This window comes from Salmo trutta, chromosome 26 (genome assembly GCF_901001165.1).
Source record: "Salmo trutta chromosome 26, fSalTru1.1, whole genome shotgun sequence".
Classification (NCBI taxonomy): domain Eukaryota; kingdom Metazoa; phylum Chordata; class Actinopteri; order Salmoniformes; family Salmonidae; genus Salmo; species Salmo trutta.
In genome coordinates this window covers 31,473,219-31,593,953 of record NC_042982.1, presented here as the reverse complement: position 1 = coordinate 31,593,953, position 120,735 = coordinate 31,473,219, and the positions used below count along the sequence as shown (strand labels likewise).

The window sequence follows — 120,735 nt, the reverse complement described above, 5'->3', positions numbered from 1 at the left end:
GCTTCATCTGTTGGACGTGCCAGGTCTCGATTGGCTCTCTGGCCAGGACTAATTGGGGCTGATTGGGAGTTGGTGAGTAAATCAAGGGCTAATTGTTCACCAGCTGTGCAAGGCCCATAAAGCTGCCAGAAGGGCAGCACACAGGCAGAGAGTGGGGGAAGAAAGGACTCCCGTATAGTTGGGGGAGGTATGAGGTATGAGGTATGAGGTATGAGGTATGAGGTATGAGGTATGAGGTCAGTTTTTGTGCCCGACAGGATACAGCGAGACCTGGAGACCCAAAAAAAATAGCGGTATGAGGAGGGTGTTCCGTTTTTGTGCCCGACAGGATACAGCGAGACCTGGAGACCAAAAAAAAACCATCAAAATCAAATGTATTTATATAGCCCTTCGTACATCAGCTGATATCTCAAAGTGCTGTACAGAAACCCAGCCTAAAACCCCAAACAGCAAGCAATGCATGTGAAAGAAGCACGGTGGCTAGGAAAAACTCCCTAGGAAAAACTCCCTAGAAAGGCCAAAACCTAGGAAGAAACCTAGAGAGGAACCAGGCTATGAGGGGTGGCCAGTCCTCTTCTGGCTGTGCCGGGTGGATATTATAACAGAACATGGTTAAAATGTTCATAAATGACCAGCATGGTCAAATAATAATAATCATAGTAGTTGTCGAGGGTGCAACAAGCACGTCCGGTGAACAGGTCAGGGTTCCATAGCCGCAGGCAGAACAGTTGAAACTGGAGCAGCAGCACGGCCAGGTGGACTGGGGACAGCAAGGAGTCATCATGCCAGGTAGTCCTGAGGCATGGTCCTAGGGCTCAGGTCCTCCGAGAGAAAGAAAGAGAGAATTAGAGAGAGCATATTTAAATTCACACAGGACACCGGATAAGACAAGAGAAATACTCCAGATGTAACAGACTGACCTTAGCCCCCCGACACATAAACTACTGCAGCATAAATACTGGAGGCTGAGACAGGAGGGATCAGAAGACACTGTGGCCCCATCCGATGATACCCCGGACGGGGCCAAACAGGAAGGATATAACCCCACCCACTTTGCCAAAGTACAGCCCCCACACCACTAGAGGGATGTCTCCAACCACCAACTTACCGTCCTAAGACAAGGCCGAGTATAGCCCACAAAGATCTCCACCATGGCACAACCCAAGGGGGGGGGGAAGGGGTCTCATGGGGGAGACCTATCCTTTTCTTTTTGATTTATTATTTAAATAAACACCCTTGAAACCGAGCTAATCCTACTCTGTCCATGTCTGATCTGTGTAAAGGTCTTGACCAAACCCCCTGATCTGCCACAGTAGGTAGGGGTGAAGTGACTATGTATAGATTAACAGTGAGTAGAAGCAGTGTACAAAACGGAGGGGAGGGGGGTTGTCAATGTAAATAGTCCGGTGACAAATTCTCTAAAACAACGTTGGAGGTGGCTTATGGTAGAGAAATTAACATTTAATTATCTGGCAACAGCACCGATGGACATTCCTGCAGTCAGCATGCCAACTGCACGGTCCCTGAAAACTTGAAACATCTGTGGCATTGTGTCGTGTGACAAAAATTGCACATAGTGGTCTTTTATTGCCCCCAGCACAAGGTGCACCTGTGTAATGATCGTGCTTTTTAATCAGCTTCTTGATATACCACACCTGTCAGATGGATGGATTACCTTGGCAAAGGAGAAATGCTCACTAACAGGGACGTAAACAAATTTGTGAACGTAACATTTCTGGTAACTTTTATTTCAGCTCATGAAACCATCACTTTACATTTTGTGTTTATTTTTGTTCAGTGTAGTTGCACAATCACTCCTATTCTGCATAACTGCAGGCTTCCAAGGTATCATTGATTAATGAACTTGTGATTGATTAGTCCATGACTGGAGCCGCAGGTGTCAACCATGCCCAGGTATAAAGGTCAGTGAAGAGAGCATTAATCCGGTGAACATGTTGTCATGTTTTTAACATGTGTATAGATGTGCAATGTATGATTTATGAACATGCGTATAGGATTTTCCATGACGTGAATTGCTGTCTGAAAAATGAGCTAGTCTAGTCTATTCCATTTCTGGAAGAGGCCTAAATAAGTACCATGGCTCCCTCTGCTGGTCATTCCTGGAAGTCATAACAGCAATATTTTTTAATACATTTTATTTAACCTTTATTTAACTAGGCAAGTCAATTATTTACAATGACGGCATACCCTGGCCGAACCCGGACAATGCTGAGCTAATTGTGCGCCGCCCTATGGGACTCCCAATCACAACTGACTGCTTTCAACCGAAATGTGTCTACTGCATTTAACAAACCTCCTCTGAATCAGGAAGGTGCGGGGGCTGCCTTAATTGACATCCAGGTCATCCTTGCCTGGGGAGCAATTGTTGTTAGGGGTTAACTGGCAAAACGACAGATTTTGACCTTGGCGGCTCAGGGACTCATTTCAGCAACCTTCCAGTTACTGGCCCAACGCTCCTACCCGCCACCCAATAGACAATAATCACATTTATTTATAAAGCCCTTTTTACATCAGATGTCACAAAGGGCTATACAGAAACCCAGACGAAAACCCCAAACAGCAAGCAATGTAGAAGCACGGTGGCTAGAAAAACTCCCTAGAAAGGCAGGAACCTAGGAAGAAACCTGTGCCAGGTGGACATTATCATTTAATTCCTGATTGTTCTTCAAGATGGTGTTCATAGATGACCAGCAGGGTCAAATAATAATCACAGTGTAGATGTCAGTTTGCTTTTCATAGCCGAGCATTCAGAGGTCGAGACAGCAGGTGCGGGACAAGGAAGCACGTCCGGTGAACAGGTCAGGGTTCCCTAGCCGCAGGCAGAACAGTTGAAACTGGAGCAGCAGCAGCACAACCAGGTTGACTAAGGACAGCCTGGAGTCACCAGGCCAGGTCCTCCGGGAGGGAGAGAGAATTAGACTATTGCAGCATAGAGACAGACAGGGGTGGGTCAGGGGATGCTGTTCTTTTCCTGTACCCTTCATTTTATAATACCTCAACTTGCACAAGTATCAACAACAAATTGAATGTAGGGCTATTTTTGAACACTAGATCAGAGCTCCGACAGATATTCCAAATGAATGCCAGTAACACAGGTCAAATAAAAGTTACCAGAAATGTTACGTTCACAAATTTGTTTACGTCCCTGTTAGTGAGCATTTCTCCTTTGCCAAGGTAATCCATCCATCTGACAGGTGTGGTATATCAAGAAGCTGATTAAAAAGCACGATCATTACACAGGTGCACCTTGTGCTGGGGGCAATAAAAGACCACTATGTGCAATTTTTTGTCACACGACACAATGCCACAGATGTTTCAAGTTTTCAGGGACCGTGCAGTTGGCATGCTGACTGCAGGAATGTCCATCGGTGCTGTTGCCAGATAATTGTCACATGCTTTATAAACAACAGGACTAACAGTTTTTTATTGATTTATTTAACTAGGCAAGTCAGTTAAGAAGAAAGTCTTATTTACAATGATGTTCTACCGGGGAACAGTGGCTTAACTGCCTTGTTCAGGGGCAGAATAACAGATTTTTACCTTGTCAGCTCTGGGATTCGATCTAGCAACCTTTCGGTTACTGGCCCAACGCTCTAACCACTAGGCTACCTGCTTCCCCATAAACAGTGAAATGCTTACTTATGTGTCCTTTCCAACAATGCAGAGTTAAAGATAAAACATTCAATAAAAAATGTAAGTAGTGACACGAGGAATAAATACACAGCGAATAATAATAAAGTGTTAAAAAAATAACCAGTACCTACAGTTGAAGTCGGAAGTTTACATACACTTAGGTTGGAGTCATTAAAACTTAAACTATAGTTTTTGCAAGTCGGTTAGGACATCTACTTTGTGCATAACACAAGTAAGGACTAGACCAACAGGAGAGGACCTTGTGAAGATGCTGGAGGAATCAGGTACAAAAGTATCTATATCCACACTAAAACGAGTCCTAAATCGACATAACCTGAAAGGCCGCTCAGCAAGGAAGAAGCCACTGTTCCAAAACCGCCATAAAAAAGCCAGACTACGGTTTGCAACTGCACATGGGGACAAAGATCATACTTTTTGGAGAAATGTCCTCTGGTCTGATGAAACAAATATAGAACTGTTTGGCCATCATCACCATCTTTATGTTTGGAGGAAACATAAAGATTGCAAGCCGAAGAACACCATCCCAACCGTGAAGCACGGGGGTGGCAGCATCATGTTGTGGGGGTGCCTTGCTGCAGGAGGGACTGGTGCACTTCACAAAATAGATGGCATCATGAGGGAGGAAAATTACATGGATATATTGAAGAAACATCTCAAGACATCCGTCAGGAAGTTAAAGCTTGGTCGCAAATGGGTCTTCCAAATGGACAATGACCCCAAGCATACTACCAAAGTTGTGGCAAAATGGCTTAACGACAACAAAGTCAAGGTATTGGAGTGACCATCACAAAGCCCTGACCTCAATCCTGTAGAACATTTGTGGGCAGAACTGAAAAAGTGTGTGCGAGCAAGGAGGCCTACAAACCTGACTCAGTTACACCAGCTCTGTCAGTAGGAATGAGCCAAAATTCACCCAACTTATTGTGAGAAGCTTGTGGAAGGCTACCCGAAACATTTGACCCAAGTTAAACAATTTAAAGGCAATGCTACCAAATACTAATTGAGTGTATTTAAACTTCTGACCCACTGGGAATGTGATGAAAGACTTAAAAGCTGAAATAAATCATTCTCTCTACTATTATTCGAACATTACACATTCTTAAAATAAAGTGGTGATCCTAACTGACCTAAGACAGAGCTTTTACTCGGATTAAAATGTCAGGAATTGTGAAAACTGAATTTAAATGTATTTGGCTAAGGTGTATGTAAACTTCCGACTTCAACTGTATGTACATATAGGTAGGGGTAAAGTTACTATGGAACAGGATAGATAAGACAGTAGCAGCAGCTTATGGTGTGAGTGTGAAAGTGTGAGTGGCATCAGAATGCATGTGCGCGAGTGTTGTGTGTGGGTGGGCATATGTAGTGTGTCTGTGTTGGGTTGTATGTGTGAGGTGTGGGTAGAGTCCAGTGTATGTGCATATTCAGTGCAAGAAAAGGGTCAATGCAGGTAGTCCGGGTAGCCATTTGATTAGCTATTTAGCAGTCGTGTTTAGCTTGGGGTTTGAAGCTGTTCAGGGCCTTGGTCCTCCATTCTTTTTGATGTTCAGGGTCCTGTTGGTCCTAGACTTGGTGCACTGGCACCGCATGCGGTGCGGTAGCAGAGAGAACAGTCTATTGCTTGGGTGGCAAGAGTCTTCGACAATTGTTTGGACCTTCCTCTGACTGCCTGGTATAGAGGTCTTGGATGGCAGGGAGCTCGGCCCCAGTGACGTACTGGGCCATACTCACCACCCTCTGTAGTGCCTGGTATAGAGGTCTTGGATGGAAGGGAGCTCGGCCCCAGTGACGTACTGGGCCATACTCACCACCCTCTGACTGCCTGGTATAGAGGTCTTGGATGGCAGGGAGCTCGGCCCCAGTGACGTACTGGGCCATACTCACCACCCTCTGTAGTGCCTGGTATAGAGGTCTTGGATGGAAGGGAGCTCGGCCCCAGTGACGTACTGGGCCATACTCACCACCCTCTGACTGCCTGGTATAGAGGTCTTGGATGGCAGGGAGCTCGGCCCCAGTGACGTACTGGGCCATACTCACCACCCTCTGTAGTGCCTGGCGGTCGTATGCCTTGCAGTACCAAGCGGTGATGCAGCCTGTGAAGATGCTTTAAATGGTGCAGCTGTAGAACCTTTTGAGGATCTGAGTGCCCATGCCAATTGTTTGCAGCTGCCTGAGGGGGAAGACGCACTGCCGTGTCCTCTTCACAACTGTGTGGGTGTGTGTGGACCATGTTAGTTCTTCAGTGATGTGGACACCAAGGAACTTTAAGCTCTCAAACCGCTCCATTAGAGCCCCATGTGGATGGGGGCGTGCTCGCCCCTTCGTTTCCTGTAGTCCGCGATCAGCTCCTTCGTCTTGATGACAATGAGTGAAGAGGTTGTTGTCCAGGCACCAGACTGCCAGGTCTCTGACCTCCTCCCTATAGGCTATCATAGACCATAACAGACATTGCACACAGATCTACAGAAGGCAGGAAACCCCTCAATATCACACAGGCCTCCTACGTACCCAGGAGACCAAGATCGAGGGCTCTAACCCCATTACCATTCAATGTTGGTGGACATTGAAAAGGAAATTGGTGTCAAGCGTGAGTCACTGGCCAAACGCCACAAATACACATCTCATAGCTTGTGATTATTAGACACTCAGGATCTGCTACTCTGGCTTGTTACATTCACTAATGTTAGGGTTTAAGGCTGTCAATGACCTGGTTTGGTATTCACAGACATCAATACGGTCTACTCGGACTAATTCATTCATTCACCTGATTGTCAACTTTCAACAAGGGAAGCATTCATATGAAAAAGGTAGACAGGCCCTCTGAAGACATCTGTGTGATGTGGAAAATGGTCTTATACAGGACTTAGGGCCGTCAACAACTTGTTTGGCCTTCACTGACGTCAAGAGTGACCTACAGCTGTGTTATGACGGTGAATACAGTACTGAGGAAGACTCAAACAGAGCGAATGTGTTCAACTGGGGTCTTCGTCATCAGTGCCACTGGAAACACAAAGAGCAAGAGAAAAGACTAGTTATTTCAACTGCAGACAGAGAATAGGGGACAAACACAAAATACTTGTTGTGTCGGAAGAAAATTGAATAGGGGAGGGAGGGGCTATCCCCGTTTGAATTCAGAGTTCTTGAAGTAAACAACTATTACCCAAGCTAGATTGCTGGGAAATTATAAAATGGCAAATCATTGCATGAATGCTCCATAATTAGCCATTGCAGTCAAAGACGACAGCACATGTAGTAGTTGAGTCGATGAGTGTTGCTGACTTAGAACAAGCAGGTACTGTATGTAATTATATCACTTCCTTTTCACACTTTGTTTTCAGTTATCACTTTTGACCCAATCAAACAATCTTGTGTTCAACTGGACAGCTCGCAGACAAACAACAACCTATCAATCATGATATTTGCAGGTATTAACAGCTACATAGCACTGTGATCTGCCATTTCCAAATTGAATCCTGTTAGCTGTTTACCCACAACCAAGTTCTATTTAGGATCCATATTCTGGCAATAAGGCTTATTGGCTACTCCACCATGTATGACATCACCACATGACATCAGTAGAGAGGCATGTTGGTCCCCTCCAGCAGAGCAAAGATGGGCCCCGCAGTGGCCCTCCCTCCCTCCCTCCCTCACACAACCACAATGGAAAGAATGGAGGATTTCTGGGCCTGGAATCAATCTGCATTCATCACAGTATCCTGGGCACAGGGACCAAATCTGTGCTCGTCATTGTGCCCTGCGAAGTTGTTCAGGAAATATACCACATCTTATTCACAGCCACGCTGGCACAGCCGTGATTGAACGGGCACACACACGCAAACACACACAAAAATGTATTACAAAAGGAAAATCCAGTTAGATGGAAAATAACTTTAATAAAACTCATATGAAAACAAAAAACAGCAAAACAATAAAAGCCTGTACATTTGACAATATTCAGTGTCTGAGAGACTTAAGAAGGCTAGCGGTGAGAAATACAGCAGCAATACATATTAACCCACAGTGACAACCATTATAGCCTCAGGCATTAGGGCCCAAGGGTTCATTTACATAATATACATGTAGACTCCTATATGGATATTGCACAAAATCAAAACAGAGAGCATCTCATGACAAAACCAGGAAGTAGCTTTGAATCGCAGTGTTACGCCCTCTGCTGGCAAACCCCTTCCATAGGTCTTAAACTCCGCCCAATCTGGCTGTTCTAAAAAACAAATACACTGAAAAAGAAAGCGACACATTTTGCACAAACATTCATTTCTGAACAGATTCTTTAAAACACAGTAAAAACAAACCTAAATCAACTGAAGGTTTTCTTTGTTTTGGTCCTAAAAGGCATTTTAGTAACATGCTTCGTATATTCATTGTGGTTATTGTCATGTGAGCAGTTCGGTGCTTTGAAAGACTAGATCTGACATCCGTAGGCAAGTCTATGTCTAAGACAGAATCTCCATGGGGTCGTGATAAAACCTCGATGGGGTCGTGATAAAACCTCCATGGGGTCGTGATAATACCTCCATGGGGTCGTGATAAAACCTCGATGGGGTCGTGATAAAACCTCGATGGGGTCGTGATAAAACCTCCATGGGGTCGTGATAATACCTCCATGGGGTCGTGATAACACCTCCATGGGGTCGTGCTAATACCTCCATGGGGTCGTGATAATACCTCCATGGGGTCGTGATAACACCTCCATGGGGTCGTGATAACACCTCCATGGGGTCGTGATAACACCTCCATGGGGTCGTGATAATACCTCCATGGGGTCGTGATAAAACCTCCATGGGGTAGTGATAAAACCTCCATGGGGTCGTGATAATACCTCCATGGGGTCGTGATAAAACCTCCATGGGGTCGTGATAATACCTCCATGGGGTCGTGATAAAACCTCCATGGGGTAGTGATAAAACCTCCATGGGGTCGTGATAACACCTCCATGGGGTCGTGATAACACCTCCATGGGGTCGTGATAATACTTCCATGGGGTCGTGATAATACCTCCATGGGGTCGTGATAATACCTCCATGGGGTCGTGATAATACCTCCATGGGGTCGTGATAATACCTCCATGGGGTCGTGTGGTGATGACTCACCCTTTGTGCCTGTTCTGTTTGTCCAACAACAACAACTATGATTTGATAAAATGGAATGCAGGAATGTTACATCCACATTCCAAAGCAGGAACACAAAATTAAGTTCTAGAAACATTTTAAGCTCATCTTCCTCGTATTTCAAATGGTTCCAGTATTTGATGGTCTAATTCACCCCATTTCTCAAAGGCTGAAGCGGCGTGACCGAATTGAACTGCCCCCACTGGACGCCTCTTCCCTAGAGCTAAACCACCAAATCAATGTTAACTCGAATGTTAACTCATCAAATGTTTTCCTACAGTTTTTTTTACTCTAAGTAGGATAACAGCCTTCATGAGAAATACTATAATATTGGTAACCTTCTGGATGTCACATTCAGTGTGGAGAGCATTCACGGCAAATCTGTTTCCCAACACCGGGACACAGTGTCCTTTGCCCCAGCTTGCTGAGCACTGCTTTTCCAAAGTTGTGCTAACGTTAGTGAGGGAAATAGCTAGCTACTAGGAGGGGACAGCGGAGTGTGGAAAGTTGTTGTTTAGCTATCGGGAAGAGGCATCCAGAAAATTTGGCCATGCAGCGTGTCTCTCTCTCTCTGTGTGTGTGTGTGTGTGTGTGTATATATATATATATATATATATATATATATATATAAATAAAGTAGTCTGGCACATATACATCTCCTATAGAATAACATCTTAAAATGGCAATAAAAAAAAAACATTTTAAAAACTGAACAAATACAATCTTCTCGCAGTTTTTAGGCACACTTTCGAGATAAACTGGAGGCCTCGCGAGGAAAAGTCCAATAAGACGCACATCCTCTGGCTATGTGCACGTTTTGGCGTAGTTTTAAGACACGGGTGTGGGGCCTTGAGTGGGTGTGGTCAACCCTGACCTCTCCCTTTAGTCCAACACAAGGCAGATCAGAAGTCTTGCTAATAGGTGGGTGAAACCACCCCCGTCCCCTTCCTTCCTCATTGGTTCAGTCTAGTTCAGTCTCCAAGGGGGCTGTCCATTCACAACTCAGAGGGGGGGCTCTGACTCTCACTGAGCAGTGCAAAACTCGCAACCATATTACCCACATATGTCATATGATCAGGGAGAGGCAATGGGACTGCTGGACTGGCTGGAGGCACACAGCAGCTTCAAAAGCCAGAGGAAAGGCAAAGGGAGGGGGATTTAAGCCTGTAAGAGCATGTGTGTTTAAGATAGTCTTCTAGATTCCCTTCTTTGCAGCCCTAGGCCCAGTCCTGTCTGGTCTTCACCCCTTAGCAACACCTAACCCCCCTGTCACTGTTGTCCCAGCACTGGATAGACCAGACCCTCCTGACCTTTAACCTTTCACCCTCCAGCTCCAGGGTGTCTGTGTGTTCTAGGAGCGGTTGTCTTTGACCACGTTGTGGGCCATCCAGTTGACTTTGGTGGTCCAGCTCTCTCTCAGCGCCTCGTCAAACTTCTGCCGGAACTGTTTCAGTGCTTCGTCGTCGGTCTTCCCCAGGGCCAGAGAGTCCTACATGGGAGAAGGGGAGGGAGGAAGCCTTAACAACTACTCTTATTGCAACATAACATACATGATTTTGGACACTATATTTCTGTAGCACATGTAAACTGTAGCCCATGTGAAGCGGCCAACTATATACTGTCTGTGTGTGTGTGTGTGTGTGCGACTTACCTTTAGGTACTGTATATCCTTGACAGAGGTGAGCTCGGGCAGTCCAGCAGTCAGCATGAGGGCAAACAGGGTGATGAAGAGGTTCCCATTCCGCCTCAGAATCAGGTAGGCTTGTTCACAGTAATTACGGAAACTAGGCACAACACACACGTTCTGTTCACTCTACATTCACTCAACTAACACATAGATAAATGATGATAACTAGGCCTGGATCACCTGAGTAGTGAAAGGGGACAGAAGCTCACCTGCCAAACTTCTCAGTGTTGCCTGTCTTTCCCTGTTGGATGACGTGGATGAAGTCATGGGTCAGGATGAAGGGGACGCGTTCCCTCTTGATGCCAAACTTGGACTTGAAGTTCCCCAGGATATGCCCAAAGTCTATGTGGAAGAGCTGAGAGACACACAGGATGTAAGAACTTGATTCTGAACTTAAAAGACCATAAATGAATCTGGGTGATTTTGCCTGTTGTAGAGGGGAGCACCTCTTCCCACCTGTCCAGTGCTGCGGACCATGATGTTGTCACTGTGGCGGTCACCTATCCCCAGGACGTAGGTGGCCACGCAGTAGCCTGCACATGACAGGGTGAACTCCTCGATCGCCTTCTCCAGAGCATCTCTGCATAGTACACAAACACAAACCAAAGTGTTGGCCAAGTGGGAGACTTCACTGGGTTTGCACCGCCAAAGCATAGCAGCTCACTAACATGTTGCCTGTTATATACATACAGTGCCTTCGGAAAGAATTCAGACCCCTTGACTTTTCAACATTTTGTTAACCTCTCTGGCGCATGTGGGACGAACTCGTCCCACCTACGTAACAGCCACTGAAATCCAGTGGCGCGATTTTTGAATCGTTAGAAATACTATTACTTCAATTTCTCAAACATATGACTATTTTACAGCTATTTAAAGACAAGAATCTCGTTAATCTAACCCCACTGTCCGATTTCAAAAAGGCTTTACAACGAAAGCAAAACATTAGATTATGTCAGCAGAGTGCCCAGCCAGAAATAATCAGACACCCATTTTTCAAGCTAGCATATAATGTCACATAAACCCAAACCACAGCTAAATGCAGCACTAACCTTTTATGATCTTCATCAGATGACACACCTAGGACATTGTGTTATACAATACATGCATGTCTGTTCAATCAAGTTAATATTTATATCAAAAAACAGCTTTTTACATTAGCATGTGACGTTCAGAAAAAGCATAACCCCCGCAAACTTCCGGGGAATTTACTAACAGTTTGCTAAATTACTCACGATAAACGTTCACAAAAAGCATAACAATTATTTTAAGAATTATAGATACATTACTCCTCTATGCACTCGATATGTCCGATTTTAAAATAGCTTTTCGGATGAAGCACATTTTGCAATAATCTAAGTACATAGCCCGGCATCACAGGGCTAGCTATTTAGATACCCACCCAGGTCAGCCTCCACCAAAATCACATTTCCTATAAGAAAAATGTTCTTACCTTGCTTGTTCTTCGTCAGAATACACTGCCAGGACTTCTACTTCAATAACAAATGTTGGTTTGGTCCCAAATAATCCATCGTTATATCCAAACAGCGACGTTTTGTTCGTGAGTTCTAGACACTATCAGAATGCTTCATCACGGTGTCGCGCATGGCGCATTGGCGTGACAAAAATGTCTAAATATTCCATTACCGTACTTCGAAGCATGTCAACCGCTGTTTAAAACCAATTTTTATGCCATTTATCTCGTAGATAAGTGATAATATTCCGACCGGGAATATGCATTGAGCCTAAACAGCCGAATTAAATTTCTCCTCAGGAGCGAATCGTGCACGCGCCTCATTCAAAGGTCCTCTGAGCCGCCACTTGCCAAAGCCGATAATGTGTTTCAGCCTGAGGCTCCCTCGTCAACCTTCAGTTATTTCCCGGGTTCTGAGAGCCTATCGGAGCCCTGGGAATTGTCACGTTACAGCTAAGATCCTTACTTTTCAATAAACAGATGCAAGACGCACGACTCCTTGTCAGACAGGGTACTTCCTGCTTGAAACCTTGTCAGGTTTTTGCCTGCCATAGGAGTTCTGTTATACTCACAGACACCATTCAAACAGTTTTAGAAAATTCAGAGTGTTTTCTATCCAAACCTGAATAATATGCATATTCTAGCTTCTGAGTTGGTGTAGGAGGCAGTTAAAAATGGGCACATATTTTTTCCAAAATTCTCAATACTGCCCCCTATCCCAAACAGGTTTTAAGTTACAGCTTTATTCTAAAATTTATAAAATTGTTTTTTTTACATCAATCTACACACAATACCTCATGACAAAGCAAAAACTGGTTTTTAGAAAGTTTTGCTAAATTATCAAAATAAAAAACATTTATATAAATATTCAGACCCTTTACTCAGTACTTTGTTGAAGCACCTTTGGCAGCGATTACAGCCTCAAGTCTTCTTGGGTATGACGCTACAAGCTTGGCACACATGTACAGTATTTGTAGAGTTTCTCCCATTCTTCTCTGCAGATCCTCTCAAGCTCTCAGGTTGGATGTGGAGCGTCGCTGCACAGCTATTTTCAGGTCTCTCCAGAGATGTGTGATCAGGTTCAAGTCCTGGCTCTGGCTGAGCCACTCACGGACATTCAGAGACTTGTCCCGAAACCACTCCTGTGTTGTCTTGGCTGTGTGCTTAGAGTGTTGTCTTGTTGGAAGGTGAACCTTCACCCCCAGTCTGAGGTCCTGAGTGCTCTGGAGCAGGTTTTCATCAAGGATCTCCGTACTTTGCTTCATTTATCTTTGCCTCAATCCTGACTAGTCTCCAAGTCCCTGCCACTGAAAAACATCCCCTCAGCATGATTCTGCCACCACCATGCTTCACCGTAGGGACGGTGCCAGGTTTCCTCCAGATGTGATGCTTGGCATTCAGGCCAAAGAGTTCAATCTTGGTTTCATCAGACCAAATAATCTTGTTTCTCATGGTCGGAGAGTCCTTTAGGTGCCTTTTGGCAAACTCCAATTGGGCTGTCATGTGCCTTTTACTGAGGAGTGGCTTCCTTCTGGCCACTCTACCATAAAGGCCTGATTGGTGGAGTGCTGCAGAGATGGTTGTCCTTCTAGAAGGTTCTTCCATCTCCACAGAGAAACTCTGGAGCTCTGACCAGAGTGACCATCGGGTTCTTGGTCACCTCCCTGACCAAGGCCCTTCTCCCCCGATCGCTCAGTATCACAACCCCTTCCATTTAAGAATGATGGAGGCCACTGGGACCTTCAATGCTGCAGACATATTTTGGTACCCATCCCCAGATCTGTGTCTCGACACAATCCTCTCTCAGAGCTCTACGGACAATTCCTTCGACCTCATGACTTGGTTTTTGCTCTGACATTCACTGTCAACTGTGGGACCTTATATAGACAGTTGTGTGCCTGCCCAAGTCATGTCCAATCAATTGAATTTACCCCAGGTGGACTCCAATCAAGTTGTAGAAACATCTCAAGGATGATCAATGGAAACAGGATGCACCTGAGCTCAATTTCAAGTCTCATAGCAAAGGGTCTGAATACTTATGTAAATAATTTGCAAAAATATCTAAAAACCTGTTTTTGCTTTGTCATTATGGGGTATTGTGTGTAGATTGATGAGGATATATATATATATATATATATATATATATATATATATATATATTTTATTTTTTTATCCATTTCAGAATAAGGCTGTGACGTAACATGGAAAAAGTCAAGGGGTCTGAATACTTTCAGAAGGCACTGTATCTATGAAATAGGTCAGTAATACACATTTTTTTTTATTAAAAAAGTGTGGTCTTACCCAGAGTTCTTCTCTTTGAGCCAGTTAAGTAGCGCATCCTTGTTGAAGGCTGCGGCGGCTGCCACGTTGCTGCTGGTCAGCTGGATGTTGGCGATGGTATCCGCCGACGACACCACCTCGATCAGCCCTGACCGGTCCCCAGTTGCTAGGCAACCGTAAGGTACAATTCTGCACAGACACGAGGAAACATTTTGTTCCAATTAATTATCATAAACACCATTGAGATGCATCCTATCATTTCCCCCCCGCTCTGTCTCGACACACGACCAGAATGTACGCATGATTACGCTCCAAACACCACATCCCAGTGGTTTCATTATCCTCACCATCATCCTCATCCTCATCCTCTCTGCAGAGCTCCCTCCCTCTCCTCTCTGAACCCTTGTCCCTGTAACCTAAAGGCCTGCCCCCAAGCTCAACTGTCAAAACAATCCCACACACTGCTTGGCTCCAGATGTGTGTGTGTGTGGATTTGATTAGGATGAGAAGCAGGGTAGTGTGTGTGTGATGCTGGGGGTATGGATGTGGGGGGTTAGAGGTCAGGCTAGCAGGGGGTGATTAGGGTCCCCCCCGGCACAGCTTCCTCTTCCCTACAGAGAGCAGGAACAAACAAGCCTGACTGACAGAGTCCGCCTGAGGACACACACACACACACACACACACACACACACACACACACACACACACACACACACACACACATCTCTTATCATATTAATATACACACCTGAGGTCCAGATTGGCCTCCTTCCATAGCAGGTCCATCAACCTCAAGATCTGCAGTGTCAACATGTCTTGTCTCAGGTCTGGAGCGAGGGAGAGAGAGAGAAACACAATTACAGTCCTTCATTCATTCTTCCATCTTCTTTCACCTTCCATAATACACATCCCTCCATCTTGACCTCACCTCCCCCTGAACTTTAGTGATCTTACATTTCCTCTGTTAGATCCACCTCCCTCCCTCCCTCCCTCCCTCCCTCCCTCCCTCCCTCGTACCGTCTCCGTTCTTGAAGATGATTCCCAGGGTGTCTCCCCCCAGCAGCTTGTTGTTGTAGACGATCCACAGAGGCTTCATCTTCGAGTCCATGTACCGACACTTCTCCACACTGGCAAGGGGGAGGAGGGGGGAGAGCAGGGAGGGGCGAGACAAATGAAAAGAGAAGAACAAGAAAAATAAAAAAAATTGTCAAATCAAAGTCATGCAACCACATCCACTCCCAGATCACCCTCTCCACTCCCCTTTAACCTCTCCCCCCTGACCCTTACTTGATTCCAGAGAGCAGGACACTGGGGTTGAGAGGGGAGTGCAGGTCAGAGAGGGTCTCTGTGTAGCCACTCTGTCTCAGACAAGTCATCATGGCCTCTTTGGTGAGCATGGCCTCCTTGGTCTTACTGCGGGCATTCTTGATGGTGCCCAGCTTGATCAGCTCATTCACAGACTTCAGCTTGCTCAGAGCCTCCACCTAGAGGGAGAGAGGGGGTGTAATGTTGTTACAATGTGATGTAATAATGAAATAATGATTCAATTATACCACGGATGTATGTGGTATTTATGCACTATAATGCAATTGCCTTCCAAATATGACAAGGATGCTATGCATGACAGCATGGTCTTCCTGAAACATCCCACAGTGTGGTAGCTAACTCCAAAACAGGAAAGAGAGGGGGGATGGACATTGATGGACAGGAAGTGGGAGGAAGCTGCCAGCAGTGCAGATGTCTGGGCTAATACAGTAGAGGTCAGAGGTTAGAGGTCAGGCTGCTGTCATCTGACTTCTTTATAAATAACCCCATTCTGAACTGACAGAGGAAACTATAGAATTAGTGGTGGTGACAGAAATAGATGTACTGTAGTGATTAACTCATGACTTAAGGTTGGAGTCAGGACGTGTGTGTTGGGGTCCTACCTGTTTCTTCAGGACCTCAATGTGAGGGATGCTGCCGCGACAGTAGGCCTCCAGGATGAGAGAGAACTGGACAGAGACGGCTGGCATGTGCATCTCTGACCTGCAGGGGGCAGCGCAGTCACCCAACAGTTACTCATACCTGGGGTTGGTTAACATACTTCACCTCACTGAAATTATACCATGAAAGAAATACAGCCTATATCTCTGAAAATGCATTTTTGTTCTTTGCACACATGCTCTCTCTTGCTCTTTCATGTTCACAAGTCTCTCTCGCTCACCTGAGATGCCAGAAGAGGAAGTGTCCTATGTTGCGGTTGCACTGAGCTCTGTTCAGCAGGAATCGGGTGAGCGCACAGTCATAGTAGGGTTCATAACGTAACACCTGGACCAGCTGGAGCAGATACTGAGACAACTCCTCATCACTGAGGGGAAGAGGGGGAGAGGAGGGAGAGAGAGGCAGTGAGTAAATCATTACAACAGTAAGTGAACTAGGAATAGGTATGTGCGAGTGTGTGTGGACTACCTCATATCCCTCAGGCAGCCCACAGCGTACTCTCTGACGTACTGGTCTGGGTAGTTAAAGTCAAGCAGCTCCAGAGCGTCCCTGGGACTCAGCTTGGGCCAGATCTGCAGCAAGGCCTGGAGCTGAGAGACAGAGAGATACAGATCATTCACTATGCTTCATAACCAATACAGGAGCACAGCAGATCTTTGAAGGGGACTGATGAGGGGCATAGTGGTATGGGCTAGGGGTCCATTTAGGATCTGACCATTGATGCACACTCAGACAACATTTTCATCAGACTGGAATGAATAGAATAGTTTATTGCAATTGAGAAGGAATTGATTGTGTTAAAAAACGGTCAATACACAGGCCAGGTTCATGTGGCACAGTACGAAAATGTATGCACTCACTACTGTAAGTTGCTCTGGATAAGAGAGTGTCTGCTAAATGACAAAATGTAAATGTATGTACCTGGGCCATGTCCTCATGTTTGCTCCACTTGACGGAGAGCAGCAGTTTGGGCAGTGACTGGGGGAAGTTCTCCATGCAGTCGTAGCGTAGTGTCCAGATGAGGTCCTTTTCGTTCTCACACAGCTGGGACAGAGGGTCCCTCTCCATGATCTCCTTCAGCTCAATGTGGAACTTCTTACCACCTCGGCTCTGTGGGGAAACAGCAGTGGGGGTCAGTCACCACTAGGTGGCAGCAAAGGGTAAGAAATCACACTATGTAAAGAGGAGTAGCAAGGGGTGCATGCTAAAGGTAGATGTTCAAATGTAATCAGAGAACACTGCACATAATCCTATCCCCCATTAGAGGGATAAAAATAGATCTGCACTTGCACGCACGATTGATTGCTTTATGGATCCACAATGAAACATTGTTAGTCAACACAGAAAAAGAGCTTGAAGCTTGAGACAGCAAGAAAACCTCCACCCCCCACCCCCTTGCAAGGGGCATGTTTTGGCAAGCCCCCTGCTTCACATAGTGTTACATAACCATCTGTGTCCTGTCCCACAGGGTCTTTATGAGGGTTGATGTATATGTGTGTGTGTGTGTGTGTGTGTGTGTGTGTGTGTGTGTGTGTGTGTATACACAGTACCAGTCAAAAGTTTGGACACACCTACTCATTCAATGGTTTTTCTTTATTTTGACTATTTTCTACATTGTAGAATAATAGTGAAGACATCAAAACTATGAAATAAAATTTGGAATCATGCAGTAACCAAAAAAGTTTTAAAAAATCCAAATATATTTGAGATTCTTCAAAGTAGCCACCCTTTGCCTTGATGACAGCTTTGCACACTCTTGGCATTCTCTCAACCAGCTTCACCTGGAATGCTTTTCCAACAGTCTTGAAGGAGTTCCCACACATGCTGAGCACTTGTTGGCGGCTTTCCCTTCACCCTGTGGTCCAACTCATCCCAAACCGTCTCAATTGGGTTGAGGTCAGGTGATTGTGGAGGCCAGGTCATCTGATGCAGCACTCCATCAATCTCCTTGATCAAATAGCCCTTACACAGCCTGGAGGTGTGTTTTGGGTCATTGTCCTGTTGAAAAACAAATGATAGTCCAACTAAGTGTGAACCAGATGGGAAGGTGCATCGCTGCAGAATGCTGTGGTAGCCATGCTGGCTAAGTGTGCCTTGAATTCTAAATAAATCCCAGACAGTGTCACCGGCAAAGCACCCCCACACCATCACACCTCCTCCTCCATGAGTCACGGTGGGAACCACACATGCGGAGATCATCCGTTCATCTACTCTGCCTCACAAAGACACGGCGGTTGGAACCAGAAATCTCAAATTTGGACTCATCAGACTGTCGTTTCTCTTTGCTTATTTGAGCTGTTCTTGCCATAATATGGAGTTGGTGTTTTACCAAATATACCACCCATATCTTGTCACAACATAACTGATTGGCTGAAACGCATTAAGAAGGAAAGACATTCCACAAATTAACTTTTAACAAGGCACACTTGTTAATTGAAATGCATTCCAGGTGACTACCTCATGAAGCTGGTTGAGAAAATGCCAAGAGTATGCAAAGCTGTCATCAAGGCAAAGGCTGGCTACTTTGAAGACTCTCAAATATAAATATCTTTTGATTTGTTTAACACTTTTTTGGTTACTACATGATTCCATGTGTTATTTCATAGTTTTGATGTCTTCACTATTATTCTACAATGTAGAAAATAGTAAAAACAAAGAAAAACTCTTGAATAAGGGGATGTGTCCAAACTTCTGACTGGTACTATATGTATATATTTGTGTATGTGTGTGTGTGTGTATGTGTGACAGCAGGGCTGATCTTAGCCTCGGAGAGACACATTGTGGCAGTGCACCATCCTGCCAACACCACCCTGGACCAGAATCAGGACTGACTGGGTTGCCCTGGAAACCAGTCACAGCAATATCCTCCCTCCCCTCTGACACATTTGGTGTCTGTATTTCTGTCCTAGAAATGCCTGCTGTTCTGGAGTAAAAGGAGTGCTTGTGTGTGATGGAAGGAGTGCGTACATGTTTAAGAGTGTTTGTGTGTGCGTGTGTGTTTGAGTGGTTGGAACTCACGACAGTACCATGGTCGAGCAATCGCTTGACCCAGCGATTTCTGCAGCTTTCTCCAGAATCTGCAGGAGTAGATCACACACATCCATATCAGTGGTAGAAATAGTTCATAACTACAACCATGTTTAAATAGGTCACTGTGTGTGTCCTCACCTTGTCGAAGGGGGGGAATAGGATGGGGTGAGGGTTGTAGTCAGGGAGGTGGATGTGGAGTGCTGTAGAATTCTCAGTGTACGGGTTGGTCTGGATGGTTCCTATGGGGTTCAGCATCTCTTCAAGTTCATCTGGAGGACACAGAAACATCACTCATACATGCCACTCACATTTTGTGTATAAGTATGTAGGTGAGTTTCAGAAATGTGTTTGTAGGTGTGAGCGTGTATGTTAATTAAAGTGTTTGTAAAGTGCATGAGGGTGTGTGTGTGTGTGTGTGTGTGTGTGTGTGTGTGTGTGTGTGTGTGTGTGTGTGTGTGTGTGTGTGTGTGTGTGTGTGCGCTCACCAGGAAAGGAAGACCAGCTGTGAAGGATGATATCTCCAGTCTTCAGCTGTCCTTTATAGTCAAACACCATGGTGTTCACCCAGGCTACAGGGTAGTGCTGCAGGGAGACAGAAAGAGAGAGAGAGAGAGAGACAGAGACACAGAGAGAGAGAGAGAGAGAGAGAGAGAGAGAGAGAGAGAAAGCGCATGAGAGGGGACAGAGATACATATTACATGTCTCGGTGTGTGTTTTTGAGTATGCCTGTGCTTTGTGTGTGACATACCACTTTGCCGGCTTTGCGGATGGTCTGGTACTTGTTGATGTGGGCGTTCTTGGTGGACTTCTGCTTCTTGACCTTGTCCATGACGGCGTAGACGGCGAAGCAGAGGCGGGCCATGCGCGGCAGGTCGCTCACAGTGATGTCGAACTCTAGCGTGCGGTTCCACACGTGTTCCGAGCGTCCACTGCTCTCGCTGCTCACCACCGGCTTGCATAACAACTCTGTGCCGTGGAACAAGCCTGCACGCACCTGGACCTGGGGGGGGGGGACGACGACGACAAGGGGTTCACCATAATACGGTGATCGTGAGAGCTAACATTGTTCTACTGACTATGGGTTATAAATAGTCCTAGTGCAAACACCAAAGATGCAACAAAAATTCCAGGTTTGCAAGTTCACATCATCATCAGTGGTTACCTTGGCGGACTCCTCAGCGTTCACCTTGCTGCCTTTGATTAGGACGATCTTAAACTGGGTGGACACCTCCCATACACATGTATTCACTTGCTACAAAGAGAGAAAAGAAGAGGAACAGAGGGAAGAGAAGGAGAGGAACAGAGGAAAGAGGAGAGGAACAGAGGAAAGAGGAAAGAGAAGGACAGGAACAGAGGAAAGAGGAAAGAGGACAGGAACAGAGGAAAGAGGAAAGAGAAGGACAGGAACAGAGGAAAGAGGAAAGAGGAGAGGAACAGAGGAAAGAGAAGGACAGGAACAGAGGCAAGAGGAAAGAGGAGAGGAACAGAGGAAAGAGAAGGACAGGAACAGAGGAAAGAGGAAAGAGAAGGAGAGGAACAGAGGGGGAGGAAAGAGAAGGACAGCAACAGAGGAAAGAAAAGAAGAGGAACAGAGGAAAGAGAAGGACAGGAACAGAGAAAAGAGGAAAGGAACAGAGGGAAGAGGAAAGAGAAGGAGAGGAACAGAGGAAAGAGGAAAGAGAAGGAGAGGAACAGAGGAAAGTAAAGGAGAGGAACAGAGGAAGGTAAAGGAGAGGAACAGAGGAAAGAGAAGGAGAGGAACAGAGGAAAGTAAAGGAGAGGAACAGAGGAAAGAGAAGGAGAGGAACAGAGGGAAGAGGAGAGGAACAGAGGGAAGAGGAGAGGAACAGAGGAAAGAGGAGAGGAACAGAGGGAAGAGGAAAGAGAAGGAGAGGAACAGAGGAAAGTAAAGGAGAGGAACAGAGGAAAGAGAAGGAGAGGAACAGAGGAAAGTAAAGGAGAGGAACAGAGGAAAGAGAAGGAGAGGAACAGAGGGAAGAGGAGAGGAACAGAGGGAAGAGGAGAGGAACAGAGGAAATAGGAGAGGAACAGAGGGAAGAGGAAAGAGAAGGAGAGGAACAGAGGAAAGTAAAGGAGAGGAACAGAGGAAAGAGAAGGAGAGGAACAGAGGAAAGAGAAGGAAAGGAACAGAGGAAAGTAAAGGAGAGGAACAGAGGGAAGAGGAAAGAGAAGGAGAGGAACAGAGGAAAGAGGAGAGGAACAGAGGGAAGAGGAAAGGAACAGAGGGAAGAGGAAAGAGAAGGAGAGGAACAGAGGAAAGTAAAGGAGAGGAACAGAGGAAAGTAAAGGAGAGGAACAGAGGGAAGAGGAGAGGAACAGAGGAAAGTAAAGGAGAGGAACAGAGGGAAGAGGAGAGGAACAGAGGGAAGAGGAGAGGAACAGAGGGAAGAGAAGGAGAGGAACAGAGGGAAGAGGAGAGGAACAGAGGAAAGTAAAGGAGAGGAACAGAGGGAAGAGAAGGAGAGGAACAGAGGAAAGTAAAGGAGAGGAACAGAGGAAAGTAAAGGAGAGGAACAGAGGGAAGAGGAGAGGAACAGAGGGAAGAGGAGAGGAACAGAGGAAAGTAGAGGAGAGGAACAGAGGAAAGTAAAGGAGAGGAACAGAGGGAAGAGGAGAGGAACAGAGGGGGAGGAGGAAAGAGCAAGGAGAGAAATATTTTCATGAGTACGCAAGGAGAACATAATTTACTGTAGGAATAACACACACACTGAAGGTAGGGCGAGTCAAACTGTTATTAAGCAGAGTAGATTTACGAGGGTCAGCACAGCAGGAAAAACACTCCACATGACTGGCCCTCAGCTACAGCCCACAAACATGAATAAGCAGCACACTTCCTGCTGTCCACTAGCTCTGTCTGTGTGTGTGTGTGTGTGTGTGTGTAAAGAACATTTTGTTTTTGTGTGTTTGTACGTGTAAACGAGTGCGTTTTTGAATGCAAACGTATGTACTGTATGTCAGTATTTGTGCATTTAGGTCAGTGTCTATGTGACAGAGGAGTACATGTATATTTTTGTAATGTCTGATTCCAGTACACCACCACCAGAACAGCCTGTCCTTCTCTCAACCTCTCCTCACTACCTAGAACAAAGCTCTACACTCCTGGAGAGCTGCTGGGTAAACAGGCGTGTTGTGCTTGAAGCCCAACTCACTTCTCCTTCTGTCAAGCGTCCAACTACCACAAGACATCACTGTTTGACCGCCATCTTTCTTCTTTTCAGATCAGTGCAGATGCAGTCTTGTTGATGTTGACATTTAGTTGTGATGATTGACATTTGAAGTGCTAATGATTGTCAGGTGTGTCATTTACTGTCAGATGTCACTTGTCACCGTGGAACGTAGTCGTCATGGTAATGAGCAATTCAACTGCACCTGACCTTTAGGACCAGGTGAAACGTCATAAGACTCACTAACACATACCTGCACCTATATGCACACACACACACACACACACACACGACACAGAGAAAGAGTGTAACTGACCGAGGGTCCCCTCCTCTTGGGGGGCAGGGGTAAGGGGGGGTTGGAGCTCTTTCGGTTGACTACAGCTCCGATGGCCGAGATCTCCTTCTCGAACATGGCCTGGACCGAGCTGACCTGGACCAGGGTCAGGTGGGGACACTCCTTAGCCTGGAGACAGGCTTTGATGTACTGGGACAGAGAGGAGAGGAGGTGTTAATACAGAGAGTACAATTCTTTATGCAGTCTTTGGTACACACACATCCAAATGTACATTTTAGGGTTGAGTGCCTTGCTAGATTTTTCACCTAGTCGGCTCGGGGAATTGGAACCAGCAACCTTTCGGTTACTGGCCCAATGCTCTTAACCACTAGGCTACCTGCCACCCCTTACAAATGTGAATGGCGCGCACACACAAACACCACACACCCACACACCTAAACAGAGAGACATCACACAAGTCCATATGTTGTCTGTCCTGCTATCCAGGTCTGTACCCAAACAATTTGAACTTCTACTTTTAAAAATCCACCTCTCCAAAAACAAGTCTCTCACCGTTGCCGCCTGCTATAGACCCCCCTCGGCCCCTAGCTGTGCTCTGGACACCATATGTGAACTGATTGCCCCCCATCTATCTTCAGAGCTCGTGCTACTAGGTGACCTAAACTGGGACATGCTTAACACCCCAGCCATTCTACAATCCAAGCTTGATGCCCTCAATCTCACACAAATTATTAATGAACCCACCAGGTACAACCCCAAAGCAGCAAACTCTGGCACCCTCATAGATATCATCCTAACCAACGTGCCCTCTAAATACACCTCTGCTGTTTTCAACCAAGATCTCAGCGATCACTGCCTCATTGCCTGCACCCGTAATGGGTCAGCGGTCAAACGACCTCCACTCATCACTGTCAAACGCTCCCTGAAACATTTCAACGAGCAAGCCTTTCTAATCGACCTGGCCCTGGTATCCTGGAAGGATATTGACCTCATCCCGTCAGTAGAGGATGCCTGGTTATTTTTTAAAAATGCCTTCCTCTCCATCTTAAATAAGCATGCCCCATTCAAGAAATTTAGAACCAGGAACAGATATAGCCCTTGGTTCTCCCCAGACCTGACTGCCCTTAACCAACACAAAAATATCCTATGGCATTCTGCATTAGCATCGAACTGCCCCCGCGATATGCAACTTTTTAGGGAAGTTAGAAACCAATACACACAGGCAGTTAGAAACGCCAAGGCTAGATTTTTCAAACAGAAATTTGCTTCGTGCAACTCCAACTCTAAAAAGTTCTGGGACATTGTAAAGTCCATGGAGAATAAGAACACCTCCTCCCAACTGCCCACTGCACTGAGGATAGGAAAATCTGTCACCACCGATAAGCCCACTATAATTGAGAATTTCAATAAGCATTTTTCTACGGCTGGCCATGCTTTCCACCTAACTACCCCTACTGCATTCAACAGCACTACACCCCCCACAGCTACTCGCCCAAGCCTCCCCCATTTCTCCTTCTCCCAAATCCATTCAGCTGATGTTCTGAAAGAGCGGCAAAATCTGGACCCCTACAAATCAGCTGGGCTTGACAATCTGGACCCTTTCTTTCTAAAATTATCTGCCGAAATTATTGCAACCCCTATTACTAGCCTGTTCAACCTCTCTTTCGTGTCGTCTGAGATTCCCATAGATTGGAAAGCAGCTGCTGTCATCCCCCTCTTCAAAGGAGGTGACACTCTTGACCCAAATTGCTACCGACCTATATCCATCCTACCCTGCCTTTCTAAGGTCTTCGAAAGCCAAGTCAACAAACAGATTACCGACTATTTCGAATCCCACCGCACCCTCTCCGCTATGCAATCTGGTTTCAGAGCTGGTCATGGGTGCACCTTAGCCAAGCTCAAGGTCCTAAACGACATCGTAACCGCCATCGATAAGAAACAATACTGTGCTGCCGTATTCATTGACCTGGCCAAAGCTTTTGACTCTGTTAATCACCACATCCTCATCGGCAGACTCAGTAGCCTTGGTTTCTCAAACGATTGCGTCGCCTGGTTCACCAACTACTTCTCTGACAGAGTTCAGTGTGTCAAATCGGAGGGCCTACTGTCTGGACCTCTGGCACTCTCTATGGGGGTACCACAGGGTTCAATTCTTGGGCCAACTCTTTTCTCTGCATACATAAATGATGTCGCTCTTGCTGCTGGTGAATCTCTGATCCACCTCTACGCAGACGACACCATTCTGTATACTTCTGGCCCTTCTTTGGACACTGTGTTAACAACCCTCCAGACGAGCTTCAATGCCATTCAACTCTCCTTCCGTGGTCTCCAACTGCTCCTAAACACAAGTAAAACTAAATGCATGCTCTTCAACCGATCGCTGCCTGCACCTGCCCGCCCGTCCAGCATAACTTCTCTGGACGGTTCAAACTTAGAATTTGTGGACAACTACAAATACCTAGGTGTCTGGTTAGACTGTAAACTATCCTTCCAGACTCACATCAATCATCTCCAATCCAAAGTGAAATCTAGAATTGGCTTCCTATTTCGCAACAAAGCATCCTTCACTCATGCTGCCAAACATACCCTCGTAAAACTGACCATCCTACCAATCCTCGACTTCGGCGATGTCATTTACAAAATAGCCTCCAATACCCTACTCAACAAGCTGGATGCAGTCGATCACAGTGCCATCCGTTTTGTCACCAAAGCCCCATATACTACCCACCACTGCGACCTGTACGCTCTCGTTGGCTGGCCTTCGCTTCATAATCGTCGCCAAACACATTGGCTCCAGGTCATCTACAAGACCCTGCTAGGTAAAGTCCCCCCTTATCTCCGCTCACTGGTCACCATAGCAGCACCCACCTGTAGCACGCGCTCCAGCAGGTATATCTCTCTGGTCACCCCTAAAGCCAACTCCTCCTTTGGTCGTCTCTCCTTCCAGTTCTCTGCTGCCAATGACTGGAACGAACTACAAAAATCTCTGAAACTGGAAACACTTATCTACCTCACTAGCTTTAGGCACCAGCTGTCAGAGCAGCTCACAGATCACTGCACCTGTACATAGCCCATCTATAATTTAGCCCAAACTACTACCTCTTCCCCTACTGTATTTATTTATTTTGCTCCTTTGCACCATATTATTTATATTTTAACTTTGAACTTTCTTCAAACTACAAATCTACCATTCCAGTGTTTTTCTTGCTATACTTTATTTACTTTGCCACCATGGCATTTTTTTGCCTTTACCTCCCTTATCTCACATCATTTGCTCACATTGTATATAGTCTTATTTTTTTCTACTGCATCATTGATTGTATGTTGTTTTACTCCATGTGTAACTCTGTGTTGTTGTATGTTGTCGAACTGCTTTGCTTTATCTTGGTCAGGTCGCAATTGTAAATGAGAACTTGTTCTCAACTTGCCTACCTGGTTAAATAAAGGTGAAATAAAAAAAATAAAAAATAAAAAATGTTCTGAGGAGAGGACGGAAGAGCGAGAGTACACACACTGAGGGATGAGGGGTCAAAGAGAGGAAATCAGGCAGATGGAAGGTAACCCATATCTAATGTACAGACATATGTAGATCAGATGGTTCCTGGTTCTAAACACTTTTCCGTGAACGAGAGTAAATGGGTCCGGACCCATTTCGGCAGGGCGTAATGGTCAGAGTCTGCTTCATCACACGCACACACACAGAAACACACACACTCATATGGATTCAGTCATACACACCTACCAGGTTTGAGAGTAACAGTAATGTTTTTCCAGGAAGACAATGTTATTAATGAGGCGTTATTAGGACATCAGTCAATTTACTGTTTCTGGATCACTGACTCTTGTTTACGGCTAAACACAAGGAGTTCTCTTTCCAGTTTTCGTTTCGGTATTTCACTTTACGTCCCCAGCGTATTCGTCCCCAGCATATTCGTCCCCAGCATATTCGTCAGAAGCCTTTATAACACTACGTCAGCCATGATTGAGCAGCGTCTGAGTCATTCAAACACCTCCTCTCACTTTTCATCAGAAAGCTTACCTCGACAACTGCATTTTCCAGAACTAGCTAAACTGTACACAGATGTGAGCTTACAATTCGCTCGCCAGGCGCTATTCTCAGGATTGTGCGGTGGTGACAATTTTTCTTTACCATAGTTAGAGGAAAATTATTATTATATACAATTATTCACTAGCTAGCTTCTGTGGTTTTACTGCAACAAGAAAAGTTTGTACTGGCGACACCAAGCTATCTTTTCTATCCTGTTGTTTCAGAAACAGTATCCGGCCATCACACGAGTGCCACCGTCAGAGATAACCCACTAAATCACTAGCTATCGGACTAGCCTACCACGCTAGTTTTTTTCTGACAGCTAAAAACATAGGATCCAAGCTATGGCGACAAAAACATCTCCCTCCACAAACGAGGAGAAGCTCCCGGCATGAATCTGCTCCTGTGGAAACAAGATGTCAGCCAAAGACACCCACTCTGTGTGCTCCGCTTGCCTTATCCTCCCGTCTCCTGTCCACACTGTGCCCTCTTCACTGTGAAGAGCCTCCGTCGCAGGCTTGCACGCCAAGCTAGCCTGAGTCAACAGGACCCTAACATGGGAGCCGGCGACTCAGAGGAGATGGCTATCCCCACGTGAAAACGTGGCGGCTAGCGCTAGCTGGGGCGACCAGCTCGACGCCATTGCCCCGCTGTTAGAGGACTCCAACAACCACCTTGACGCCTCCCTGCCGGGCTTCCTGATTAAAGACGATAACAACTCCTTTTGGAATCAGATGGAAACGATGACTCCTTCATCCCCTCAGGCCAGGCCACTAAGCCTCCTGCCGGGGAATCTGAAATCGGCACGCAGGCGGGGAGCCATCAACACCAGTTCTCTTTGTGGACCTGCAGGATGTGTGCAAACACGCTGCTAATAAACTGGTGATTCCCTGTCCCAATGCAATAGCAGAGACCACCACATCCTGCTACGAGGGTAAGAGGCTACCCAAACGGGCAGCCAGGCAATTACTACCAGTCTTCCCAGAATGCCTGGAGGAGTTTACCCGTACTGGAGTACACCAAGAACCCTGTCCAAGGTGGGTCGGTGTTGGACTGTGTTGACATGGCAGGGATTGGGCTTGCCCACATGCCCCTCATTGAACCCCTGGTGGCTTCCCATCTACACCCCAGCCAGAAGTCCTCCATGACCTCAACTGGCCCCACCTTACCAACCAAGTATGAGCACTTCCAGTCCTCTGCAACAGAGAAGGTCTACAGGTTGGTCGTCACAGCGGTGAGGGCTCTCGGCATACCAAGCTGAGCTACAAGAGGAACTAGCGGTCACACCAAAGCCGAGTCTGTGGGATGAGATCTGTTTTACCACAGACCTCAACCTGCGTCTGCTCAACGCTGCTGTCCAGGCATCAGGAAGAGCGATGGGGCTTATGATATCCCAGGCTCGATGGCTCAACCTATCCACGGTGTCTGATAGAGAGAGAAGCTGAAGATCCTGGATGCTCCAGTAAACCCTAAAGGCCTTTTCGGTCCCACCGTCGAGATGATGCAGAAACGGTGCGTGGAGGAAAAAGAGGGAGGGTGAAGCCCTTCAGCTGTCTGCCCAGGAAGACACAGCCCAGTGCCTCGCCGCACCTTCACCCAGGCTGCAGCAGGTCGACCCCCCTCAACCTTTAAAATCTCCAGACGCCCAGCCCCACAGGCTGGGAGCTCAGGGCAGCAGAGAACCTTGGACCCCCTGGTCTAAGAAGCCTCCCTTCCCACCCATGGCACCAAGGACCCATATGCCCGATCCTAGATCTACATGCTCTGAACAGGCACATGAGAAACTATACGTTCTGTGCGCCCAGGCGATTGGTTCGTATCCGTTGACCTGAAGGACACTTATTTTCACATCTCAATATACCCTCCTCACAGGAAATTTCTCAGATTTGCTTTTCAAGGTGTAATCTATGAATTTGTGGTACTCCTTCGGCCTCACTGTCACCTTGTGTTTTTACGAAGTGTACCGAGGCAGCCATAGCCCCACTCAGAGAGGGGCATTCGGTTGATAATGTACATAGACGATTGGCTGCTGTGCGCGCAATCGAGACAAGAGGTCTTAGAATACAGTCAGCTACTATTGGAACACCTGCCATTTCTAGGTTTCAGAATAAACACAGTAAAGAGCGTTCTGATTCCCATGCAGACAATCTCTTTCCTAGGTTTAATCCTAGATTCAATATCATTCAAAGTTTGCCTTTCAGTGGAACGTATAAGAACATTCCAAGATTGCGAAACAGTGCTAGGCAGAGGGAACCTGGTGTCTTTCAAAACATACCTGAGGCAGCTAGGTTTTAGTAGTCATCCCATTAGGACGTTAGAATATGAGAGAGTTTCAACGCTGGTTCTCTTCTCTAGTTCTGAGCCCAATACGTCACAAACATCACCATAGATTACATGGTAGCACTGCACTCCTGAAGTTACCGGACTTTTCTTTTAATCCAGAAAAGTAGTCACGATGCATCTCTCTCGGGTTGGGGTGCGACTCATGAGGGCAGAACAGTCAACGGGGTGTGGGGACCCCATCTGCGATCTACTCACAGAAACTGACTGGAACTCCTTACAGTGTCCCTAGCATTAAAGTTGTTCCTCCCATTTCTGGAGGGTCGTCATGTTCTAGTCAGAACAGACAATACCACTGTTGTGGCTTACATAAACAGGCAAGCGGAACTGCAATCCCCTCACTTACACACACTGGCACACAGCCTGATTATGTGGAGCAGTGCATCTCCAGTCACTCCCGGTACATGAGTACTCCCGGTACATGAGAGCTACTCATGTACCTGGAGTACTGAATCTGGGGGCAGATTTACTTGCCAGGGGGAACCCTCTATGTGGAGAGTGGAAGCTCCACCCAGAGGTAGCCAATCAGGTTTGAATGCACCTCAGCATGCCAGCAGTGGATCTTTATGTCCACTGTTCTTTTCCCTGAGGGATCAGGATACATTGAGGGGAGTGGATGCGTTGGTGCACGAGTGGCCACGCATCCTCCTGTATGCATTCCCACCCACTGGCCCTGATTTCTCCTACCCTCTCTCTCATACTAATAGTGCCACATTGGCCAGAGAAACACTGGCTAGTGGAGATCACTCAACTACTATGCGGTCATCCGTGGCCCCTCTCCTTGCGTCGGGACCTACTGTGCCACGCAGGAGGGGAGATTGTCTATCCTCACCCGGAATGGTTGGCACTCTGGGCCTGGCCCGTGAATGGTGCAACTTGAACACTGCCGGGCTTCCCTAAAATGTCATTTAGACTATTCAGAGTGCTAGAGCCTCCTCCACCAGGTCCCGTTATAATTATAAATGGCGCGTGTTTGAGGAATGGTGCTCTAAATCACAACAGTGCCATTCCAGTGCTCTGTCCCGGTAATCCTGTTTCTCCTACAGGAATTATTAGAAAAAGGAAATGCTTTTTCTACTAGTAAGGTATATCTAGCAGCCATTTCGGCTTGTCATGTAGGTTTTGGAAGCATGACAGTGGGGCAACACCCCCTTGTCGCCCATTTTATGAAGTGTGCACGTCGTTTGTGTCCAGTGTCCAAACAGCTTGCCCCATCATGGGATTTATCAATTGTTTTGGATGCTCTCTGCCAACAGCCTTTTGAGCCCCTGGATCAGGTGAGACTGAAGATGCTTTCATTTAAGCCCAGGCTATTACTAGCATTGGCCTCCACCAAGAGTGTGAGTGACATTCACGCACTCTCATTGCACTCGTCATGCGCACGATTTGCACCCGATAACAATAGGGTATCATTGCGGCCTAACCCCGCCTTTATCCGTAAGATTATGAATCCATCTTTGATGCGTCTTCCCCTTGAGCTGGAAGCTTTTTATCCCCCACCGTTTCCCTCTCCGGAACATCAACGGTTGCATATGTTGTCTCCGGTACGCGCTCTGCACATCTACATGGACAAGACTAACACGGAACCCACGCGTGCGCCATCGTGCATAAATGTATTTTGTCCTACACCAAACACGATCACGACACCCAGGTTAAAATATCAAAACAAACACTGAACCAATGACATTAATTTGGGGACAGGTCAAAAAGCCTTCAACATGTATGGCAATTTAGCTAGCTAGCTTGCACTTGCTAGCTAATTTGTCCTATTTAGCTAGCTTGCTGTTGCTAGCTAATTTGTCCTGGGATATAAACATTGAGTTGTTATTTTACCTAAAATGCACAAGCTCCTCTACTCCGACGATTAATCCACACATAAAACGGCCAACCGAATTGTTTCTAGTCATCTCTCCTCCTTCCAGGCTTTTTCATCTTTGAACTTATATGGTGATTGGCATCTAAACTCCCATAGTATTACCACGACTACCGGCAAAACAGTTCGACTTTCAATCACCCACGTGGGTATAACCAATGAGGAGATGGCACGTGGGTACCTGCTTCTATAAACCAATGAGGAGATGGGAGAGGCAGGACTTTCAGCGCGATCTGCGTCAGAAAAAGAAAGGAGTTCTATTTTAGCCCTTGGCATCGCAGACGCTCGTTGGCGCGCGCGAGCAGTGTGGGTCCAATAATTGAATAACATGGATTTCTAAATTGATTTTGCGACACTCGCGCACACGACGTGTCCGGTCTGGTCAGCATGTAAGGGGTTTAGAAAATGTGATCAGCTGTTTGTTTTCTGGGCGAAACATCACACAGGTAAAGCGCTCACTAAACAACGCCTCTCCCACTGGATAGTGGAGGCTATCACTTTGGCATACACAAGTAAGGGTCTTCAGTCTCCTGCTGGCCTATGGGCTCATTTCACTGGAAGAATGGCTACGTCCTGGGTATATCTATCCAAGATATTTGCTCAGCAGCAAGTCGGGCTTTGCCTCATACATTTGCAATGTTTTAAAGGTCACTGCAGCGACCCTGGCGCATACTGCTTTACGTGTAGGATCTTCTGAGGGGCAAAGCCAATGTGTGTGATATACAGCACAGGGCAGTCGCTCATCAGGATAAGCTTGTCTGGCAATACGGGAGTCAGATTATCCCATAAGTGAAACACCGAAATAAATACTTGAAAGAGAACTTTAGGTTACGACTGTAACCCCAGTTCTCTGATAGTATGAGTGAGGTATTTCACCAGACCACCCTCCTTGCATGAGCAAGGAAGAGGTGTTGCTTATTATTAAATGACTCAGAGATGCTACGTAGGACCTTTTATAGGGTAGGAGGGACATCCTTCCCCGAAGCACACGTCTCAACATCCAGCCAATTATGGCTGGCTTAGTGTAATAAATGCTTCTGACGAATACGCTGGGGGAGTATCCCATAAGTAAAATACCTCACTCATACTATCAGAGAACCAGGGTTACGGTCGTAACCTAAAGATATTCCTCAACCCCAACCTGACCACTCCCTACACACGCTCTGACCTTGGAACACTGACACTGGAACATTAACCGTTACGGTCGAAGAGAGTTTACTATTTATGATATGAATCATTAAGGAATGGTTGAGATACACAAGGTCATTTTCAGAGGAGAGTTGAGGTCAGCACAGCACAGAAACTCGATTTTAAGAGATTGAGAAAGGGAGCAATTTGATGGTAAGAAAGCACTCTACAGAGGGTTTAGGTTTAAAGGTGAAGGGGTCATTGGGCAATAGTAGGGTCCCTTTGCACTGTGTGTACTGAGGATTTGCCTAAGAGTAAGGGGTCACCTTGTACTGTATGAGGGGGTGGTCTCCACAGAGGAACTCCAGCTTATCGCTGACCCTTAGAACATACTGCTCGGCCTGGCGTCCCTCCTCCTCGGGGCCGTGGGTCGTCAGCCATTTCCTCAACGCCTGTTCCATCAGCTCACTGGGACTGGTGCTGGGCCACACCTTCAGACTGGCTGTGTCCTGGAGGGAGAGAACATTATCATCAACACAACAAACACACACACAGAGAGAGACAGAGATGGCGTGGTGCACTTAATGTTTTAAACTCAGCAAAAAAAGAAACGTCCTCTCACTGTCAACTGCGTTTGTTTTCAGCAAACTTAACATGTGTAAATATTTGTATGAACATAAGATTCAACAACTGAAACATAAACTGAACAATTTCCACAGACATGTGACTAACAACATTTAAATAATGTGTCCCTGAACAAGGGGGGGGGGTTCAAAATCAAAAGTAACAGTCAGTATCTGGTGCATTAAGTACTGCAGTACATCTCCTCCTCATGGACTGCACCAGATTTGCCAGTTCTTGCTGTGAGATGTTACCCCACTCTTCCACCAAGTCACCTGCAAGTTCCCAGACATTTCTGGGGGAGGTGGAACGGCCCTAGCCCTCACCCTCTGATCCAACAGGTCCCAGACGTGCTCAATGGGATTGAGATCCGGGCTCTTCGCTGGCCATGGCAGAACACTGACATTCCTGTCTTGCAGGAAATCACGCACAGAACGAGCAGTATGGCTGGTGGCATTGTCATGCTGGAGGGTCATGTCAGGATGAGACTGCAGGAAGGGTACCACATGAGGGAGGAGGATGTCTTCACTGTAACACACAGCGTTGAGATTGCCTGCAATGACAACAAGCTCAGTCCGATGATGCTGTGACACACTGCCCCAGACCATGACGGATCCTCCACCTTCAAATCGATCCCGCTCCAGAGTACAGGCCTCGGTGTAACGCTCATTCCTACAACGTAAAACGTGAATCCGACCATCACCCCTGGTGAGACAAAACCGCGACTCGTCAGTGAAGAACACTTTTTGCCAGTCCTGTCTGGTCCAGCGATGGTGGGTTTGTGCCCATAGGTGACGTTGTTGCCGGTGAAGTCTGGTGAGGACCTGCCTTACAACAGGCCTACAAGCCCTCAGTCCAGCCTCTCTCAGCCTATTGCGGACAGTCTGAGCACTGATGGAGGGATTGTGCGTTCCTGGTGTAACTCGGGCAGTTGGTGTTGCCATCCTGTACTTGTCCAGCAGGTGTGATGTTCAGATGTACCGATCCTGTGCAGGTGTTGTTACACGTGGTCTGCCACTGCGAGGTCGATCTGCTGTCCGTCCTGTCTCTCTGTAGTGCCGTCTTAGGCGTCTCACAGTACGGACATTGCAATTTATTGCCCTGGTCACATCTGCAGTCCTCATGCCTCCTTGCAGCATGCCTAAGGCACGTTCATGCAGATGAGCAGGGATCCTGGGCATCTTTCTTTTGGTGTTTTTCAGAGTCAGTAGAAAGGCCTCTTTAGTGTCCTAAGTTTTCATAACTGTGACCTTAATTGCCTACCGTCTGTAAGCTGTTAGTCTTAACGACCGTTCCACAGGTGCATGTTCATTAATTGTTTATGGTTCATTGAACAAGCATGGGAAACAGTGTTTAAACCCTTTACAATGAAGATCTGTGAAGTTATTTGGATTTTTACGAATTATCTTTGAAAAACAGGGTCCTGAAAAAGGGCCGTTTCTTTTTTTGCTGAGTTTATATTGCAAAGTGAAATCTCAAAGTAAGCGAGGAGAGAGGACGGAGGGGGGGTATTAAAATAACAGAAAGACAGGGGGATAAGGGATATAGATTCTCCTGCAGTGTGTGTCTGCTGCCTCGCAGACAAGGCTTAACACACAATCCCAGCCAGACACCGAAGGCTTAAAGAGCATTCAGACAGAGAAACGCACACCCCCCCACCCAACCTGCCTTGCAGCCTGGTGCCCAAAGTGGTCGTGAGGGCACAGCCTTCACCCACTCACAATGGCATGACAACCACCTGCTGCATATCACCATGGAGACACGGGCCAGAGTGGTCAAGTTCCAAATAGAGCAGTAAAATTTCTTCAAATTATTTCACATTTTCATTACAGCCAAGACTATGTGTACTTGTGGGTAATTGCCTCAAATAAAATGGTAACTATAGAACCTTGTACCTTCAAGTGAAAGACTGTGGTTTTACAATGTAATGTCCAAAACAATATCATGTAAACAGGTAGTAAAATAAGGCTTTGTTGTATCAGGGCAACTGAAAACCAGGCCAACCAACTATTGAGTTAACAAGACTCTAGACAATAAAAGGTCCACTTCCTGTGCTTAATGTGGCTTACTGTGTCTGGACTCCTAAAAAACACACTGACTTCCTGCCACCATCCACCTGGACAGAAGAACACAGACAGTAAGGGTTTGGGCCATGTAGTGTGCAGTGAGCTAGTGACCATAGCGCGTGATGCATGTGTGTGTTGATCTGAGCTGATCTGTTGACATACAGTAGTGTGTAGAGAGGTTGATAGTGAGGAGTGTGTGTGTGTGTGTGTGTGTGTGTGTGTGTGTGTGTGTGTGTGTGTGAGTGAGAGAGGGATAGAGAGAGAGGGGGGGAAGAGAGGGAGAGAGAGAGAGTGCAAGAGAGCAAGCAAGCGATATGGTGTCAGCGTCCTCAGATGTCCTCTTTTTCCATGTTTTTAATTAGTGGAGAGGCCCTTTGGGCAGGCGCGTGTGTGTGTGAGTGTGTGACGCGCTTCGGTGTCTCAGTGAGGATGGAACTGTGACTGATGGTGGTGGTGACCCATTTAGTGCCGTCACTCTGCCAGAGATTGGCTCAGTCCCATGACCAGGTCCTATTAGGGGGCCGTCCACTGTCCCATGACCAGGCCCTATTAGGGGGCCGTCCACTGTCCCATGACCAGGTCCTATTAGGGGGCCGTCCAGTGTCCCATGACCAGGCCCTATTAGGGGACTGTCAACTGTCACATGACCAGGCCCTATTAGGGGGCCGTCCACTGTCCCATGACCAGGCCCTATTAGGGGGCCGTCCACTGTCCCATGACCAGGCCCTATTAGGGGGCCGTCCACTGTCCCATGACCAGGCCCTATTAGGGGGCCGTCCACTGTCCCATGACCAGGCCCTATTAGGGGGCCGTCCACTGTCCCATGACCAGGTCCTATTAGGGGGCCATCCACTGTCCCATGACCAGGCCCTATTAGGGGGCCGTCCACTGTCCCATGACCAGGCCCTATTAGGGGGCCGTCCACTGTCCCATGACCAGGTCCTATTAGGGGGCCGTCCACTGTCCCATGACCAGGCCCTATTAGGGGGCCGTCCACTGTCCCATGACCAGGTCCTATTAGGCGGCCGTCCACTGTCCCATGACCAGGCCCTATTAGGGGGCCGTCCACTGTCCCATGACCAGGCCCTATTAGGGGGCCGTCCACTGTCCCATGACCAGGCCCTATTAGGGGGCCGTCCACTGTCCCATGACCAGGTCCTATTAGGCGGCCGTCCACTGTCCCATGACCAGGCCCTATTAGGGGGCCGTCCACTGTCCCATGACCAGGTCCTACTAACAGACTTAATGGTCACATGACCAGGTCCTACCAACAGACTGTTAACTGTAACATGACCAGGTCCTACTAACAGACTTAACTGTAACATGACCAGGTCCTACTAACAGACTTAACTGTAACATGACCAGGTCCTACTAACAGACTTAACTGTCACATGACCAGGTCTTATTAGGGAATAGCCAACAGAGAAGATGAAAGAGAGGGGAGTATATTTTTGTGTGAGAGTTTGTTTACTAGTCTGTAGCCTACTGAGTATAACAAACATTAGGAACACCTTCCTAATATTCCCTCTCAGAACAGCCTCAATTCGTCAGGGCATGGACTCTACAAGGCGTTAAAAGCGTTCCACAGGGATGCTGGCCCATGTTGACTCTAATGCTTCCCACAGTTGTGTGACATCAATAAGGGATCATAGCTTTCACCTGGTCAGTCTATGTTACAGAAAAAGCAGGTGTTCCTAATGTTTTGTGAAATCAGTGTCTGTCTGCATACTGTTGTCTGTATGTGATGGCACCTAATTGATGACAGCTGAGGGTGTGTAGTATTGTAGATGTGACTACTGCTTGATGACAGATGAGGGTGTGTAGTATTGTAAATGTGACTACTGATTGATGACAGATGAGGGTGTATAGTACTGTAGATGTGACTACTGATTGATGACAGATGAGGGTGTGTAGTATTGTAAATGTGACTACTGATTGATGACAGATGAGGGTGTATAGTATTGTAGATGTGACTACTGATTGATGACAGATGAGGGTGTGTAGTATTGTAGATGTGACTACTGATTGATGACAGATGAGGGTGTGTAGTATTGTAGATGTGACTACTGCTTGATGACAGATGAGGGTGTGTAGTATTGTAGATGTGACTACTGATTGATGACAGATGAGGGTGTGTAGTATTGTAGATGTGACTACTGATTGATGACAGATGAGGGTGTGTAGTATTGTAGATGTGACTACTGATTGATGACAGATGAGGGTGTGTAGTATTGTAGATGTGACTACTGCTTGATGACAGCTGATGGTGTGTAGTATTGTAGATGTGACTACTGATTGATGACAGATGAGGGTGTGTAGTATTGTAAATGTGACTACTGATTGATGACAGCTGAGGGTGTGTAGTATTGTAGATGTGACTACTGCTTGATGACAGCTGAGGGTGTGTCGTATTGTAAATGTGACTACTGATTGATGACAGATGAGGGTGTGTAGTATTGTAGATGTGACTACTGCTTGATGACAGATGAGGGTGTATAGTATTGTAGATGTGACTACTGATTGATGACAGATGAGGGTGTGTAGTATTGTAGATGTGACTACTGATTGATGACAGATGAGGGTGTGTAGTATTGTAGATGTGACTACTGATTGATGACAGATGAGGGTGTGTAGTATTGTAGATGTGACTACTGCTTGATGACAGATGAGGGTGTATAGTATTGTAGATGTGACTACTGATTGATGACAGATGAGGGTGTGTAGTATTGTAGATGTGACTACTGATTGATGACAGATGAGGGTGTGTAGTATTGTAGATGTGACTACTGATTGATGACAGATGAAGGTGTGTAGTATTGTAAATACTACACACTACTCAAAGAGAGTGACAATGGCCTCGTTCACCCCATTGCTGGGCATATGTTGCTATGTGTGCGTGTAAGTATTTCTGGTAGGAAATACTGTGCTCACAGTGTGTACAGATACTGTAGTTACCTGGGACTGGTCGAAGTGCATGGTGACTTTGAGGCTGGCCTCGGCCTGTTTGTCGTTGACACCGTCTGTGAGGGGCGTGGCTCCACCCCCTGGCTCCAGCTGCGGAGAGAAGCAGGCCTGCAGCCACTCGCTCCAGGTCATCAACTGTACTCGCTGCATCTTCTCCTCGCTGATACGGAACATCTTACTGCGGAAGTCCTTCACCTCCTGGTCCTGCAGAGCGTCCAGCTCGTGGAGACCTATGAATGGTTCATGAAGCTTCATAAACACTCCATGACAACTGCATAAGCATTGCATAACGACTTCGCAGGTGATAAGGAGTGCATAATAAGGCCCCAAGAGGTTATACAACATTTTGCACTAAAGATGAATTTGCCGATCGTGCTCCATGTGAACACCTGTGAGCAGTCATAAGAAGCCACACGCAAAAGTACTAAAGCACGTGAAAAACAAGAGTATAACCTCTGCATGAGTGGGTCTAACAGCACTGCATTAAAAGGCATTACCATTCATGTTTAATGCACTACATCTGTGACTGACGTCTGATACCTAGCGTGGTAACAAGTAGCAATTCATGTTTATGAGGGATTACAAATGACAATCCAATCTCAACAGTGTTGAACTCTAACCTACTGTTTTCATTGAAATACAACTATCACTGGGTATAAAATCTAGATCCTAAATTCATTATAGTGTATCTATCAGTTGAACAGAGCTCAGTATTCTGGGCCAGTAGAACGCTTTGGATGATCAAAACAACATGTTGACATTTACAACCATTAAACATTCATATGACCCTCAGCTCTCAGATTGTGTGAGTGCGCGTGTCTGCTTCTTTGTGTGTGCATGCTTTTCAGTGTGTGTGTGCTTTCAGTGTGTGTGTGGCTAGCCAGTGCCTGAGGGATGATTTGAGTACCGCTTACTGACAAAAGCCTTTTACAGATCACATCTGACAAAAGTGGAGCCAAGAGGGAGCATATCAATATGGGCTGAGTCTCCTTCCATTAGACTGACTGACTCCCTCTCTGAACAGGCCTGGTTGGCCTGCAGCCTGGAGGACCTCCATACAGCCCCACCATCTCTGTCCTCAGACACCCTCAGACTAACAAGACCCTGTGTGTGTGTGTGTGTGTGTACACGTATAGCTATGTGTATATGTGGGTGAGATAGAAAATGGAAGGGAGACTTAGTGTGTGTATGAAGGCATGTGCGCATATTTCGGTTTGTGTGTCAATAGACTGACCTTTCCACCCTACCATTACAGTGGTGGTCTGGCTTGCCTCCTCCACTCGGCACAGCGCCTTATCACCATCACAGATAATACTGAGTGACAGATGATAATAACAGACATCAGGAGCCTGTCTATTCTAAGCGGATTGTTTCCCATCCTACGGGCCTGACTTCAGCTGATACTGGGATGATGACATGAGACTTCTGAAGACAAGACTCAGATCTGACAGCCAAGGCAAAGAGGATATTAATATATTGGAGAAAGAGATGAAATGGTGCTGGTGTGTCTGAAGAGTATATTTGTGTGTGTGTGTGTTTGAGTGATCACTGTCCAGGAGCATCTCTACTCTGTTCAAACCACAGGTCAAAGATCAGTGGAAGGGTCTACTGTTACTGTCTGCATGTGTGCGTGCGCGTCACCTTTTCCGATGAGCACGCCGATCTTGGAGTCGAGCAAGCGTTCCGCGCGGCCACAGTTGCGTGTGACCAGTTTGAGCATGGGACAGAAGGGCCTAACATCACAGAGGCGCCTGGTCTCATCCTCCAGCTCCTCGTGCACCGCTGCCTGGTTCACACACTCAAACATGTGGCCCTCCATCTCCCCCAGAGAAGGGAACAGGGGGTATGACTGGGCCTGCTTCCATAGGAGCTATGAGGAGAAGAGGGGGATACCACAGTTATTACAGAAACTATGGCAAGACACGTTAACACTATCTACCTGTACGATCAGGGGCCACACAGACACAGGCTCAGCCTCTACAATACATGATCTACAACAACAAGTGGAACCTAAACCATTAGCCATGACTCACATCACAATAATACAGATTCTAAAGCCAACAGTAGTTCTACGACTCATCATGACTGAAATGTTAAGAACCAATGGATGAACAACAACCATATGATGTCATATGATGACAGGGGAACAAACATGATGACACAGGTCCTGAATAGACCAATCAGGACATGAATCATGTCCCATGGCACAGTCACAGGGTGTGTGTGTGTGTGTTTGAGTCTGAAGGGCACTAAGAAGACAAACATGGGGACAGAGTAGAAGACAAGGAGTCATGTCACCTCTCTTCCCTTCAGACAAACAGTCTTGTGTCATAACCACCTTACTGACCATAACATCAGACCAAGTCCCCTCAAAGTATAGACCTTTAGAGGCTAAAACAAAATACTCCCGGAATTACTACATCAGATGCCGTCATTGTAAATAAGAATGTGTTCTTAACTGACTTGCCTAGTTAAATAAAAGGTAAAAAAACAATGATTGGATTACAGTTTACTACTTGGCTGTACTATGTTCACATGACAAATAATTGCTTTTACTTAACAAATGTGTTGTATTATCCGTTGTGTGGCATCTAATTATCTGTCACATTTCCCCACCATGCTATTTGTAGCCATCCAGAGACAATACTACTACTACTGTTATGATCTAGAATGAAAGCAAGCACCTTGAAGTAACAGGATAACAGCCTCACTTAAGAGACATTTTATTGCACTTTACCATTTCCTTCAAGAGTATCTCTTGAATATTTTCTCTTACATTCAGTTAGTTGTTTTATTTCATGCATGTTGGATGGACTTGCAAGGTCACCATAAAAAAAAATTAAAAATTAACCAAAATGTGTTGAGTCCACGTCACAACAGTTCAGGTGCTAGTGGTTAGCCGAGGATGAATAACAGACCACATTTTAATAGGAGTGAAAGACGAGGTATTCTAATGGAGATGGAGGAGTTGTGTGTCATTGCACCCTGATAAATGTCATGCCCACGTTACATCTGAGCTGGGGAGACATCTTTATTCTCCACCCTGCCACTGTGTTGTCTACAAATCAGTATCTCAGGGTTAATGTTGTTAGCTGGCTGGCAAGCCTTCCGTCTGGGGACTACTCTCCTCCGCAAACATTTTTACTTGGGGAAATAAATCAATCTGCTGCTGGTCTACCTGAGCCTCTTTCTCTTCCTCTCTCCCTCTCTTCCTCTCTTCCTCCCTCTCTTCCTCTCTTCCTCCCTCACATTCTCCCTTGCTCCCTCACATTCTCCCTTGCTCCCTCACATTCTCCCTTGCTCCCTCACATTCTCCCTTGCTCCCTCACATTCTCCCATGCTCCCTCACATTCTCCCTTGCTCCCTCACATTCTCCCTTGCTCCCTCACATTCTCCCTCATTCTGCCGTCACACAAAGATACTTTCTCATTTCTCTGAGCTTTCCTCCATATCTCCTCTTCACTGGCTCCAGGGAATAGATTTCCACTGAACAAGCCCTCACTAGCCCTCCCTGAACCTAATCCACCAACAGGTAGCCAGACTGTAGCTTAACGGCTAGCCTACCTACCAGGACATAACTGATAAGTCATTGAGTCTGTTGGTTCTGTTTGTAGACATATGAAAAGCAGAGAGACAAACAAGCACTTCTGTGAATTGGAGTGTTAGGTTACTCCTCATTGGGAACACTGGAGCCAGCGGTGATTCAGAGAAACACACATTACACACTGTTGTTCAACAGCTATTCAACAAAGCCTGTCTGAGGAAAATATGCTGTGTCTCTATGTGGGTGTGTGTGTGTGTGTGTGTGTGTGTGTGTGTGTGTGTGTGTGTGTGTGTGTGTGTGTGTGTGTGTGTGTGTGTGTGTGTGTGTGTGTGTGTCAGAATGGAGGAAAACATTACATGAGGAAAACACCAGCAGGGAGAGGGATCTCACCACAGGGTAAAATCCAAAAACGACCATCCTCCAAGGCATTTACACTTTAACAGGTCAAAACTACAAATCCTTAAAACATTCATAGTGACTGAAGTATGACACCTTCCATGATGGTAAAGACTACAGTGTATTGTTACATTCCTGACCTTTGGCCTGCATCTCACCCCACCTCTACCCACTAGCAAGGTCACGGATGATGTCATAGGATATTTGCATGCAGTTAGAGTGCAGCCCAGAGACAAACAAACAGCCACCAGCTGTGTCATAACACCCATTAGACAGCGTCTGTCTGGACTGCAGAGGAGACGGCAGTCTACAGCAGCCTACAGCTTGTTCTAGTTGTTATGATGGCCTTTTACAATGGCTCAGAACCAGAACTTCAGCCAGGCAGCACCCAGAGTCATTCATCAAAACAATCCTAACCAATCTGTGTAATGTTAAACTAATAAATTGTACACTAATGTGTTCCTTGTGGGTTGATTCTAATTGAAGAGATAAAACAGCCTGAAAAGGTTGAAGGTGTTGTAGTGCTGGACAGGCAATGTGAATAGAAATCCATATCATTATAATCGTACTGAATCCTCATGATAACAATAAGAACAATAAATAAAAACATTGAGATGCACAGTAGGCCTATTACAGGCCTCTAGGCTATACTTTCCAATGCTGTTCTAAGATTGCAACTGCACTGTTTTGACTGCTGTCTGAAATGTTTAACATTAGGCTATAGGCAAGCCTGTTAATGACAGAATACCCAGCAAAATATCATATAATTAAACTTCACACACACACACACACACACACACACACACACACACACACACACACACACACACACACACACACACACACACACACACACACACACACACACACACACACACCCTCTCTCCTACCAGTTTGATGTGTTGTATGGTGGCCTCTCTGGGGACGTCCATCTGGATGTAGATGCCGGTGGGTAACAGGAAGTCCACAGTGACCAGGTCCTCTCCAGACAGCTGGGAGTGGGCCGCCCACAAGTCCAGGTCGTCTGGCATGGCGGGAGGCATCGCAGGGACCAACACCCAGCTCAACCATAAGGACCTGGGATGAGGAAAGAGGACCGTTAGGGAGAGTAACCATGAACTGCTGAAGAACCACAACCACATGGAGAGTATAGAATTGTGACTGTGAATGGCTGAACCACACCTCACAGAGTTCTTCCAATTCCTACTATCCTATTGAAATGCAGACATAGTCTGATACTCTTTACTGATGACAGGCTGAGGAGACTGTAATACTCCATCTTTACCCCCAGGAGGAGCTCTGTATAACACGGACTGGCCATGGTTGGGTGAGCGCCAGCCCTCAGAGGAATGCCCACTAAGCAAACACAGGAACAAAAAGGTCACCAACCCTTCCCCTTACCCCTGACAACCTGCTCTGGTTCCCCCCTCGCTTGGCCGTGAGGCTGTTGCCAAGGCAATTATCAAGTAAACGGAGTTGAGGTAAATTTAGCTGACATTTTTCAAATCATCCAGTGAGTGTGCAATGACCATAGTTAGTGTGGGACTGGAGTTGACAGGTTCAAAATTCCCTTCAAAAAATGTGTTACGGGTTTAGGAGGTGGTTCATGTACACACACACAAACACACACACACACACACACACACACACACACACACACACACACACACACACACACACACACTAGAGTAAGTGCTTGAGCAGCTATGGTAAAGAACCACATGCTGCCCAGTTTCCATTCTGGCTCAGTGTTTCACCACAATAGACCATCCACACTCACAGTTGCCTTTCTGTAATGACCTATTCCTGAAGAGCATGTGTTTAAGTGCTCCAGCAGGCCACAGTTCAATCTCCATTTTGGCTCAATAACACCAGGCCATTAAATCCAGCAGCAGCCCCATTGTCTCTAATGGTGTTAAGTGCTTGGGTCCATTTTGGCTCTGCAGCAAGTACAGTATCATGGCCCATTTGGAGCCACTATCTTGGCCACTTAACATGATCAGCTATGCAGATACAACTGCTCTGACTGCCATTCAACACTCCGAATTAGAACATTCTCTCTTAAAGGGACTATACATTTACATTTAAGTCATTTAGCAGACGCTCTTTATACAATTACTGAGCCACCAAGACGGGGGTAAGTAAACACACTGAACACACACACTCTGACCCATTGGTGAGTGGTGGAACTAAGCACTAGTGCTAGGATGATAAAGCGAAAATTATTGACACTAACCATATTGATCACTTATCTCAGGCATTTTGCGGATGTCGTTCATTACAGTAAGTAGCCTATACTAGAGAAATGTCAATGAAATAAGTTTGCTAATGCGACAATTGATGGCTACAACCATCAAACTAGTAGTAGTTTACAGTGCATCCGGAAAGTATTCAGACAACTTGACTTTTTCCACATTTTGTTAGCCTTATGGATTAAATAAATTAAAAAAATCCTCTTCAATCGACACAATAACAAAGCGAAAACAGGTTTTTAGAAATTTTCGCAAAACCAAGCCATGAGGTTGAAGAATTTGTCAATAGAGCTCTAAGACAGGATTGTGTCGAGGCACAGATCTGGGGAAGGGTACCAAAACATTTCTGAAGCATTGAAGGTCCCCACGAACTCAGTGGCCTCCATCATTCTTAAATGGAAGAAGTTTGGAACCACCAAGACTCTAATTAGAGCTGGCCGCCCGGCCAAACTGAGCAATTGGGGGAGAAGGGCCTTAGTCAGGGAGGTGACCAAGAACCCGATGGTCACTCTGACAGAGCTCCAGAGTTCCTCTGTGGAGATGGGAGAACCTTCCAGAAGGACAACCATCTCTGCAGCACTCCACCAATTTGGCCTTTATGGTAGAGTGGCCAGACGGAAGGCACTCTTCAGTAAAAGGCATATGACAGCACGCTTGGGGTTTGCCAAAAGGCACCTAAAGACTCTCATACCATGAGAAACAAGATTCTCTGGTCTGAATGCCAAGCATCACGTCTGGAGAAAACCTGGCACCATCCCTACGGTCAAGCAAGGTGGTGGCAGCATCATGCTTTGGGGATGCTTTTCAACAGCAGGGACTGGGAGACTAGTCAGGATCAAGGGAAAGATGAACAGAGCAAAGTACAGAGATCCTTGATAAAAAACTTGCTCCAGAGCGCTAAGGACCTCAGATTGGGGCGAAGGTTCACCTTCCAACAGGACTATATATCAGTTTTAATTATTTATAAATGTGCAAACATTTCTAAAAAACAGTTTTTGCTTTGTCATTACATTTACATTACATTTTAGTCATTTAGCAGACGCTCTTATCCAGAGCGACTTACAGTACATTTCATTTCATGCATTTTTAATTTTTTTGTTGTACTGTATAGGGTATTGTGTGTAGATTGATGAAAAACTAATTAATCCATTTTAGAATAAGGCATAACTTAACAACATTTGGAAAAGGTCCAGGGGTCTGAATACTTTCTGAACACACTGTAAACTACTACCACTAGTTTGATGGTTGTAGCCATCAATTGTCCAATTAGCAAACGCAATCTATTGACATTTCTCTAGTATAGGCTACTTATCATAATGAACGACACAGCAAAATGCCTGAGATGATAACTGATCATTATGGTCGGTGTCCATCATTTTCTCTTTATCATCCTTGATAAAAACCTGCTCCAGAGCGCTAAGGACCTCAGCCTGGGGTGAAGGTTCACCTTCCAACAGGACAATGACCCTAAGCACACAGCAAAGACACACAGGAGTGGCTTCGGGACAAGTCTCTGAATGTCCTTGAGTGGCCCAGCCAGAGCCCGGACTTGAACCGAATTGAACATCTCTGGAGAGGCCTGAAAATAGCTGTGCAGTGACGCTCCCCATCCAACTTGACAGAGCTTGAGAGGATCTGAGAAGCTCCCCAAATAAAGGTGTGCCAAGCTTGTAGCGTCATACCAAAAGAAGATGAGGCTGTAATCGCTGCCAAATTACTCAGTAAAGGGTCTGAATACTTTTGTAAATGTCATATTTCAGTCTTAATTATTTATAAATGTGAAAACATTTCTAAAAAACAGTTTTTGCTTTGTCATTATGGGGTATTGTGTGTAGATTGATGAGGGGGAAAAAACACTTTAAATCCTTTTAGAATAAGGCGTAACGTAATAAAATGTGGAAAAGGTCCAGGGGTCTGAATACTTTCCGAATGCACTGTAAAGGATCATTTTAAAAAAATAAACAGTTGTGCACAATGTTAGAAATGTATCATTCTATTGCATCAATTCAAGCAATTTATCACAAGATGGATTTTTGTCCATATCGCCCAGTTCTAAGCACCTTGTCAAATGTGCAGTTGAATGCCTGACAAACAATGCAGGGAGCCAGAGGGTGATGTCACAGAGGAGCCCAGTTACACTCATGAAAGGTGACACCACAGCATGTCTGACTGAAGCAGTCACAACTAACATGAGGAGACACACTGAACCCCCCCCCCCCCCGAGTCACAATGGGATTTGATAAACTATTAGCATCCGTTGCTATATCAACGGTATGATGACCTAATGCGTTGCATTTTGGAGATCATTACAGCAAAAATAACATTCTTTTCATCCCCGCTACGTAAACAAAGCTGATTTCACTGTTTAAACAAGTTTTGTTTAGCTAATAAGATCACACTATTTGGCATGACAAATAGTCAAGGGCAAAACCTTTTAGTGGCCCCCCTCTTCACAGTGGAGAGAAAAAAAAAGTTTCAAAGTCAACTTCGCCATAGGCCGTAGAGAAAATATTGCAGTTTTAAAGCAAGTTTTTTGCAATTCTAAACATTTTGCCATATATAGGGTGGAGATATTTGTTGTTATTGTAAAGAAAAAATGTTGGAAGTTTACATACACCTTAGTCAAATACATTTAAACTCAGTTTTTCACAATTCCTGACATTTAATCCGAGTAAAAATTCAGTTTTAGGCCAGTTAGGTTCACCACTTTATTTTAAGAATGTGAAATGTCAGAATAATAGTAGAGAGAAAGATTAATTTCAGCTTTTATGTCTTTCATCACATTCCCAGTGGGTCAGAAGTTTACATACACTCAATTAGTATTTGGTAGCATTGCCTTTAAATTGTTTAACTTGGGTCAAAAGTTTCAGGTAGCCTTCCACAAGCTTCTCACAATAAGTTGGGTGAATTTTGTCACATTCCTCCTGACAGAGCTGGTGTAACTGAGTCAGCTTTGTAGGCCTCCTTGCTCACACACACTTTTTCAGTTCTGCCCACAATTTTCTACAGGATTGAGGTCAGGGCTTTGTGATGGCCACTCCAATACCTTCACTTTGTTGTCCTTATGCCATTTTGCCACAACTTTGGAAGTATGCTTGGGGTCATTGTTGATTTGGAAGACCCATTTGCGACCAAGCTATAACTTCCTGACTGATGTCTTGAGATGTTGCTTCAATATATCCACATCATTTTCCTTCTCATGATGCCATCTCTTTTGTGAAGTGCACCAGTCCCTCCTGTGGCAAAGCACCCCCACAGCATGATGTTGCCACCCCTGTGCTTCACGGTTGGGATGGTGATCTTCGGCTTGGAAGCCTCCCCATTTTTCCTCCAAACATAACGATGGTCATTATGGCCAAACAGTTCTATATTTGTTTCATCAGACCAGAGGACATTTATCCAAAAAGTACAATCTTTGTCCCCAGATGCAGTATCAAACCGTAGTCTGGCTTTTTTATGGTGGTTTTGGAGCAGTGGCTTCTTCTTTGCTGAGCGGCCTTTCAGGTTATGTCGATATAGGACTCGTTTTACTGTGGATATAGATACTTTTGTACCTGATTCCTCCAGCATCTTCACAAGGTCCTTTTCTGTTGTTCTGGGATTGATTTGCACTTTTCGCACCAAGGTACGTTCATCTCTAGGAGACAGAACACGTCTCCTTCCTGAGCGGTATGGCGGCTGCGTGGTCCCATGGTGTTTATACTTGCACACTATTGTTTGTACAGATGAACGTGGTACCTTCAGGCATTTGGAAATTGCTCCCATGGATGAACCAGACTTGTGGAGGTCTACAAATTTTTTTCCTAAGGTCTTTGCTGATTTCTTTTGATTTCTTCCCATGGTGTCAAGCAAAGAGGCACTGATTCTGAAGGTAGGCCTTGAAATACATCCATAGGTACACCTCCAAATGACTCAAATGATGTCAATTAGCCTATCAGAAGCTTCTAAAGCCATGACATAATTTTCTGGAATTGTCCAAGCTGTTTAAAGGCACAGTCAACTTAGTGTATGTAAACTTCTGACCCGCTGGAATTGTGATACAGTGAATAAGTGAAATAATCTGTCTGTAAACAATTGTTGGAAAAATGACTTGTGTCATGCACAAAGTAGATATCCTAACCAACTTGCCAAAACTATAGTTTGTTAACAAGAAAATTGTGGAGTGGTTGAAAAACGAGTTTTAATGACGCCAAGCTTCGGACATCAACTGTATATTCAATGTAGGATTTGCGCATAAGGTCGAGTCAACCGTATATAGCTGATGAGGAGATTTCCCCTGGGCTAGTGCGTTAATAAGGTGTGATTTCATCATGACAGTGTAAAGGGTATAGGAGAATGTATAGGGTGTCTGTGATAGCAGAGGAGTCACTGTAGAACTATGACAGCCTAGTCAATATTAATGACACGCATATTCCACTGTCACACTTAATGAAATTATTCCACCATGTCAGTTTGGAAAGAAAGAACCGTTGTCATGGTATCACCCCATTGTTCTATTGAAAAGGTCTCCCCTAAAGATTGACAAATATATTAGGATTATTAACAAGTATGTCCTTATGTTCTTTGTAAACTGTTGCGGTCTCTCTCTCGTACTCTAGTCTACAATGGGGCAGTGTGTGTGAGGAGGGGGGAGATATGAGGTCATGGTCAGTGATTAAGGACCCTGTGACACTTCTAAAATTACTACAATGAGTTCACAAAAGAGGAAGACCCCCCACCCCCACTCCACTATAAATACAGTACCGGTGTGAATGAGGTCACATTCTCTCTCTCTCACACACAATCTATACTAGGGCATCCCGAGTCAGCTTTTCCACTAGCTCACTATCTGAGTGGCTGTTGTTCAGGGAGGAATGGGCTTAGGGACTGTACTGACCACATCCAGTCACATTCATCCACATCAGCCCACATGGTGTCATGTCATACCCCTTCCCTCTCTGAACATGTTAACTCCCCTTGTGAGTGGGGGGAAATAGAGTGTGTGTGTGGTCAGTAGGGGTGGTAGAGTGTGTGTGTGTGAGTGAGATTAGACAGTAGGGTGTGAGTTGTGGAAATGTTGTGGTACAGAGTGGTAGCACTTCTAGGTGAACAGAACACATTTTGATGTAGAACTAGTGGTCCACAGTTACCCTGAGGTTCTGTCTCAGTGTGAGGCCTGACATAACAGGCGAGTTAGGAGTGTGTGTGAGGTGTGTGTAAGAGGATTATGAAGGGTGTGTGTGTGAGAAACAGTCACACCCTCACTGCTGCTCAAACATGACAGAAATCCAGAAATCACTAGACACTCCTACTTGTGGATTTTGAGAGTGATTGTGGGCTTGAGACAGGATATGATAGAAAAACTGAAGAGGATAAATACCCTTTACTGTAGTTAGGTCTACTGTAGCAAAATCATAGTTGTGGTTTGGTCTGTACAGTCCAACAACAATAAACTGAACATAGTAGGCCTACTATAGAGGACAGGGTAATGAGGCTATATACTGTATATGGTGGAGACAACATATTGTGTGTGCAAGGTTTTGATTGTATTTATTCAACACACATACTGTGGTTTTCCACCTGTTCCTGTCTCGGTGGTAAACATCAGTGTCATATCTTGTATTTGTCCATTTGGTGGGAAAAGTGGCCCAGGATATTGGATTAGCGCTCAAACTACAACCCCCCCCTCTACCTTCTATCTCTCTGGTCTGTCGCTCTCCTCTCTCTCTCTACCCTGTATCAGTGGGTACTGATGTGGCCAAGAGTTTTTATTTATATTTTTTACTTTTACCCCTTTTTCTCCCTAATTTCATGGTATCCAATTGGTAGTTACAATCTTGTCTCATCGCTGCAACTCCCGTCCGGACTCGGGAGAGGCGAAGGTCGAGAGCCATGTGTCCTCTGAAACACAACCCAGCCAAGCCACACTGCCCGCTTAACCCGGAAGCCAGCCGCACCAATGTGTCGGAAGAAACACCGTACACCTGGCAACCGTATCAGCGTGCATTGCGCCAGCCCGCCACAGGAGTCGCTAGAGCGCGATGGGACAAGGGCATCCCAGCCTGACAGACCCTCTCCTAACCCGGACGATGCTGGGCCAATTGTGCACCGCCCCATTGGTCTCCCGGTAGCGGCAGAGCCTGGACTTGAACCAGGATCTCTAGTGGCACAGCTAGCATTGCGATGTAGTGCCTTAGACTACTGCGCCACTCAGGAGGCCCGGCCAAGAGTTACGGCCAGGCAGACATCACAAATCATTGTAACATAAAACTCAACTTTTGTGAAAACCTAAATCATCCATAGTGACGTCATAAAGGTGTATTGCGACATCACAGAGCATCCATGTCGCTCCATAATGCATCCATTATGATGTCATAAAAGCCCATTCTCATCCCCCCTCCCTCCTCACTTATCACCCTGTGGGTGGAGAGAGGGGGGAGGGAGGAAAGAGGAGGAAATGTCAACAGATTTATTTCATGCTCAGCACAGCCCACTCGGAGTGCACCACTGCTTAATCCTCAAGATAATATAATGGCAGCGATGGCTGCAGGGTGGCTGTGTGTGTATAAATAATACTATTGAGGTTGGGGATGGAGATGCAGGTTTTATTGTATGCATGTACGTTTGGAAGGGGTAAGGGAGTAGAGGGAAGGGGAAAGGATAAATGTTTGGAAGGAGCAGCACAGCCCAAAGTCAGATGCCACATGCTCATACCACTGTGTTAATGAGGGTTAGGCTCAACACATTACTAAGCACTGTACACGCCTGGATACTGAGCATGCCTCAACCACTCATCTCCCAAACTGTTCTGACACTGACTGTTGTGTGATGCAGCGTCACTAGGCAGGGAGTTTAGTGGTGGAGCGTTCCAGTGTGTCATATCCTCTCTGAGACACAAGTCTGTTACACCCCCCCCTTCCCCCCTTGGGATTTGAACACACACACACACACACACACACGGCAAGAAAAAACAGATACAGTAGTGATACACCATATTCAGATACTGTACACTATTTTCTCTCTCACACACGGTTCTTAATCATGTTGTTTTCTATGGAATCCACTCAGTGTGCAGCGTGGCTGCACTTGACTTGAACGTGAGGCCCCTGGGAGAACATTTGGGTGGAGGCAGAGAACTCACTCCTGCCAAACATAATGGAGAGAGAGAGCGAGTGAGTAATGGTAAAGAGATGGGGAAAGAAACAGAGGGAGGGAGAGAATGAGGAGAGGAAACAGCGAGTAAGAAGATTGAGAGATGGCAAGACATGTATGATGTTAATATTTATCTCTCTGTGGCAGCAGTGTTAGATGGGTTCAACTGGATGCCCCACCCTGGATGCCTCACTTCTGTGTCTGTGCCATAATTCTAATCCCTCGGATTAAAAGGGTCTTTTAACATGGCTACTGGCAAACATAGTGTAGAGTATAACACAGAAACACAGTGCGTATTGAACCCTGGCAGGATGACACAGCGGCTGCTGGAAGTCACCTTGGATTATCAACACATGCGTTACAAAAAGGTCATTGGTGTTAAAAAACAAGCTAAACCTATATTACAAATCATAGGAGCTATAATGAGAAAAGCTAATGTTGTGCTAATTAACAAATTCTTACTCAAATGACAGTGTAAACACAAAGAAATATTCATACTGTTGTACATAAGTCTACCACCTTACAAAGAACGTGCCTAATTGTCCTTTAATCCACTGCACTTTGTGTTTATGCATACATGTGTATCGATGATGTAATGCATTATAGATGATGCCTGTACCATGTTTGACTATGATTTCGTTTGGTATCTCAAAACCCAGTAGTCCACAATGTGGACATGTTATGGGACTGAGAGAAGAAAAATTCAGTTTTAAATATAATTTAATTCTACACATTTTGACATGGTTTCTGCTGTGTTCTTATGCTGAGTGACTCAAAAATGACAAAATCAAATGGGAGCCCCATGCCATGACATTTTGGGAATTTTAGATTCCCCCTAACTGTAAATGTTTATTTTGGTAATTGTTAGATTTCAATGATCCTATTTAAAAATATATAGCTCTATCTTTTCTACATACTTTATATCTGTTTTTATCCGTTTAAGTTTACACTGAAAATATTTTACCATGGCTAAAAAGACCCCCCCCCCAAAATCTAAAATAAATCGATATACAATACCAGTCAAGTTTGGACACCTACTCCTTTAAGGGTTTATCTTTATTTGTACATTGTATAATAAAAGTGAAGACATCAAAACTATGAAATGACACATGGAATCATGACGCAACCAAAAAAGTGTTAAACGAATCAAAATATATTTTATATTTGAGAATCTTCAAAGTAGCCAGCCTTGCCTTCATGACAGCTTTGCGCACGCTTGGCATTCATAATGTAGTCACATGGAATGCATTTCAATTAACAGCTGTGCCTTGTTAAAAGATAATTTGTGGAATTTCTTTCAGTTTCTATCAGTTGTGTTGTGACAAGGTGTGTGTGTGTGTGTGTGTGGGGGGGATACAGAAGATAGCCCTATTTGGTAAAAGACCAAGTCCATATTATGGCAAGAACAGCTCAAATAAGCAAAGAGAAACAACAGTCCATCATTACTTTAAGAAATGGTCAGTCAACCCGGAAAATTTCAAGAACTTTGAAAGTTTCTTCAAGTGCAGTCGCAAAAACCATCAAGCTCTATGCTGAAACTAGGTCTCATGAGGACCGCCACAGGAAATGAAGACCCAGAGTTACCTCTGCTGCAGAGGATACATTCATCAGAGTTAACTGCACCTCAGAAATTGCAGCCCATGTGGTTCCCACCGTGAAGCATGGAGGAGGTGTGATGGTGCTTTGCTGGTGACACTGATTTATTTAGAATTCAAGGCACACATAACCAGCATGGCTACCACAACATTCTGCAGCAATACGCCTTCCATTCTGGTTTGCGCTTAGTGGAACCATCATTTGTTTTTCAACAGGGAAAAAAATGACCCAAAACACACCTCCAGGCTGTGTAAGGGCTATTTGAAAGTGATGGAGTGCTGAATCAGATGACCTGGCCTCCACAATCACCCGACCTTCACCCAATTGAGATGTTTATTTTACCTTTATTTAACTAGGCAAGTCAGTTAATAAGAACAAATTCATATTTTCAATGACGGCCTAAGAACAGTGGGTTAACTGCCTTGTTCAGGGGCAGAACGCCAGATTTTTACCTCGTCAGCTCGGGGATTCGATCTTGCAACCTTTCAGTTACAAGTCCAATGCCTTAACCACTAGTTGGATCGCAGAATGAAGGAAAAGCAGCCAACAAGTGCTGAGCATGTGTGGGAACTCCTTCAAGACGGTTGGAAAAACATTCCAGGTGAAGCTGGTTGAGAGAATGCCAAGTGTGCGCAAAGCTGTCATCAAGGCAAAGGGTGGCTACTTTGAAGAATCTCAAATATAAAATATATTTTGATTTGTTTAACACTTGTTTGGTTACTAAATGATTCCATATATGTTATGTCATAGTTTTGATGTCTTCACTATTACTGTACAATGTAGAAAATAGTAAAAATAAAGAAAAAAATGTGGAATGAGTAGGTGTCCAAACTTGACTGGTACTGTATATAAACACATGTTTCTGATTGGCTAGAAAGGAATTCTAGAATGGACATTAAAACCAGATAATAATTACAATTTAACTACTATGGCCTATTTGTTGCCTACCTCCTCACACCATTTGCACAAACTGTATATAGACTTTCTATTGTGTTATTGACTGTACGCTTGTTTATTCCATGTGTAACTCTGTTGTTTGTGTCGCACTGCTTTGCTTTATCTTGGTCAGGTCGCAGTTGTAATGAGAACTTGTTCTCAACTAGCCTACCTGGTTAAATAAGGTGAAATAAAAAATAACTGGACAGTTGGAAAAGATATCGGGACCCCTTGCAACCATGACGCGATATGCACCTTCACATGCAGACCATACTTGCTACAAAGTTACAGAAAGAAAAACCAACAACCACACAAACCGAAATTGTATACCTTGTAAACGCCAGTCTAACAAGAGAGAGGAAGAAAAAAATAAAAGAATAATATAAAAACCATAGCTAGCTACAGTAGATAGCTAGAATTGATTTGTTTTTCCAGATAATGTTTGGGGAGCATCTGATGATAACCTAACGTGGTGAGTGATTAACATTTATTTCTCTGGCCCCTACTGTCCCAACAATTTCAAATGATTCTACTGAGTTACAGTTCATTTAAGGAAATTGAAACATGGATTTCACATGACTGGGCAGGGATGCAGCCATGGGTTAGCCAGGCCAGGCCAAATTAGTTTTCCCCACAAAAAGCTTTTATCACAGAGAGAAATATTCCTCAGTGTCATCAGCTGTCCGGGTGGCTGGTCTCAGACAATCCCGCAGGTGAAGAAGCCTGATGTGGAGGTCCTGGGCTGGTGTGGTTACACGTGGTCTGCAGTTGTGAGGCTGGTTGGACATACTGACAAACTATCTAAAATGACATTGGAGGCAACTTATGGTAGAGAAATGAGCATTTAATTATCTGGCAACAGCTCTGGTGGACATTCCCACAGTCAGCATGCCAACTGCACACTCCCTCAAAATTTGAGACATCTGTGGCATTGTGTTGTGTCAAAACCGCACATTTTAGTGTGACCTTTTATTGTCCCCAGCACAAGGTGCACCTGTGTAATGATCATGCTGTTTAATTAGCTTCTTGATATGCCATATAAACTGGGAAAATGAGAAATGCTCACTAACATGGATGTACACAAATGAGTGCACAAAATTGGAGAGAAATAAGCTGTGTGTGTGTGTGTGGGGGGGGGACACTTCTGGGATCTTTTATTACAGCAAATGAAACATGAGACAAAACACGTGTTTATTATTTTGTTCAGTATACAGTTCAAGTCGGAAGTTTACATATACTTAGGTTGGAGTCATTAAAACTTGTTTTTAATCACTTCACACATTTCTTGTTAACAAACTATAGTTTTGGTAAGTCGGTTAGGACATCTACTTTGTGCATGACAAGTACATTTTTCCAACAATTGTTAACAGACAGATTATTTTACTGTATCACAACTCCAGTGGTTCAGAAGTTTACATACACTAAGTTGACTGTGCCTTTAAACAGCTTGGAAAATTCCAGAAAATTATGTCACGGCTTTTGAAGCTTCTGATAGGGTAATTGACATAATTTGAGTCAATTGGAGGTATACAGTTGAAGTCAGAAGTTTAAATGTATTTGGCTAAGGTGTATGTAAACTCAGTTTTTCACAATTCCTGACGTCTAATCCTCGTAAAGATCCCCTGTTTTAGGTCAGTTAGGATCACCACTTTATTTTAAGAATGTGCAATGTCAGAATAATAGTAGAAAGAATGATTTATTTCAGCTTTTATTTATTCGTCACTTTCCCAGTGGGTCAGAAGTTTACATAAACACAATGCTACCAAATACTAATTGAGTGTAACTTGGGTCAAACGTTTTGTGTAGCCTTCCACAAGCTTCCCACAGTAAGTTGGGTGAATTTTGTCCCATTCCTCCTGACAGAGCTGGTGTAACTGAGTCAGCTTTGTAGGCCTCCTTGCTCGCACACGCTTTTTCAGCTCTGTCCACAAATTGTCTATAGGATTGAGGTCAGAGCTTTGTGATGGCTACTCCAATACCTTGACTTTGTTGTCCTTAAGCCATTTTTCCACAACTTTGGAAGTATGCTTGGGGTCATTGTCCAATTGGAAGACCCATTTGCGACCAAGCTTTAACTTCCTGACTGATGTCTTGAGATGTTGCTTCAATATATCCACATACTTTTCCTCCCTCATGATGCCATCAAATTTGTGAAGTGCACCAGTCCCTCCTGCAGCAAAGCTGCACCCCCGTGCTTCACGTTTGGGATGGTGTCTTTGGCTTGCAAGCCTCCCCCTTTTCGTTCTAACATAACAATGGTCATTATGGCCAAACAGTTCTATTTTTGTTTCATCAGACCAGAGGACATTTCTCAAAAAAGTATGATCTTTGTCCCCATGTGCAGTTGCAAACCGCAGTCTGGCTTTTTTAATGGCAGTTTTGGAGCACTGGCTTCTTCCTTGCTTATCGGCCTTTCAGGTTGTCAATATAGGACTCGTTTAACTGTGGATATAGATACTTTTGTACCAGTTTCCTTCACAAGGTCCTTTGCTGTTGTTCTGGGATTGATTTTGCACATCTCTAGAAGACAGAAAGCGTCTCCTTCCTGCGGTATGACGGCTGCGTGGTCCCATGATGGTGTTTATACTTGCATACTATTGTTTGTACAGATGAACATGGAACCTTCAGGCATTTGGAAATAGCTCCCAAGGATGAACCAGACTTTCTTTTGATTTTCCCATAATGTCAAGCAAAGAGGCACAGAGTTTGAAGGTATGCCTTGAAATACATCCCGTTACACCTCCAATTCACTCAAATTATGTCAATTAGCCTATCAGAAGCTTCTAAAGCCATGCCATAACTTTCTGGAATTTTCCAAGCTATTTACAGGCACAGACAACTTAGTGTATGTGGCAGTTTTTTGGCGGCATGAAGCTTTCATTAGACCAATGAAATTGCCGAACGGGTTAAGGTCAAACAACTATTTTGTTTACTGTTTAGATTAAATCGAGCGCTCTCAAACTTCCCATCATTCTGATTACGGTAGTCATTTTGTCACCCTCATCATGGCAAAGACACGGAGAAATGCATATGATGCAGCTTTCAAGTTGAAGGCGATTGATCTGGCTGTTGGAAAAGGAAATAGAGCTGCTGCACGGGAGCTTGGTCTTAATGAGTCGATGATAAGATGTTGGAAACAGCAGCGTGAGGAATTGACTCAGTACAAAAAGACAACTAAAGCTTACTGCAAATTTTTTTGTTGTTGTTACAAGCCGTGTTTCGTTAAAGCCTATTTATTTTTGTTACAAGCCGTGTTTTGTTAAAGCCTGTGTAAAGTTCATTTGTTTCAATGTACCGGTAGGCACCTGCGGCTTATATTCAGGTGCGCTGAATAGTCCGGAAATTACGGTATGTAAACTTCCGACTTCAACTGTACCTGTATTTCAAGGCCTACCTTCAAACTCAGTGCTTCTTGGCATGACATCATGGAAAAATCAAAAGAAATCAGCCAAGACCTCAGGACAAAAATTGTAGATCGCCACAAGTCTGCTTCATCCTTGGAAGCAATTTCCAAACACCTGAAGGTACCACGTTCATCTGTACAAACAATAGTACGCAAGAATAAACACAATGGGACCATGCAGATGTTATACTGCTCAGGAAGGAGACGCGTTCTGTCTCCTAGAGATGAACGTACTGTGGTGCGAAAAGTGCAAATCAATCCCTGAACAACAGCAAAGGACCTTGAAGATGCTGGAGGAATCAGGTACAAAAGTATCTATATCCACAGTAAAATAAGTCCTATATCGACATAACCTGAAAGGCCGCTCAGCAAGGAAGAAGCCACTGCTCCAAAACCTATGGTTTGCACATGGGGACAAAGATCGTACATTTTGGAGAAATGTCCTCTGGTCTGATGAAACAAAAATAGAACTGTTTGGCTATAATGACCATTGTTATGTTTGGAGGAAAAAGGGGGAGGCTTGCAAGCCGAAGAACACTATCCTAACCGTGAAGCACAGGGGTGGTAGCATCATGTTGTCGGGGTGCTTTGCTGCAGGAGGGACTGGTGCACTTCACAAAATAGATGGCATCATGGAGGAAAATGATGTGGATATATTAAAGCAACGTCTCAAGACATCAGTCAGGAAGTTATAGCTTGGTTGCAAATGGGTCTTCCAAATGGACAATGATCCCAAGCATACTTCCAAAGTTGAGGACAACAAAGTCAAGGTATTGGAGTGGCCATCACAAAGCCCTGACCTCAACCCTATAGAAAGTTTGTGGGCAGAACTGAAAAAGCGTGTGCGAGCAAGGAGGCCTACAAAGCTGACTCAGTTAAACCAGCTCTGTCAGGAGGAAGGCCAAAATTCACCCAAATTATTGTAGGAAGCTTGTGGAAGGCTACCCGAAACGTTTGACCCAAGTTAAACAATTTAAAGGCAATGCTACCAAATACTAATTCAGTGTATGTAAACTTCTGACCCACTGGGAATGTGATGAAAGAAATAAAAGCTGAAATAAATCACTAATGTTATTCTGACATTTCACATTCTTAAAATAAAGTGGTGATCCTAACTGAACTAAGACAGGGAATTTTTACTAGGATTAAATGTCAGGAATTGTGAAAAACTGAGTTTAAATGTATTTGGCTAAGGTATATGTTAACTTCCGACTTCAACTGTATATTTATTTTTCAATCATATTTTTGGGAGTGGCGGCAATGATTTGTTGCCCACCGCTGCAAAATGTATATAGGGGAAACACTGCACACACACTCACAGGAAATCTCACAATAACAAGCAGCTGTTCTAACAAGGAGCTCTCCATTACAGAGAGTTGTAGACTCTTCACTCCTCCCTCAGGGAACGAGAGGAGGGAGGGAGGGAGGGAGAGGAGGGAGGGAGGAAGGAGGGAGGGAGGGAGGGAGGAAGAGTTAGAAAGAGGAGGAAAGGGCAAAAGAGGACTGTAGAGTAATAGAATAAACAGATAATTTTATTAAGCAATATTATTTCAGGGTTCAAGTTGCAACAGGAAATCAGAGATAGAGGGAAGAGGAGAGAAAGTTGTTTATGGATGGAGGGAGATGAGAGAGGAGGGTTAAATGTGGATAGATGGTCCATGCAATGGAGGGAGAGAGAAAGGAGAATGAGAGAGAGAGAACAGAGAGAGGGGAAGAGAGAGATGGGAGGCTGAGTTACAATGTTTGCCTGTGGCGGGTGGGCTGGCCTGGGTCTCTACAATAGTCCTCTGTACCCGCTCAGCTCAACCATCTGTGTGTGTGTGTGTGTGTGTGTGTGTGTGTGTGTGTGTGTGTGTGTGTGTGTGTGTGTGTGTGTGTGTGTGTGTGTGTGTGTGTGTGTGTGTGTGTGTGTGTGTCTGTCAGAGTGTCAGTGAAGGCAGTCCCGTGCCCGACTCCACACAAACACTGGCCTTGTGTCAGCCTTGCCCCCACCCCTCACCTCTGTCAACTCGTCAGACCCATTGCATTCCCCATGCAGGAAAAACAGTTGGGCCACAAAAGCCCAACAGGCCATTACGACCCAGCAAAACACAAGGGCCACAGAGGTCACATGGAACTGGGGCCCACACTGGACTAGTGTAATGTGTATACAGTACGTGGTCTATTTTGGCATGGAGCTGTCGAACTCTTCTCCTGCTGCCACACAAACACTCACACCCAAGTATATGCATTTATATAGCAAACCCAGGATACCCATACTGCATGTAGTCCAGCCCCCCAGACATAACCACAGGGGTCAAACTAAAGTCACACACCAACACACAAACAAACCCTGGTTTAGATAACCAATGAGGAGAATCATGGTATTCTATTCTCTAGAAAGATCTCACTGCTCTCTGTTCTTCTAATTTAACACATATAGTTCCTCCAACTGACCCGCCTGCTACACTCACATGTCAAAGGAGAGAGAACGAGGTCTACGTAAACTCTTCATTTTATCATAGTCAAAGATCATTATTCAAAGCATCCTCCCACACACGCACTCCAGGGGAAAACCACATATGCAAATAGTAATGCCCCATCAGATTCTGTGAAACAGGGCTCGTAAACAAAGTGAGAGAAAATAACATCTCAGCTCAGACACCACGTTCCCATCTCTCTTTTCTCTCCATCTCACTGACGCCCTCTCTCTCTTCCTCAAACTGGAGCCACAACTCCTGCATATTAAGTGATTGTGGTTTTAGGCCATGCCCCATTCCCTGATTGTCAAATGAGCATCAAGCAGATGCGCACTGACAGGATGTGGCCGCTATGTCCCTTCCTGTTTTAACCCTTGACGCCGTGACAACGCAACCACAACGAAACCGGTTCAGCTCTGTCCTGTGACACAATCACCTCATTTAACAAAAACAAACATTGAGGAAGTACCCCTCTATGAGCAAATGTGACAACCAAAGAGGAAATCTGTGTGTGTGAGCCATGAGGAGGCAGGGTGAGAGTTCAAAGTTCCTCAATAGTCTAAAGGCATCCTCTCCTCTTAATCATATTCACTCATCTGACTAACAGGGTAGTTGAGAGAAATATTACCAATGCCTAAATGTGATTAAGCCCCTATGTACAAACGTTAGCCTATATGTCCGTGCCATTTTACCAGGAGAAACAGACAAAGAGGCTGATACCAATTTCTATGAGAATAGTAAGCTGAGGCAGAAACAGGCAAGTTGAGCTATCCTCTTTCAAAGCTACACTGATTGATGAAGAGGTATTCTAACGTCACTGTCGAAGCACAATGCTAGGAGTGTCTTCAAACCAGTCGCTGGCTCCAGACTAGCTATAAAGAAGTCCCAAACGGTCTCTGCTCCCGATAATGCTCAGACAGACTGAACTAGCAGAGACCGAGAACACCAGGAACAAACGTATACAAATAACACCAAACTGTCTTGAATGTAACACAATCTACACACAGTCTCCCTGTGTATCGCTCTCTCAAAAAAAGGCACGCAAGCACACACAGGCTCCAACACTCTATTGAGCTGACTGTTGCCAGGGACACTGCTCTAGTAAGCGATAGTGTCCTTCTGTTCGTCCGTCCGTGCAGGTTGTAACTCTCCAGCTCTCATTCACCCGGAGTTATTTTACATTTGCATTAAAACCAATTGCTGCAATCTGCACTGTTGCTGCATATGCATTGAATTGAGTACAATAACATGCATCAGCAATAGGTTCCTATATTATCACTATACTGTATGTATAGTAATAGATCTACCATAGTCCTTTATAAATACTGTCTAGTCACACATGCAGTACAATAACCTTATAAAATGGGTAGTGGCACACTGTAGTGGACTCTTAATAATACCACCAGAACACTGCATTAAGAATAGGCACCGCAGAAGGGTTTCCTAGGATTGTATGTGGAAGGGTTCACATATTAACCAAAGTCATAGCAGTGAAAAGAATCCAACTATAAATCAAAACACACAACAAAAAAACACTTCCTGAGAGAAAACCAAGTTTGAGCTCCCTTTCCGGGAATGGAGAGTGCCGTGCCATTCCACTTTAGAGCTTGGACAGTCAAAAAAAGATTTGTGCCTGCCTTGTAAACATTCCTTGTGCTCCGGGGTGATGGCTGAGGTAGGAAGATGGGAAGAGCGACAGGATCAAAGAGACAGGATGAACCAGAGATAATTGAATCAGGGTCTTTTTCAACATTATTCGGAGTAGGAACAGATGAACAGAGCTCAGCTGAAGAGAGAGGAGAGAGAGAGTGGAGAAAAGAGAGAGAGGTGAAAGGAGAATGAAAGTTAAAAGGAGAGAAAATAAGGTTGACGACATGCGCTCCTCATTCACTCAGCCATCTGACGTCAAAAACTACAGACCGGTATCCCTTCAGTCTTTTCTTTCCAAAACACTTGAGTGTGCCGTCTCTGACCAACTCTCTGCAATTTCTCTCAGAACGATCTTCTTGACCCTAACCAGTCAGGCTTCAAGACAGCTCACTCAACCAAGAATGCTCTTCTCTGTGTCACAGAGGCTCTCTGTGTCACAGAGGCTCTCCACACCTTCAAAACTGACACTCCTCTGTTCACATCCTCCAAGTGAGGATACAAGCATTTCGCTATAACCACAATAACATCTGCTAAATATGTGTATTTGACCAATAAAATTTGATTTGAAGATCTACCTGCTTCCTTCGACACCGAACCATCAGATCCTTCTCTCCACCCTATCAGGGCTGGGCCTCTCAGGCTCTGCACACTATTGAATTGCATCCTACCTTCTACCAGGTGATGTGGAGAAGATCTGTGTCTGCATGACATGCTCACACTACTGGTGTCCCCCAGGGCTCAGTTCTAGGCCCTTTCCTTCTCTCTATACACCAAGTCACTTGGCTCCATCATAACCTTACACGGTCTCTCCTATCATTACTATGTGGATGATGATACTTAACTACTTTTTTCCTTCCCCCTTCTGACACCCAAATGGCGAGACGCATCTCTACGTGCTTGGCAGATATCTTAGCTTGGATGTCAGCCCACGACCTCAAGCTCAAGACGGAGCTGCTCTTCCTCCAGGGAAAGGTCAGCCCATTCCAAGTCCTCTCCATCACGGTTGACAACTATGGTGTCCCCCTCCCAAAGTGTAAAGAACCTTGGCGTGACCCTGGACAACACTCTGTCATTCTCTGCAAATATCAAAGCAGTGACCGCTCCTGTAGTTTCATGTTCAACAAAATCCGTAGAGTACGACCTTCCCTCACACAGGAAGTGGTGCAGGTCCTAATCCAGCCACTTGTCATCTCCCGTCTGGACTACTGCAACTCACTGTTGGTGGGCTCCCCGCTAGTGACATCAAACCCCTGCAATTTATCCAGAATGTTGCAGCCCACCTGGTGTTCAACCTTCCCAAGTTCTCCTATGTCATCCGCTCCTCCGCACACTCCACTGGCTTCCAGTAGAAGCTCACATGCATTACAAGACCATGGTACTTCCCTACGGCACAGCAAGAGGAACGGCCCCTCCCTACCTTCAGGCTAAGCTCAAACCCTACACCCAAACCAAGGTACTCTGTTCTGCCAGCTCAGGTCTCTTGGCTCTCTCACCCCTATGGGAGGGCAGCTTCCACTCAGCCCAGTCAAAGCTATTCTCTGGCCTGGCCCCCTAATGGTGGAACATGAAGCTAGGACATCCCTGCCCATCTTCCGAAAACATCTGAAACCCTACCCACTTCAAAAGAAAATCTTATACAATCCTCCAACACGCCCCCCCCCCCACCACCACCACCCCCTAAAACTTGCCTTTCGTGAACTAGCAGGTCTAAAGAAAATGTAGTCCATTTCAGAAGAAAAGAACAGCATACTCTGAGTTGTCCTTATGTTAGTTCCTGATGTGGATATGCCAAATGGCTGTGGGCTACACTAGTTCATTTAGCAGACAAGATTTGCTTAGAATTCCGTGGCATTATTTTATAGTATGAAGAATACAAAGCTGAATAAAATAAAGGATATTTTCTCCGAACGATTTGAAGGAGTGTGCATGTGGCTATTCTGTGTTGAGCGGTTATTAACTTCTATGGGCTGTCCCACCCGCGGTACACACTATCAACAGCCAGTGAAATATCAGGGCGGCAATTTCAAAACAACAAAATCTCATATTTCAAATTTCTCAAACATACACTTCTCCTTAATCCAACCATATTGTCCGATTTCAAAAAGGCTTTACGGCGAAAGCATAAAGTTAGATTATGTTAGGACAGAGCGTCAACACAAGAAAAACCACAGCCATTTTCCAAGCAGGAGAGGCGTCACAAAAAACTGAAATACAACTAAAATGAAGCACTAACCTTTGACGATCTTCACCAGATGACACTCCTAGGACTCAATGTTACACAATACATGTATGTTGTGTTCGATAACGTTCATATTTAAATCCAAAAACCCCATTTCACATTGGCGTGTGATGTTCAGAAAATATTTTGCCTCAAACTTCCGGTGAATGAGCACAACAATTTACAAAAATACTCATAAACGTTGATAAAATATTAAACTGTTATTCAAAGAATTATAGATAAACCTCTCCTGAATGCAACCGCTGTGACAAATTTCAAAAAAAGCTTCACGGGGAAAGCACACTTTGCAATTTATCTGAGTACAGCACTCAGAAAACCAAACCAGCAATAACCAAACCAGCAATACAGATACCCGCAATACAGATATCCGCCATTTTGGAGTCATCTAAAATCATAAATAGCATTATAAATATTCACTTACCTTTGATGATCTTCATCAGAATGCACTCTCAGGTATCCCAGGTCCACAATAAATGTTGTTTTGTTCGATAAAGTCCATAATTTATGTCCAAATACCTCATTGTTGTTTGCGCGTTCAGTAAGCTACTCCAAATGTAGAAAGTGCGGCGAAAATTTCACGACGAAAAGTCATAAAAAGTTCTATTTACGTTCGTAGAAACATGTCAAACGTTGTATAGCATCAATCTTTAGGGCCTTTTTAACATAAAACTTCAATAATATTCCAACCGGACGATTCCAATGTCTTAAAAAATGTTATGGAACACAGCTACCTCATCACGTGAACGCGCCACTGAACTCATGTCATTTTCTGAGTCACCAACTTCAAGGCCTTCTTGTTCGCTCTCTGTTCACTGCAAAAGCCTGAAACTAGGTTCTAAAGACTGTTGACATCTAGTGGAAGCCTTAGGAAGTGCAAAATGAACCCTAAAGTCACTGTGTGTTAGATAGGCAATGACTTGAAAAGACTACAAGCATCAGATTTCCCACTTCCTGGTTGGATTTTTCTCAGGTTTTTGCCTGCCATATGAGTTCTGTTATACTCACAGACATCATTCAAACAGTTTTAGAAACTTCAGTCTTGTCTATCCAAATCGACTAATAATATGCAAATATTTGACTCTGGGCCCGAGTATTAGGCAGTTTACTCTTTTCATCCGAAAGTGAAAATACTGCCCCCTATACCTAAAAAGGTTAACAAAGAAATAGGTATTCCTATATCCTTAATTTAGAGTTAGTAATGTAACTGTAGTTCTACAAACGTTGGGCTATATGTTTTCATGTTTAATACATTTTAAGGCTGCATGATGAGACTAATGATGATTTGAAAAAAAGTAGCCTGATCGGCATGAGTTCTGCTTTGGTTTTTTTGCGCAGGCTGTACACACCTCATCAGTATCTCATTCACTATTTGACAAGCACTTGATAATGCCTTGAATTTCATGGCAGCATCCCCTTATGCGGCCCGGAGTGCTACATTGTGCCCTTCTCCCCGAGTGTGCTGCGCAACCCGAAGCATCTCTCACTCACACCGCTCTCCCTCACGTGATCAGGTCTTTCTAATAGGCTACAAGAGAAGACCGACACGTCGGGGACACAATTGTGTACGTCCTTATCCAATTCCGAGGTGCATATTGCAGATATTGGAATAACTGTCCAGATGTACTTTTAGTCAGCCAACAACATGAGCAGTCCTAACGAATAACAAAAGCACTAGCCTATGTCAATCTACTATCCCACATTGTACAAAAGTTGACCTATTCTATTCTGTGCGATAAATACATATTCTAAACCGTCTGGGACGTGATATATCCCAAATTAATAAAACTACTAGCATCAAAAAAAATGTTTAAGCAATGTGTCTGACACTACAGATCAGAATGTTTAGCTTAAAATGTTGATAAACTTCACATTATAAGCGCAACAATGCACAAATGTTAGTAGGCTATAAGTGCAAATGTTCTATTACCGGAAAACACCATTATTTATCAAGTGACCACAAACGCAATTATGCATGTAATGCTTTTATTACAAAAGTTGCATTTATGGTGAAAATGATCTTCCCCAAACTTGAAAGTCACGTGCTGCTTATGTATGCCAGTTAGGCTCTACATCCCTTGTAAAGCGGATTCCTGTGCTTCATTTTACAGAAGTTATTAGGCCACTTTAGTTGTGATACAAACCTTATTAAAACATATAGGACTATGGGCTAGGCTACATGAGGTGTGATACTAACCTTATTAAAACATATAGGACTATGGGCTGGGCTACATGAGGTGTGATACTAACCTTATTAAAACATATAGGACTATGGGCTGGGCTACATGAGGTGTGATACTAACCTTATTAAAACATATAGGCCTATGGGCTGGGCTACATGAGGTGTGATACTAACCTTATTAAAACATATAGGACTATGGGCTGGGCTACATGAGGTGTGATCCTAACCTTATTAAAACATATAGGACTATGGGCTGGGCTACATGAGGTGTGATAGGCTAATATTGTCACCCATCAGACTATTCTTGATTTAATCTCGTCTTTACATGTACTAAATAATATATATGTGACATTTGTTATGATTTAGAATGGATCATTATGATGCACCTGTATGGAAACCGGCAGCGGGGAAAAATACACATGTAATCTATGCACTTAAATTACGATTGGAGGACGCTTTTCCCCATGGTTTATTTTCATGCCAGCCAGGTAGGCTATAATCTTGTAAGCAATGTGCTTAATATTAGGAAAGTTGAGAAATAAATATAGTAGGCCTAGCATATAGAAAGCTGATGGGATCTTTTTATTAAGCGGCCATCACTCGGTTTTCTCCAGCGATTGCACACCCTATAAAAATGTTGCGCAACATTAGCTCATGGGCTATCATGAAGTGTTTGATTAGATTTGCTATTTCATTTGCATTGATGTCAGAGTGATTAGAGGGACAATAGAGTGCTGAGTACCAGGCAGTTAGCAGGTATTGACCAGCAGCAGCAGAGCTTGTAGAATAATAATTACCATGACTAAACGGTCATGTGGAATGTGACTGCCTTCCTGACTCATGACCGCCGGTGTGGCAGTAATACAGTCACCGCAACAGCCCTAGTCACGTCTGGAGGAAACCTGACACCATCCCTACGGTGAAGCATGGTGGTGGCAGCATCAAACTGTGGGGTTGTTTTTCAGCAGCAGGGACTGGGAGACTAATCAGGATCGAGGGAAAGATGAAGTACAGAGATATCCTTGATGAAAACCTACAGAGCGGACCTCAGTCTGGGGCGAATACTTATGTAAATGTCATATTTCAAAAAGAAATCTAAAAAATTGTTTTTGCTTTGTCATTATGGGTTTTTGTGTGTAGATTTATGAGGGGGGAAAACAATTTAATCCATTTTAGAAAAAGGCTACAACGTAACAAAATGTGAAACAAGTCAAGGGGTCTGAATACTTTCCGAATGCACTGTACATGTGTCCAACAGGATATAAACCCTGACTTTAATGCCCACGTTTGGCTTCACATTACATATTTCTCTCTCACACGCAAAGCTCTCAGAGACAGAACATTGCTTATTGAGTTCATTGGATGCAATAGATCTGGCTAGGAGCCAGAAGCAAATGACCCTTTACCACAGAACACTTCTTTGGTATGTGTACACACATCTCTATGTACACTGTTCACACATAAGCACGCCACCTACACACACCATGATGAGTGAGCCATAGCGCCATAGTCAGAGACTCAGTCACAGCCCCATGTTACTACAGAAGGTCATATTTGTAGATCATAGAAGTCTGGAGGAGAGCCACTACAGTTTTCCTCCATCATGGTCCTGGGGATTTACCAAACAGACATTTGAACACAGGCCAGAACTAAGGATGGAGAACAGCTGAGCAGTGACTTACTTTCTAAAGCAGTGAACTAGGACAATAATCCAGGTTTTGTGATTAGACAGCAAAGTGAAACCCCATGGTGGCTAGGCTACGTAGTGTTCACCCAGCAGCTTTTCCCAAACTGTGCTGGCGGATTTCCAACATTCTCCGCCTGTCAGGACACTACCCTCCCAGTTTCCAGCGCACTCAGCGCAATGCATTCCAGCGCGCACGTGTCCTTTACAATAACCTTTTACCATACAGTGCATTCTATACTCCTCTGTAAACTGGTCATCTCTGTATACCCATCGCAAGACCCATTAGTTGATGCTTATTTATAAAACCCTCTTAGGCCTCACTCCCTCTGAGATACCTACTGCAGCCCTCATCCTCCACATAAAACACCCGTTCTGACAGTCAAATTCTGTTAAAGGTCCTCAAAGCACACCCATCCCTGGGTCGCTCCTTTTTTCAGTTCGCTGTAGCTAGCGACTGGAACGAGCTGCAAAAAAACCCACTCAAACTGGACTATTTTATCTCCATCCAAAGACTCAATTGTTTTATTTATTAGATTTTTGTTTCACCTTTCTTCAACCAGGTAGGCCAGTTGAGAACAAGTTCTAATTTACAACTGCCACCTGACCAAGATAAAGCAAAGCAGTGCGACAAAAACAACAGAGTTACACATGGGATAAAGAATCGTACAGTCAATAACACAATAGAAAATCTATATACAGTGGGTGCAAATGAGGTAAGGCAATAAATGGGCTATAGTGGCGAAGTAATTGACTATTTATAGATGGGCTGTGTACAGATGCAGCGATCGGTAAGCTGCTCTGACAGCTGATGCTTGAAGTAAATGAGGGAGATAAGTCTCCAACTTCAGTGATTTTAACAATTAGTTCCAGTCACTGGCAGCAGAGAACTGGAAAAAAAGGAGGCCAAAGGACGTGCTGGCTTTGGGGATGACCAGTGGAATATGCTGCTGGAGCGCGTGCTACGGTAACCAGTGAGCTGAGATAAGGCGGAGCTTTACCAAGCAAAGACTTATAGATGACCTGGAGCCAGTGGGTTTGGCGACGAATATGTAGCGAGGGCCAGCCAATGAAAGCACACAGGTCGCAATGGTGGGTAGTATATGGGGCTTTGGTGACAAAACGGATGGCACTGTGATAGACTACATCCAGTTTGCTGAGTAGAGTGTTGGAGGCTATTTTGTAAATGACATCGCCGAAGTCAAGAATCGGCAGGATAGTCAGCTTTACGAGGGTGTTTGGCAGCATGAGTGAAGGATGCTTTGTTGCAAAATAGGAAGTCGATTCCAGATTTAACTTTGGATTGGAGATGTTTGATGTGAGTTTGGAAGGAGAGTTTACAGTCTAGCCAGACACCTAGGTATTTATAGTTGTCCACATATTCTAAGTCAGAACCGTCCAGAGTCGTGATGCTAGGCGGGTGGGCGGGCAGCGATCGGTTGAAGAGCATGCATTTAGTTTTACTAGAGTTTAAGAGCAGTTGGAGGCCACGGAAGGAGTGTTGTATAACATTGAAGCTCGTCTGGAGGTTAGTTAACACACTGTCCAAAGAAGGGCCAGATGTGTACAGACTGGTGTCGTCTGCGTAGAGGTGGATCAAAGAATCATCCGCAGCAAGAGCGACATCATTGATGTATACAGAGAAAAGAGTCGGCCCGAGAATTTAACCCCCATAGAGACTGCCAGAGGTCCGTAAAACAGGCCCTCCGATTTGATACACTGAACTCTATCGGAGAAGAATTTAATGAACCAGGCGAGGCAGTCATTAGAGACACCAAGGCTGTTGAGTCTACCGATAAGAATACGGTGATTGACAAAGTCAAAAGCCTTGGCCAGTTCGATGAAGACAGCTGCACAGTACTGTTTTTTATCGATGGTGGTTATCATATCCTTTAGGACCTTGAGCGTGGCTGAGGTGCACCCGTGACCAGCTCAGAAACCGGATTGCATAGCGGAGAAGGTATGGTGGGATTCGAGATGGCCGGTGATCTGTTTGTTCACTTGGCTTTCGAAGACTTTAGAAGGGCAGGATGGATATAGGTCTGTAACAGTTTGGGTCTAGAGTGTCTCCCCCTTTGAAGAGGGGGATGACCACGGCCGCTTTCCAATCTTTAGGAATCTCAGATGATATGAGAGGTTGAACCGACTTGTAATAGGGGTTGCGGCAATGGCGGCGGATAATTTTAGGAAGAGGGGGTCCAGATTGTCTAGCCCAGCTGATTTGTAGGGAACCAGATTCTGTAGCTCTTTCAGGACATCAGCTGTCTGGATTTGGGTGAAGGAGAAGCGGGGATGGGGGTGGCGAGCTGTTGGCCAGGGTAGCCAGGTGGAAAGCGTGGCCAGCCTTAGAGAAATGCTTATTGAAATTCTTGATTATCGTGGATTTATTGGTGGTGACTGTTTCCTACCCTCAGTGCAGTGGGCAGCTGAGAGAAGGTGCTCTTATTCTCCATGGACTTTACAGTGACCCAAAACTTTTTGGAATTAGTGCTGCTGGATGCAAATTTCTGTTTGAAAAAGCTAGCCTTTGCTTTCCTAACTGACTGTGTATATTGGTTCCCGACTTCCCTGTAAAGTTGCATATCGCAGGGACTATTCGAAGCTAGTGCAGTGCACCACAGGATGTTTTTTTGCTGGTCAAGGGCAGTCAAGTCTGGAGTGAACCAAGGGCTATATCTGTTTTTAGTTCTACATTTTCTGAAAGAGGCATGCTTATTTAAGATTGTGAGGTAGGGACTTTTGAAGAACAACCAGGCATCCTCTACTGACGGGATGAGGTCTATATCCTTTGAGGGAGATTAGAAAGGCCTGCTTGCAGAAGTGTTTTAGGGAGCATTTGACAGTGATGAGGAGTGGTCGTTTGACCGCAGACCCATAACGGATGCAGGCAACGAGGCAGTGATCACTGAGATCCTGGTTGAGAACAGCAGAGGTGTATTTAGAGGGCAAGTTGGTCAGGATGATATCTATTAGGGTGCCCATGTTTACAGATTTGGGGTTGTACCTGGTAGGTTCCTTGATAATTGGTGTGAGATTGAGGGATTCTAGCTTAGATTGTAGGACGGCCGGGGTGTTAAGCATATCCCAGTTTAGGTCACCTAAAAGTACAAACTCAGAAGATAGGTGGGGGGCAATCAATTCACATATGGTGTCCAGGGTACAGCTGGGAGCTGAGGGGGGTCTATATCAAGCGGCAACAGTGAGAGACTTATTTCTGGAGAGATGTATTTTTAAAAGTAGTAGCTTTAACTGTTTGGGCATAGACCTGGATAGGAGGACAGAACTCTGCAGGCTCTCTACAGTAGATTGCAACTCTGCACCCTTTAGCAGTTCTATCTTGATGGAAAATGTTGTAATTGGGGATGGAAATTTCTGAATTTTTGGTGGCCTTCCTAAGCCAGGATTCAGACACGACTAGGACATCAGGGTTGGCGGAGTGTGCTAGAGCAGTGAATAAAGCAAACTTAGGGAGGAGGCTTCTGATGTTAACATGCATGAACCAAAGGCTTTTTCGGTTACAGAAGTCAACAAATGAGAGCGCCTGGGGACACACAGGGCCTGGGTTAACCTCTACATCACCAGAGGAACAGAGGAGGAGTAGGATAAGGGTACAGCTAAAGGCTATAAGAACTGGTCGTCTAGTGCGTTCAGAACAGAGAGTAAAAGGAGCAGACTTCTGGGCGTGGTAGGATAGATTCAGGGCATAATGCACAGACAAGGGCATGGTAGGGTACGAGTACAGTGGAGATAAACCTAGGCATTGAGTGACGATGAGAGAGGCTGCATCTCTGGAAGCGCTAGGTGCGGTCTCCGCATGTGTGTGTGTGTGTGTGTGTGGTGTGTGTGTGGGGGGGGGGCAACTGAGGCATGTAGAGCGGGACTAGGGGCTCTGCAGTAAAACAAATGAGCGCTACCCTAAACAACAGTATACAAGGCATACTGCCATTAGAGGGACGCATAAAGCAATCACAGGTGTTGATTGGGAGGGCTAAGACAACAATGGCTAAACAGCTAGGACAACAACGGGTAAATGGCGATGAATGGGCAGAGAGGGTCAGTTAGCTACACACAGGGCCTGAGTTCGAGGCTGGGGCCGACAGATAAACAAAATGAAGTACCGTGTTAATGAACAGTCCAGCAGGCATCAGCTATGTGGCTGAGTGATCTAAGGGTCCAATTAGCAGCAATGGACAAAACAGGGAGCCGCTCGGCAGTTGTCACTACGCTAGGCGAGTGGGAGACACGGCGCTCCGAGAGTTAGCGGGCCGGGGCTAGTAGCTGGGTCCTCACCGACATCAACGATGCAGAGGCCGGTTGAGAGCACATCGGCCGAAATAGGTCAGCAGACCAGTCGTGATGGATCGGCGGGGTCCGTGTCGACCAAGGGTCCAGGCAAATTGGCAAGAGAGGTAGTTGGTGTACTTCATTTGCTAGCCGGGGGAAAGGACCTAGCTGGAGGCTAACTGGTGCTTGCTTCTGGACAAGGGTGTTAGCCACGATAGCCAAATCGTGGACACTCTTACTGACAGTTGTGGCTGCTTTGCGTGATGTATTGTTGTCTCTACCTTCTTGCCCTTTGTGGTGTTGTCTGTAACCAATAATGTTTGTACCATGTTATGTACTGCTGCCATGCTATGTTGTCCTATCTTCATGTAGTGTTGTGATGTCTCTCGCCATGATGTGTGCTTTGTCATACATTTTAATTACATTTTTTATTTTTAATCCCAGCCCCGCAGAAGGCCTTTTGGTAGACCGTCATTGTAAATAAGAATTTTCTCTTAACTGACTTGCACTGTTAAATGAAGGTTAAATAAAAATTCTGAAAGTATTCAGACCATGGACTTTTCCCACATTTTATTACAGCATTATTCTAAAATGGATTACAGTTGTTTCTCCCCCCCCCCCCCGTCAGTCTACACACAATTGACACCTTCTCATTCCCAGATTTTTCTTTGTTTTTAATCATTTCTACATTGTAGAATAATAGGGAAGTCATCAAAACTATGAAAAAACACATATGGAATCATGTAGTAAGTAACCAAAAATTGTTAAACATATAAAAAAATATATTTTATTTTGAGATTCTTCAAAGTAGCCACCCTTTGGCTCGACAGCTTTGAACACGCTTGGAATTCTCTCAACCAGCTTCATGAGGCAGTCACCTGGAATGCCTTGTTAAAAGTTTATTTTTTATTTTTTCCTTCTTAATGCGTTTGAGCAGAAGATAGCCCTATTTGGTAAAAGATCAAGTCCAAATTATGGAAAGAACAGCTCAAATAAGCTAAGAGAAACGACAGTCCAGCAATACTTTAAGACATGAAGGTCAGTCAATCCGGAATATTTAACCTGTTAGGGCTAGGGGGCAGTATTTACACGGCCGGATAAAAAACGTACCCGATTTAATCTGGTTACTACTCCTACCCAGTAACTAGAATATGCATATACTTATTGGCTTTGGATAGAACACACCCTAAAGTTTCTAAAACTTAGGATCTTTGCTGTAACGTGACACTTCCTACGGCTCCCATAGGCTCTCAGAGCCCGGGAAAAAGCTGAATGATGTCATTCCAGCCCCAGGCTGAAACACATTTGCGCTTTTGGCAAGTGGTCGATAAGAGGATAATGGGCTTAGGCACGTGCACGAGTCGATCCCGTGCTTTATTTTCTTTCGTCTATTTACCTAAACACGCTTTCCCGGTCGGAATATTATCGCTTTTTTACGAGAAAAATGGCATAAAAATTGATTTTAAACAGCGGTTGACATGCTTCGAAGTACGGTAATGGAATATTTAGATTTTTTTTGTCACGAAATGCGCCGTGCTCGTAACCCTTATTTACCATTCGGATAGTGTCTTGAACGCACGAACAAAACGCCGCTGTTTGAACATAACTATGGATTATTTGGGACCAAACCAACATTTGTTATTGAAGTAGAAGTCCTGGGAGTGCATTCTGACGAAGAACACCAAAGGTAATCAAACTTTTCTAATAGTAAATCGGAGTTTGGTGAAGGCTAAACTTGCTGGGTGTCTAAATAGCTAGCCCTGTGATGCCGGGCTATCTACTGAGAATATTGCAAAATGTGCTTTCACCAAAAAGCTATTTTAAAATCGGACATATCGAGTGCATAGAGGAGTTCTGTATCTATAATTCTTAAAATAATTATTATGCTTTTTGTGAATGTTTATCGTGAGTAATTTAGTAAATTGTTAGTAAATTCGCCAGAAGTTTGCGGGGGGTATGCTAGTTCTGAACGTCACATGCTAATGTAAAAAGCTGGTTTTTGATATAAATATGAACTTGATTGAACAAAACATGCATGTATTGTATAACATAATGTCCTAGGTGTGTCATCTGATGAAGATCATCAAAGGTTAGTGCTGCATTTAGCTGTCTTCTGGGTTTTTGTGACATTATATGCTAGCTTGAAAAATGGGTGTCTGATTATTTCTGGCTGGGTACTCTGCTGACATAATCTAATGTTTTGCTTTCGTTGTAAAGCCTTTTTGAAATCGGACAGTGTGGTTAGATTAACGAGAGTCTTGTCTTTAAAATGCTGTAAAATAGTCATATGTTTGAGAAATTGAAGTAATAGCATTTCTAAGGTATTTGAATAACGCGCCACAGGATTCCACTGGCTGTTACGTAGGTGGGACGATTTGGTGCCACCTACCCTAGAGAGGTTAAAAGAACTTTAAAAAGTTTCTACAAGTGCAGTCGGAAAAACCATCAAGCGATATGATGAAACTGGTTCTCATGAGGACCGCCACAGGAAAGGAAGACCCAGAGTTACCTCTGCTGCAGAGGACAAGTTCATTAACTGCACCTCAGATTGCAGCCCAAATAAATGCTTCAGATGCTGCATGTGTGGTTCCCACCGTGAAGCATGGAGGGGGAGGTGTTATGGTGCTTTGCTGGTGATACTGTCTGATTTATTTCGAATTCAAGGCACACTTAACCAGCATGTCTACCACAGCATTCTACAGCGACACGCCATCTCATCTGGATATACGCAAAGTGGGACTATCATTTGTTTTCCACAGAACAATGAACCAACACACATCCAGGCTGTGTAAGGGCTACTTGACCAAGGAGATTGATGGAGTGCTGCATCAGATGACCTGGCCTCCACACATCACCCGACCTCAACCCAATTGAGATGGTTTGGGATGAGTCGGACCGCAGAATGAAGGAAAAGCAGCCAACAAGTGCTCAGCATATGTGGGAACTCCTTCAAGATTGTTGGAAAAGTACTCCAGGTAAAGCTGGTTGAAAGAATGCCAAGAGTGTGCAAAGCTGTCATCAAGGCAAAGGGTGGCTACTTTGAAGAACCTCAAATATATTTGGCTTTGTTTAACACTTTTTTGGTTACTAAATGATTCCATGTGTTATTTCATAGTTTTGATGTCCTCACTATTATTCTACAATGTAGAAAATAGTACAAATAAAGAAAAACCCTGGAATGAGTAGGTGTGGTACTGAACGGTTTTTTATTTTTTGAAAAAAATCTAAAATCCTGTTTATGCTTTGTCATTATGGGGTATTGTGTGTAGATTGAGGGATTTAATTGTTTTCAATCAATTTTAGAATAAGGCTGTAACGTAACAAAGGGTGGAAAAGTCAAGAGGTCTGAAAACTTTCCGAATACACAGTAATGTAGGTGGGAAAAGCACTTTCTAACTTTCCAAAAGTTTTTGCTAAGATATACAGTACCTTCAGGAAGTATTCACACCCATTGACTTTATCCACATTTTGTTGGTTTTACAGCCTGAATTTAAAATTGATTAAATTGAGATTTTTTTTGTCACCTGCTTAAATACAATACCCCATAATGCCAAAGTGGAATTATGCTTCCATTTTTTTTAAATTAAAACTGAAAAGCTGAAATGTCTTGAGTCAATAAGTATTCAACCCCTTTGCCATAAGCAAGCCTAAAGTTTAGAAGTAAACATTTGCTTAACAAGTCACATAAGTTGCATGAACTCACTATGTGCAATAATAATGTTTAACATGATTTTGGAATGACTACCTCATCTCTGTACCCCACACACACAATTATCTGTAAGGTCCCTCAGTCGAGCAGTATATTTCAAACAGATTTAACCACAAAGATCAGGGAGGTTTTCCAATGCCTACAAAGAAGGGCACCTACTGGCAGATGGCTAAAAACAAAGCTGAATGTCCCTTTGAGCATGGTGAAGTTATTAATTACACGTTGGATGATGTATCAATGCACCCAGTCACTACAAAGATACAGGCTTCCTTCCTATCTCAGTTGCCGGAGAGGAAGAAACCGCTCAGGGATTTCACCATGATACCAATGGTGACTTTAAAACAGTTAGAGTTTAATGGCTGTGATAGGAGAAAACTGAGGATGGATCAACTACATTGTTGTTACTCCACAATACGTGAAAAGCCCGTATAGAATACAAACATTTAAAAAAAAATGTATATATAACATGCATCCTGTTTACAACAAAGCCCTAATGTAATACTGCAAAAAAATATGGCAAAGTAATTAACTTTTTGTCCTGAATACAAAGTGTTATATTATTGAGTACGTTTTGGGCAAATCCAGTACCACTCTCCATATTTTCAAGCATAGTGGTGGCTGCATCATGTTAGGGTTATTCTTGTAATCGTTAAGGACTGGGGAGTTGTACAGAATAAAAAGAATGTATGGAATAGAGCTAAGCACAGGCCAAAATTCTAGAGGAAACCTGGTTCAGTCTGCTTGCCAACAGACACTGGGAGATTAATTTACCTTTCAGCAGGACAATAACCTAAAACACAAGGCCAAATCTACACTGGAGTTGTTTACCAAGAAGACACTGAATGTTCCTGAGCGGCCGAGTTACAGTTTTGACTTAAATCTACGGCAATGGTTGTCTAGAAATGATCAACAACCAAATTTGACAGAGCTTGAAGAATTTTGAAAATAATAAAAATGGGCAGATGTTGCACAATTCAGTGTAAAGCTCTTAGAGATTTCCCCAAAGATTCAGAGCTGTAATCACTGTCAAAGTGCTTCTACAAAGTATTGACTCAAGAGAGTGAATACTTGTGTAAATGAGATATCTGTATTTCATTTTCAATACATTTGCTCAAATATCAAAAAACATGTTTTCACTGTCATTATGGGGAATTGTGTGTAGATTGGTGAGAAAATATATTTAATCCATTTTGAATTCAGGCTATAACACCAAAAAATATGTAATAAGTCAAAGGGTATGAATACTTTCTGAAGGCACTGTATTTGCCTTGGTGCTTTTCCTAAAGACAAATACATGCAGGTCTTACCTGCGGTCTCCTGGAGGCTCTTATTCCCTGTGGCTCTCCTCCATGCTGGTGGCGTCTGGGGAGGTGGAGGGACACTGCATCTGGGAGGAGAGAGAACATCATCAGTGTGTGTGTGTGTGTGTGTGTGTGTGTGTGTGTGTGTGTGTGTGTGGGAGATCAGTTAGAGAATCAACGGGAGGTATCAAATAACATTTTGTCACATGCTTCATAGTACAAACACCATGGGACCACGCAGCCGCCATAGCGCTCAGGAAGGAGATGATTTGCACTTTTCGCACCAAAGAACGTTCATCCCAGTACAACAGCAAATTACCCTGTGAAGATACTGGAGGAAACAGGTACAAAAGTATCTATATCCACAGAAAAACAAGTCCTATATCGACATAACCTGAAAGGCCGCTCAGTAAGGAAGAAGCCACTGCTCCAAAACCACCATAAAAAAGCCAGACTACGGTTTGCAACTGGACATGGGGACAAAGATCAAACTTTTTGGAGAAATGTCCTCTGGTCTGATGAAACTGTTTGGCCATAATGACCATCGTTATGTTTGGAGGAAAAAAGGGGGAGGCTTGCAAGCCAAAGAACACCATCCCAACCATGAAGCACGGGGGTGGCAGCATCATGTTGTGGGGGTGCTTTGCTGCAGGAGGGACTGATGCACTTCAAAATAGATGGCATCATGAGGGAGGAAAAGTATTTGGATATATTGAAGCAACATCTCAAGACATCAGTCAGGAAGTTAAAGCTTGGTCGCAAATGGGTCTTCCAAATGGACAATGACCCCAAGCACACTTCCAAAGTTGTGACAAAATGGCTTAAGGATAACAAAGTCAAGGTATTGGATTGGCATCACAAAGCCCCGACCACAATCCTATTGAACATTTGTGGGCAGAACTGAGAAATCGTGTACAAGCAAGGAGGCCTACAAACCCGACTCAGTTACACCAGCTCTGTCTGGAGGAAAGGGCCAAAATTCACCCAACAATGTGGGAAGCTTGTGGAAGGCTACCCGAAACATTTGACCCAAGTTCGACAATTTAAAGGCAACGCTACCAAATACTAATTGAGTATTTGGTAGCGTTGACTTCTGACCCACTGGGAATGTGGGTCAGAATGACTTCTGACCCACTGGGAATGTGATGAAATTAATAAAAGCTGAAATAAATCATTCTCGTTACTATTATTCGAACATTTCCCATTCTTAAAATAAAGTGGTGATCCTAATTGACCTAAGACAGGGAATTTTTACTAGGATTAAATGCCAGGAATTGTGAAAAACTGAGTTTAAATGTATTTGGCTAAGGTGTATATAAATGTCCGACTTCAACTGTATGGGTAAAGTGACTAGGCACACAGAATAGATAATAGACAACAACAGCAGTGTATGTGGGGTGTGTGTGTGCAAGTATGTGTGAGCATAGAGTCAGTGCAAAAAGAGTCAATTCAGGTAGTCCGGGTACCCATTTGATTAGCTATTCATCAGTCTTGTTTAGCAGTCTTATGGCTTGGGGTAGAAGCTGTTCAGGGTCCTGTTGGTTCTAGGCTTCAAGCACAGGTACTGCTTGCCGTGCGGGCCTTCTTCTGACACCGCCTGGTATAAAGGTCCTGGATGGCAGGGAGCTCGGCCCAAGTGATGTATTGGGCTGTACTCCCCACCCTCTGAAGCGCCTTGCGGTCTGGTGCCTTGCAGTTGCCTGCCTGCCTGCCACCTTTGCCAGTGTCTGCGCGTGTACGCTACCTGCCCTTTGTCTCTGAAGCATAGGTTACTATAGCCTACTGAAGACATAAGAGTGGTTCAGAAATTAGGGAGCGGTGTTATACAGAGAAGAATGGGTTCACTTTTTAATGCAAGTTAAGGATACTATAGTTATCATATTTTACAGTGGATTTATTAACTACAATAAAAAGGTAAAACCTTTTCTAAATTCTGGTGCTGCTCTGCACACACACAAGCTTGTTAGCTAGGTAGCTAACGTTAGCTCTGGTTCAACGTTAAAGTCATTCAAGGTCAAACACATTCAAAGTTCCTCCATAATTCAGGACCTAATTCACATAATGCATGTCATAACAAGACGCCCAGTGCTTCAAGGCAAGCTTCCTCCATCCTCTCTCACGCCTCACCCGCAAAATGTCTATTACATCTCACGCCCTACACCGATTGGCAGCACAGTGTGTGTGTGTTTGTCTTTCATTATGATTAAACTATGCTATGCTGTTACGGCAAAATTCTAATTTCCTATACAAAATATCTTACCCACCCCATCGATTTCAGAGATTTTTTTTTACTGAAATAAAATGTTACTTTTTTGTTCTTCATTAGAACCAGTTCAGAACTTTATTTTACTGGTCATGATGGTTCTGTTAAAAAAGAAACGATTGGGAAATAATTTGGTTCCAACCCCTGGTGTGGACCATGTTAATTCCTTAGTGATGTGTACATAGACCCCCTGCACTACAGCCCTATCGATCCATTTCCTGTAGTCCACCATCAGCTCCTTTGTCTTCCTGATGTTGAGGGAGAGGTTGTTGTCCTGGCACCACCCTGCCAGGTCTCTGACCTCCTCCCTATAGGCTGCTTCATTGTTGTTGATCAGGCCCATCACCTTCGTATTGTCGGCAAACCTAATGATGGTGTTGGAGTCGTGCGTGGCAATACAGTCATGGGTGACCAGGGAATACAGGAGTGGGCTAAGCACACACACCCCTGAGGGGCCCCCGTGTTGAGGGTTAGCGTGGTGGATGTGTTGTTGCCTACACTCACCACCTGGGGGCGGCCCATCTACAAGTCCAGGATCCAGTTGCTGAGGAAGGAGTTCAGTCCAAGGGTCCTGAACTTGATGAGCTTGGAGGGGACTGGTGTTGAATGCTGAGCTGTTGTCAATGAACAGCATTCTTACATAGATAGGTATTCCTTTTGTCCAGGTGGGTGAGGGCAGTGTGGGGTACAATAGAGATCGTGTCATCTGTGAATCTGTTGGGGCTGTAAGCAAATTGGAGTGGGTCCAGGGTGTCTGGGATGATGGCGTGGGTGTGAGCCAGTCTTTAAAAGCCTTTCGTGGCTATAGATGCGAGTGCTACGGGATGATAGCCATTTAGGCAGTTTGCCTTGGCATTCTTGGCCACGGGACTGTGGTGGTCTGCTTGAAACAAGTTGGTATTACAGACTGGGTTAGGAATAGGTTGAAAATGTCAGTGAAGACACTTGTCAGCTGGTCAGCGCATGCTCCGAGTACGCATCCTGGTATTCCGTCTGGCCCCGCTGCCTTGTAAATGTTGACCTGTTTAAAGGTCTTACTCACATCAGCTACGGAGAACGAGATTACACAGTCAGTGAGTGTTTGAGCGAGAAGACAGAGATGATGGGGTCCTTCTCAGAGTGTGAGACCATATATATATATATAGCCCTTCAACCAAAGTGGCATTTCACTCCCTCAAAAGGGGCTCCTCTTTTCTCTCCATTTAAGACAACGGATATTGCAAGCACTACAACTCAGATGTTTGTGGCTCTCCCTTCCCCTCCTAGCTCTCGCCCCTCTCCAGGGAAGGTCGACGTGAATATCATATTTTTCAAACATAGCTAAGGCATCAGATTTCTCATAAGAGGGTACTTAGAGCTATGGTACACAGAATACAGTGATAGAGGCCTACTGACATAATGTACCACAACATTATCCTGCTGTTTACATATGGCCCTGTATCACACCAGCTCCCGCTCTTCAAAGGGCTATATCCACTCAATGACGGCAGAGGAAACGTAAACTCTGTGGTATGGTAGATAAACATACTGCAGACACACAGTCCGACTTCAAATATACAAATACTCAAGACAGACACGTAATACACTCACGAGGAAGAAGGCTGCTGACTTCCTGTTTTTTCCCAATGGCAAAGATGGCTCATCTTGTTTAGGAGGGTGTGACCCTATGCAGCCCAGGAAAAGAACACCAGAGTGTGTGTGTCTGTCTGTGTTCACTATGACAGTGTCACTCAGAATGGAGCATATCACCCACCTGTAAGGGACTGGATCAACTCAGAAAGAGAGCGATAAACTGGGTCTAATCTAATATACTACGGACAGTCAAGCACACATTCTGAGTTTCTCCAGAATAGGCTATAGAAATGGACAGCTAAACATAGGTCACAAAAACAAGCAGACACACACACACCGCAAAAACCCCTAGGAGCGGCAGACTCATGCTCATTCCAAGAACTGTGTGGCTGTAGCTGTACTGATAAGATGTTGTAGTCTGGAGAGTCAATGTTTAACTGACTGGATGGATTCATAGGGAGCTGGGCTTATCAAAGCTCTCACATTATCACACAACCCAATACATCCCAACAGCTGTGTGTTTCTCTGTCTAAGTTTGCATGTCTAAGTATGCGGTTTATTCCTGGCTGGCTGTTCCAGGAAACTCTGATGCTAAATGTTAACCAACACACCAAACCCCTAGCAACACATTCTGTTTGCTTCAACAGGGGTAGACTAACAGTGAAATGCTTATTTAAGGTATATGTGACCAACAGATGCATATCTGTATTTCCAGTCATGTGAAATCCATAGATTAGGGCCTAAAGAATTTATTTCAGGTGACTGATTTCTTTATATGAACTGTAACTTAGCAAATATCTTTGAAATTGTTGCATGTTGCGTTTATATATTTGGGTTGAGTGTATTTAGCAGTCTTATGACAGGGACAGTTATTGATTCATCCCTGTCTGGATGCACACCCCTCTGCTATCGATGAGACGAGAGAGATCCATCTCAGCAGAACATCACTGGCGTCTGTCTAAGCTGCCTGGAACCACAGTAAAAACGGGCCTTGTTCAAGCATGCTTTGCAGTCTAAGATAGCCATTGATTCAGTGAAGAGTCCAGTGTTCAGTGAAGAGCCCAGTGGAGCCCAGTGTTCAGTGAAGAGCCCAGTGTTCAGTGAAAAGCCCAGTGTTCAGTGAAGAGCCCAGTGTTCAGTGAAGAGCCCAGTGTTCAGTGAAGAGCCCAGTGTTCAGTGAAGAGCCCAGTGTTCAGTGAAGAGCCCAGTGTTCAGTGAAGAGCCCAGTGTTCAGTGAAGAGCCCAGTGTTAACTAGCAGACAGGCTCATGGCGCTAGCCGAAAAATGCTAACGGTACGTAGCACAATGCAATGGTGGATGACGCAGGTCTGGGTGCTGCATCTGTGCTGAGCGTAGATGCTTACGCAGACAGAAAGCCTTCACCCGCATGCATGCATACACTTCCTCAAAAAAATCTGAATTAATTTAAGATAACTCAAGAAATCTGTCATTCATTTTGATGTTTTTGCAGAGGGGGCGGCAGGGTAGTCTAGTGGTTAGAGCGTTGGGCTAGTAACCGAAAGGTTGCAAGTTCGAATCCCCGAGCTGACAAGGTACAAATCTGTCATTCTTCCCTGAATAAGGCAGTTAACCCACTGTTCCTAGTCCATCATTTTAAATAAGAATTTGTTCTTAACTGACTTGCCTAGTTAAATAATGGTAACATAAAAAATGAATAAAAGAGGAGATCTTCGTTGCTCAATTTTGCATCTGACTCAGATGTTTGGTGCAGTATTTCTCAAGTGAAAAATGTTGCATGAAGACAAGTCATCTCTCGTTGAATGACAACCGGCACTTCATTGAAGAAGCCCTACTGTTGACCAATCGCTGACGAGGGGGTTACCGACTTCAGCTTGCCTCAAGAAAAATCTTGTGCGCCCGAAGTGCCGAAAAAAAATAATAATAATATATATATATATATATATATATATATATATATATAAACTCTTGCCGAAGTCCAAAAACATTGCAAAATGTCGTCATAATATATGCACGAATTGCGTCGGCTGGGAGGCATGCGGATGCCTTTATCCAATTATGATATTCAAGTTGAGTTTTTCTTAATTAGGAAATGTATAACTTTTTCAATTTGAAAATGTGGAGTAGGTTGTGTAGATCTGGAAGAAAAAAACTAATTGATTACCTATTTAGATTAACTTTTATTCCCATTTTGCAAAATAAAAATTCCAAGGGGTGTAGACTTTCTATAGGCCCTGTACGTAACAGCCCTCTTCACCTAGACTAAAGAACCCTGACTACATGACATGAAGACAGACACCCATCTCTCTCAACTAGATCTGAAGACCCACCAGCCAAGGACCACTCTCAGTAGTTGTACCCTTCACATCCTCTCAGTAGTTGTACCCTTCACATCCTCTCAGTAGTTGTACCCTTCACATCCTCTCAGTAGTTGTACCCTTCACATCCTCTCAGTAGTTGTACCCTTCACATCCTCTCAGTAGTTGTACCCTTCACATCCTCTCAGTAGTTGTACCCTTCACATCCTCTCAGTAGTTGTACCCTTCACATCCTCTCAGTAGTTGTACCCTTCACATGCTCTCAGTAGTTGTACCCTTCACATCCTCTCAGTAGTTGTACCCTTCACATCCTCTCAGTAGTTGTACCCTTCACATCCACTCAGCAATGACTCAAAGGCTCCTTCAGTCACACTAATCAAGAGCGCTCACACACACACGCTCTCACTAAACACACACAGGTCCTCAAGGGGTCATTACAGAAGACCATGTGACATCACTGCCTGGAAGTAAACAAAATACCTCTGTCTGTCCATCACAAACACAATACACAGCCACACTAGGACACCTATGAACATCACAATCACCGCCACACTAGGACACCTATGAACATCACAATCACAGCCACACTAGGACACCTATGAACATCACAACACAGCCACACTAGGACACCTATGAACATCACAATCACAGCCACACTAGGACACCTATGAACATCACAACACAGCCACACTAGGACACCTATGAACATCACAATCACAGCCACACTAGGACACCTATGAACATCACAACACAGCCACACAAGGACACCTATGAACATCACAATCACAGCCACACTAGGACACCTATGAACATCACAACACAGCCACACTAGGACACTTATGAACATCACAATCACAACACAGCCACACCAGGACACCTACGAACATCACAATCACAACACAGCCACACTAGGACACCTATGAACCCTGCCACTCACGTATTACAGATGTACTCAGAATAACACACACAGTACACAATCACCCACTTAAGGTCCATACATTTTAATTATCTAAGAGAACTGTGACGATGATGTTGTGTGAGAGGAGTGTCAGTGTGTGTGTGTGTGTGTCCCGGAGTGTGTGAGACAGCTTGTGAACTTTCTCCGTTCTTCTCTCCATCTAATTTTAGGGACCATTGTTTGACTGACCACAGATGGGAGGGGGCTGTGTGTGTGTGTCTGATATAGTTGTCATAGCTCCCCTGGATGCTGTAAATCAGTTATCTTCTGCCTGCCTGAACAAAGGTCTGCCCCAGCCAAGGGTATGGTGCGCACGCACACACACACACACACACACACACACACGAGGGTGAGATGGAGGAGTAGCAGACAAATAGTAAGAGAACATTTCCATGATGTCTGCTCACCAGGCGCAAATACTCCCACAATATACTGGATGTTTATGTCTACATTACAATCCACACCTGCACATTTTTGTGTAGGTGTCACACACACACACCCCCCTAACCTGTAGGAGTGATGTACAGTATTTGGCTAAGAGCAGCCAGAGGTCAGATGATAAACAACAGGCAGAAAAGGGAGAGGAAATGCAGCAAGAGAGAACCCAAACAGCCGAGACTGACCCAAAAGTGTCCAGGCTGGGTGGGTCCGTCTTATGTAAATGGGGGTCTGACTGACTATCTCACAGCAGGGCAGGGGAGAGAAGGTCATGGGGTTTCTTCACCTTACTTAATATAACGTTGAGATCCATGTGGTTTTCATGAAAACATTCCATTGTAATCAATTGACTGTGTCCCTGATTGTATATACAGTGGGGAGAACAAGTATTTGATAACCTGCAAAATCGGCAGTGTTTCCTACTTATAAAGAATGTAGAGGTCTGTAATTTTTATCATAGGTACACTTCAACTGTGAGAGACGGAATCTAAAACAAAAATCCAGAAAATCACATTGTATGATTTTTAAGTAATTCATTTGCATTTTATTGCATGACATAAGTATTTGATACATCAGAAAAGCAGAACTTAATATTTGGTACAGAAACCTTTGTTTGCAATTACAGAGATCATACGTTTCCTGTAGTTCTTGACCAGGTTTGCATACACTGCAGCAGGGATTTTGGTCCACTCCTCCATACAGACCTTCTCCAGATCCTTCAGGGGCAATACGGACTTTCAGCTCCCTCCAAAGATTTTCTATTGGGTTCAGGTCTGGAGACTGGCTAGGCCACTCCAGGACCTTGAGATGCTTCTTACGGAGCCACTCCTTAGTTGCCCTGGCTGTGTGTTTTGGGTCGTTGTCATGCTGGAAGACCCAGCCACGACCCATTTTCAATGCTCTTACTGAGGGAAGGAGGTTGTTGGCCAAGATCTCGCGATACATGGCCCCATCCATCCTCCCCTCAATATGGTGCAGTCGTCCTGTCCCCTTTGCAGAAAACATCCCCAAAGAATGATGTTTCCCCCTCCATGCTTCACGGTTGGGATGGTGTTCTTGGGGTTGTACTCATCCTTCTTCCTCCAAACACGGCGAGTGGAGTTTAGACCAAAAAGCTCTATTTTTGTCTCATCAGACCACATGACCTTCTCCCATTCCTCCTCTGGATCATCCAGATGGTCATTAGCAAACTTCAGACGGGCCTGGACATGCGCTGGCTTGAGCAGGGGGACCTTGCGTGCACTGCAGGATTTTAATCCATGACAGCGTAGTGTGTTACTAATGGTTTTCTTTGAGACTGAGGTCCCAGCTCTCTTCAGGTCATTGACCAGGTCCTGCCGTGTAGTTCTGGGCTGATCCCTCACCTTCCTCATGATCATTGATGCTCCACGAGGTGAGATCTTGCATGGAGCCCCAAACCGAGGGTGATTGACCGTCATCTTGAAATTCTTCCATTTTCTAATAATTGCACCAACAGTTGTTGCCTTCTCACCAAGCTGCTTGCCTATTGTCCTGTAGCCCATCCCAGCCTTATGCAGGTCTACAATTTTATCCCTGATGTCCTTACACAGCTCTCTGGTCTTGGCCATCGTGGAGAGGTTGGAGTCTGTTTGAGTGTGTGGACAGGTGTCTCTTATACAGGTAACGAGTTCAAACAGGTGCAGTTAACCTGTCAAGGTATAGGGGGCAGTATTTTCGATTTGGGATGAAAAACGTGCCCAGAGTAAACTGCCTAATACTCGGGCCCAGAGTCAAATATAAGCATATTATTAGTAGATTTGGATAGACAACACTGAAGTTTCTAAAACTGTTTGAATGATGTCTGTGAGTATAACAGAACTCATATGGCAGACAAAAACCTGAGAAAAATCCAACCAGGAAGTGGGAAATCTGATGCTTGTAGTCTTTTCAAGTCATTGCCTATCTAACATACAGTGACTTAGGGTTCATTTTGCACTTCCTAAGGCTTCCACTAGATGTCAACAGTCTTTAGAACCTAGTTTCAGGCTTTTGCAGTGAACACAGAGCAAACAAGAATGCCGGGAAGTTGGTGACTCAGAAAATGACATGAGTTCAGTGGTGCGCATTCACGTGATGAGGTAGCTGTGTTCCATAACGTTTTTCAAGACATTGGAATCGTCCGGTTGGAATATTATTGAAGTTTTATGTTAAAAAGGCACTAAAGATTGATGCTATACAACGTTTGACATGTTTCAATGAACGTAATTAGAACTTTTGACTTTTCGTCGTCACATTTTGGGCGCACTTCCTACATTTGGAGTAGCTTACTGAATGCGCTAACAACAAGGAGGTATTTGGACATAAATTATGGACTTTATCGAACAAAACAACATTTAACATTTATTGTGGACCTGGGATTCCTGGAAGTGCCTTCTGATGAAGATCAAAGGTAAGTGAATATTTATAATGCTATTTATGATTTTAGATGACTCCAAAATGGCGGGTATCTGTATTGCCTGTTGTATTTTTCTGAGCACCATACTCAGATTATTGCAGTGTGCTTTCCCCGTGAAGCTTTTTCGAAATTTGTCACAGCGGTTGCATTCAGGAGATGTTTATCTATAATTCTTTGAATAACAGTTTAATATTTTATCAACGTTTATGAGTATTTTTGTAAATTGTTGTGCTGATTCACCGGCAGTTTGAGGAAAAATATTTTCTGAACATCACGCGCCAATGTAAAAAAAAAAAAAAAAAAAGGGGGTTTTGGATATAAATATGAACTTTATCGAACAAAACATACATGTATTGTGTAACATTGAGTCCTAGGAGTGTCATCTGATGAAGATAGTCAAAGGTTAGTGCTTGATTTTAGCTCTATTTATGGTTTTGTGACCCCTCTCCTGCTTGAAAAATGGCTGTGTGGTTTTTCTTGTGTTGGCACTGTCCTAACATAATCTAACTTTATGCTTTCGCCGTAAAGCCTTTTTGAAATCGGACAATGTGGTTGGATTAAGAAGAGGTTTATCTTTAAAGTGGTGTAAAATAGTTGTATGTTTGAGAACTTTGAATTATGACATTTTGTTGTTTTGAATTTGGCGCTCTGATTTTTCACTGGCTGTTGAATAGTGTGAACCGTGGGTGGGACGGTAGCATGCCACGCAGCCCTGAGAAGTTAATACAGGTAATAAGTGGAGAACAGGAGGGCTTCTTAAAGAAAAACTAACAGGTCTGTGAGAGACGGAATTCTTAGTGGTTGGTAGGTGATAAAATACTTATGTCATGCAATAAAATGCATATTAATTACTTAAGAATCATACAATGTGATTTTCTGGATTTTGTTTTAGATTCCGTCTCTCACAGTTGAAGTGTACCTATGATAAAAATTACAGACCTCTACATGCTTTGTAAGTAGGAAAACCTGCAAAATCGGCAGTGTATCAAATACTTGTTCTCCCCACTGTATATAACGTAGGTACAAGACATAATGACGCCACGTAACATTTTGCGCTACACATCATTCCTAACCTAACCCACAATATCTGTGCTGCGTGGATCGAGCAACAAGTCTAGCAGTCATTTGAAAGAGTAAGAAGTTCAGCGATAACTCATAGTTGAAATCCATTAACCTGTTGGGGATAGGGGGCAGTATTTGCACGGCTGGATAAAAAACGTACCCGATTTAATCTGGTTACTACTCCTGCCCAGAAACTAGAATATGCATGTAATTATTAGCTTTGGATAGAAAACACCCTAAAGTTTCTAAAAAACTGTTTGAATGGTGTCTGTGTATAACAGAACTCATATGGCAGGCAAAAACCTGAGAAGATTCCAAACAGGAAGTACCCTCTCTGACCATTCCTTGGGCTTCTCGGCTCTGTTTATTGAACATTTAGGATCTTTGCTGTAACGTGACACTTCCTACGGCTCCCATAGGCTCTCAGAACCCGGGAAAAACCTGAATGATGTAATTCCAGCCGCTGGCTGAAAAACTTTAGCGCGTTTGGATGGTGGTCGATCAGAGGGCCATCAGACTGAGGCTCGTGCACGAGGGGATCCCATGCTTTTACTTTCTCTCTCTCTGAACGTAAACACGCTTTCCCGGTCGGAATATTATCGCTTTTTTACGAGAAAAATGGCATAAAAATTTATTTTAAACAGCGGTTGACATGCTTCGAAGTACGGTAATGGAATATTTAGATTTTTTTTGTCACGAAACATGTCGGGCGCGTAACCCTTATTTACCCTTTCGGATAGTGTCTTGAACGCACGAACAAAACGCCGCTATTTGGATATAACAATGGATTATTTGGGACCAAACCAACATTTGTTATTGAAGTAAAGTCCTGGGAGTGCATTCTGATGAAGAACAGCAAAGGTAATAACATTTTTCTTATAGTAAATCTGACTTTGGTGAGTGCTAAACTTGCTGGGTGTCTAAATAGCTAGCCCTGTGATGCCGGGCTATCTACTCAGAATATTGCAAAATGTGCTTTCACCGAAAAGCTATTTTAAAATCGGACATAGCGAGTGCATAAAGGAGTTCTGTATCTATAATTCTTAAAATAATTATGTTTTTGTGAACGTTTATCGTGAGTAATTTAGTAAATTCACCGGAAGTGTTCGGTGGGAATGCTAGTCACATGCTAATGTAAAAAGCTGGTTTTTGATATAAATATGAACTTGATTGAACAGACATGCATGTATTGTATAACATAATGTCCTAAGATTGTCATCTGATGAAGATCATCAAAGGTTAGTGCTGCATTTAGCTGTGGTTTGTGTTTATGTGACATTATATGCTAGCTTGAAAAATGGGTGTCTGATTATTTCTGGCTGGGTACTCTGCTGACATAATCTAATGTTTTGCTTTCGTTGTAAAGCCTTTTTGAAATCAGACAGTGTGGTTAGATTAATGAGAGTCTTGTCTTTAAAATGGTGTAAAATAGTCATATGTTTGAGAAATTGAAGTAATAGCATTTCTAAGGTATTTGAATAACGCGCCACGGGATTCCACTGGCTGTTGAGTAGGTCTAGCCCAGAGAGGTTAAAGCCAAGATAAATGGAATTCATTGCCCTTGACAATCAACCACTCTCTGTTGTGGGTGATGTTGGCTTTCGCCGACTGGTCAAGCAGCGGTAGACACTACCAAGTCTGCTATTTTTCGATGTTGCCCACCCAGAGTTACACAGTTACACACTGCTATTTGCTTCACGACATACATACTATGGAACGCCATTTGGGTCTTTGCGTGTCAATACCGCGTTGGTAATAAAGCATCATTTGTTCAACTGCAACTTCTGGGGTAGCTAGCTTTAGCACCAATACAACCAGCCTGAAAACGATGACCAGTAGAAACAAGAGTAATTTTCATTATTCTTAGCAATGATTTAGGAAATCTTGTGAGCAAGTATTAGCTAGGTTGCCACTTGATGTTCGCCTATTGAAATTGAACTAGCCAGCTACTTAACCCTGTTGCCCACAGCTAACATTATAAGCAGCCAGCTAGCTGGCTAGTGAGGCCCGACCGGACCGGGTTATGCGTTGTGCAACTAGCTACAATAAAGATTAGGCACAATAGTGGAATTTGCGGTTTGCCTTCAAAATAGAAAGTATGTAATTGACAGTGATGCAAATCAATACAAATCGTAGAATTATGCCATACTTTTATTTATTTTGAAGGCTAACTGCAAAGCCCACTGTGGCTAATCCTTATTGTGGCTAGCTTCACATAGATGGGTCCGACCACAATAAGAACTGTCTTATAAATTAGGGTTATTTTAGATGACACCTAGCTATATAGTCAGCTAGCTAACTATAGCTACTGAAACAGATGTCGTTTTGCTATGTTTTTGGGGAAGAACTACATTATTTGCATCCATGAGCTAGCTAGCTTTTTTTATTTTTATGACCAGCACAGTAGGTGCGCGAGACAACTTTACCAGCATCATAGCATACGTATTGATGAAATCATTGTGACATATGAAATACGAGTGATAGTTATTACACATTGACTACACTACGTAAAAAAAGTATTAACACAGTGCAGTCATATTCAGGTCCTGATTGGGCAACAAGCTTATTTGACACGTCAAATAGTGTTATTTGACCTGTATCTTTTCGGACACGCAAAGACCCAAATGGTGTTCCATATAAATCCTGGTTGAGAATGAAACGACAGAACAAATGAACAAAGAAAAAGCACACCAAGTAAGTGAAATAGGTTTTGATTATGTTTTACTGGTAATGGGGGTATATGTAAATGCCAACAAAATAACTTGTTGGTCAGTGTGGTGTGTGCAACCTTTAACTAGGCAAGCAGATCCATAGACGCACACACGCATGTCAATCACGACGTCATCAGAGCGCGACGTATGTTTGTTGTCGAATGCCGAAACCTGAACTAAAGACCTCGGTTTAAAAGCTGACAGTGGTTTTATATACTTTTATTTAGAATCCTGTGGCTCTGTTGGGCTAAATTGCTGTGAGCGCTGCCATCTGTCCCGGGATCCTGACAGATTCCATATAGGGGGAGAGACGCGAAAGCCCAGCTAGCCTAGCTGGCTCGGCGGCCTCAAATGGAGGCCACTATTGAACGTTTCCAGTGTTGCAGGAGCTGTGCTTACTTTGCTTTATTCCGGGACAATGTGGACCGCACTGACTTTCAATGTAGCAACAGCTTTCTTGCGGAGGACTACAGGAGCAAAGTAGATACTCTTAGCAAGCAAGTAGTAAACCTAAATAAGCAACTGGGGAACCCATGGCCACCTACTTTTTCTTTTACCCAAGTAGCCAGACGCCGCTCTGGTCTGGTGGAAGCTTAGCCACCGTGACGGCTCTCCACAGCCGACTGGCCAGTGCTAGGCAGGGTTCCATCCCCGAAGGGGTCTCCCCCTTCTTTGGAGAACGGAGCTGTTCTCGACCCAACCAACCAGCCATGGAGGTACGTCACTCGCCGTGGAAGTCGAAGAAGGCGTCCTCTAGCAACAGGGGTCTCCATGGAGATGTTGAGCCCGGAACTGACACAGACCAGAAATAGCTTTGCCGCCCTGGATCCAGAGGTTCCCGGCCCCTTCGTCCTTGGTGGCTTCCCAATCAAGATCGGATCCGGAGGTACCTGCGTCTTCATCCTCGGTTCTGTGTCCCTCTCCAGTGGCTTCTACCTCGGGTTCAGATCTGAGAGACCTGCCCATAAAACATCACCACCTGTCATCATTGGCAGCTCTACAGTGAGAAACATCTTGGTCCCCAAGGCAAAAACTCTGTGCTACTCAGGAGCACAAGTACAGGACATAACGAGGCTGCTTCCGACAGTTCTACCACAGATGCCGGGAGCTGACACTGTGGTAGTCCATGTGGGTTCAAACGACATCAGGAGGGCTAACTCGGAACATTTGAAAATGTATTTTAAAATAACTAATTTGAGCATTAAAAGACTCCAAAAAAACTGCCAATAATTTCAGGTCCAGTACCATCGTTGGGCCGCGGGTGTGAAAGATTCAGCAGACTGCTGGCATTACACATCTGGCTAAAAGACTGCTGTAGCTCTGCTGGAGTCACTTTTATTGATAACTTTGACACCTTCTGGAAACAGAAGATACTCTACAGGAACGACGGAGTACATCCAAATCATCTTGGCTCCTGGACTCAGTCTATGCATCTCAAGGCCGCATTGAAACAATGACTGGTAAATGATCCAAGACCAGCTCAGTTAATCCCTACCATTGTGACAATGAGTCGTCATAATGCTGCATCAAATGTACATGATCTTAGGTGCATGGGCAAACACAAAGTAAGTCATTTACGTACCCCTAATTGCACCAAATACACCTGTTTATCCTACAGCTATTGTAAGCTGTAATCATGAGCCTATGAACCATAGTTACACTGTTAGCACTGAGGCAGTGTGCAATAGTAGGAAGACCACTTCATGCAGCCCACCCTGTACTATCAGCTCCAATGTAAATAACATGAGTAAGTCTACCTCTGATAAGCTTCCCAGTAAAGCATTACAAACAATCAAGCAACCCAGAAAAGTGCTACAAATAGCCCATATTAACATATGTAGCCTGAGAAACAAGGTCCATGAAGTCAATAACTTGCTTGTAACAGATGACATTCATATTCAGACTCACTTAGATAATACCTTTGATGATAGAGTGGTAGCAATGGTTATAACATCTCCCGAAAAGACATAAATACCAACGGAGGCAGTGTTGCGGTCTATATTCAGAACTACATTCCTGTAAAGCTTAGAGACGATGTAATGTTAAATACTGTTGAAGTAATATGGCTACAGGTTCATCTGCCTCAACTAAAGCCCATTCTTATGGGAAGCTGATAGACCACCAAGTGCTAACAGTCAGTATCTGGATAATGTGTGTGAAATGCTTGATAATGTGTGTGATATCAACAGAGAAGTAGATTTTCTGGGTGATTTAAATATTGACTGGCTTTCATCAAGCTGCCCACTCAGGAAAAAACTTCAAACTGTAACCAGTGCCTGCAACCTGGATCAGGTTCTCAGTCAACCTACCAGCGTAGTTACAAACAGCACAGGAATTAAATCAACATGTATTGATCACATTTTTACTAACGCTGCAGATATTTGCTTTAAAGCAGTATCCAAATCCATAGGATGTAGTGATCACAATATAATAGCCATATCTAGGAAAACCAAAGTTCCAAAGGCTGGGCCTAATATAGTGTATAAGAGGTCATACAATAAGTTTTCTAGTGATTCATATGTTGATGATGTAAAGAATATTTGCTGGTCTGTGGTGTGCAATGAGGAGCAACCAGACACTGCACTTGACGCATTTATGAAACTACTTATTCCAGTTACTAATAAGCACGGACCCATTAAGAAAATGACTGTAAAAACTGTTAAATCCCCTTGGATTGATGAGGAATTGAAAAATGGTATGGTTGAGAGGGATGAGGCAAAAGGTATGGAAAAAAGGTCTGGCAGCCCAACTGATTGGCAAACGCACTGCAAATTAAGAACTAATGTGACTAACCAAAAATAAACTACACTATGTAACAAAGAATGACAGTAAAAAAGCTTTGGGGCCCCTTAACTTCTTACATCTACACGTTCCGCTAGCGGAACGTCTGCTCCAATATCCAATGATGGGCGGGGCGCGAAATTCAAACTCCTCTAAATCCGAAAACTTACACTTTTCAAACATATGACTATGTTACAGCTATTTAAAGACAAGACTCTCCTTTATCTAACCAAACTGTCCGATTTCAAAAAGGCTTTACAGCGAAAGCAAAACATTAGATTATGTCAGCAGAGTACCCAGCCAGGAATAATCACACAGCCATTTTTCAAGCTAGCATATCATGTCACATAAACCCAAACCATATCTAAATGCAGCACTAACCTTTGATGATCTTCATCAGATGACACACCTAGGACATTGTGTTATACAATACATGCATGTCTGTTCAATCAAGTTCATATTTATATCAAAAACCAGCTTTTTACATTAGCATGTGACGTTCAGAACTAGCATTCCCACCGAACACTTCCGGTGATTTTACTAAATTACTCACGATAAACGTTCACAAAAAGCATAACAATTATTTTAAGAATTATAGATACAGAACTCCTCTATGCACTCGATATGTCCGATTTTAAAATAGCTTTTCGGATGAAGCACATTTTGCAATAATGTAAGTACATAGCCCGGCGTTACAGGGCTAGCTATTTAGACACCCACCCAGTGTAGCCTTCACCAAAATCACATTTCCTATAAGAAAAATGTTCTTACCTTGCTTGTTCTTCATCAGAATACACTGCCAGGACTTCTACTTCAATAACAAATGTAGGTTTGGTCCCAAATAATCCATCGTTATATCCAAACAGCGACGTTTTGTTCGTGCGTTCTAGACACTATCCCAACGCTAAATCTCGGCCACGAGCATGACGCAAAATATGACAAAAAATTTCGAAATATTCCATTACCGTACTTCGAAGCATGTCAACCGCTGTTTAAAACCAATATTTATGCAATTTATCTCGTAGAGAAGCGATAATATTCCGACCGGGAATCTGCCTGTCTGTAAACTGAGGAAAAAACCAAAAGCCGGGGGCGGGGCGTGTCACGCGCCTAAGGCTTAGTCCATTGACTGACCACTCAGCTTTTGCTCTCGTGTGCTTCAGCCAGGGCTTTGAATGACATCATTCCTGTTTTTCCCGGGCTGTGAGACTCCATTGTTGACGTGACAAGTGTCACGTAAGAGCAGAGATCCTTTGTAAACGATAGAGAGAATCAAGAAGGGCAAGAAATGTTCAGACAGGGTACTTCCTGAACAGAAGCATCTCAGGTTTTTGCCTGCCATAGGAGTTCTGTTATACTCACAGACACCATTCAAACAGTTTCAGAAACTTTGGAGTGTTTTCTCTCCAAAGCTAATAATTATATGCATATTCCAGTTTCTGGGCAGGACTAATAATCAGATTAAATCGGGTACGTTTTTTATCCAGCCGTGAAAATACTGCCCCCTAGATGTAACAGGTTAAATTACATTTTGGGAAAAAGAGCCAATTCGGCTCCTTCATTCAATCAGATGTCTCATTCATCAAAGCCCACTGATATAGCAAAATAATTACTTTTTCATTGGCAAGATTGTAGCGGTATTTATTAGAGGGGTAAAGATAAAGATTTTGTTCACCGCCAGGCAGGTATTAACCATGCCGAAAGGAAAAGAGTAGAACAGAGAAAGTACCACTACCAGACCCACACACATTAGCAGAAGAGACTGCCTAGAGTGTAGCCTGTTTGCCAGAGGATAGAAAAGAGAAGACACACCATATAAAACCCATGTCACAGCACATGGGTAACCCCGCCAATAATACCTCATACAATAATAATGGCAGAGCAATTGAACGACAACATCTTAGAAACAATTTACAAGAAAGAACCCAGTCATCAACAGAGGATTTGCAATAAATTTGTTTTACCTTCCAGTGGAGGAGTGCTGAGGGTGTTCATAGACAAAACAAAGGCCTTAAAATGTCCAATCTTCTCGGCCACATGTCATTAGTACAGACCACCTCAATACAGTTCAAATAACAATACACAACTTGCAAGCAACCTCCCTTTTAACTAAAATGTCAACCCAAATACTTCTGGCAGGGCAATAATATTACAGCTCTAATGAACATCAACGGAAAGTGCATCTGAAAAATACAAAGTCTGCTGCAGGGTCAAGCACTGGAACGATAGAGGGAAGAGAAAGAGAACAAGAGAGATCTTAGCTGTGGCTTGCAGTTGTACTGTGACCGTCTGATGGTTTGTATGTCAAAGCTTCGCAACAATGTTGCTACTAATCCACGCGATCCATATCCGGTGCGGTCCCAAACGATAACAACCACGACCTAGAGCGGTCACACCGATGATTGAGTTAAACAAACTACACACGCTGAAAATAAACAAGACTTCTGCAGCATAGCACACACAATCAAACTGTAGCGCCAACCAAGAGCTCCCTCCCAGAGAGCTGAAAGAGCTGTCTATCTCCTCCTTCCTTACTGCTGATGAGCTCTTAAAGTGAAGGCTCCGTGCAGGATTTTGCCACAAGATAAGCAAACTTAGGGATGACATGCCAGCAACAAACACTGACACTACACATCCAAGTATTTTTTTTATTTTATCTTTATTTAACTAGGCAAGTCAGTTAAGAACAAATTCTTATTTTCAATGACGGCCTAAGAACAATGGGTTAACCGCCTTGTTCAGATTTGTACCTTGTCAGCTCAGGGATTCGATCTTGCAACCTTCCGGTTACTAGTCCAAAGCTCTAACCACTAGGCTACCCTGCCGCCCCTGATATATCGGACCAAATTATGAAAGACAAGAATTGTACTTTTGAATTCCGTAAAGTCAGTGTGGAAGAAGTGAAAAAATTATTGTTGTCTATCAACAATGACAAGCCACCGGGGTTTGACAATCTGGATGGCAAATTACTGAGGATAATAGCAGAGGATATTGCCACTCCTATTTGCCACATCTTCAATTTAAGCCTACTAGAGAGCGTGTGCCCTCAGGCCTGGAGGGAAGCTAAAGTCATTCCGCTACCCAAGAATAGTAAAGCCCTCTTTACTGGCTCAAATACCCAACCAATCAGCCTGTTACCAACTTCTGGAAAGACATTGATGATAAAATGATTGTGGGGGCTGTCTTGTTAGACTTCAGTGCAGCTTTTGACATTATCGATCATAGTCTGCTGCTGGAAAAACGTATGCCTTATGGATTTACACCTCCTGCAATAATGTGGATAAAGTGTGACTTGTCTAACAGAACACAGAGGGTGTTCTTTAATGGAAGCCTCTCAAATATAATCCAGTTAGAATCAGGAATTCCCCAGGGTAGCCGTTTAGGCCCCTTGCTTTTTAAAATTTTTACTAACGACATGCCACTAACTGAGTAAAGCCAGAATATCTACATATGTGGACGACTCAACACGTCAGCTACTACAGCGACTGAAATGACTAAAACTCAACAAAGAGCTGCAGTTAGTTTCAGAGTGGGTGGCAAGGAATAAGTTAGCCCTAAATATTTCTAAAACTAAAAGCATTGTATTTGAAACAAAACACTCACTAAACCCTAAACCTCAACTAAATCTTGTAATAAATAATGTGGAAATTGAGCAAGTTGAGATGATTAAACTGCTTGGAATAACCCTAGATTGTAAACTGTCATGGTCAAAACATATTGATGCAGTAGTAGCTAAGATGGGGAGAAGTCTGTCTATAATAAAGTGATGCTGTCTTTTTAACAGCAATATCAACAAGGCAGGTCCTACAGGCCCTAGTTTTGTCGCACCTTGACTACTGTTCAGTCATGTGCTCAGGTGCCACAAAAAAGGACTTAGGAAATTTGCAATTGGCTCAGAACAGGGCAGCGCGGCTGGCCCTTGGATGTACACAGAGAGTTAATATTAATTAATATGCTTTTCAAATCTCTCCTGGCTGAAAGGAGGGGAGATGGACTTCTTTATTTATGAGAGGTATTGACATGTTGAATGCACCGAGCTGTCTGTCTAAACTACTGGCACACAGCTCGGACACCCATGCATACCCCACAAGACATGCCACAAGAAGTCTCTTCACAGTCCCCAAGTCCAGAATAGAATATGGGAGGCACACAGTACTACATAGAGCCATGACTACATGGAACTCCATTCCACATCAAGTAACTGACACAAGCAGTAAAATTAGATTTAAAAAACAGATTAAAAAAATAATAATTTTGGAACAGCGGGACTGTGAAGCAAAAAACATTGGCACAGATAGATATGTAGTAGCGGTGGAGTAGGGGTCTGAGGGCACACAGTGTTGTGAAATCTGTGAATGTATTGTAATGTTTTTAAAATGGTATAAACTGCCTTAATTTGGCTGGACCCCAGGAAGAGTAGCTGCTGCTTTGACAGCAGCTAATGGGGATCCATAATAAAAACAAGTCAGTTAAGCACAAATTCTTATTTACAATGACGACCCGGATGACGCTGGGCCAAATTGTGTGCCGCCCTATGGGACTCCCATTCAGGGCCGGATGTGATACAGCCTGGATTCGAACCAGGGACTGTAGTGACGCCTCTTGCACTGAGATGCAGTGCCTTAGACCGGTGCATCTGTGTGTGTGTGTTAACTATTTAACTGTACTAGAATGCTTAAAAGGCTGCTAAAAAACATTTATAAAATCGGTATCGTGTTTTTTGCCAAGGAAAATATCGGATATTGGCCAAAAATGTCATATCGTTGCATCGCTATTTTACTGCACCTATTTGGGTGACATATGACAGTACATACCTACGTAGAACAGCATCTGTGTGTGCTGTGTGCGTAACTGTAGCAGTGCCCAGCCTTATTAAGGTAGTGTTGCCATGGTTAGGAGGGTAGTCACTCCCTCAAGTTACAGAGAGAAGAGTCTAAACCTCCAGGTTAGGACAACACATCCCTCTTTCTCCATCTCAGTCTACCCTTGCCTGACAACTAACTGAATTCTTCTGCTGCTCTATGTTCGCTACATAATTCAGGCCGAGACTGCCATCGTTGAAGTCACTTGTGGAGACCTCAAAACAAGGGGTGTTGTACAAAACAAAGTCATCAGTGATTGGATCATCTCTAACCAATCAGAGTATCAAAGCCAAAAACACATTTTCAAAACGTCGCTTTACACAAGGGGGATCTGGCTCTGGCCCAACCCATCTGTTTCTGGAACCAATCAGAATGGTTTGGTTCTAGAAATTGTTTGCAGTCTAGATATTGTCAGGCTTAGATCCAGAATAGAAATTGTCATCACTTAGATCCAGACTCATTGCGGTGAAGAAACTAACCTCCTTAGGCGTCGTAGCGTTTTGGCCAGAACAAGGAGTTTGGGTAGTCAGGCAAAGTCTCTCTCTCCACTCTTCTTTCTCTATCAAAACTCTTAATTTCTACCGCTACTTGTCTCACTTCTCTATATCTATCCAACACTCATTCTATACCAAGCAAACCTCACTCCAACCCTCATTCTATACTAGGCCAGGGCAATTATTTTCCATGGAGGGCAACATCAGAATATATTTTTGCCATTGTGGGCCAGAATCATATTACAGGATTATACATGTTAATGACTGATGACAGATATACAGTTGAAGTCGGGAGTTTCCATAGACTTAGTTGGAGTCAAACTCTTTTCAACCACTCCACAAATTTCTTGTTAACAAACTATACTTTTGGCAAGTCGGTTAGGACATCTACTTTGTGCATGACACAATACATTTTTCCAACAATTGTTTACAGACAGATTATTTCACTGTATCACAATTCCAGTGGGTCAGAAGTTTACATTCACTAAGTTGACTGTGCAGCTTGGAAAATTCCAGAAAATTATGTCACGGCTTCCGAAGCTTCTGATAGGCTAATTGACATCATTTGAGTCAATTGGACATGTACCTGTGGATGCATTTCAAGGCCAACCTTCAAACTCATTGCCTCTTTGCTTGACATCATGGGTAAATCAAAAGAAATCAGCCAAGACCTAAAAAAAAAAAAAAAAAGAAACCTCCACCAGTCTGGTTCATCCTTGCGAGCAATTTCCAAATTCCTGAATGTACCATGTTCATCTGTACAAACAATAGTATGCAAGTGGGACCACACAGCCGTCATACCGCTCAGGAAGGAGATGAACGTACTTCGGTGCAAAAAGTGCCAATCAATCCCAGAACAACAGCAAAGGACCTTGTGAAGATGCTGGAGGAAACAGGTACAAAACTATCTATATCCACAGTAAAACGAGTCCTATATCGACATAACCTAAAAAGGCCGCTCAGCAAGGAAGACGCCACAGCTCCAAAACCGCCATAAAAAAGCCAGACTACGGTTTGCAACTGCACATGGGGACAAAGATCGTACTTTTTGGAGAAATGTCCTCTGGTCTGATGAAACAAAAAAAGATCTGTTTGGCCATAATGATCATCATTATGTTTGGAGGAAAAATGGGGAGGCTTGCAAGCCGAAGAACACCATCCCAACCATGATGCATGGGGGTGGCAGCATCATGTTGTGGGGGTGCTTTGCTGCAGGAGGAACTGGTGCACTTCACAAAATAGATGGCATCTTGAGGAAGGAAAATTAGGTGGACATATTGAAGCAACTTCTCAAGACATCAGTCAGGAAGTTAAAGCTTGGTCGCAAATGGGTCTTCCAAATGGACAATGACCCCAAGCACACTTCCAAAGTTGTGGCAAAATGGCATAAGGACAACAAAGTCAAGGTATTGGAGTGGCCATCAGAAAGCCCCGACCTCAATCCTATAGAAAATTTGTGGGCAGAACTGAAAAAGTGTGTGCGAGCAAGGAAGCCTACAATCCTGACTCAGTTACACCAGCTCTGTCAGGAGGAATGGGCGAAAATTCACCCAACTTATTGCGGAACGGCTTGTGGAAGGGTACCCGAAACGTTTGACCCAAGTTAAACAATTTAAAGGCAATGCTACCAAATACTAATTGAGTGTATGTAAACTTCTGAGCCACTGGGAATGTGATGAGACTTAAAAGCTGAAATAAGTCACTCCACTATTATTCTGACATTTCACATTCTTAAAATAAAGTGGTGATCCTAACTGACCTAAAACAGGGAATTTTTACTAGGATTAAATGTCAGGAATTGTGAAACTGAGTTTAAATGTATTTGGCAAAGGTGTATGTAAACTTCCAACTTCAACTGGATCTTCAAATCATATCCAGATATGCTACTTATTTTACTTTTTTAACATACACAGAAATAAACCACATCCATGTCCTTCTTTTGGTAGGTATTTTAATTACTAAACATGCAATGAACTACACGGAGGGAAAAGTACACTGTGCATTCAGCACCACGGACAGAGCTCTTGTTAATGGGTATGCACAAAAACACAAGAAAGAGAGAGAGCTCAACATTACATTTAAACTACTCAATCAGTGTGAGGAGTGAAGTCTCTGATGGGCATTGGCTAGAACAGTGAAGTCAGGTATAGTTTCTGACATCGCTATGCGCAGGATTGCTGAGAGTCAGTAAGAGATGATTTATGTCTTGACTTGTTATATTTCATCACTGAAAATGTCTTCACATATATTGGGTCAACCTAACAGTACAAACATCTCAAATCAAATTAATTTTTCACATACACATGGTTAGCAGGTGTTAATGCAAGTGTAGCAAAATGCTTGTGCTTCTAGTTCCGACCAAGCAGTAATATCTAACAAGTAATATAACCTACCAATTCCACAACAACTACCTTATACACACCAGTGTAAAGGAATGAATACGAATATGTACATATAAATATATAAATGAGTGATGGCCAAACGGCATAGGCAAGATGCAGTAGATGGTATAGAGTACAGTATATACATATGAGATGAGTAATGTAGGGTATATAAACATTATATAAAGTGCCATTGTTTAAAGTGGCTAGTGATACATTTAATTACATCAGATGGCAAGATGCAGTAGATGGTATAGCGTACAGTATATACATAAGAGATGAGTAATGTAGGGCATGAGCATGACTGAGCATGACTCCTGATCTTTGGAACGTTTTGCTCATTGAGTGATGCATAGAACCTCGTCAATGACATTGGAGAACGATTCAAAACAATCACTGCATCAGACTGAAGATGGATAAGCTCAACTCGCAGGTCAGTGAGAGCTTTATCCACATTGAAGATGAAAGGAGAGGAAACCAACAGCATGTCATTTTCCAACACTTTGAAATCCTCAAAACGAGGAGAAAACTCACCACTCAAAGCACGGGGCAGTGATGTATACTTCTCCCGCTGGTCATCTGACAGGGAACACACTAGTAGTGTCGGAAGGTGGGTGAGATTGTTGGCTTCTACTTGGCGGGTCAGGAAACATTTTCCCTTGAAGGTTATGACAAGGCTGTACATCTGATGTACAAAAAGGCTTGTAGTTTGGAATTCAGTCTTCACCATGATGTCCACGGTGAAGGCAAAATCAGCCAACCATTCTTTATCTTGCAGTTGAGGGAAATCCACATATTTTCCTTTGATATACAAAAACTCAGCAATCTCCGACTTCAGGTCCCACAAGCATTTAAGCACCTTCCCCAAACTCAGCCATCTCACATTTGTGTGGTAGGGGAGATCTGCATGACCCAGCTCTGTCTCTTCCAACAGTGAGACAAACTGCCTGTGGTTTAAAGATTTAGCTCTTATGAAGTTTACCACTTTAGTGACTGTATCCACAACATGGCTCATTTTCAGAACACATTTTCAGAGCACCTCCTGATGAATAATGCAATGCAGGAGAAAAAAAATAATCTGATCTTGTATCCTTTTCAAAAGGCCAATGTTTTTTCTTGTCAAGTTTGGACACCCAATTGTGGTCACATTGGATAACTTTTCAAACTCAGTCCTTGCTTTGCACACACGTATTAACCTCCAATAAATCTTTCCCTGTGGTTTAGCTCTTCATTGACTGCACTGAACCAAGCTCCTCTGTAATTTCAAAGTCTGGGGTTATGCCTCGTAAGAATATCAACAACTGCTCCGTGTCACGTGCATCACTGCTCTCATCCAGGGCCAAGGAGAAATAGGTGAAATCCTTCACCTTGTCTTTCAACTGTTGATCCATATTCTCTGCGATGTCCTCAACACGCCGTGTTACTGATCGTCTTGACAGGGAAACATTTTCAAACAGCTCTTTCTTGTCGGGGCAAAGAATTGCTGCAGTCAATTAAACATTCTTTAATAAATTCACCCTTAGCGAATGGCTTGCTATGTTTAGCAATTTTGTGGACATGTACATAGCTAGCTCTCGCAATTCCGTCATTTTATGAATGCCGTTTTGTAAAAAGTCCTTGCTGCTTTTGCAACTGAGAAACTCTTTCGATCTACATGCCCTCTGCTCAGAAGACATATTCCTATATTTCTCTGCATAATTCGTCTGGAAGTGTCGGAACAAGTTGTAGTCTTTCAAGACAGCAATGCTCTCTTTGCACACAGCTTTCCCTGATACCTCAATAAAGAAATATTTCAAAGTCCACTCTTGCTGGATCACCCTACATTCATTGCCTACTTTCCTTTTCTTTGAAAAACAAATTTTTGCGCAATTTCTAGCTAGCTACAATTTGTAACTGTGACGTGTGTGTCAGCCTGTCAGTCACTGTCTGTCCTCGTGCAGTTGTTATTTATACGTGCCTTCAAAATAAAATGTCCCACAAGCGGTGGGAGTTAAATCATTACACAAAAGCGAGTATCCATTGGGCTTTTAATTTGAATAACAAATAGTAACATTTTTCAAAACCTATCGCAAATTCTTTGTGATCGAAGCATGATTCCGCGGGCCGCCTATGGCCGGACCTTTGACCAGGCCTGTTCTATACCAAGCAAACCGCCATTCAAAACTAGATCTATTCTTTCTATACCTTTCTGCATCTACTTTGTCTTTCATTCCATCGATCGCTCAACCTTTTCAAGTCTTATTTCCTCTCTCCTTTACAACAAACTAATACTGTAAAATCATCTTCCTTTCGTTTCAATATATCCCCTTCTGTACTCCTGCATACTGTAGCTGTACTGCTCAGCCCCTTTCTTTCACCCTATGTTCCTCGCTCCTCCTCCCATCTCCCCCTCTGAATTCCTTTGCAGGTCTTGGCTTGTGAAGCAAGAAAGTGGAGAATTCCATCAGGCTGCTATTCTCTCTGGTTCAGTCACTGGTCATGTCACACTTCCAATGTGTCTGCATGTCCTGTATATGCTCATTATTATATGAAGTCTATCTAGTGTAAATCTATTTACTGTATACCTACTATAAATCTACCTAGTGTATCTCTCGGTATGTAATGTGACCTCGTCTGAGGGCATGCTTGTGCATATTAAGCCACAGAAGGTATTTGGCTCAGGGGATACGACTGTTTGATGGGGCATGACACACCCCCCCCCCCTAAACACACACACGAGCACAGCTGCTCCACACAATACACACTCCTGGCTTCCCTTCAGATTTCAGAGAGGATGTTACACAAGCCATCAACGGCTGTGAGGGATGATTACATTTGACTGTGACAGCAGGAAGTGTGTGTTTGCGTGTGTGTGTGTGTCAGAGAACCAGTTAGGGAGCAAGAGGACAGTTGAGGATGGTGGGTGGGTGGGTGGCAGCAATATTAGAAGATACAGGTGTCTCATTCATTCATTCAACAAGAACACTGACTACTGTACAAACACACATGACTTCAACAGTATTGTATAAACAGGCAGGTGGGGAGTATATGTCCCTGAAGGAGGGTGTTTCAGTACAGTAAATCTATTGTAATGAATAGAGAGAAGGAAAGAAGAGGGGAGAAGGATGAGAGGGGGTAGATTGCAGCACACCAGCAGGTGTCATTGAGATGGAGGACGGGATGTCAATCACGACCCCACTGGATTGGAGGATTGGGTCCAGATGAGAGAAACACACCCAGTACGACTGGCTAATTTAAAGGGGTAGGAACAGTAGGAACCAGTCCTTTTAGCTATCACTTTTCACCAAGGGACCAGGTCATTTTATAATAACTTTTAGGAGAGGCCTGGTTGTGGAGTAAATAGCAGGTTGTCTAAAGGGCTGCATTGTTAAGTTGACTGAAGACTGACGTCAGCAGTGTTATCAGTCCCCCCCACTACCTCAGAGGGGGCTTGAGAACAGCCCCACCCAACACTGGGCAGCCTGGCCCGCAGCCTGATTCAAAATATCTCCTCTGTTTCCCACAGGGCTATCACACCAACTCAAAATAACATTATCCTTCAAGAGAGAACTAAATACAAGTTAATTTGATCAGTACACATTCATGTAAATGAGCGGCTACAGTAACTGGTGAATACTTATAATTATCTGTGTGTAATCAGTGATCCAAATGTCAATTTAATCATGATACGTTCGCTAATGACCCTCGCTTTCTGCAATATTGAATACAGTGCAATCATGAGGCTGCACACAAAAACACTAACACACATTTACAATAGTCTACTGCCATCAGTCAGACTGACAGTTCAGTTCTGACCTTTCTTTGCAGGAAGTGCATTAATGCTCTGAACGATAATTAGTTCCGCAGTCATGGCCAACATCTGGGCACAGTCTTAATATAGTGTGTGTGTTCGCGCCGAATGGCTACTATAACGGTCTGTGTGAGAGGGCAATAGATAAACCATTTAGGAATTCATGTGGTGGAAGTGTGTTGAGGTCAGTGAGTGTGTGTTTGCGTACTGTATCGTAAATAAGTCAAATGTGTGTATTAAGTGTTTATGCAAACAAATTGTCCCCTCAGAAGCACAGAGCCCTCTCTCACATGACTGAGAGAATTGCTCCATTCATGGCTCCAGTCGCCACCACCTCTCCCCCAGACCCCGTGTGTTAGTGCTCCGGGGGGCTGCTCTCATAGCCACAGATACTGTAGTAGACGCACACTCCTGTTTGTGTCTGACGGTTCCCTGACATCATGCCTCCCTCGTCTCATCCCGCTGGGAAGCTTACTGACTTGATGCTTTGGTCTCGCCAGGCTGCTGCAAACACACACGTCTGAATCAAATTAGAATTTAGACAATCATAGAGGAATGGGGATTGTGTGTGTGTGTTGAAGTGAGATGATAAAGAGAGAGAAACAGAGAGACATGTCTGAGATGGTAAAGAGAGAGAAACAGAGAGACATGTCAGTTCTAACAAATGTAATTTCCATTGTCTTATCTTGAATAGAGAGAGAAAAGAGTCGGCCCTCTTGTGGGAGCGAAACCCCAGAAGGGTGTGTGGACCACAAAATGTACACATCTCAGTCATACAGTGAAGATACACTATATATACACAAAAGCATGTGGACACCCCTTCAAACTAGAGGATTCAGCTATTTCAGCCACACCCATTGCTGACATGTATAAAATGGTGCACACCGCCATGCAATCTCCATAGACAAACATTGGCAGAAGAATGGTCTTACTGAAGAGCTCAGCGACATTCAACATGGCACCGTCATAGGATGCCACCTTTCCAACAAGTAGGTTTGTCTGCCCTGCTGGAACTGCCCCGGTCAACTGTAAGTGCTGTTATTGTGAAGTGGAAACTTCTAGGAGCAACAACAGCTCAACCGCAAAGTGGTAGGCCACACAAGCTCACTGACTGGGACCGGAGAGTGCTTAAGTGCGTTGCACGCATAAAAATCGACTGTCCTCGGTTGCAACTCTCACTACCAAGTTCCAAACTGCCTCTGGAAGCAAAGTCAGCATTCTAATTCCCATGATTTTGGAATGAGATGTTCAATGAACAGGAGTCCACATACTCTTGGTCATCTAGTGTAAGTCACACACTGTTTGCATCCACTTTAACCACTATAGAATATGCTGCCAAATAATTAGACCTGACTTGTTTAAAGATGCACTATGCAGAAATCGCTCCGCCAGTTCCTGCTTACTAAAATTCAAATAGTTTGTCTAATTTCACTTTATTTGACAAAACAAGCAAGTATAATGTAGAGAATCATTGTACCATCTAAACCTCTGAAATATATTTTCCATAACCAAAAATATTGTATTTTCAGCTGTACAAAACCGAAAGAAAGTAAAAGATGCAGAAATTACAGTTCAGACCGGGAAGCATAGTGCACATAATAAATGTACCACTTCTTAGACTTACTTTCAACGAGAATGACAGATCTATAATTTACAATTCTATGTGAGTTTGGTCTTCGCCCCAAAAGTTATATTGCAGTTTTGAGAGAATCAGAGAGATACATTCTAATGTAAGTTTGAGCATGTATGAAATATAATTGAAACTACATCTAAAATTGTGTCACTTAAATCACTAATATATCTAAGGACAGGTAAGGTGTGTCATCACATTGGCTAGGCAATAACTATAGCTCAAAGACATAGCCCCCTTGGAATCATTGTCCTAGGCATATGTTGTTTGTCACCAAGTGTGCTCGGAGTTAGCCTATCCAAGTGTAGGCAGGCCTACAAACTGACAAAGTGGGGCAAACAGGCCTGGCGAAAATGACAAACAGTGTGCTACTACACTACGCTATTCATTAAATTTCCTGAAACGCACTATCTGCCGGTTAACCGCTTAATTCTAGCCGTCCTCTCCAAAAACTTCCCGGTTCTACACATAAAAACGTCACGTTTGAGTTTAAATATAAACTACAGCGGGGCAAACGTCGATGTGACGTGCCCTATTTTACCACTCTGTCAATGTTCCTGTAACATCCCCTTCAGTTTGGCATAGAGTACATACAAAATAATTCCTGACATAACCAACAGCAAAGAATAGCAATGGTACCAAGAGTAGCCTAAACATGTCCCCATCGTGTCATCCGTAGCCCAGAGTCAGCCCGTGGTTTGTATAGGCTGAGATAAAATGAGGGGAACAGCAGCGGAATACACCAGGAGTAGGATACACCGGGAGTAGGATACACCGGGAGTAGGATACACCGGGTGCAGAGGGGTAAACGAGTGCGTCAAGCCCGAGTTTTAATTAATGGCAAGTCACCAAATAAAATTATAAAAACGACACCCAACTGCATCTTAAATACATTGCATAATAATTGTAAGACCAAATCATGTCGCTGCTTTCAAAGGCCCATATTTAAAAACGACTACAATCCGAGGATATTTGGCATAATCTCTATAACTCTTAGGGTTTGTAGTTCACATGGTCCTAGGTGTGGACGATACTTACGGATGATAACCCTAGGGATAAGGCAGAATGGATCCTTGGGTGCTCCGAGAGGAAACCAACCATGAAACTCGTTTCGAAACAGTGCCTATTGTTTGACAAAATGAAGATACGAATATTTTCAAAACACGACAAAAAGTGGAAATGTAGCCGATAAATTCCAACAACCATCTGGGTGTAGATACAACGTAGCACTTCAAGTCCACCTCGGTCGACGTGCTCACTGACTCCATGAGGTTAGCCTACTAATTCGAGATAGCGACGGAAGTGTGCCAGGGACTTACCTTGAGTTACACTCCTGTTGGGAATAGGATAATATCGACCGTCCTAGTGAGGAAATATGTATAGTTAAAAGTAGTTTTTCTCTCGATATGAATCCACAATAACTATATATATATAGGCTTTAAAATAAGCGTATACGTGACAAGATGAGCAGTGAGAAACCGCTAACTTCTCCCTGCAGGACAATGCGGCCAGGTGGGCTGATCGGCGTTGGCTTCCTGTTTTTCAGAAGGTGAACCACGCACAGTTCGGGTGCTGTTGTTTTTTTTCTTCTATCTCTCCCGTTCCGTCTCTCCCCCTCCCTGCGTAGCCTACACTGTTCTTGCAGTCGCCTAGTGCTCCGCCGGCTTTGCTTCCCCTATCTTCATATCTCCGGCATGAAACTTCGGGGCCGAGATTTCACCCGGAAACACACAGTTCTGAAACCTCTCCAACTAATTGAGATGAAAGAAAAGAAACGCGAGTGGGATTTGCCAGTTGAAACATTCATTCCAACGTCGCCGAAGGCGCGTCGATATTCTTTTGGCGAGGGGGTCGCGTGTTGACTTGAGGCTGTCATTATACTGGGTTTTCTCTTTGTGAGGCTGTGTTAAAAACGAATAGGTACACTATGCCTTATTTTGTATGTCAATAACAGTAAAGGCAGTGCATTCATCTATAGCTTAGCCTACTGTGAATGCATTACCAACCCCTAGGCTAATGGTTCACATTCAACTAGGCTTCATTATTCATCATGGTTTTGACCTAAACCGTCTCATAGAGAGTAAAGATAAACCAGAGGTATTATTAGTTAGTAATCATTTTATAGTGCCTGCACCATGCAACCCAAGTCAGTTGCCTCATCAATTGAAAGCGCAGAAAGTTGACCCTTTGTCAAGTGGTGGCAATGTCTCTGATCTATCACATTTTTAAAAGCACAGTGACAAAAGGCAGAAAAAAGTATGTATTTGGTCCGATACAGCAGTCCACTGTTGCTGCAGGGAGAAATGGAACTATAAATGAAAGAGCTGTGTCGCCTCCTGGTGACCTGTTTATATAAATGAGGACATGTTCTTACGTCATTATTGACGGAGAACAGTGGTGAGTTCAGTTTGATTTAACGTTTGCTACGTTGTGTGACAGTTTGTACTGAACGACACGTTTCCCCCAAAAAGTATGCACCGTTCTTCAACTGCCTTTGAGGTACGTTTGCTTCGAGGTATCGCTTGATTTAATATGGGTGTGACCATTTGAAATAGCAAAACTCACCAAACACCACACAGTAATCGCCCTCTGGGCCACCAACATCACAACGCTTTTCAACTGGTCGTTCAGTATCCTTTTCGTTGATTTTCAACGTTGCACACCGTCATACTGAACACACCCCATGACATTTACATTTACATTTTAGTCATTTAGCAGACGCTCTTATCCAGAGCGACTTACAGTAGTGAATGCATACATTTCATGTATTTTTTTTCTCCGTACTGAGTTTAGGAAACTTCTGGTTAACCAGGGAGGAGGTGATGGACTGGCTGTCTCAGAACTGACCAATAGTGTGCCAGAGATGACCAAAACCAGTGCACTCTATGGGGTATGGGATGTAATGTGTGGGTGATGATAACATTACTAAACTCATCTGACCATAACACTGATTGTGACTATAATATTACTAAACTCATCTGACCATAACACTGATTGTGACTATAATATTACTAAACTCATCTGACCATAACACTGATTGTGTCTATAACATTACTAAACTCATCTGACCATAACACTGATTGTGACTATAATATTACTAAACTCATCTGACCATAACACTGATTGTGTCTATAACATTACTAAACTCATCTGACCATAACACTGATTGTGACTATAATATTACTAAACTCATCTGACCATAACACTGATTGTGACTATAATATTACTAAACTCATCTGACCATAACACTGATTGTGACTATAATATTACTAAACTCATCTGACCATAACACTGATTGTGACTATAACATTACTAAACTCATCTGACCATAACACTGATTGTCACTATAATATTACTAAACTCATCTGACCATAACACTGATTGTGACTATAATATTACTAAACTCATCTGACCATAACACTGATTGTGTCTATAACATTACTAAACTCATCTGACCATAACACTGATTGTCACTATAATATTACTAAACTCATCTGACCATAACACTGATTGTGACTATAATATTACTAAACTCATCTGACCATAACACTGATTGTGACTATAATATTACTAAACTCATCTGACCATAACACTGATTGTGACTATAATATTACTAAACTCATCTGACCATAACACTGATTGTGTCTATAACATTACTAAACTCATCTGACCATAACACTGATTGTGACTATAATATTACTAAACTCATCTGACCATAACACTGATTGTGACTATAATATTACTAAACTCATCTGACCATAACACTGATTGTGACTATAACATTACTAAACTCATCTGACCATAACACTGATTGTGACTATAATATTACTAAACTCATCTGACCATAACACTGATTGTGACTATAATATTACTAAACTCATCTGACCATAACACTGATTGTGACTATAACATTACTAAACTCATCTGACCATAACACTGATTGTGACTATAACATTACTAAACTCATCTGACCATAACACTGATTGTCACTATAATATTACTAAACTCATCTGACCATAACACTGATTGTGACTATAATATTACTAAACTCATCTGACCATAACACTGATTGTGTCTATAACATTACTAAACTCATCTGACCATAACACTGATTGTGACTATAATATTACTAAACTCATCTGACCATAACACTGATTGTCACTATAATATTACTAAACTCATCTGACCATAACACTGATTGTGACTATAATATTACTAAACTCATCTGACCATAACACTGATTGTGTCTATAACATTACTAAACTCATCTGACCATAACACTGATTGTCACTATAACATTACTAAACTCATCTGACCCCAGATTTGATAAACATGTGGAATATGTGAGGCATTTCTACTAGAGCTTTTATCTGATGGATGGAAATGTTTCCATGGAAACCATGTGTTTGTTGTATTTGATACCATTCCACCAATTCCGCTCCAGCCATAACCACGAGCCAGTCCTCCCCAATTAAGGTGCCACCAACCTCTTACGGTTTACCATTTCCAATGCCACTCCACTCTCTATTGCTCGCTCTCGCTCTCTATCACTCGCTCTCTCTCACACACATCACTGAACTTCAAGAAGCACTCTCATTATTAGCTGTAATACAATATTTAATTCCACAAGAGGGCGGTACATAGCAGCCTAGCATGTGCATCAACCTTTATCCCAAAGATCACCAGATATGTTTTAGGGCTAGGTTCATGGCCAGGAGTCATGAATTGAATGCAAGCTTCCCTCATTGGCTGAGACCTAAATGGAATTTACCCCTACCCCTCATTATTACATTTGTAAAAGAGTAAGTAATAATATAAATATGGATACATGCATGAATAAAATAAGTATTACCAAGTCACTTGGCGACTTTGGTTCCACCACTTCAGCATGGGAGACATCAGCCTATGTAATGTAATACATGCCTCTAAAACACTACAATAAAAAGGCAACCAATTTGAGGACAGACCCACTTAATACAATACCCCAATCGAACCACTGTTGGTTGATTAAGTTGTGGTTATATACAAGCAAATAGCATAAGGCTATCCAAACCATGCCGAGGCTCTGAGCCAAGCTGGGAATATGACTAATGAAATAAATTGTCTTTCAAAGGAAAACCTCTGCTCTGTGAAGCAGGCCAGAGCCAGGGACAGGCTGTGCCATGTGTCATATGGCCTACATAGGCAGGCAGGGGTGTGGGGCACTCCCTCCTAGACCCCTCATAACATTCTCATTGTCTTAAATTTGGTAAACATAAGGCGGCTCAAAGGGAAGGGTCAGAGTGCTATATGGCTGACTCCAGCATGCTTCTATTACAGAGCTATTCTCCTCTTATTCAATTAAATGTACCCTAACTCAATCCAAACCTGCTCGCTGCATAATCTCATAACGCAAGATAAGCATGTAATAAAAAGCACATTGGACTTGAAAGGAGACCTCATGCGAATGCGTATAATTACAGGTATCAAAATATAATAATTTGTTTAATTGTGAGCCCTTGCCAATAGGTATGTAATTGCCTGAAAGGAATAGATTGTTTCTGGGACTGAAATTGGATTGTACTGTGATGTGATCTGGGATGTGACGAGGCTATGCTTGATTGGAGAGGCGGAGACCCAGGGTCAGGCCCAAGGCAAACTTCCTGTTTTGTGCCCATACACAGCCAATGGAGAGAGACTCACTGGAGAGACATTCCTGTCCTTTCTCAGGGTACAGCACATAAATAAATGACCTAACCAATAACAACTTGTTATAACATGAAAATCATGTTGTAATCAACATGCAATAATAACCATGATTGTATTTTTACTCAGCTAATTAAGTCACCTGTATGGTGCCATGTCACTACATCCTGGTCCTATACCTCTAGCCTGGATATGCTGGTCATTTTTCAAAATAATTCCTGTATCAATGAGGTTTAATGAAGCATTTAATGAACACAGAATGCAACCATGCAACATGTAATGGTTTACAGGGGTGTGCCCCTAGAGAATGGATGTGGCCATAAACTGGCATGTGTAAAGAGACTCTTTCAGGGGTACTGAGAGAGTGAATTGGAAACATTGACCAGCACCCCAGCCCTAGGACAATAGTATTTAAAGTCAAGATATTATAATTGTTGTGGTAATGGCAAAGGGGCATCTAAGGATATGCTTGTTTTAGTCAGTTTTGTCCTTATTCAAAACCCCAAGTGAGCCAATGTAGCCTATTATTTGCCTGGCAACCCATCCGCGTTGCTCCAGCCAAATGACATTTCTTCTCAATGATGAGTCTCCCCAACATTTCTAGAATGCGTACACAGTCTGTCCTTTCTGTTTGGTCCCAGAAACAAATGGGTTGGGCCAGAGCGGGCCTACATGATCACGTTATTAACTTTGATACTCTGATTGGTTAGATGTGTCAGAGATGATCCAATCGCTGATTAATTTGTTTTGTACAACGCCCCTCATTTTGAATTCACACAAGCAACTTCTAGAATGGCAGTTTCAGACAGCATGTACAGTATATAGGCTAGGATCGATTGAGCAGCGGAATTAAATTCAGGGTGAGTCGTCAGGCAAGCCTAAAATGTCATATTTCCAAATCAAAATGGATATAGACTAATTGTTTTTTGATATTTAACTAGTCAGTTGAGAACAAATCCGCATTTTACAATGACGGCCTACCCCAGCTAAACCCTCCCCTAACCCATACGACGCTGGGCCAATTGTGCGCCGCCCTATGGGACTTCTGATCACGGCCGGTTGTGATTATTCTTATACCTTTATTTCAACAAGGAACACAGACTGAGACCAAGGTCTCTTTTACAGCTGGGCCCTGTGTATACATGTTTACATGTGATACAGCCCAGGGTTGAACCAGGGTCTGTAGTGACACCTCAAGCACTGAGATGCAGTGCCTTAGACCACTGCACCACTTGGGAGCCCTGATACTGGAAACTAAACAACAAAAATATGTAATTTATATTCTGTTTAGCAAGGGTTGAGCCTTAATGTGCCCCAAGGGTCCCAGGTTTCCCGGTTAATCATTGGAAATGTGAAAATGAGAAATGGCCCCGGAGAGCTGGTTAGCCTACCCTTGCCAACTCACCGGAAGTTTTCTCAAAGCACAAGAAGCGGAAGAGGTTAAAAATAGCCTCCATCAACGGGCACTATGGAAAAATGATTCCCATTTAAAACCGACAAAGCAATTTAGAACTCATAATCAAGAGAAGGGAAAGTGCTGTTGTAAAGTGTATCGCATTTCCCTTTGCAGAAACGGCCAACCAGTACCGCCATTCAGAGGTAAACCACTGGTAATTCAGCAGGTTGTGTGAAGGTAAAATTCAAGCATTTTGATCATGATGATACGTGGATTTACCCTAAACTAACCTATATTCCATTGAATTTCAGATCGTCATTTAGCCTAGTATGCAACTTTTTGAAGCACTTCAATTTCAACCCATATGCCAATTATTTATATAAGTGACATATAGGAAACATTAATGAAATGCACATATATTAATCACCTATAAGTATTCCGTTACCATGTTACCCCACTTTTCTGGAGCGCCAGACTTATTTGGAGACGCGCACAGCGCGCCATAGCCTATAAACGATCCCTTGTCCCTTGGCAGTTGTGCAAGGTGCCATTTTGGTGGCCCCATTGTGGCGGGGGCAGAGAGAGGTCGGTGCGTGATGTTACCCTGGGCACACGGTCAGCCATTCTCCCTGAGTGGATGACAACTCATCCTGCGTATTTATTATCACGTGTTTATATACGTTTTGTGAACTTCTGTGTTCTTTTGGCCGGGGGTCCTGTCAACAAACCCGTGTGTGTATTTCCTATTTATAAACTATCGTGGTGTATCAAAACACATTGTCATTATTATGTTGGATGATTAGGGAATTATTTCATGTAATCTATTGTTTCTCGGGGTTTTCATTAAGATAAAAATCCACTGTAACTGAAAACATCACGTAGATCAGTGTGACAAGTAGATTACATTGGAGATCCACCAAGGGATGCTCAGAAAAAACTTTTACAATGTCATACAAATAGGACAAAGCTTTAGGACCGAATTAACTTTTAGTATATTTGGTGCAAGGGAGGGAAAAAAACTCACGCAGATCCTAACAATTGCCGGATTTTCTGCAAATCAAATCTTTGCATATTTTCCTGTTTCGAGCTAGTGTATACCAAACAATGGTGACCCCACTCTCCTTTTCAATGGGGTTGGGGTGATGTGCGCTGCGTCCAAATGGAAACGGTTGCGCTTAAATCTCAAACATTCCCAAGAATGCCATGAATTCAATTGTGTGAGAGCATTGGGAAACCGGCAACCTGTGTGTGACTTGGGCGTCCGGGTTGCCCTAGCGTGCGCAGCTGCCGCACTCGCCTGTCACCTCACGAGCCAGGGATGGACGCACGCACACACGAGTTCCCAAAACGAGTTCAGGTACGCCTGGAACTTGAGGGTCAAATGTGTTCTGTGAGAATGATTTGACCTCATTCGTCTTGTTGATTATAATCTGTCATCTCTGCGAGCACAACAAAGGATACAATCACGGTTATTCACTGCGCGCTCAATGGAAAGACACGCAAAAACAAAACCTCACAGTGTGCGAAACCTTTTCACCTCATCATGAAATAATAATAACATCCCCCCTCTTCCCCCCACTGACATACACCTAGAACTTTGGATGCAAGGCATGCGTGTGCCTCCATTCCTCTCACCCCGACACACACCAGTGGTGTAAAATACTTCAAACTACTACTTAAATATTTTTTTTGGGGGGGGGTAACTGTACTTTACCATACTATTTATATTTTTTGACAACTTTTACTTCACGCCATTTCTAAAGAAAATAATGTACTTTTTACTCCATACATTTTCCCTGACACCCACAAGTACCCGTTACATTTTGAATGCTTAGCAGGACATGCAGGAAAATTGTCCAATTCGCCACATCAAAAGAGCGTCCCTGGCGGACTCACTAAACACAAACGCGTTGTTGTAAATTATGTCTAAGTATGGTCCTGGCTATCCGTAAATAAAATAAAAACAAGAAAATTGTGCCTTATGGTTTGCTTAATATAAGGAGTTTTAAATGATTTATATGTTTACTTTTACTTAAGTATATTTGAGCAATTGCATGTTGATAGATAACGATATTTAAAACCAAATACTTTTAGACTTTTACTCAAGTAGTATTTTACTGGGTGACTTTTACTTGTGTCATTTTCTATTAAGGTATCTTTACTTTTACTCAAGTATGCCAATTGAGTACTTTTTCTACCACTGACTCACACACACACACACACACACACACACACACACACACACACACACACACACACACACACACACACACACACACACACACACACACACAAACACACACACACACACACACACACACACACACACACACACACACGCACGCATGCGCATATACCTCAGTTATACACCACATATTATAAAACTATTTCATCTGTAAAGATATATATATATACAACCCAAACTCTGAACACGCAGTATACAGATGCTACATTTATAAATGTGCAGCAAAACTTGTACAAAAAAATGGATGGAATTAAGCGACTGATCATTATGAGGGATTGTAAGGAGTGGAGATGTTATGCAATGATTAATAGATCCGTTTAATAAATCCCCTAGGAACTGCCTTCTTCAGAACGACAGATGTTTACCTTGACAGCTAGGGGATTCGATCGAGCAACCTTTCGGTTACAAGTCCAACGCTCTAACCACTAGGCTACCTGCCGCCCCGATTTGCCTAGTTAACTGATTTGCCTAGTTAACTGACTTGCCTAGTTAAATAAAGCCACCCCCCCAAAAAACAAGCCACTTAAGACATACTGCAACAAAAAAATAAGCACAGGCAAAATCCTAGAGGAAAAACTTGTTCAGTCTGCTTTCCAACAGACACTGGGAGACGAGTTCACCTTTCAAAGCTATGGCAAGACTTAAATCTCTGTCTACCAATGATCAACAATCAACTTGACAGAGCTTGAAGAATATTTAAAATAATAATGCGCAAATATTGTACAATCCACATGTGCAAAGCTGTTAGAGACTCACCCAGAAAGACTCACATCTGTCATTTCCCCAATTGGTGCTGCTACAAAGTTTTGACTCGAGCGTGTGAATAATTATGATATTTGAGACTGAGTTGGATATTTCTGTATTTCATTTTCAATAAATGTGCAAACACTTCTAAAAACATGTTTTCACTTTGTCATTTTGGAGTATTGTGTGTAGATGGGTGAGAATTTTTTTTTTAATCAATTTTAAATTCAGGCTGTTTCACAACAAAATGTGAAATAAGTCAAGGGGTAGGAATTTTTTGAATGCACTGTTTCAAGCTAAGGTTGGAAAAATCAGATTTGATGTACCGGGCTTGAGAATGAGGCTCTTCATAAAAAATAAAAAATACAGTTTAACTTCATGATAAAGGCTTTAAGAGTTGTGATTTAACTAGATTCCAGAAGAGCACACTCAATATCCTTGTTTTGCAGAAAGTTTAAGATTAGGCTAATTTATCATTTGGACCAATGTGATTATTTATTTTTGTTGTGTAATAGTTTTCATCTCTTGTTATTGTCATATCATAATTAGCGTAATAGCGTGTGAAAACCCATGCGTAGCCTAATTAATAGGTTTACACATTTTTGACGTACGCTAATTCTATATTAGATGCAACGATCCAAATGAAAGGAAAGACTCTCCAGGTAAGATACAGTGGACTCCTGATTTAAGCTGTTTTGAATGAATGTATATGAGAAACTGACATGAATAATATGTACTGCATTGCAATTAAACCTATCGTAGGTCATGTCATGTGGACATCATTTGGACTATGTTAGGCCTGTTAAAAAGCAATCCTCTCAAGTGAAGTGATGCGAGCATTATTGTGATAGTTTTACATGTGCCACCATAATTGTTTGTGTACTTGGCAAATGTTTTATTGGTAATATGGATCAAATGTTTCTAAATAATAATTATTTAAACGACAGGCTACTATGGTGCCTAATGTAGGTTTGCTTACACTCCGTAACCCCATGTTTCAGGTATGACATTTTCAGGACATATTGTAGGCCTAAATATCTCTACTAAATGATTAAATCAATGCGCTTCCAAGACAGACTGAATAGGCCTGTTAGAACGCACAGGGTTTTGAATAGGGCTGCTAATTGCATTCAAGGAGTGCAGTCAGATAGCCAACAGTATATTCCAGTCATAGCAATGACCATTAAGATCCTATTAAATTACTATTTATTAGTATTATAATTCCGCATTCTATGGCAATGACCGCCTCTGCATGTTTCATATAGTGTGTGACACTGTATACTTTTTTTGGACTATTTTTGCGGAAGGAGCGAGGAATTCCTGATTCGAGCTTGTCTTATCTCCCGCAGCCCTGGGGACATCCTGCATGCAGGACCATTGTTCCCGCGCGCCCGGCTCAGCTCAGCTGAACTGGCAACCTTTCTGCTAAAATGCACACCTGCCGCACCTACACTGAACAAACACATGCATGCGCCCCATGCACCGAAAATGTTTGATTTGTGTGTGTTTGTGTGTGTGTGTGTGTGTGTGTGTGTGTGTGTGTGTGTGTGTGTGTGTGGGGTGGGGGGGGGTGTTCAAACAAGATCTCACGGTTTTACAAATTTGACTTCAGATTCTGACGTTTAACCACGTTTCTGTAAACATCAACTCCAAAAGTCAAATTTCAAAGGGTTTTTGATACACCGGATTGACTCCTCCTGCTCAGCATCATTCCATTTCTCCAAATGTCAAATTTCGAATATGGTTAAACCATTCAATTTAGGCATTCATTCCGAATGGTTTAGTTAAGATTTAAGGTTTGGTATAGGGTTAAACATTTTTTAGAATAAGTGAGTGTCTACCACTGGGATTGAACACATGACCTTTCGGATCTGGAGGGTTAAAACAATACGTTTAGACATTCATTTCAAAGTGTTAAATTAAGGGTTAAAGTTTGGAATTGGGTTAAAAAATAAATACAAAATAAATGACTGTCTACTACTTGGATTAAACACATAACTTTCAGATCCAGAGTCATGGTACAGTTGTTGACACCCTGGGCTGAGTCCTCATGCTCAGCATCATTAATACCACTGGGATTGAACACGCAACCTTTGGATCCGGAGCGTCAAAACATTAAGTTTAGGCCTCCATTCCCAATGGTTAAGTTAAGAGTTAAACTTCTTATGGCTTGAGGGCGCTATTTTCACGTCCGGATGAAAGGTGTGCCCAAAGTATACTGCAGGATATGCATATAATTGGTAGATTTGGATAGAAAACACTCTAAGGTTTCTAAAACTGTTTGAATGATGTCTGTGAGTATAACAGAACTTATTTGGCAGGCGAAACCCCGAGGACAAACCATCCAGGATTTTTATTTTTTAGGTCACTTTCTTTTCAATGGGGTTTCATTGAGAATCCATAATTCTAAGGCAGTTGATTGCAGTTCCTATCGCTTCCACTAGATGTCAACAGTCTTTAGAAATTGGTTGATGTTTTTCCTTTGTGTAATGAAGAAGTAGCCCTGTTCAGAATGAGGCTCGAGGGAAGTGTACTGTTTGATAGAGTCGCGTGACCTGAAAAGCACACTCCACTTTGTTTTCTTCCGGTATTGAACGCAGTTTATCCCATCTTAAATTTTATGGATTATTTACGTTAAAAAATACCTAAAGTTGTATTAGGAAAGTTGTTTGAAATGTTTGGACAAAGATTACAGGTAACTTGACATATTTTGTGGTCATGTTGCGCGAGTTGGAACCGGTGTTTTTCTGGATCAAACGCGCCAAATAAATGGACATTTTGGATATATAACGATGGAATTAATCGAACAAAAGGACCATTTGTGATGTTTATGGGACATATTGGAGTGCCAACAGAAGAAGCTCGTCAAAGGTAAGGCATGAATTATATCGTTATTTCTGAGTTTTGTGTCGCGCCTGGTGGGATGAAATATGATTGTCTGTGTTGTTTGATGGGGTACTGTCCTCACATAATAGCCTTGTTTGCTTTCGCCGTAAAGCCTTTTTGAAATCTGACACTGTGGCTAGATTAACAAGAGGTTCAGCTTTAATTTGGTGTATTGCACTTGTGAATGTATGAAAGTTCAATATTTTTTATATATTTTTTTTAATTTGGCGCTCTGCCGTTTCACCAGATGTTGTCAAATCGATCTCGTTAACGGGATTTGAGCCATTAGAAGTTTTAAGGTTTGTCAACAACTCCCTAGCGAGACCCAAGCCTACTTGATGATAATAGCGCTCACTAATGCCCCTAGTGGACGGTTTTGAAGGCATTTCCCGACGACTTCAGGACACAGACAGTTGTCCAATTTCGAAATCAAACTTGAGCGATCTGCTTGGTGTGTCATATCTGTGCAGACAATTCTATTGGGTCTGGCTTTATGCACAGACATACAGTGCCTTCAGAAAGTATTCACACCCCTCGACTTTTTCCAAATGTTGTTGTGTTACAAAGTTGGTTACAAATGGATTTAATAGCCATTTTTTTGGTCAACGATCTACACAAAATACTCTGTAATCACAAAGAGGAAGAAAAATGTAACATTTGTAAAATATTAATATATCTTTATTAGATAAGTATTCAACTCTCTGAGTCAATACATTTTAGAATCACCTTTGGCAGCGATCACAGTGAGTCTTTCTGGATAAGTCTCTAAGAGCTTTCCATACCTGGATTGCCCATTATTATTTTCAAATTTCTTCAAGCTCTGTCAAATCGGTTGTTGATTATTACTAGATAACCATTTTCAGGTCTTGCCATATATTTTCAAGCAGATATAAGTCAAAACTGTAACTCTGCCACTGTCTTCTTGATAAGAAACTCCCGTGTAGATTTGGCCTTGTGTTTTAGGTCATTGTCCTGCTTAAAGGTGAATTCATCTCCCTAGTGTCTGGTGGAAAGCAGACTGAATCAGGTTTTCCTCTAGGATTTTGCCTGTGCCTAGCTTAATTCCATACATTTTTTTCCAGAACAAAATAATTACGATTACAAGCATAACCATAACATGATGCAGCCACCACTATGCTTGAAAATATGAAGAGTGGTACTCAGTAATGTGTTGTATTGAGTTTCCCCTAACACTTTTTATTCGGGACAGAAAGTAAATTGCTTTGCAACATTTCTTTGCAGTATTAATTTAGTATCTTGCAAACGTTTAGGAATATTTTTTTATTCTGTACAGGCTTCCTTCTTTTCACTCTGTCAATTAGGTTAGTATTGTGGAGTAGCTACAATGTTGTTGATCCATCCTCAGTTTTCTCCTATCACAGACATTAAACTCTAACTGTTTTAAAGTCACCATTGGCCTCACGGTGAAATCACTGAGCGGTTTCTTCCTCTCCGGCAACTGAGATAGGAAGGAAGCCTGCATCTTTGTAGTGACTGGGTGCATTGATACATCATCCAACGTGTAATTAATAACTTCACCATGCTCAAAGGGATATTCAGCTTTATTTTTAGCCATATGCCAATAG

At 43.6% G+C, this 120,735-nt stretch overlaps 1 protein-coding gene across 6 annotated transcripts; it reads right to left on the bottom strand.

Moving 5' to 3' along the window:
* Nucleotides 1-7,551: 7,551 nt before the first annotated feature.
* LOC115163651 (phosphatidylinositol 4,5-bisphosphate 3-kinase catalytic subunit beta isoform) lies at nt 7,552-108,046 on the bottom strand. Of its 6 annotated transcripts, none has more exons than XR_003869783.1 (25): nt 107,513-108,046; nt 76,545-76,624; nt 42,606-42,792; nt 39,417-39,645; nt 37,767-38,005; nt 32,451-32,633; nt 22,757-22,924; nt 20,418-20,507; nt 20,004-20,255; nt 19,741-19,837; nt 19,394-19,524; nt 19,252-19,302; nt 17,147-17,335; nt 16,694-16,815; nt 16,449-16,592; nt 16,171-16,270; nt 15,530-15,726; nt 15,260-15,369; nt 14,991-15,069; nt 14,264-14,431; nt 10,948-11,071; nt 10,701-10,846; nt 10,456-10,588; nt 8,208-10,293; nt 7,552-8,141 (listed from the first exon to the last, which is right to left on the bottom strand). XR_003869783.1 is itself a non-coding variant. In XM_029715697.1 (25 exons), exons 4-25 carry the CDS (start codon nt 42,756-42,758, stop codon nt 10,156-10,158), a joined length of 3,243 nt encoding a protein of 1,080 aa, XP_029571557.1. In that variant the 5' UTR covers nt 42,759-42,792; nt 76,545-76,624; nt 107,513-107,555; nt 107,649-108,046; the 3' UTR covers nt 7,552-10,155. The 6 variants fall into 6 exon arrangements, 5 of the variants coding, with proteins under 5 accessions (XP_029571557.1, XP_029571558.1, XP_029571556.1 ...); XM_029715697.1 differs by having other exon boundaries at nt 7,552-10,293; nt 107,513-107,555; nt 107,649-108,046; XM_029715698.1 differs by having other exon boundaries at nt 7,552-10,293; nt 107,513-107,555; nt 107,680-108,046.
* Nucleotides 108,047-120,735: the final 12,689 nt, after the last annotated feature.

Bases quoted from the DNA above. Each gene is read 5' to 3' on its own strand.
- LOC115163651 (XM_029715696.1), bottom strand. From the start codon at position 42,758: ATGCCTCCCGCCATGCCAGACGACCTGGACTTGTGGGCGGCCCACTCC. The intron at 32,634-37,766 runs GTAACTACAGTA...CTCTCCCTCCAG, and splicing joins TGCACTTCGACCAGTCCCAG to GACACAGCCAGTCTGAAGGT. The intron at 20,508-22,756 runs GTCAGTTACACT...CTCTCTTTGTAG, and splicing joins CCAAGAGGAGGGGACCCTCG to CAAGTGAATACATGTGTATG.